This window comes from Choloepus didactylus, chromosome 15 (genome assembly GCF_015220235.1).
Source record: "Choloepus didactylus isolate mChoDid1 chromosome 15, mChoDid1.pri, whole genome shotgun sequence".
NCBI lineage: Eukaryota > Metazoa > Chordata > Mammalia > Pilosa > Megalonychidae > Choloepus > Choloepus didactylus.
This window is the reverse complement of record NC_051321.1, coordinates 30654452-30779918: the sequence shown is the minus strand read 5'-3', so window position 1 is coordinate 30779918 and position 125467 is coordinate 30654452. Positions and strand designations below refer to the sequence as shown.

General features: G+C 42.1%; 5 protein-coding genes and 1 pseudogene across 9 annotated transcripts; 5 read left to right on the top strand and 1 right to left on the bottom strand.

Annotated features, from left to right (window-relative positions):
• Nucleotides 1-4964: 4964 nt before the first annotated feature.
• On the top strand, nucleotides 4965-62498 carry WBP1L (WW domain binding protein 1 like). Of its 3 annotated transcripts, none has more exons than XM_037805084.1 (4): nucleotides 4965-5139; nucleotides 47707-47809; nucleotides 57408-57569; nucleotides 58902-62498. In XM_037805084.1, the coding sequence occupies exons 1-4, from the start codon at nucleotides 5050-5052 to the stop codon at nucleotides 59642-59644; spliced, it is 1098 nt and encodes a 365-aa protein (XP_037661012.1). In that variant the 5' UTR covers nucleotides 4965-5049; the 3' UTR covers nucleotides 59645-62498. The 3 variants fall into 3 exon arrangements, with proteins under 3 accessions (XP_037661012.1, XP_037661013.1, XP_037661011.1); XM_037805085.1 differs by lacking the exon at nucleotides 4965-5139 and adding an exon at nucleotides 24139-26458; XM_037805083.1 differs by lacking the exons at nucleotides 4965-5139; nucleotides 47707-47809 and having other exon boundaries at nucleotides 57018-57569.
• Nucleotides 62499-65860: 3362 nt separating this feature from the next.
• Nucleotides 65861-75002, bottom strand: LOC119510683 (steroid 17-alpha-hydroxylase/17,20 lyase). Of its 3 annotated transcripts, XM_037805078.1 has the most exons (10): nucleotides 74651-75002; nucleotides 73214-73352; nucleotides 72745-72971; nucleotides 72069-72155; nucleotides 71480-71695; nucleotides 70999-71168; nucleotides 70363-70466; nucleotides 69606-69844; nucleotides 67288-67346; nucleotides 65861-66157 (listed from the first exon to the last, which is right to left on the bottom strand). In XM_037805078.1, exons 1-10 carry the CDS (start codon nucleotides 74945-74947, stop codon nucleotides 66094-66096), a joined length of 1602 nt encoding a protein of 533 aa, XP_037661006.1. In that variant the 5' UTR covers nucleotides 74948-75002; the 3' UTR covers nucleotides 65861-66093. The 3 variants fall into 3 exon arrangements, with proteins under 3 accessions (XP_037661006.1, XP_037661007.1, XP_037661008.1); XM_037805079.1 differs by lacking the exons at nucleotides 65861-66157; nucleotides 67288-67346 and having other exon boundaries at nucleotides 69235-69844; XM_037805080.1 differs by lacking the exons at nucleotides 65861-66157; nucleotides 67288-67346 and having other exon boundaries at nucleotides 69629-69908.
• A 4227-nt stretch (nucleotides 75003-79229) lies between these two features.
• LOC119510689 lies at nucleotides 79230-80593 on the top strand (annotated as a pseudogene).
• A 7052-nt stretch (nucleotides 80594-87645) lies between these two features.
• On the top strand, nucleotides 87646-93736 carry BORCS7 (BLOC-1 related complex subunit 7). Its single transcript, XM_037805087.1, has 5 exons — nucleotides 87646-88255; nucleotides 90881-90943; nucleotides 91040-91083; nucleotides 92045-92065; nucleotides 92592-93736. The coding sequence occupies exons 1-5, from the start codon at nucleotides 88118-88120 to the stop codon at nucleotides 92641-92643; spliced, it is 318 nt and encodes a 105-aa protein (XP_037661015.1). The 5' UTR covers nucleotides 87646-88117; the 3' UTR covers nucleotides 92644-93736.
• Nucleotides 93737-97078: 3342 nt separating this feature from the next.
• LOC119510686 (thyroid hormone receptor alpha-like) lies at nucleotides 97079-99622 on the top strand. Its single transcript, XM_037805082.1, has one exon. It carries the CDS (start codon nucleotides 97602-97604, stop codon nucleotides 99054-99056), a length of 1455 nt encoding a protein of 484 aa, XP_037661010.1. The 5' UTR covers nucleotides 97079-97601; the 3' UTR covers nucleotides 99057-99622.
• Nucleotides 99623-99964: 342 nt separating this feature from the next.
• Nucleotides 99965-114624, top strand: AS3MT (arsenite methyltransferase). The gene is given in 10 exon segments (XM_037803882.1): nucleotides 99965-99979; nucleotides 100262-100507; nucleotides 100748-100838; nucleotides 100841-100886; nucleotides 101837-101932; nucleotides 104530-104599; nucleotides 105766-105847; nucleotides 106157-106284; nucleotides 107656-107790; nucleotides 114099-114624. Coding segments are annotated over 10 exon segments (1035 nt in total). The 3' UTR covers nucleotides 114225-114624.
• The last annotated feature ends 10843 nt before the right edge of the window (nucleotides 114625-125467 follow it).

The following is a 125467-nucleotide window of genomic DNA, read 5'->3' as shown; positions in this document are numbered from 1 at the left end:
GGGATGGGTCTGAGTTGATCAGTGAAGCCATATAAATAAGCTGACAGGCAGAGGGAACTCAGTGCAGCTGTGAGTGATGTTTTGAAGAGGAGCTACAGCCAAGAGGGACATTGGGAAGAAAGCACAGGAGCTGCAGATGAGAGACTGAAGATGGCCGTTAAAAGCAGACTCTTGCTCCGGAGATGCTAAGAGAGGACAAATACCCCAAGTGCAACTAAGACTGACATTTTTGAGGAACTGCAGCCTAGAGAGGAACATCCTGGGAGAAAGCCATTTTGAAACCAGAACTTTGGAGCAGACGCCAGCCACGTGCCTTTCCAGCTAACAGAGGTTTTCTGGACACCGTTGGCCATCCCCCAGTGAAGATACCTGATTGTTGATGTGTTATATTGGACACTTTGTGGCCTTAAGACTGTAACTGTGTAACCAAATAAAACCCCTTTTATAAAAGCCAGTCCATCTCTGGTGTTTTGCATTCCGGCAGCATTAGCAAACCAGAACACTTCATATACCATAAAATCTACCGTATTAAAGTATACAATTCAGTGGGTTTTAGTATATTCACAGAATTGTACACTCATCACCGCTAATTCCAGAACATTTTTATCACCCCCATAAGAACCCCTGTATCCATTAGCAGTTATTCTTCATTCCCTCTTCCCCAGTCCATTAACCACTAACCTCCTTTCTGGCTCTATAGACTTGCCTATTCTGGACATTTCATAAAAATGGAGCCATCGAGTGTGTGACCATGTATGTCTGGTTTCTTTCCCTTAGCATAATGTGTTCAGGGTTCATCCATGTTGTAGCATGTGCAATTTGATTTTAGCTGGTGTCTGAGCAGAAAAGTTTGTCTTTGAGCTAGCTGGCTTAGGACAGAAGACCTGGCTCCAGTTTCTGCCCGTTCCTGACAGCAAAGAGGAAGAACATTACTGGGGCTAGTCAGAGTTCAGGAGCAATTCTTCATTGATGTTTTTTCCAAAGTTTACACCCTTCCCTTTCTTTCCTTTCCAGCTCTTCAAGCCTCCTGGCATTCCTTCTCTCTTCATAGACACTAGCTTTGGGAGAGTCTAGAGAGCTTGCGGTGGCTGCAGTACTCAGAGGTACTTTGAAATGTATTTGCTCAAACTGCATCCCAGCCCCATTTTTGTAACAAATCTCTGCTTTCTTTGAGTTGGCTCTTGTGGGATGTTGAAAGAGAGCAGTTGGGCGTGACTAAAACACCTTGGTGTTGGAAGTGCTCATGCAGACCACACAGGGTTTTCTATTTGTCCTGTCCAGTAGCTCAGTTTGAGTTCTCAGGCAGAGGGAGAATGGCAAGGCATGGCAATATCCCCTGTTTGCTAAATTAAATTGGGATTTCCTAATGATGATGATCCCTGGCCTTTAGATGGAGGATTTGTAATTCCTTGAGGCTAGGACTGAGGCCTTGTGCTGTGTAAATAATTTGACCAATGCCAGTCTTCAATTTTTATCACTTCCTCCCTAGGGAGCTTGACATGTGAGATGAGGGATAGCTGAATTTCTAAGAAACTTGAGATTCCCAAAATACCTCATCTTTGTGGTGCTTGGGAAAGCAGGATTAAGATAGAGGTGGAACTGTGGACATTCTTAAGTTGGGACAAAACTGATTTCTTCACTCTTATCTTTTGCCATCATTTATGCCAAGATCAACTCCCTCGTGGCTCAGCTATGGGTTAGACTGTGCTAGGCTGTGAAATGCTTTGGCTTCCTTTTTTTTTTTTTTTTTTTTAAATCATCATTTTATTGAGATATATTCACATACCACGCAGTCATACAAAACAAATTGTACTTTCGATTGTTTACAGTACCATTACATAGTTGTACATTCATCACCTAAATCAATCCCTGACACCTTCATTAGCACACACACAAAAATAACAAGAATAATAATTAGAGTGAAAAAGAACAATTGAAGTAAAAAAGAACACTGGGTACCTTTGTCTGTTTGTTTCCTTCCCCTACTTTTCTACACATCCATCCATAAACTAGACAAAGTGGAGTTTGGTCCTTATGGCATTCCCAATCCCATTGTCACCCCTCATAAGCTACATTTTTATACAACTGTCTTCGAGATTCATGGGTTCTGGGTTGTAGTTTAATAGTTTCAGGTATCCACCACCAGCTACCCCAATTCTTTAGAACCTAAAAAGGGTTGTCTAAAGTGTGCGTAAGAGTGCCCACCAGAGTGATCTCTCGGCTCGTTTTGGAATCTCTCTGCCACTGAAGCTTATTTCATTTCCTTTCACATCCCCCTTTTGGTCAAGAAGATGTTCTCCATCCCACGATGCCGGGTCTACATTCCTCCCTGGGAGTCATATTCCACGTTGCCAGGGAGATTCACTTCCCTGGGTGTCTGATCCCACGTAGGGGGGAGGGCAGTGATTTCACCTTTCAAGTTGGCTTAGCCAGAGAGAGAGGGCCACATCTGAGCAACAAAGAGGCATTCAGGAGGAGACTCTTAGGCACAAATACAGGGAGGCCTAGCCTCTCCTTTGCAGCAACCGTCTTCCCAAGGGTAAAACTTATTGTAGAGGGCTCAACCCATCAAACCACCAGTCCCCTATGTCTGTGGTCATGTTAGCAACCATGGAGGTGGGGTAGGCGAATACCCCTGCATTCTCCACAGGCTCCTCAAGGGGACACTACATCTTTTTTTTTTTTTTCCTTGTTTGTCTTTTTTCTTTTCTTTTTTTTTTTTTTAACTTTCCCTTCTTTTTTAAATCAACTGTATGAAAAAAAAAGTTAAAAAGAAAACAAACATACAATAAAAGAACATTTCAAAGAGACCATAACAAGGGAGTAAGAAAAAGACAACTAACCTAAGATAACTGCTTAACTTCCAACATGTTCCTACTTTACCCCAAGAAAGTTACATAATATAGCAACATTTCAGTGAACTTGTTCCTACTACATCCATCAGAAATTAACAGACCATAGTCATTTCTGGGCATCCCCAGAACGTTAAATAGCTTATCTGTTCTTCTTGGATTATTGTTCCCCCTTCCCTAATTGCTCTCTACTGCTAGTTCCCCTACATTCTACATTATAAACCATTTGTTTTACATTTTTCAAAGTTCACATTAGTATTAGCATATAATATTTCTCTTTTTGTGCCTGGCTTATTTCGCTCAGCATTATGTCTTCAAGGTTCATCCATGTTGTCATATGTTTCACCAGATCGTTCCTTCTTACTGCCGCGTAGTATTCCATCGTGTGTATATACCACATTTTATTTATCCACTCATCTGTTGAAGGACATTTGGGTTGTTTCCATCTCTTGGCAATTGTGAATAATGCTGCTATGAACATTGGCGTGCAGATATCTGTTCGTGTCACTGCTTTCCGATCTTCCGGGTATATACCGAGAAGTGCAATCGCTGGATCGAATGGTAGCTCTATATCTAGTTTTCTAAGGAACTGCCAGACTGACTTCCAGAGTGGCTGAACCATTATACAGTCCCACCAACAATGAATAAGAGTTCCAATTTCTCCACATCCCCTCCAGCATTTGTAGTTTCCTGTTTGTTTAATGGCAGCCATTCTAACCGGTGTTAGATGGTATCTCATTGTGGTCTTAATTTGCATCTCTCTAATAGCTAGTGAAGCTGAACATTTTTTCATGTGTTTCTTGTTGGCTTCCTTTTTGAGAGAAGATTGGCTGCTATGGGAGTCGGTGTTCTCTGCCATTAGGTCTTCATTTGTTCATTTATTTTGCCAACATTGATTGAGCTCATGGTTGGGTCCTATATGGGATGTTGTAGGGGTTAAAAAAAAATGAGTTAAGACCTGGTATGCCACAAAAAGCTCCAAATTAAGTGGGAGGGGCCAGGCAAGCAGATATAGATTAGATACACTATGTGGTGTCGTGTGAACCGAGAAGAAAAACCAAGAGGTGGGAGCCAGGAGTTTGTGAACAAAGAACTGTGTGTGTAAATGTGATTCGGTGTGCTATAGCATATTGAGGATCTCTTAAATTTTCATGTGGAAAAATGTGGTGGAAGGCACGATGAAGAGAAGTAGGCAGAGACCAGGTCACAGAAAGAACCATAGTGAGAAGCTTGGACTATATATTTTGTAGGTAGTAAAATGTTTTAAGAGGGGAAGCTGTGACATAACAATGTTTGGTTTTATATGGTACAAAACTGTTGCTGTGGTGTGTGGAAGGAATTTGAGAGAAAGGAACTGGCAATTGGAAGGGCAGCGGGAGGCCATTTGTATTTAGCCAGAAGATGAGAAGGTGGATTGAAGCAGTGGGGAATAGGGGTGGATTTTACGGTTATTTCTGAGACAGAGTCAACAGAATTTTGTCCCTGAAACTTGGGGTAACAAAGCACCGTGCCTCAGTTAAAGGTACTGTCTCATAGAGAATTCAAATTGACCTAAGCTGCTGCTTGGCCAGTTGGGAACAAGGAGAGAGACTCCTGCTAGGGTTGTGTTTCAAGACAAAAGACATTAAGAGATTTTGGGATTTCAGTTGTTTCCCCTTTAGGAACGCCCAGTTACCTTCTAGAAATAACTTACTTTCCAACATCATTTACAATCACCATACTCCTTTTTCTTTGCTAAACTGGGATCACTTCCGCCACACTCAAGATGCCCGCTCCCTATCAGCCTTATCAATACAGTACATACTCTGCGGCCCCGCCCCCGGTAAGTGCCATTTCCGCCACACTATGCGGGGTGGGGCGCATTTTAACTTGGCCGTGCAGCACCCAAGATGGCCCGGCTTCCTCCTACTTTTCATTGGCTGGATCTCTCTGGTCTTTCACCTATGAGAGGAGACATGCGATTTGATCGACAGCTACTTTAATCAATGGAAGAAGGGCAGGGGCCGATGAAGCACTGGAACTGGAGAGCCTCACCCGGGTCTGGGAGGGTGTTTTGGTTGGGGCGGAGTGAAGCAGAGCCGGAAGAAGGAGGGGAGAGTGCAACAGGAAAAGAAGAAGGAAGAAGAGGGAAGAGGAGAGGGAGGAGGAGAGGAGGGTGGTGGCGGCGCCGTGGCGGAGGAGCAGGAGCAGGAGGGGGATGGAGAGGAGAAGGCTCCTGGGTGGCATGGCGCTCCTGCTCCTCCAGGCGCTGCCCAGCCCCCTATTAGCCAGGGCTGAACCCCCGCAGGTAAGGGGGAGGGGGCGTTCGGGCCAGCCTGGGGGCCTGGGGGCGTCGACGCCTGGCAGGAGGGGACTGGAGACGGCGTTGCTGCTTGGCCTGAGGGGTCTGTCTGAAGGAGTCTTGTTGCCAAGCGTGGAGGGAGTCCCGAGAAAAGCGTCCCATACCTGGTGTAGAAGGCATCTAAGGGAGCGTCGGTGTTTTGCTGAGGGACTTCTGTGACGCTTTTGGTGTCAGGGAGGTGGCAGAGGCATGGTGCCAAACAATGTGGGGTCTTTGAGACGGCAGTTAGGTCAGGTGGGCTGGGGTGGTTGCGACTGGATAGTGGTGCTAAGTTGGGGCATGTGGAGATCATTCGTGTCCCCCCTGAGGGGCAGGTCTCAGGGGCAGCGCTGCCTGTGTGTTTGTAGGGCTGTGTAGGCTTGCCTAAGAGGAAAGGGGTTGAGAGGATATTTATTTCAAGCTGGGCAGGGGAAAGTTCTGAGGGCATCTTGGCCTCATTTCTAATGGGTAAGGCATGGCCCCCCTGGCGGCAGGTTGTTGGAGTCAGAACTCTTGGAAGGCAGATGGGATGAGTAGATTGAGACCCCTCAAGAGGAGGGGCACACTTGGGCTGTAACAAGCTTTTGCTGTTAGGCCGGGTGATCTGGGCCAGCTCAGGGCTTTGGAGCAAAGGATGGTGCTGATGCTAATACTGTCAGTCTATGGAGCACCCCAGCTTTTCTTGCTGGGTGGCTTGCTTTTTATCCGAGCAGGGAAGCTTGCTTGTGCTGATTCCAGTTCTGGCTGGCATTTCGAAACCCTAATGTGAGCGTTATTCCTGGTGCCAAGTTGGGTGGGGTGCAATAGGGGGAATCACCCCTCCTTTGCTAGTATTTGGCAAGGCTTTGCCATTCTGTTTTCTTCACTTTCTGTTCCCTTCCCTGTCTTTTCAGACAGGCGGACACAGTACGGTGGCAGAGTCTACACAGCTTCGTGCTTGAACTGAGTGTTGTGACCAAGAGTAGGAAGAGTCCCAGCAAAAATACTTATCTTTTCCCCAGGAGTTTATGGGCTGCCTTTTCACATATTCATCCAGTTTTGCCCATTAGTAGCCCTCTATTTTTAAAAATTAACTGCTTAAAAAAAATGAGATGAAATTCACATAACATAAATTTAACCATTTTAAAGGGAACAATTCAGTTAGTTCATTTACGTTGTTAACGCAACTACCATCTCTATCTAGTTCCAAAACATTTTCATTACCTCAAAAGAAATCTCCATACCTATTAAGCAGTTGCTTCCCATTCCTCCCTTCCCCTGGGCCCTAGCAACCACCAATCTGCATTCTGTCTCTGGATTTACCTCCCCTGGATAGTTCATATAAATGGAATCCTACAATATCTGACCTTTTGTATCTGGCTTATTTCACTTAGCATAATGTTTTCAAAGAAGTATCAGTACTTCCTGTTTTTGGCTGAATAATATTCCATTGTATATGCCACAGTTTGCTTATCCATTCATTCATTGAAGTATCCTCTGTTTCTCCTCAGAATAAATTTATGTGTATCAGAAATAGCATGTGAAAGGATTGGAGCTCACTTTCTGTCCAGTATATTTTCTTTTCTAGGGCTAGGAGCCTTCACTTAAAGGCTTTGTTGTGGTTCTTTGTATTCCTAGTTAAAATCATAAACCGGCAGGAAAAAGACATTTTCTTTGTCTATTAGAAAAGTTAAAATCCTCAGGACTGGTAAAGTTAGATAGAATAAACTGTTGCTTTTCCTTTGCACTTTTATTTCTATAAGTATCTCTAAAAGGTGGTTCCCAATGACAATGTTGCTAGAGGGTTGATTTGGGAATACAGGAGCCTTTGGAGGTGAGCTGGCTTTCCAAGGCAGCACTGAGGGTACCCTGGGCTTGTCTGCTGCTTCACCAGGATGGAGAGCTGGGGTTGGGCTCGGATTTGATGGTGGGAACAGGATCCACTTGTTCAGCAGGAAGATGGGAGGAAAATGGAGAGTCCTCCAGGTTTTGGATGCCTGGAAGGTGATGAGAGGATGTAGAAGGGGATCTGCAGTGTCATGCCCTAATTACATTTTGTCAATCACAGGCTGCTTTCTTATCATTTCTCTGGAGTTCCAATAATTATTTTGGGGACAGGGTAGCTTTGTACTTTGTTCCAGTTGGATGGATGCTAGCACTGACCAGCAACTATTATGTGGTTACAGTTTCTACAGAGAAGGGAAAGTTTTTGTTATGAGCAGTCTCCCTCTTCCTGACCCCCTACCCCAATCCCCTCCTACATCTCCACACCCCCATCTTTTATCCATGTCTCTTTTTGCTGTACTATTGAGTGCGAGATATCTATAGTGAGATTTGTGTTTTGAATTTTAACCTTTGGAATGGAAGTTACTATATAATAATTAACTCTGACTCCACCACAATTTAGTCAATTTGGATTTCTTTTTTTGACTTTTAGAAGTCAGCAAGCAAAAAAAGAAAAAAAAAATCGAGAGACCATTTTGGCATATAAGATGTACTTCAGGTACTGTTCTTGTTTCAACAATTGCCTTCTAGCTAACTGTAAACTGAGGAGGACTTGCTATGCTCATTCCAATATCAGAAATTGCATGGATATGTCATTGCTTTTTTTTTTCTTTTCCCTGAAATGGCCCTATCAAATGCAGTCTTTGATTACATACACATTTAATACCAGAAATATGCAACATTAGATGATTTGTTTTCCCTTTTACCAGCTATGCATTGAAACAGCCATCCAGGTCCAACAAAGTTGATCAGACTTGTTCACTTCTGTAATTAGGAACTTAGATTTAACTCTCCTATGGGTCATTATGACTCACAGATGTGATTTCTTGAATCTATAAGGAATGAAACAGCAGTAAAGTCTCCAAAAAGTAAGGCCTTGACGTTTGTCTCCTTCAATTAAATTGTGATTGGGATACATAGAGTTTCTTTCTTTATATTGTTGTTTAAATTTTTACCCCCCCAAAAATCTTGATTGTACTATTTAAAATAAAATTTTAGTAGAAATGTCTTTTTCCATGAGGTGACCCAGCCAATGGGCACAAATCTCTACAGATACAATCCTTACCTTTCCTCTGCTAATCTTAAAGGTTTGAGTTGGATGGGGACCCCACTTCCCTGTTTTTTTTCCCCATGGTATACCCTTTGCTTTGCCCCCCCATCCCCCACTTGTACTCACCCCCAATTGCCCCAGTTGTCAGTCCAGAAGCCCTTCTCCATTCCTGTTTCTTATGAATGGTATTTTCAATGTGATTACCATCATTCCTTCTTGTAGAATAGTGGGATGAGACTTCCAGACTTCCATTTTCTTAGTCTGTTTTATGTACCAGTGAGCATTTGTCTAAAATCAGACATGACAATCCCTATCCTCAAGTAACTGGTCATCTTGTGGGACAGGCGGATAACATGTACAGTGAAGTGTAATCTAGAGGGACAAGTGATGTATTGGAAGTGCAAACAAAGCAAGGTGGGAGCACCTGATTCTGTTAGGGTGACAGGAGGGTAGGGGTTTAGGGAAAGCTTCATAGAGGAAGAGGCATTTGGACTAGCCTTTTAAGGTTGATAAGATGAGTAAAATATATGGATCAGGAAGGGGGAAAAGTCTGTTTTACTGTGGAAAGAGTGAAATGGAGTTTGTATTTGGAGGTGACACTTGGTCTGTGGCTCAAGCTTCGTGTGTGGGTGTGTAGAGAAGTCAGAAGGTAGATGAGACTTGATTGGTAAACTGAGGTCAGATTGTAAGGAGGCCTTTGATTCATTTGTTTAAGGCACTGGTGACAGCGGTACTTGCTCTGATGTTGGAAATTATCCATATCAGCACTGTACAGTTCAGTAGCCACTAGCCATATGTGGCCATTGAACACTTGAAATATGGCTAATGTAACTGGGGAACTGAATTTTTATATTTATTTTTTGTGTGTCAACTTTATTGATTTACCTACTATAAAATTCACCCTTTTAACAGTGGAATTGTTGGGGTCAAATGGTAACTCTGTAACTTTTTGAGGAACTGCTAACTGTTCTCCAAAGTGGCATGATATTGAATTTTAATTAATGTAAATTAAGTATCTGTTAGTGGCTAATGGGCCATATATTGGATGGCTTTCCAGCTGTGGAGATGGGATGCAGTCATGGGCTGTTGAGGCTTGAGTTCCAAACCTGCCTGTTTCACTGATGTCCTTGAGCAAGTTACTTAGCCTCTTTGTACCTCGATTTCCTCATCTATAAAATGGGAATAATAATATTATGCACCTCAAGAGGTTGTTAAGTTAAAAGACCTAATATATTTAAAACTCTTGGAATATGCTTACTGATTATTAAGTATAATACTACTTAATTTAATATTATTATTGGTTGATCCTCAGAGTACATTGTGGTTGGTAAGTTAGGATCAACTAACTCCAAATAAGTTCAGAAACCTAAGTCTGGGGAGTCTGAAAGAGACTTCCTTGATTCTGTTCTATAGCTGAGAGAAGGTTTGTCCCTGTTGTCTCTTAACTACATAAGTAACTTTTCATGATGAACCTATGTGTTTAAAAGCAGTGGTTCTCAACAAGGACAATTTTGGCCCCTTAACTCCCCCTGTCCCCACCCCCACATCCTGGACATTTACCAGTGTCTGGAGACATTTTTGGTTGTCACACCTGAGGAGTGCTACTGGCATCTAAGTGTGGGTAGAGGCTAGGGAGCTGCTCAGCGTTCTACAATGCACAGGACTGCCCCCCCCCGCTCCGCAGCAAAGAATTTTCCAGCCCAAAACATCATTAATGTTGAAGTCAAGAAACCCTGTGCTATAGATTTTGAGGTCAGCCTCCCTGTAAAGAGAGAATATAGCACTGACAACAAGTTTCAGGGGCGTACTTGAAAGCATTACTATCCTGAATCTTGATTATTCTCAGGGTTTGTTGATGTGTGGTTACCAGTCAACTCTGCTTTGTCAGCCAACATGAAACATTTTGAAAAAAGCCCATTTTTTAGTCTGAGGTTCAATAAGCAGGTGATTCTCCCTTATTCACCCAATATTGAACGAACTTTCCTCTTGCTTTGGTCTGCTCTGTGGTTTCATTTTTAAAGCATGTTTTGTTTTCCCCCAATGAGAGCCTGATGGCCAGCTACTTTCTTTTCTCAGCGTTCTCCATGGTCCCATAACCAATCTGAACTGAGTCATGTTCTTAGAACTTTTTCCTTTCCCTATTCAAAGTCTTGACTCCACTTTCATCTTTGGTCTCATGCATGTTAGCTTGTTCTCACACACACTTAACCTGCGGGGTCTGCCGTGAGGGAAGCTGAATGTCCTGGACCTCAGGGTGACTGTGTCTAGAGGAGAGCCCTCTCTTCCAGGCCCCCAGGAATACCCTCATCAGTGGGTATTTGGCTCCAGCAGGCAACTCTTTATGGATGCTGTGGGTGTCTTGGATGGCTTTGGCTTCAGAATGCCAATTGCCTTTTGAATACCCGGCCATCTGTGGACCTGAGAGGGCTCTTCCATCCTGCCTTGTTAGGACAAACACCTGAGGGGCCGTCAGCCAGTTGGTGCCATGATGGGGGCTTCTGTGGTTCATCCCCAGTTGTGGGCACCACTGGGACCACTGATCCCACTATACACAGCAAGTAAGAGTAGCCACTGAGTGACAAAGGACAGTGCTGGTAGGTCTCAGTGACCTGCCTCCTTGGGGGCTTTTGGGCACTGCCCTTTTGGGCCATCTTTTTCAGCTCCTCTAGGTGGAGCAAAGTCTGGCCTAAAAACTGCATGCCATGTGGAAACCACAAAGAAATACAAATAATCCAGAAGTGGCGAACCTGGGAGGTCAGGGAAGGGGAAAGAAATCTCATCCTGTTGAATTCTGTGGCTTCTTGATGCAGTTCTGGGCTTTCCTAATTTGAAAATTAAAGTAGGTTGTCCTCTGAGACTTGAAGATCACCATCCTTTCATGGACTCGGTGTTTAGGATACACACTCTTACTCGGTTTTTATCTGACTTTCCATAGCTTTGTTTTATTTATGTTTGATTTTCCTCTTTCCACAATTTCTTCTGTGGGAAAACTGATGGGCTGTATATCTTCTGCAACATCATTGTCCTCATAGTGCCAAGGCTAAGTTTTGATTCAAGAGCTCAGGTGTTTTAAAGAATTACTTGTTTTGGAAGAGGTAAAAATAAATATATGACATTGCAAAAATAATTGTGGCATTGAAAGAGTGGCTCCTTGAATGAAGACTTATAAAATCATATCTGTTTTGATTTTTAAATATCAAGCTAGACGAATCTTATGTTATTAACACTGTTTTATTGCACATTTTCAAATTAGGGGCATGGGTTCGTGGAGAAAGCATTTATGTTTTTCAGAATTCTACATGCTGCTTTTTTGTTCACTACTTCCTAATTTATCTTCCTCTAAAATTCTGCCTGGCAGTTTCATTCCACTTGTATTAAAAACCAAACACAGAAACAACTGAAAAACAAAAACACTGAACAGCTTAGTCTTTTGATTAGATCTAAGTATTTTTCTTTTAGTGGTTCATTTGTGAGAGGAAGTTAATATATGGCTTTCTACACTGGGATATTGGAGTATTTTAACTCCTTGGGCCTTGCGTATAGACTTGAAAAATGTGAGAAATTCATCCTGGGTGCTTCTTTCTTGGGTCACTTATTTCTAAATCTGAAAACCCCCTTGCCACACTTGCCCAGGAGCGGGGAAGAAAACCTGTACAACTGTGATTTGACACTTGTCCACTATGGCTGTCTCCATTTCCCCCCCTTTCAGATTGATTGCTGCATTTCTTTGAGTGTTAGGTACCTTTAACCCTTTTTACATCCTTTTTTAATTACACAAAACAACACATGTTGACAACAATGGTAAATAATACAGAAACCTAAAAATGTAACACATGTTGACAACAATGGTAAATAATACAGAAACTTAAAAATGTTTAGAGTAAAAAGTAAAGTTCTTTGGTTTGGTGTGTATTTTTCCTAGTTTTTCTGTTTGTAATACATATGTATAAATGTAAAAATTATTGGTGAGGATGGGGCTTTTTATTTTCTTTCTTTTTTTTTAATAGAGAAGTTATAGGTTACAGAAAAGTCATATAGAAAATACTGAGTTCCCAAATATCGCCCCCTTACAGTTTTCCCAATATTAACACTTTGCTTTAGTGTGGTACTTGCATTACAACTGTTGAAACAATATTATTATAATTATACTATTAACTACAGTCCATAGTTTACAGTCACTCTTTGTGTTGTACAGTTTTAAGTTTTTTTAAAATTTTTATTCTGGTAACATATATACAACCTAAATTTTCCATTTTAACCACTTTTAAGTATACAGTTCAATGATGTTAATTGCATTCACAATGTTGTGTAATAACGGAATACCTTATATGTAGTATTTGCAGCATGCTCTGTTTTTTGCCTTATTGTGGAGTTCTTCCATATCAGTATATATACCTTTGATTATTTTTAAGTGCCTATATGGTGTTGCTTTATACTGTAATTTATTTAACACCCCTCCATAGATGAAGATATGCTGTTACCAAGTTCTTGCCATTTCAGCTGTGCCACAGTGAACACTGTATTACTTATTTCCTTTGTGTGGTTGCATTGGGGATTGCATGGTTGGGGTATAGGTATGTACATTTAAAATTTGGGGAGATTGTGTAAAGTTGCTCTCCAAAGTGGTTGTAATCAGTTATATTCCCACGAATAGGGTATATGAGGGCTCATTTCCCCACCCAGGAGTAAGCAAAACTTTGTCATCTACACCCTTATTTGTCCTTTGAAGATGTGCCTTCTGATTCTCAAAAGCCTGGTCTGCTGAGCTTCCAGACTCCACCCCTGTTTGCAAAACCATGCTCTCATTGCTCTGGAGCAGGAGTCATCCTAGGCCAGTGAGCCCGCAGCTGAAGAAGGGTAGGCCAGCCTGCTCAGGGCCTGAAGGAAGCGTTTGTGATCCCCTGGATGGTGTTGGGCAGATGGTCTGGAGCTGTTGTTGGCCAGCTGCTCTATAGGACACAAGTCTAATTGTGACTGACCAACTCCCCTTCCATGGAGGTTATCTCAGAAGTAGTGACCCTTGGAAGTAGCAGAGCACAGCAGTTAAGGTGCTGAGTCTGAATCCTGGCTCTCCTCTCACTGTCCACATAACCGTGGTGGGCTAGTCAGTCAACTTAAGTTTTCTCATCTGTAAAATAGAGATAATAGTACCTACTTTTAGGGTTATTGTGAGGGCTAATTGAGTCAATACTTAAAAAGCACTTGGAACAGTGATTGGCACATAGTAAGCACATGGTAAATGTTAAGCCTCAATTAATATCATCCCCACCCCACCCCAGCCTTTCAACTTTGGAGAAGCTTTGAGGCTTCACTATCCCCTGACTGACCTAAGATCTGTTTCCAGTAGGGCAACTTTTTAGTTAACTTCTAGTCCAAAAGGCACGTGAATCACTTTGTCTCATTAGCCTCGGTGATCAGATGAGGGATGCTTTTTCAGCAATTGTTTTCTAATAATAAAGCGTGAAATGATCTATTCGTAGAGCAGGTGAATTAGAATATACACTGCCACTCCTATTTGCATGTCATTGTGCTCTCTTGAGTGAGGAAAAGAGTGATGGGGTTGCCACTATCAAGAAGTGCACTCACAGTTGTCTCAGATGTAGGAGTCTTGCGCATTGTCCATTCTGACCACAGTGCTAAAAACCACATTCAAATCAGCCTGCACATGGTGTACTGTGCTGGGGTGAAGGCGCCCTCCTGGGGTTTCTTGTCGCCTGCCCCCAGCCTCCATTTGGCACTTCCTGTTCTGAGGTAAGGCTGGTCTTTGAGGCTTTTTTTTTTAAAGCAGCTTTATTGAGATATAATTTACATACTGTAAAATTCAACATTTTGAAGTGTAGAGTCTTTTTTTTTAGTGTATTCACAAGGTGGTGCAACCATTACCACTATCTAATTCTAGAACATTTCCATCACCCCAGAGGATGATGGGGTGGGCACTCCCTCCCCCCAGTCCCTGGCAACCTCTAATCTACTTTGTGCTTCTATGGATTTGCCTATTCTGGACGTTTCACATAAATGGAATCGTATACTATGTGACCTTTTTTGACTAGCTTCTTTCGCTTAGCATATTTTCAAGGTTTATCTATGTTGTAGCATCTTTCAGTACTTTATTCCTTTTTATGACAATAATATTCCATTTTATGGATATACTGTATTTTATTTATCATTCATCAATTGACAGACATTTAGGCTGTTTCCACTTGTTTGGCGATTATGAATAATGCTGCCCTATGGACACATGTTTTAAATTCTCCTGGGTATATTTCTAGGAGTGGAATTTCTGGGTCATATGGTAACCTTATGTTTAAGATTTTGAGGAACTGCCAGACTGTTTTCCAAAGCAACTGCACCATTTTACATTCTCACAATGTATGAAGGTTCCAATTTCTCCAGATCCTCACCAACACTAGTTATTATCTGTCGTTTTTAGTATATCCATCCTAGTGAATGTGAAGTGGTATCTCATTATGGTTTTGATTTGCATTCTCTAATGACAAATGATGTTGAGCATCTTTTCATGTGCTTATTGGCCATTTGTATATTTTCTTGGGAGAAATATCTGTTCAATCCTTTGCCCATTTTAGTTGAGTTGTTTGTCTTTCTCTGTTGAATGTAAGAGCTCTTTATATATTCAAGTCCCTTATTAGATAAAATGATTTGTAAATATTTTCTCCCATTCTGTGGGTTTTCTTTCACTTTCTTGATATTATCCATTGAAGCATAATGTTTTTAATTTTGATAAAGTTCCTTTTTATCTATTTTGGTATTCTTAGTTCTTTGAAGGACTCTGTAAAGTTTAGTATTACTTTGGGACAAAAATGAACGTTATTTAGAATAGGGTCTGTTTTAGTTCCTAGCTGGCTTAACAACAGGAATTTATGGGCTCACGATTTAGAGGTTGAAAGTCCAGAATTAAGGTACCCTCAAGGCAGTGCTTTCTTCGAGAAGACTGTGGCTTTCTGGGACTGGCTGCTGGTGATCCTTGGTCCTTGATTTTTCTGTCACATGGCAGTGCATGTGGTCATCTCTCCTGGCTTGTCCCTTCTCTTCCAGCTTCTGTTGATGTTCAACTTCTGCTGTTCCCTCTGACTTTCTCTCTCTGACCTTCCCTATAAGGCCTTCAGTATTAGGATTAAGACCCATCCTGATTCAACTGGGTCACAGCTTAACTGAAGTAACCTCATCAAAAGGTCCTATTTACAAGAGTTCATACCCACAGGAATGGATTAAGTTTAAGAATATGTTTTTCTGGGGGTCTAGAGCTACAAGCTCCTACAGAATCCTTTTAATGTTTTTATTATAGAAACATTTAAACATAAATAAAAATTAAGAGAACTTTAGCAGTTCATTAACTCTTGGCCAGTCTTGTTTCAAATCAATAATGACACTCACCTCCAGTCATCCCCAGTGAAATTGTTTTGAAACAAATTTCAAACTTCATACATTTCAACTATGAACACTTCAGTTTGAATCTCTAAAAGATAAGGATTCTGTTTTTTAACATAACCATCATACAACATCACACCTTAAAAAATTAATGTTCGAAGACAGTTGTATAAAAATGTAGCTTATGAGGGGTGACAATGGGATTGGTAAAGCCATAAGGACCACACTCCACTTTGTCTAGTTTATGGATGGATGAGCAGAAAAATAGGGGAAGGAAACAAACAGACAAAGGTACCCAGTGTTCTTTTTTTACTTCAATTGCTCTTTTTCACTCTAATTATTATTCTTGTTATTTTTGTGTGTGTGCTAATGAAGGTGTCAGGGATTGATTAGGTGATGAATGTACAACTATGTAATGGTACTGTAAACAATCGAAAGTACGATTTGTTTTGTATGACTGCATGGTATGTGAATATATCTCAATAAAATGAAGATTAAAAAAATGTTATAGGATAGGATTTTTTAAATTGCTTTTTTACTAGAGAAGTTCTAGGTTTACAGGACAATCGTGCAGAAAATAACAGAGTTCCCACATACCTCCACTCACACACAGTTTTCCCTATTAATACTTCCCACACTTACCAAAGTGTGGTACCTTTGTTACAGTTGAAAGAATATTATTATAACTGTACTATTAACTATAGTCCAGTTATAGTTCAGAACCCTGTAGTTGACAGTAGGGGTCATTGTTTGTGCTATACAGTTCTATTTTTTCTTTTTTTTAAATTCTAGTAACATGTAGAAACATTCCATTTTAACCACATCCAAAAACGCAATTCAGCGGTGTTAATGACATTTACAATGTGTGCTACCATCACTGCCATCCATTACCAAAACTTTTCCATCACCCCAAACAGAAACTAGCCATTAAGTGTTAACTCCCCATTCCCTATCCTGGCTCCTGATAACTTGTATTCTAGTTTCTGACTTTATGAATTTGCTTATTCTAATTATTTCGTATCAATGAGATAATACAATATTTGTCCTTTTGTGTATGGCTTATTTCATACAACGTGTCTTCAAGGTTCATCTGTGTTGTCTCATGTATCAGAACTTTATTTTTTATTTGGTTTGTCTTTTTTGTTGAGTTGTAGGATTTCTTTATGTGTTCTAGATATTAAACACTTATCAGATATGTGGTTTCTGGGTACTTTCTCCCATTCTGTAGGATTTCATCTTTATGATGCAGTCCTTTGATGCACAAAAGTTTTTTAATCTTGGTGTTCCATTTATCTATTTTTTTCTTGTGTTGCTTATGCTTTGGGTATAAAGTCTAAAAAATCTTTGCCTAACACAAGGTCCTGAAGTTGCTTCCCTACATTTTCATCTAAGAGTTTTATAATTTAGGTTCTTATATTTAGGTCTGTGATCCATTTTGAGTTGATTTTTGTATATGGTATGAGATAAGGGTCCACTTTCATTCTTCTGCATGTGGCTATCCAGTTTTCCCAACATCATTTGTTAAAGAAATTAATCTTTCACCATTGAATGGACTTGGCACCCTTCTTAGAATCAGTTGGCTATAGATGGGAGGGTTATTTCTGAGCTCTCATTTCAATTCCATTGGTCTATAGGTCTGTGCTTGCGCCAGCACCATACTGTTTTGAATACTGTAGCTTTGTAATAAGTTTTTAAATCGGAAAGTGTGAGTACTCCAACTTCGTTCTTTTTCAAGATAGTTTTGGCTTTTCAGGGCCCCTTCCCCTTTCATATAAATTTGATGATTGGCTTTTCCATTTCTGCAAAGAATGCTATTGGAATTTTTATTGGGATTGCATTGACTCTATAAATCACTTTGGGTGGAATTGACATCTTAACAATCTTTAGTCCTCCAATCCATGAATATAGAATGTCCTTCCATTTGTTTAGGTCTTCTTTGGTTTTAGCAATATTTTTAGTTTTCTGTGTAGAGTCCTTTACATCCTTGGTCAAATTCATTCCTAGATATTTGATTCATTTAGTTGAATGAATAGGATAGGATCTTGCTTGTGAGAACTTAAGTAATGTCCAGAGGTAAAATTCTCTTATAAAATTCAGGTAATTATGACACTTCTTCTGTTTTCATAAGGAATTAGCCCTCAATAAAAGTTCCACTAAAAGTTACCCCAACAAAACTCCTCAATTCCATGAGGGCCAAATGTGCTTTTCACATTCCCCCATCCCTACCCCATTACTCATTTTTATTTGAACAGGTTAATTGGTAGAGTTTGAATTATGGCAAACCTCTTTTTTTTTCCCCCCCTCAAAACTTTCTTTGCTATTTTGTTCGACACATACCCATTTCCAACCTCTGTCCAGTGTATAAAGTGAAAGATTAACCTAGGACTTTTGCCCTCAATTTCTAGTGTAGAGAAAATTTTTGGAAAAATCCTATTCTTACCTGAGATTGCACAAAATGTTCAGAGAAACATAGAAAAATCAGGAGACCCTGTCAGCATATTTTCTCTTCTTTCAGCTCTCCAGGGGTGTTAGCTGAGTGTCCCTGTCCCATGCCTGGCTGACTATGCCTGCCCTTAAGGTACAGTTTTGGGGGTTTCATGCCAGAGGAGCCATACAACTGAGGGAGAAATGGAACATAGAATTTAAACACTGAAAGACACCTTAAAGAAGATGATGTTGTGAATAGGTGCTCAGTAAGAAAGGGAGTCTGTGCTACTTGAAGTGTAGGAGAAATGGGGTCGAACAGGCTTTTGTAACTGTGGGACTCTTCAGAGGCTTAGCTGTAAAGCACATTGATTGTGAATCTCCAAAATGATAGACTTCTTTGACCACGTGGGCCTTTTTTTTACAGAAATGGGTGGCCTCAGTGCAGTCTCTGGGCAATGCTGCTGGAAGAAACAAAGGCTCAGAGAGGTGAATAATTGGCTGAAGGCCATGAGATTAGGTAGTAGCCTGGCCAGTTCTAGAATGCCACAGCTCTGATGGAGTCCAGTTTGAAGGAAGATCTCCCATGGGCAGGAAGAACTCTGCCCCTTCAGTCAGAAACCTTTGGTTTGGTCGTAGGTCACTTTATGTATTGAGACCTTCAGTGTATTGTCTGTCAAGAGGAGGTAATACTATTTGCCTAACCATGTCACCAGCGATGTAAGGAACAAGTAGAGTGGATGCAAAAGAAGTATGGACACCTTGAATTCTCTGCAAAGATGATGATTTATTATTGTCTTTCACTTGTGAACTTTACTTTTTCTGCAATACTGAACAGATATTGCCCAGAATGTGGGTTTGAGCAAAGTGAAAGACCATGGAAAAGCTTTGTTTCTTGTGAGTCTATAAAGGAACCGCAATAGCTGTAAATGTAAAGATATTGGCGTCTGTTAGTTTCTTTTCACAGAGGGACAATGGCTTCTGCTAACGTTCCTTTCTCCTGTGATAGGGGATGCTTTCTCAGAGGTGCCTTTAGCTTTTTTGCCTTATGCTTTAGGCACAATAGCTTCTCTCTGCCTACGTCTTTTGCTTTGCTTAGGGCTTTCCTTGTGATTTGGACCCTGGTCAAGGTGTTTTGTGTCAGGATTACTTACTGCTGTCATCCTATGTGGTCTCACTCTCTGTGCCCTGGAGGCACAGGGTTCATTTAGGCTGTGGCCTGTGGTTGAACACTAAATGACGAAAGGACCAGCATCCCCTGCATCTGGTGCGATACCCTTTCTAATTTCACCACCTTTAGTCATCATTTCACTTGTGGTGTGGACGAGTGTCAGAAATTCCCCCGCTTCCTACAACTTATGGGAGGGATAAATTGTCTTAATGTTTTCTTCTGGTGTTTTTGGCCATGAAATCCTAGCCTTAGAGTAGATTTGGTTACCAAATAGCCTAAGGAAGAAGGAGTTAATATTTGATTCATGTAAGATCCAGGAAAGGCATAGTGCGGTAAGCTGTGTTTCCAGCTAGACCTTATTAAGTTTCACAATCCTTTATGCAAAAATAGACAACTTCCGGGTGTTGCTAGCAGAGTTATTCATTGAATGGGGGACAGAACTAGGAGCAACTTCTTGCCCTTCCCCATACTAGGAAAATTATTAAAGGGGTTTAGGTCATGTCCCCCACTCTAACTTGAGGAAGGGAATTTTATTTTTGAGTTGGTTTAAGTGCTTTCAATTTCTCAGCTGAGAAATTAGAGATGTACAGATACTGGCATACACAGAGGGCTTCCAATCAGACCTCAAAAAATCTGGGTAATATCCAGGTGTTCTCCTGATCTCTTAGCTGTTTGTCTGGTTTTGGTGGCCAGAAAAATGTCATCAGACTCATGTCTAGGGGATTGTGTTTATGACCATCTTTTAGTCATAGTCTTCATCTCTTTCTCTTCTTCCACCCAACAGTCTTTTCTTGAGGGCTATATAAGGCATTGCCTGGGTACTGTGAGGGACATAGAAGTGACAGTTATGGATCCTGTCCCTGAGTTGCTTATAATTTAGAGGCAGAGATAGGCCTGAGAATAAATAAAACATGAGGAGTGAAGTAAATTTTTGCCGAGTTTTTGAGCACGTACAAGAAGTGAGTGGGTTTTGCTATAAAAGCACAACCAAGATGCTGTCTCTCTGTACAGCGTGAATGGCTGCCCCGGGGACCTGGCACTCAGAGGGCCAGGAGCTGCTTTCAGCCTCTCAAAGTTGAGGTCCCTTTGATAAAACCACCTTTGATAAACCCGTCTTTCTTTGGGCCAGCCACCTTTGCACCTGAATTCCCACTTAAAGTGGTCCACATCTCTATTTTGCCCAAAGTTTGAATGAAAGTGAAAGATGAAATCAGATTTGGTGGACATCTTTGATGGAGGTCATTAATTTTTCTTAAAGGAGTGCTTTTTCTAAATTACATATGGGTGCATATCATGTAACATCCCACTTTCTATTCTTATTCTGAGCTTTGGTTTAGAGAGCAATTTGTGAGGAGACATGAATGTGTCTGGGGGACAACCTTGAGCTGTAAGTCACTGATTTTCATGTAGTTCTTGGCTGCTTGCCATTTTGGTTTGGGTTGAACTCTTTCCAGGGTAGGAAAAACGAACCTGGCGTTTTGGTACAAAAACAAACAAGGTGCTATTGTACTTGATGAAGCTAAAGTTCAAGATCCAACAAGAGCTCATTAACCATCGGTGACAGTCCACTGTCAGTGGTGAGTTTCACAGGCCCCTGGACTCTCTGAGAATGGCAGTAAAGGCTCATCCATGAAGGTAATAATTACTTGTGGAGTGACTGATTGTCAGCAGCCACAAGAGGCTTTGCTTGTGGGGCGAGGGGCAGAAAACTGAGAAGTAGAATTAGGAAGCCCTTGGATGAAGGAAGCTGTCGTGAATGGGTTTCAGTTTCTGCTGCTTGTATATCTCTGTATTTAAAAGACTGAGGCTGTACCATTGACATGGGTGTCTTTCTGCCACACGCCACCCCCACACCCCTCACAGGACAAAATCAACCACAAGATTATCATATTTTAGTGCAAAATATAATCAAAACAAGCAAAACGAAAGCCTAAGGCATCTAGTAAAATAGGAATTCCTATTCTTGATAATCATGGAGCTAGTGCAGTCATCAAAAAGAAAAAAAGTGCTAGTCGAAGAGGTACTCAGTAAATACACATGAGGATTGGGCCTCTACCATCTGGCTGCAGCTGATCTTTGCTGTACCTTTTTCTGCCTTTCTTCTGTGACCCATATATTCTTTCCATGCTTTTGCCCATGCTTGGCCCTGCATAGTGTGCTCATCTTCCCCACCCAGACCCTACGTGTTTGGCCACCCATCTTTTGATAAAACTTTCTTTGGCCATTCCATCCCTCAACACTCTCCCTTCTTCAAGCTCTTCTTGAACTTACTGCCTCCACTACTTCCCCCCACATTTGTAGAGTCCCTGTGTTCATTTCTGTGTGTTTGTCTTTTCTCCCAGACTGGGTAATTAGCTCCTCCAAGGCAAGACTAACTCATCCATTTGTCATCTCCATGGTACATTCTGGGTGGATGGTTATGACTGTGACTCTCAGGTCACAAATGAGGGGGAAGTGACAATTATAATTAATATCAGAATACTATCTCCATGTCTCCATATGTGTTCAAGCCATTTTGGAGCCACACGGGCCTGGTTGAAATGCTGACTCCATTGCCTTACTAGGTGTGTGCTCTTAAATGAGTTCCTTAACTTCACTGAAACTCAAGTTTTTTCATATGTACATTAAGAGATATCATGTTTGATGTTAGATATGCCTGATATGTTAAGAGTCCCCCCCTCTCTGAAATATGTCATTTGATGTTTAGCAAATAACTGAATACTGCTGTTTGCCCAGCCATCTTCCCCAGAAGACTCAGTAGTAAGAAAGCAACCACAGGTTTTTATGGATATCTTGTAGAAGAAATAAGTCCTGTGACTTGTGGAGCTCAGCAACCAGGAAAGGTGTGTTTTCTAGCCTTGGCAGGCCTGCCACCTGCCTACGTTTGTCCAGCCCCAGGACACAGATAAGCTAGTATTCTTGGTTTCTGGCCGCCAAGACATCCTCAGCATCAGATGTCTTTCTATTTGGTAAAGTTAGGTCTGTCATCTTTCTGGGTTTGGAATTCTTCCCATGGCATTCCCCAAAATAATTATTTTAGGATCCTTTTATTGATGCCCAGCCTCTTGTTTGTGACATGCAGATATCTCAGTTTGTCTTTTATTATGACAGACATGTTGGTTTGGGGTTTGAATTAGAATTCACTATTGCTTTTTTGAGGTAGGACTCCAAGGCATTTAAGTGTGTTTGTGCTCAAACCCGGAAAAGATCTCTTACCTCAGATATTTTGTGTTTGCCTGGCAGCCACTACTCAAAGCTTCTGGGAAAAAAATGACCTTAGGTCTGGAGATTTTTTCCTGCCCTAGGAGCCTGGCAGTTGCTGTCCTGTTCTGACAAAACCCTCCTTCTTCAGATTCCTGATTATGAAATTAGATACCCCCAACCCTCAGCTCTAGTCTCCTTCAGCGTGAGTTGGCTGGCTGGATGTGGATGTGGGGACAGTGTACCAGGTTACCTGAGATTCAAGGCATGAGGACAAATGTTCCAGTCTGCTCCTTGCAAGGGGACCAATTGTGCATTGGAAACAGAGAACTTTCGGGCTTTTCCATTTTCCCATTACTTCACAGAACTCTGCTCTCTGAAGTGGATCAGAATGGAAGTCTTGGGGCCCAAATGCCCTGAGTTCACACTCCACTGACAGGCCCAGTCTAAGCGGCAATCTTCTGAGCAGAGTACCGGAGCGCTGTCTGTTCAGTGTTCAACTCAGTCACACTTCTGCTTTTTTGCTATTTGTTTTTTCTCTCTTGGTAGGTTCTGGTCTAATACCCCAAATCGTGTATTGCAGTAAAGGAAAGAGCTTTTGGAGCCAGAATTCAAAATCGTTGCTTTCCTACTGTAGCTGTGTGACCTTGGGCAAACTATATCATCTCCATAAGCCTCTGTTTCTGCAACCAAAAAACAGGTATAATAATATCTACGTCATGGGATTGTTGTGGCGTTAAATGAGATGTTGGGAGACAGAATTCCTAGCACAGGAGTCTGGCTCATTGTTAGTGCTGAGCAAATACCCATCCCCCCCCATCCCAGAATTTTAGGATTGTAAATGCATAGACTGCCTAGAAAAAATGTTGCAAAAGAGACTTAAGCAAATCATCTCTAGTGAAAGATCATATATTCTATTGCAGTATGTCTTCTTAAATAATGAGTTAATCAGAATCCAAACAGTAGTGTACTCAGTGTTATTATCTTAGGGAGAAAGGGGCTGGCTCAGTGGAAGGATGTCTCAGATGCTGCTGGGGGCCACAAACAGTTGTTGCCTGCAACATTTTTACAGCATAATCCTGCCAGATTTTAGTTTGACTCTTCCTTTCACTCTTTTTTTAAGTTGGTGAATTGAGCATTGAATTTAATTCTGCTTGGGAAGGCAGAGTACTAAAATTATTTGAAGGATTTGTCCCCTCTTTGGCCCATCACATATGAGATGGGATCACTTACATAAAAGAACCCTTTTTATTAGGCTAGCAGAAATTGCTAATGATCATCTTGCCTCTTAAGTCCCAAAGCTGACTTCATTTGTCACTAGGTTTTGGTAATATTTGTGAGAAATGGCAAAAAGTGAACTTGCCCTCTTGGGAATGAGGTATGCTTTTTGTTTGCCAATTCAGCCCCCTTTTCTCCATAATACCCCAAACTCAGTGCCCAGTAGAGTTTAGTTAACAAAGGGTGTAGGCAGGGAGAAGTTTAGTGAGACAGAAGCCATTATCAGCAAGCAGTTTTTCAGAATATATGGTACCATGAGGGTTTAATGGAGTCTTCATGGTTTGGGTTAAACGCGGCCTGGCACACTCCTGGGAACTTAAAATCTTGTAAGAAGATAAAAACAGACAAATGTTGATTAGAAACACTGTCTAGAGAAGCATCCCCAAAAGGATGATTCATTAGGGGGAAATCAGAAAGTCTGTGATACAGTTTTGATAATTTAATCTGAACTTTTACAATTTTTTTTTTTTTTGATTTCTAGTAATAATGTTGCAATTCCACTTTTTAAGGGGTCCTGACTGATGAATATTATTTAGAAATGTGGGACATTTCCATAGCCCATCAGATCAAGGGCTTTTGAGCATTTTAGTGGTGGCTGTATCCCAGTGCCTAGGACAGTGCCTGATATGCTGTAGGCGTTCAGTGGGTGTGGATTGAATGAATGAGTACACATGTGTGCCATGGTACTCTCTCCAGAGAACTGCAGGCACCGAACTGTCTTGTTAGGAGGGTTCAGATCAGAGTTACCCATGTGGGCTGGAAGGAGAGGGGCTGAGGATGCCCTTTCCCTCCAGTTTGATTCCCAGCGTTTAATGTACCGCACACGTTTTGTGATGGTGGGTGGTGCCAGGAACAGGAAATGGAGGGGGGAGGGTACTGAAAGCAGCCTCATGACTCTTCCCTGGGCAGCTGTGCCTTGGCGTTCAGCCCAGCCTGTTTGTGAGGGTGTTGCAAGGCATGGGACAAACTGTCTGGTTGTGTCTTGAGAGTACATATTTGCTGAAGAGTGTTTCGCAGTCCCCAGACACCTGCAGCAGAAGCCATTTTTCTCCACACTTCATCCCTCTTCTCTTCTCCTTAGCAGTGAGGCTGCGATCTGTTCTTTTCACGAGTCTCCAGGAAATGGCTCAGCTGGCTTGGCACGTTTCATTTCCTTGTCAGGAAAGTCGATGTGACCTTGACTGTCAGTGAGGGACCTGCAGCCAGCACATTGTGTGTCTGACTGAATTCACTAATGATTGAGAAGTACTTTTGGGAACTCACAGTGACACAACTGTTGTGTACTGCTAATATTGTCCTGGGCGGGGGTTATAGATACTAATTTGCAGGATTCATTTCTGACTTACGTGGGTCATGCCCAGCACAGTGCTACTCCCATGGAAGCCTTTGATAAATATTACTGAAGGAAAAGTGTTGCAGAAAGATGAGCTGTATTTGCTCTGAGTCATGGAAAATATAATGAATTTGCAGCCTAAGAAGTTATTAGAAAGTAACTTTGGATTTAATAAAGTTCCTTTCAAGATCATTTTCCCCAAGAGTCATTTTTGCACATACAAATCCAAACATGGGCCTTTTGTCCTTTGCCAGCATCATCTTTAGTAGAGGATTCAGGCCTGGGGAGAGCTGCTGTGACCTGCTGTGAAGGGAGGGTGGCCAGAGGAGAGAGTTGGCACACAGGGCTGACTAGGAAAAGTCAGATCAGGACGCCCAGGACCTTTGCTCCTTGTGCAAAGACTTATTGGAAAGAACCGTTTTCTCCATAAACTGAACTTAGAGAAGAAAGCACAGCAAAAGTAAGGTGGTGAACTTTTCAGAAGCAAAAGTTAGTTTAAATATAGATGATCTGCTTTACTGGCAGCTTGGAGGCTGTGGTGGGACTTCTTGTACCTTTTGTAAGACAAGTGTGGAAAGATGTTGGCACCTGTACATGCACAGTTTGTTTATGAAATATAAACTCTCCTGTAGAAGCGAGGGCTCGAGAGGTCAGTGTTCAAGGTAGCATGTCCTACCTTAGCTGGGGAAAAGGTGCCTTTCCAAGTTCTCTCTGTGAATGGCCTCAATCCCTAGCAAAAGTTGGGGGAGCCAGGCTTAATTATTATTTACTCAGCACCGACTCTTGCAGGGGTGGGGGCACTGCCTCCGGGCTCAAGGAGGTGGAAAAATTTCTGAGAAGCTGACAGTCACTGGACCTGATTTTCTTTCCCAAGGAAGAGAAACAATACCTTGGGAGCTATAGAGTCCAGTCCTTATTCAGAGAAACAGTAGCCCTTTTCGGCTTTAGAGACTTGATTTATGTACAGCCCAGCTTGGTTAGAGCTGAGGGGAGCTAATGGGAGCAGGCAGCTCCGCTCCCCACCCTGTCCTTCCCCCATTGCAGCCTGGAGCGCTAGGTGGGTCCAGGGCTGGGCACCGGGGCTGTGCGGCCCAGACTCCTCAGTATTCCACAGCAGCTGTCTGAAGTTTTTTGTGCTGTGCCTGAGCTGATGTCATTTCCCCTTTGGCAGACAACTTCGGCTTTGCGGCGTCTGAGATATGTCACCAGAAGGTGGGGTGGGTCGGAGCCAGGCAGTGGGGAGTAGTGAGGAGAGCAGGAGGGCAAGTGCCTGCTTGGTCCCAGGACTCCTTTTACTTTATTTTCCTTGCAAAGGAAGACCGGTTAACTGGTATGGTGAACACGCCAACCGGCCAGGGGGAATGCTTCTTAGAAGACCTTAACTTTTTAAAGCCCTTTGTTCCAAACTTAGTGTGGACGATGCTCTTGCAGGATGCCTTTCCTTTTGGGTCTTAGACAGGTAATTGAATTGGTTATATGTGGATCGGGTTCGGGAAGGGCAGAAGGGTGGGGAGCTTGTTTATTGTACTATTGCTTTGGGTGGAGTCAATATTTTAGAAAATGTCTCTCAGTTATAGCAGGCCAGCTCCCACGCAGACATTCCATCTTCCCTTCTTGTTTGCTAGTTGCCCCTTAATTTCAGAGCCACCGTTTTCTTCATCCACATCCCTGAGGTCTCTCTGAAGCTGTCCTGTTCTAATTTTCCATTAGACAACATAAAACTGTTTCTGAAGCTTTGTGGAGGAAGCAGTTGGGTGGTGGGAGAGGAGAGGAGGAGAGACTGAGTGGGGTTCTTAAAACCCCTTTTATTCCCTCTTCTTCATTTTGATTTGGCTAGTTAGCAGAGATTTCATCGCAGTCCTCTGGTTCTGAAGGGATTCTGCGTTGGGGGCGGGTGGGTGGGGGGCTAATTTCTTTTTAAAGGGAAGGACTTCCAAAGTCTTTCTCCTTTCAAGCATGTGGGGTCGGGGCTCCGTGGCTGAGGGATGTCCTGTCTGCCTCGGGGATGGGATATTTTGGCCTTCCTGACTGATTTCTCAAAGCAAACAGACCTCTGTGGCAGAGACGTGGTTGCTTTGTGAGCTGCTGTTTGAACTGAAGCACTGAATTACAGCCGATAACGTAGCGTGGTATGAGAAAAGCGAATAACCTAGTGTGGAATGAGAAAACAGTAGCAACCCACTGACTGCTGTCTGCTGAGAAAACAGCTGATGCCAACTATTTGTTCCAGGGCTTCTGAGAGCACGACACCCCCACCCTCTCTGTGGTCTGGGAGGCATGTCTGTATAGGAATGTGTAACTGTAACCAGCCGCCGAGCTCTGAGGGGGTTGGGGGTGGGGATGGACGCTCAGCCCCTCTGCTGCCTGTTCCTGGGTGAGGGAAAGCTGCAGATGAGATTAAGCCTGAGAGAGAAGCTGCTAAGGACTGCTGGTTTAATCTCACTCGTAGGGGAAGAGTGCTCGGTGAGCAAATCGCCCTTGGGTTGCCTGAAATTCCTTAAAAGTAAGTCTCTGAAAAGCTCCAAACACTCCGTTACTGCTCTTGTAATCTTCAGAGTGTTCCTTTGATGCCGCTGATAAGCAGAGGTTAGTGGTCCCATTTTAAGTACCGCTCCTAGAACGGCTTTCTTTTAACCCAGGGAAGAGCCTGCCCTGTGAGGATTTTGAGCAGTGCTTGAAACAGGAGGGAGAAGCAGGCGGGGGAGTGCAGGGAAGGAGCAGGGCCGGGTAGACCCGCATTCACATCCTGGCTCCCCCTCAGTCCCAGCAGGCTGCTTGCCTGCTCTGAACCCCAGCTTTGAGATGGAGATGATAATACCTACTTGAAGAGTTTGGGGGAGGATTTTAGGGAAGAATGTATGTAAAATATGAGCACCCTGTCTGGCATAGAGTAAGCATTTAGTAAAAACTGTTATTTTTATCTACTCATTCCTAAAGATTGCAAGATCACAGGGAACAGGACACCTGGCAGCTAGAAGACTGCTCCTTTACAGAGAGGTTGTGGGTGCGGTGGACAGGAGCCCACAGGTGCGAGTGAGATCCCTCATCTGTCATTTGCTGGATCCCACTGTGGGTTGACAAAGTCAGGAGGCCACCTCCTACTGTGCTAACGTGCTATTAATCTTATTATTTATTTATTATTAGAGCAGTTGTAGGTTTACAGAAACATCACACAGGAAGTACGGAGTTCCCATATACCCTTCTCTCTCACGCACTGTTTTCCCTGTATTAGCATTTTATTATTTATTTATTTATTTTATTATTTATTATTAAATTGTACCTTTGTTACAATTCATGGAACAATATTATAATTATGCTATTAACTTTAGCATATCATTTACACTGGGTTGTATACAGTTAGTTCTATGGGTTTTTGTGTGTGTTTCTGGTAACTTATAGTCAACCAAAAATTTCCCCTTTTTTCCCTTTTGGAATATGCAATTCAGTGGTGTTAATTACATACACAAAGTTGTACCTCTGTCTCCATCATCCATTGCCAAAACTTTGCCATCATCCTAAACAGAAACTTCATATCAATTAAATCTTAAATTCCCCTCCCCCACTTGGCCCCTGGTAATCTGTGTTCTAGTTTTTTACTTCATGAATATGCTTATCCTAACTATTTCATGTAAGTGGGGTCATATAGTATTTGTCCCTTAGTGTGGCTTATTTCACTCAACGTGTCTTCAAGTTTCATCCATGCTGTAGCATGCGTTAGAACTTTATTCTTTTTAATGGCTAAATAATATTCTATTGTATGTATTAATGTATTATTCATCTTATTCTAATAGTACTAGAGGTGTCAAGAAGGGTAGGGCTTATGGCTAATAACCTCCATTTACTTAAGTGAGCATTAGGTTGTGAGTAGCATTAGATTAAAACCTTCAAGTAGAGTGAAGGGTTGGGATGGTTGTTGAGGGAAGCATCTTAGAGAATCAAGAGCAGGTGAATCTTTAGTGCTTCTTTCTGAACACTTGTTTCCTGGTAGAAGGCTGAGCTTAGAGGACTGCCTGAAGGCCCTTTTGGCCCTAGACTTCTGTGATTCAAACTTTGCTTGTACAAATTTCGAGTATTTTTGGTTACATAATTTTGTATATTTCCAGCATTTCTGTGTTTGACTGTATAACTGTGTTCTTTATTGGAGCCATGTAAAAGCCAACCTTCTAAAGATGATAGGTGATAATTTTGTTAAAAAGAAAATGACACAAAAATATGTAAATTATTAGTCTTTATTGTATCTAACGTGTACTTTCATATATTATTTCCTCTTAATCTGTATAACAACCCTATGTCTTAAGTGGTCATATTACCCTATTTTTACAGAGGTGCATGCTGAGGCTAACAGAAGTTGTCACTTGCCTAAAATTGCTCAGCTAGTTAGGGAAATGATAATTAAAGGTGGTTGTTTTTTGATTTTTTTTTTTTTTTTTAAAGCAGGGACTTCTGTTTTTCTCATTATCTAGACTGCATTGCCAATGTCAATGAGAATGGAATATTTGCATTGTTTTAGTTGGGACATATTTTTTTGAAGGTTGTTTCTAGCCTGCCCTGGTACCAGGTAAGTCCCTGCTTGCCTCTTTGTATGCCCATTTGCATTTTACTTTTAAAGAATCTGAAGCTTGCAACATCTACTGAATAGTGTCACTGCTTGGAGATTTTGAACACCTAATGAATATGCACCAGGCAGAAAGGATGCAAAGATAAATAAAACACAGTCCTTACTTTCAAGGAGCTTACTCTCTAATGCAATAGTTCTCAAAATGTATAAAAATCACCTGTGTGGGGCAAGGGGGGCTTATATAAAATGTAGGTTCCATAAGTTTTTGGGTAGGGCCCATATATTTCTATTAAGTTCTCCAGATGGTTCTGACACAGGTAGTTTCCTCTGGGTTTAGTAGCATGGAAATAATTACATGACAATGTGCTAAGACTATAACAAAGGTATGCCCAGGATGTAGCATAGTAGAGGGTAGCAAAGTATCTGAATCAGGCTGGGAGATGGAGGTGGGCATGGAAGGCTTTCCTGAGAAGGTGCTACCTGATCTGAGTCTTGAAGTTGAGGTAGGAGTTTAGCAGACATTTGAGCTGGGGAAAGAGTGTTACAGGCAAATCAGATTGGGAGTGCTGTTTTTGTTTTCTCCTGCAGATGAGGAGGGAAATTGTTGTCTATGAGTCATGGTAAAGAGACGCCTGAGGCAAGCTGTGAACCTTGGCTTACCCAGTAGTGGTGTCCTTTATGGACACAGAGAAAGAGGAAAGTATTAGGGCCTTTCAGTCTAATAATGAGTGTGGCATAAATTCAGTGTCTCTAAAGGGCAAACAGGTTGTAGGATGTATTTAGCTCTTTCAGGTAAGAGACAGTTAAGACAGCTCACAGTTAAGAAGCTACAATGTTGACTAAATAACAGTCTTTTTGTGCTTAGAGGAACTGAAGTTCAGAAAGAGAAGAAAGTTACCTGCCAGACTTTTTTGGGTGGGGGACCATGTACTAAATTTTAGGTACAACACGTAATTGAGCATGTAATCTCTTTTATTATCTGGGAATCCATCATGTACACCTAAAAGAGGGAATCCATCATGTACACCTAAAAGGTGGATTATTGATTTTCAGAAAACAAGTTTGCAACAGAAAATTCTTAGTCTGCTGAATTGAATAAAGTCTATTTCATGTTCAATTCAGAAGGCAGTGATTTCATAATGCTGGAGGAGTCTCACAACATTCTGTCATCCCCAAAGTACCATGCACCTGTTCCATACAAAGCATGTTTGTGTTACAAAGATGTATAAACTCTATACCTGCTCTCAAGGGGTTTGTAGTCAAGTAGTCAAGTAGGAACAGTCAGTGGATGGTGGTGAGTGACATTAGAGAGGAATGGAGTACTGCAAGAGTTCAGAGGTGTGAAGAGGCAGCTTTGCGCAGGTGGCCCTTTACACTGCCCAGTGGTATCAGTTGTCACATTGTAGATGTGTGGAAGGACCAGTTGATGGCAAGTTCTAATCAATAGAATGTAGGCCACGATCCATGGAGACTGTAATTTACATCTTGTACCTCTGGAATGTTGCCTTTCTCTGTGGAAGGAGCGCATTGTTCCTCAAATTGTCCACACCAAGGAGGTGGGATGATCCCTGATACTAGAAATGAGCCAATAGTCTCCAATAAAACTAGGGTCGGTCTGGGATCCTCCCAGGCAATGTCCCCTTGCCCATGTTGGAATTCTTCAAGGAAGGAGGCATAGGGCGTCAACTGTTGGCTCAAGGTGCTGTTTAAATTCTTAAAAGGGGGCACAGAACTTACAGACCCTGGATTGACCGGAATGATGAACCCTAGTTACTCCCTGGGCATAGTAAGTGGTCTGAGGGTCTCACAAGTAGAGCACTGAAAATGTTACTGTGGTAGCCAGGCTAAAGGAGACATGATTGGGGAGAGTGAAGGGGGGATTTGCTGACTTCTAATTTACCCCCTAAACTGCTGAGTATTAGCAGTTTACATGGGACATTTACTGTTTCTTCACAACAGCCACCCATGGGGTAGGAGATTTTATCTCCTTTTTACAGTGAGGAAACAAAACTCAAGGAGAAGTTACTGCTTAAGATCATAGAGCTAATATGTGGCAATGATGGGACTGTAATCCAGGTCTTCTGAGTATTGTGCTACTCTTGCATGTTGCTCTGGTACGGTGCCACACCTCTGCCCTTTTCCCCGCATGTTCTGTGCTCTTCAGAGGACCACGTGTTGAGCCAGACGCCATTACCCTTCTGTGCTTAGCCTCTGCCTGCCAGTTTCAGGACAAATTAAGCAAGATTCTGCATGGAATGGAACTGGCTGTATAATACAGCAAACACCAAGGTGATACTTGTTTGTACTACCAAAGGTTGAAGCCAGAAACCTTATCTGAATTGGTTTGTGAAAATCTTGTAAGTCATAGCTCCACAGTATACCTTAGTTCCCTGTTATCACCTAAAGGTGAGAAAGGGTGAGTCATACCCATCTCCTTTTAGATGTTTTTTTTTTCTTCAAAATAAAACTTATTCAGTCTGTAACAAGAACATTGAATCTGCACATTTGTGTACAAGTTCACATTTAAAAACAGCAGAGTGGAGGACTACTTTCTAACTCATTCTTTGAGGCCTGATATCAAAGCCAGATAAAGGCAGCACAAGAAAAGAAAATTACAGACCAGTATCCCTTTGAATATAGATGAAAAAATCCTCAACAAAATACTGACAAACTGAATTTAACAGTATATTAAAAAGGATTATACAAGTAGAATTCATTCCGGAATGCAAGTATGGTTCAATTTAAGAAAATTGGTCAAAGTAATATCCCATATTAATTAATAAAATGAAGGCGAAAACCACATGATCATCTCAGGTGATGCAGAGAAAACATCTGACAAAATCTAACATCCTTTCATGATAAAAACACTCCAAAAACTAGGAAAAGAGGGAAACTTTCTCAACATGATAAAGGGCATTTATGAAAAACCCACAACAAATATCATACTCCGTGGTGAAAGACTGAAAGCTTTCCCCCTAAGATCAGGAATAAAGCAAGGGTGCCTACTGCTATTCAACAAGGGTTACCACTGTTATTCAACATTGTACTGGAAGTCCTAGCCAGAGCAGTCAGGCAAGAGAAAGAAATAACAGGCATCCAAATTGGAAAGGAAGAAGTAAAATTATCCCTATTCACAGATGACATGCCTCTAAAAAGTAAAATACCTAGGAATAAATTTAACCAAGGAGGTGAAAGACTTGTACACTGAAAACTACAAAGCATTGCTGAAAGAAATTAAAGACCTAAATAAATGGAAAGACATCATGGATTGGAAGACTTAAAATTGTTAAGATGTCTATACTGCCTAAAGCAATGTATAAATTCAGTGCAATCCTTGTCAAAATCCCAGCAGCCTTTTTTGCAGAAATGGAAAAGCTGATCCTCAAATTCCCATGGAATTACAAGGGGCTACAAATAGCCAAAACAGCCTTGAAAAAGAAGAACAAAGTTAGAGGACTCATACTTCCTAATTTCAAAATTTACTACAAAGCTATAGTATTAAACAATGCATAGTGATAGACATACAGACCAATGAATAGAATTGACAGTCCAAAGTTATAGCAACACATTTTTGGCCAGTTGATTTTCGACAAGGGTGCTAAGTCCATTCATTAGAGAAAGAATAGTCTTTTCAACAAATGATGCTGGGTAACTGGAAATCCATATACAAAAGAATGAGTGTGGACCCCTACCTCTCACCATATATAAAAATTAATTCAAAATGAAAAAGACCTAAATATAAGAGCTAATGCTATAAAACTCTTACAAGAAAACATAAGGAGATAACATCAGTACCTTGTAGTAGCAATGGATTTTTAGATTTTACACCAAAAACACAAGCAATAAAAGAAAAAATAGATAAAATGGACTTAATCAAAATTAAATACTTTCGTACATCAAAGGACATTATTAAGAAAGTGAAAAGACAACCTACAGAATAGGAAAAACTATTTGGAAACCATATATCAGATAAGGGTTTAGTGTCCAGAATATATAAAGAACTCCTACAACTCAATATGAAAAAGACAAAAAACTCAGTTAAGAAATGGTCCATGGATTTGAGTAGACATTTCTCCAAAGAAGATATTCAAATGGTCAACAAAGCACATGAAAATTTGCAAAATTCGTGAAACGCAAATTAAAACTTCAATGAGATACTGCTTCATACCCATTAGGATGGCTTTTAGTAAAAGAAAACTAAAAATAATATGTTGGCAAGCATGCAGAGAAATAGGAACCCCCGTACATTGTGGATAGGAATGTAAAATGATGTAGCCACTGTGGAAAACAGTTTCATATTTCCTCAGAAAGGTAAACATAGAATTACCATATGACCCACCAATCCCTATCCTAGGTATATACCCAAAAGAACTGAAAGCAGGGACCTGGACAGATATTTGTACATCAGTGTCCATCACAGCATTATTCACAATACCTGAAAGGTGGAAGCAACCCAAGTGTCCATCAACAGGAGAATGGATAATCAAAATGCGGTGTATCCAGACGATGGAATATTATTCAGCTATGAAGAGCAGTGCAGTGCTGGTACATGCTACAAAGTGGATGAATCTTGAAGACATTAGATTGAGTGAAATAAGCCAGACACAAAAGGACAAATATTGTATGATTTCTCTTATATGAAATACTTAGAATAAGCAAATTTATAGAGACAGAAAGCAGAATAGTGTTTACCAGAGTTGTTAAATGAATATGACTTTTGGTTTGTGATGATGAAAATAGTCTGGAAATAGTGGTGAAAGTTACACAGTATTGTCAGTGTACTTAATGTCAAAGAATTGTCCACTTAAAAACGTTGAAATGATTTTTATGTTATATGTATTTTACCACAACTAAAAATGAATTATTAAAAAAAAAAAGAACAGTAGAACACATCAGTAATAAAAAAATTTATGATAGGGATGGAACATCCCAACCACCAGGAAGATTAAGAAAGGAGATGAGACCATTCTGTATTCTGATTCAGATGCCTTGAAAGGTCCGAGAGATTCCAGGGCGCACCTGCTTTATTTAATAAATTGTGAGCATAAAAGTTTGGGGTGGCCTGGGGCAAAAGTAACAGTCAGTGGAAGAGTTTTCAACCATCTCTGTTGAAAGAAGCTGCCTTTTTAGAGGGACGTGTCTTGTTTTTCATCACATTCCTGTTATCATAGCAAAGAGAAATCAGTGGACTGGACAGTAACTTAGTGGAAAAGAGGAATGTATCTGCTGATTTTGAAACTTTAATCCAGGACGGAGCCAAAGAAAACAGTCACTTCCTCCAGTGATATCCCATGAGTTTGATCCACCCCCTCCCGCCCCTTCTCCTTGATGAGTTAAATTTTAGTCCAGGAAAACAGAATAATTTGGCCTATTTTAAAAACTGTGCTAAAAAATTCCTCCTCATGCCCTAATTCCCTAGCACTTAGATCCTATTGTCTTAACTCTTTCCTAGCACTTCCTGACTCTATTTGTTGCTAATTTGTAGCAACACTGAATTCAAACAGCCCCAAAGGCTGACCTGCTGTAGTCATTTCCCTGCCCCTCTGTGGCCATTGCTTCCCTGGGAAGGGCTCAACTGGACCTGAACCCTGGACCTCACAAGTGCCTTCTGTTGCCAGTTGTTGGAAATGGTGATTTGATTATGGGAGGTGACTTGCTTGACCTGTCTTGTTCTTGCAACTAAAAGAGATAGGTCCGGCAGTGACAGAGAGCCAGAGGCATCTCGGGAGAGAAACAGACATTGTTTTGCGAATGGTCGGAGAATGACGCCATTTCTTTTCCTGAAAATGGCATGGGATTTGCTGGTACTGTGTTGCGCTTAAGATATCGGTTCTCTCGGGCATCGCATCAAGGAGGTCAGGACATTTATTACTGTTTGGTTCTCTTGCTTAACACACATGCTTTCAGGAGCTCCTACTGAACTGTGTGACTCATGGTCTCTCCGTTTTGGTTTCAGATACTGCCCAACTTGTCATGTGGCTTTCATTGAGAGTTTGGAAATCCCTGGTTTCCCACCAGGCAGTGGTGTGAATACCTGTCATCACACCCCTCTGGGTGTGGCTCTGGTGTGCAATGGGGAGGTCCAGGTAGGCTGGGGCAGGCTGCCAGCAGAAACAGAATGTACAACTCCTCTAGCCCCGTGTGAGGTTCCAGATTCATGTACCAGGCTCAGTTGTGCTGGGTTACTGAAAACTTATCGTGGCCAGAAAGCCATTAATAGGTCTCTTGTTGGTCATGCTGAAATCACATCACCACAGCCATGTCTTAACCCTTAGAGGAGCACTTCATGCTGTGGCTAGTCCCATGTAGCTAAGAGGCACGGAATGTGTTGGGGATGACTATTTTCTGGAGTACTTGACTCTTCATCACCAAGTTCAGCATTTTCAGAAGATTTTTGCAGGTTGCTAGGGTAGATACACTGTGAGATTGACATCAGTTTTGCCCTTTGGGAATTTACAAAGTGGTTGGGGAGTCCATGAGGTAATCAGGGAATAAGACTGGATGGAACACAAATCTACACTAAATTGTGTAGTACAATATGGCTAGAAAAGTGGTCCTAAACTGGGGGCAGTTTTTGCCTCTCCAGGGGTCATTTGGCAATGTCTGGACATATTGATTGTCACAACTCGGCAGGGGGGAGGGTTGCTACTGGTATCTAGTAGGTAGAGGCCAGGGATGCTGCTAAACGTCCTACAATGCACAGGACAGCCCCCCAAAACAAACAGTTATCTGGCCCCAAATGTCAGTAGTGTTGCGGTTGATCAACCCTGGGCTAGAAACTACTGATCTGTAACAGCTCTCTCTGCTTGGGAAGCATGAGTCATGGGCCTGAGGAAGGAGGACAGAATTGTTTTAATAAAGAGGAAAACGGTATATGTATTCCTGCTGCATTCTAAGGAATACGTGTTAATTACCTGCTCACAAATTTAGAATCTTGACATTTTGCTCTCTTAAATGACCCTTAATTAGCGGTTACTGTGTTATGCAGTTCAGGTGTAGAGTCGATCCTTTGTGGGCCAGTAGATAAAACCAGACCCTCTGGAGCGGAAATTTAATCTCTTACTCCAATTAATCTGGATAACCACCCCCTAGCAGGGTAGGATCTCAGTAGTGCTCAAATAACTTGATAAAGCTTAAGGAATGATTAGGCTACAGTTAATTTATTAATAGGCTGTATTTCCGCTGAGGTATCTATTGCTATGGTTTGAGTTTTTTGCAATCTATGTCTGATAACACATTAAGTCTCCTCTTTTCTAACTCATCTGAAGTCTGTTTTGATCTTTAAGTGCAAGGCCTTGGAGTTCAGAAAATTCTTGTTTCTGTAGTTATTCAGGATCTTTTGGAGACATAGACTCTGGATTCTGAAGATTTCTTTTATCTTGTATCTGTTTGCAATGAGATCATTTTTAATGTGATCCTTTGTCTGAGGTAGAAGTAAACAGTTTCGTTAAACAGTGCTGAACTTTTTAGTGGCAATAAATGTCCCTGTTCCTGGTCTCTATAGACAGACAGCCACACAAGGCAAGTCTCATTGTCTCCTTTGCTTCTAACAAAAGTCTGCTGCAGTGGGATGGAACTGTTAAGAAAAAATGGGGTTAAATTTCAAATGATGCATAAATAGAGGAATGTCTCTGAGACCCCACATGCACTCTATACTGGCAGATGAAATTGTGGTGAAATCTCTTAAAGCACATCAGCAACAAAATCACTTGTACCTTTACTATTTCTAATCCCTTTGAAACTAGACCTTTTTTTTTTTTCCTTTCTGGGTGAAGAAGTGGGTATTTTATTTGACCAAGTGCCATTTTCAGGATCAAGACTTCAGTGAAAGTCATAGGAAGAATACAGAACCGAAAGTCAGAAGACCGGGGTTCTGACAGTCTGATTCTGTCATCTGCAACCTTAGGCCAAGTGTCAGTTTCCTCATCCATAAGACAGGGATAATAGCACCTCTTCTGACCTCTTGCGGGGTGCTAGTAGACTCCAATGAGGGGGTGGCTGTTAAAGAGATTTGAACAACTTGAGAGATTGACATAAATGTGTATTATATATATTAATATATCTCTCTGCAATGTTATGGCCGTTGTTGCTCCAAGTGGTGTCAATTAGACTGTACTTATTAAGGCACAAAGTGAACTTAAATATTATAGGAAGGTTTTCAGCACAGGAATTTAAACATGATTTTTTTTTTTTAACCTAACAGTTTAATTATTTCAAAGTGCCTCAAAAGCAAAATCCATTATCTTATTTGTTGTTTTTTTTCCTGTCAGCCTGAAAGTTTAGGATAGCCTCTAAATTTTTTTTTTTTCCCCACTGAAATTTAGGCTTTAGATCCAAAAACCTTTTCTGGCTGTGTGACTTCTCTGAATGTCAGTCTCCTAGTTTCCTATAAAGAGGAGAATAAATAACACTGGTAAAAATACCTGTCCTGATGCTTACTATACAGGGTCACTGAGCAGCCCTTGATTGTCTTCCCTATGTCTTGAGTGCTGTGGCAGGAGGTTTTCTATCTAGAGGTGTTCCCCCCATGCAGTGAAGAGGGGTCCCTCTTTGTCCGGGTACCTGTTCTACATGTTTTGTAAGGGGTTGCTTGAGACTTGGTAGAGAGAATTCAGATGTCTGCTGTTTATGTTTGGCCCTCTGTATATGCCTTAACCTCAGAATGAGGGGAGGAACAATCTATTACCAATCATTAGAACAGGAATAGCTAATCAGATGCCCAGGCAGTGCCAGGACTGAATCAAGCAGATGGAATTTTTGGACAGCGGGGTCTCAGGGTGGTAGGGTGATGGTGGCTGCGGTGGAGCAGGAGCCCATATACATCTCTGCTCCATCCTGTTACGGTCCTGTGAGAATGTGGGACTTGATTTTTCAGAAGTGGGAAATAGGGATTTTTGTACAAATCCTTCTCATTTCAAAATGTTGACCCTTAATTCCATTTTTTTAAAAGAGTTAAAAAATGATGCAGGCATAGAACTCATTAGTGGGTCCGTTGTGTCCTGGGGACACCAATTGCAATCTCTACTTTCAAGCATGAGAGGCAATGGTTCAATGTGAGAAAGAAAGGACCTGCCCTCATGAGACCAACCACGGACAAATGACAGTCTCCTCAGTTGCCCTGCTGCTCTGCCTGAGTGCCACCTGCTATTCACCTGCTCCCCCGCATGCTACCTGCTATTTCAGCCTTCAGCTTTCTGCACCAGCCCTTGCTAAAGCTGCCATACTTCATGGATTTATGTGGCAGAAGAGCCATCTTCTTCCTCACCAAGAAGATGAAGAATTACTGGGGACACCTCAAGGCAGGATGGCCTTTCCTTCTAACTGTCCAGGGGTAAAAGAGTGGCACATTAACTCAGTGTTTAGCTGGACCCTGCAGCCGGCATGCACCAGGACACCGACAAAAAAAGTAGACCTTAATGAAACCATGGGACATGTAATTTCCGATCTTTGCTCTGGGATTTTCCTACCAAGGTCAAGTGGCTTTTTCAGAGTTTGTTATTCAGGTTCCTAATAGCAACACAGGAAATTGATTTTGATATATTGCTGGCTGCTCTGTTTGGGGGCTTTTTAATGAGGATAAAGTCGTAATGCTGCTTTGGCCATAGCAGTGCTGGTGTGGATGGAAGTATCCCTAACTAACGTGTCACTTTTTAAAAAAATTTATGTTTATTAATTATGTGTGTGTGTGTGTGTGTGTGTGTTTAATGGAATGAAGCGGAGATAATATAAGTAATGAGCCTTGATTGTAAGTGGGCACTCATGGGGGTAGCTGTTGGGATGTGTTTGAGAATTCTAGAAAAAGAATATTCCATTTTTAAAGGATAAGAACTGTGTTTATATTTCCATTATATATCTAATCCAGTGGTTCTCAAACTTGAGTATGTGTGAGAATAACCAGAATTATTTTTCAATCTCTGACCCCAGGGGTTCTCAATCTATATTCTTAACAAATACCTCAGATGAGTTGGGTCCCATGGACCACACTTTGGGGAACACAGATCTATTTTGTTGCAGTTGTTGAAGTGTGGGCAACTTGACTTATTTGTGAGAAGTCCTCATTAGTTCTCATTTACTGGGTTGCTCTCCCTTGTTTCTCAGGGAGTGTTAGTCTTTGGGAGGCTCCAGATAGAACTCCAGGAGGCCCTCACAGATTGAAGTAAAAGGACCCCATTTGGTCCCTCTGCAGACCCAGCCCCTGGGACTCCCTTTCAGCGGCACATACTGTGGCTACATCAGTATGTCTTAAAGCAGCAGCTGCCTACCTCCGTTTGTCCCCAGGCTTTTCTCAAGTGTTTCTCTAGCTCCAGTCTTTGTCTTTACCATTTAAGGTTCTCTGCAGCTAGAACTGGGGACTGGGTGCTCATGAGCCCCGGGAGCTGGAGTCCAGAGCCCCTTAAGGGTAAGCCACACTATCAGATCTGAGGGATGAAGCTGGATTTTAGCAGGTAAGATTTAATAGCTTGGTTAGGGCAACCTGCCCATCTAGCTCAGGCTATTCATCCTTCTGGAAAACTGCGCTCAACTAAAAAATATAAAAATACATTCCTTATATCTTAGTGCATACGAAGAGGAGTCTTAGTTAAGTACTTAATGACTTGCCCTTTATCAGAGAGAATGAAATTGAACTCCATTAGCTAATAAAGCTTAAGAAGTAATTGTCATCTCCCAGGGTTGTAAATCTCCCTGGCAATGCAGAATATGACTCCCGGGGATGAATGTGGACCTGGCATCCTGGGACTGAGAGTATCTTCTTGACCAAAAGGGGGATGCAAAATGAGACAAAATAGTTTCAGTGGCTGAGAGATTCCAAATGGAGTCAAGAGGTCACTCTGGTGGACATTCTTATGCACTATATAGATAACACGTCTTAGGTTTTAATGTATTGGAATAGCTAGAAGTAAATACCTGAAACTACCAAACTCCAACCGAGCAGTCTGGACTCCTGAAGACAATTATATAATATTGAAGATTACAAGGGGTGACAGTGTGATTGTGAAGTCCTTGTGGATCACACTCCCTTTATCTAGTGTATGGATGAGTAGAAAAATGGGGATAAAAACTAAAGAACAAATGGGGTGGGATGGGGGGGATGATTTGGGTGTTCTTTTTCACTTTTATGTTTTATTCTTGTTCTGGTTCTTTCTGATGTAAGGAAAATGTTCAGAGATAGATTGTGGTGATGAACGCATAACTATGTTATCATACTGTGGACAGTGGATTGTGTACCATGGATGATTGTATGGTGTGTGAATGTATTTCAATAAAACTGAATTTAATAAAACACACACACACTTATTGAGCACCTAATACACACCAGGAAACCCCCCCCCAAAAAAAAAGAAGTAATTGTCATGTAAAATGTATATTGTGGAGGATACAAAATTAGTATGTGGCAATCCCTACCATCAAGGAAAAGGAGATCAGACTGACATGTAGGAAACAACACACCAGGACTCCTGCAGAACGTTCCTCTTCCTAGGCATCCTTTCCTCCATCCCCAACCCTGCTGTAACTTCCCTCCAACCAGTTAAAAATGTGTGCCCTTGAGCAATTCTATTTATTTCCCTCAGTGCCTCAAAAACCCTTAAAAACCAGTAGTATTAGGGAGATAGTGATCTTGACTTTCTTATTGTAAAAACATAGGTGAATCCGCAAAGCCTTAAAGAATAGTTTTCATGATCACCCATACATCTTTTTCTAAAGAACCTGAGGTTCTGAAACTGCTGCATTTTCAGAATTTGAAGATTCTACCTAAGAGAGAACAAAAATAGCTGATTCTAAGGTGATGGTTCTCTTTTCCCCAGTTAGCCATTTCCCAGTTAGTTCTTTCAGATTTGTCTTGTTTTTGAAGACTTTGTTATCCTTTGGTTACGGAACCTTACCAAAATCAGGTAGAACACCTCTGCAGTAGAGGTGTAGTGCTAGAATTTTGTCTACTCTCTGGAAACTTATTCTTGGTTCAAGAATGGAAGGGAGTTGAGTTTTGCTTGTTCCACAGTAGCAGCTGGCAACCTGAGTGGGGCAAAAAAGGCCTGAGTTGAAAAGTAGGAGAGTTGCAATGATATTTTTTCCCCACCAAGACCTAAAAGAGAAACAAACTGAAGCCAACAATGGATTTACAAGCTTTGGTACTTGAATATTATTTTAACCGTTGTACAGAGCATATGAAGTTTGATCTCGGCTGAACTTTCAGCTCTCCTGTCAAACTATTCTCCCTGAGGGTCACTGTGCTTGAGCCACCCTAGCCTTCTATCTGAATTCTAATCTCACTTGAGTGTTATCATTAGCATGTATTTAAAATCTTTTTGTCTTTGTTGTTCTGCATTCTCATACAATGTTTCTAGGTGTGTGTTTATTATTGTCTGAAAATGCCATGTATTTAGTCAATTCTGGAAAATCTTTCCTTTATCTCTTTGAATATTGCCTCTCCCCTCATTCTCTTCTTTCCTTCTCAATCTCCTTATTTCATATTTTCCATTTCTATGTTTTCTCTTAATTGTAGAAGCACTTTGCAGGGCAATTTTCTCAGATCTGAGAAATCTGAAATTTGAAACCCGATTTACTGATTTCCTCTTCAGCTTTGTCTCATCTTATATGAAACCCATCCATTGAATTTTTAATTTCAGTGACTAGTTTTCCTGTAAGTTTTATTTATTGCCAAATCTGCTTGATCACTCTCTTTTTTTAGTAGTGTCTTATTTTAAATGTTTTTTAGCTTTAATCATTTGAAACATGCTTATAGTTTATCTGCTTGTTCTATTACCTTAAAATTTTTTGGTGAGACGAGGGTCTTATCCTGCCATTTATCAACTTTTCTGAGTCTTGTTTGTGATGAATTATTTCTGCATAAGTTTTTGTATTTCAGATTGTGAACTTACCTTCCACTTTATGGTCGGAAGTCCTCAACCCTGGTTGAGGATAGGACCCCTCAAGTTTTACTTTGACATTTGTTTCTGCCAGATGTCACAGGGATATTTGTAGCCCAAGACCACTTTTTGTGTAAATTTTTTGGCCTAGAGATTCTCATGCCATGAAGATGTACAATTTAGATCCCAAGTCAGCTTGAGGGAAGGTGTGTGAATACAGATTATAAGAGGAGATACTTTTTCCCTCTTGATTCAGAGCATTCTTATTGTTACTCTGTGCCACTGGTTTTATTTTTTCCTGATCTCTTATCTCCCTTTGAGGGAATCAGATTTACAGAGAATCTCAGTTTCAATTCCTGTTTCAGGTGGGCCTGTGAGAGCAAACATCCACCCTTCCTTCCAGACCATCTGTAGCCTGACCTCGTTTTACAGCTGTGGTTTCTAGTCCCCCATCATTTTTGGCTCTTAGGGATTTTCCTTACTTTTTGCAAGCTCAGCTATTTAATTAAAAGGATATTGTTATACAGCCAGTACTTCTGAGGTTTTGTAGTAGAAGAATTTTTTAAGTTGCTTACCCTGCTTTATTGTCAGTAGCAAAAGCTCTGGCCACAGAGTCTCTTGTTCACTGCTGTAGCTGTAGCACTTAGCACAGTGCCTGGCACTTGCCAGGGAGGGATGTCAATATGCACTTGTTAAGTGATGCAGTGAGTTGGACGTTTCTGTTAGGAATTGGTTCTTCACCCTGCGGGGAAAACCAGAGATGATGCTCCAAACTTCTTTCATATCCAGCAGCCAAGGTAGTTAGTGTCCTGTGCTTTAACATCCTATGAAGGATTTCAGTGTTTCTATTTTTACTCTTAAACTTTAAAATGCTGCTTTTTTTTTCAAAGGACATGAAGATGCTGTTGCCATTATAGCCAGTTGCTAGCAGTGTCTTCCACCTCCATAATATTGACAAATTAAAACCCGGCCTGGAGAACCATTGCAGCCTAGTGTCTTTTTATGCTAGCAGTTTGAAAGTTCTTGCACTGATTAAACTGACCTTTATGGTGGCTCACCTAAGAATAGCAACTATAAAACATGGAAACTGTTAATGAAAATGTTAGGCCCTCAGTTTACACTGCCACCGAAGAAGTGAGATAATTTTTTTGCATATGTGCAAAAGGCATACTGTTCATCCTTTCACACTGTAAAAATGTTCTTTCCAATTTGGGGTTTGTCTTGTTTCTTCTCTGTGCCTATGCTTTTTGTTGGGTGACCACGTGTGCCCTAAATCTCAGAACCAGTTACTCTAGAACCAAGACTAAAGGCATGTACCCATCACCAACAAAGACCCCAGTGGTCATCACAGTCATTCCTGAGATGAAAAGCCTTGGTAGAAGAGTATATGTTACTCACACGAAGTTGCTCTGGGACAGGTTCTAAGTTTCTGGTTGGTTTTTTTGTTTGTTTTTTGTTTTCATTTGTTTGTTTTATTTATTTATTGACCATGGAATTTTGCACAAATGAAAACATTGCCAGAAGGTGTCTTTAAAATGCAAATCTGATCTTTTCCCTGCCCTGCACAGTCTGGCCCCTGCTTGCCTAACTTTCCTAGGCGAGGAAAACCATCTTCAGCCATCTCCTTCCAGCCAAAGGGCTTTGCATGTACCATTCCTCTGTCTGGAGTGTTCTTTCTGTCCCTCTTCCCTGTAATCATCCTCTTGATCTCAGTTCATCATCTTTCTCACAGAAGCCTAGTTCCTAGGTCTTATCTGTTGTAAGTTCTCATGGGATCATGCAATTTTTTTCTTCCTAACCCTTAGTGTGTTTTTTCAGTGTTATCTGTGTGATTATTTTATTGTCTCTCATTATAGTGTAAGCTCCGCAAGGGCAGCGATCCTGACTGCTCATTTGCCCATTACATTCCCCACCCCAGCCCAGTGCTGGTGCAGTGTGGCACTCAGTGAATACTGAAGGAAGGAAGGTCCCATGTTCCACACTGGGATGAAGCACTGTTCTGCTCTTCAGAAAGTCAGTATATGAAAATATGACCTTTTGAGCAAAGGAGTCCCAAGCACCCAGTGCTGAGTAGAAGATGCAGGAACCTGTTCCCAAAGTCTAAGAGCTCTGGGAAGGCAGGGTCCTTATCTTTTTCCTGGAGTTGAATTGTTGATTTTGTTTGGTTTAGGGTTTTTGGTGGACTTATTTATGCAGCTGAAGTGTAAAAAGCAACTGAAGAAGTATAACTTTAACCAGGAAGGCTGTAGCTTAATGTTTAAAAACTCAGGCTCTGGAGTCAGACAAACTAGATGTACCACTTCCTGGCTGTGTGCCCTTGGGCAGGTTTCTTATCTTAGCCTCTGTACTGCTCACTGTTCAGCACTTGGCCTGAACAGCACAATACATATAAAGTGCTTAAAAATGCTTAGAAGAAAAACAGAGTAATCATAAAGTGTGCTGAGACTTCTTCATATTTGAACTTCCCATTGTATTCTCTGGTTCCTTTTTCTGTTCTTTGTGTGGCTAGAGCAGCCCTTATTGCCACAGCACCTTTACTGTTTGGACATAGTTCTCAATATGGCGAAGTGCTATTTGGATGGTCTGTTATGCCTAACAATAATGGTTCACAGAATAAAACTGATATTAAGAACTCAGAGAGGTAAAGTAACTTACCCAAGATCACACAGCTAATAAACGTTACTTGAGCCACTGGGAGGTCTTTGAAAATCCTCCAAGTGATCTATGATTAGGCCCCTCATAAAAGAATGGCAGAGGAGCACCAGGCAGCTCTTCCACAAGCTGCTCTTCGCTGTCAGTTTGAATGAGTGGAGACAGATTCCAGGAGCTCTTGCGTTGACTTGAGGCTGCTGGGTCAGTGGGAATGGGGAGGTAAGATGATAAAGCCTTAGGGTTGAAGAGACTTTAGAGATCATCATCTTATTTGGTCCTAGGGCAGCCGCTGTGGCAGAGCTGGAGACAAACCCAAGGCTCTGGGGTTTTCCTCTCCCACTAGCAGGTCTCTCTGAAGGAGCTCCCCTTGGCACTCACATCTCGCTATCCCCTAAACCTCCTTCAACTTGAGGCCTGTGGGCCCACTTGTCTTCCTTAGCTGCCTACCTTCTTTTCTTCTCCCTGCAGCAGAAAATGACAATTCCCATCACCAAGACTATCCCAGGCAGCTTGGGGACCCTGGATTTGGGGGGAAAGGAGTTGGAAAACAGGGCACTAGCTACACTGGATTAGAAAATGTTGGAGGAACACTGAAGTAAATGATATTACTGTGGAAAAGTGGCAGGGCAGGGAAGCAGAATGGGTCTTGTTTATACCATGCCTCCTGCCTCGGGGGCCAGGGTGGGGGTAGGGGGAGCCAAGAGAGAAGCTGACACCAGTAGATCATGAGGATGCCACCTGTTTAGATTTCAGATGTGTTCCCCTCCTCACCTCACTCAGAAACAGTTGGCTGCCCTCTCTACCCTCTGTTTAGAACCTGCACCTCATCTGGTGAGATTTTCCTGAGACAGAAGTGTCACTGGATTCTTTCATGTGTTTAGGGTGTAGGTGGCACAGCCTCTTCTAGAAACTATGTGGACACTTTGAACTGTGCTCCTGCAAACTGGCTGGAAGAATGGTAAACTCGAGAGAAACTTTTTGCTGTCCTTACGAAAGCAATATTCTGCTCTGAAATCGGCACATATACTGGCAAAAGCAGCACATGCAATCTGCTTTCTCCAAGTGTGTCAGGCCTCAGAGGAGACTAACAACTAGACAGCCACTGGCTCAGGGTTTCATTTTGCTTGTGGTGGGCACGGGAAGGTGAAGATAGGAGGAGCCCCATTTGCATTATTGTGAAACCCTCATTGTCTGAGTTTACAGATGCTTTCCCCATTGTTTCCTTCTTCCTAAACTCCTGTATGTTAGGGTGTGTAAGACTTTTAAAGACCAGGAGATACCTGAGGCTCTTGGTAGAAACTTGCAGTGAGCAAGGGACTTGGTTTTCAGCCCTGCTGCTTTCCCTGTCCGCCTCTGCCTGTGGCCTTAGGTGCCTGCGCTTAAGCCGCCTGGCCTCTAGCCCTGTAGACAGCCACTGGAGGACTTTGTTTATCCCCTTGGCCAACTAGACTGTGTAGTAAAGCAATGCCAGAGAGGAGGAACCGGCCATGTGACTAAAGTTTCCACTGGCAGCCTTCCGCCCGGATGTACACTGTGGGCTGGGTCAGCCTGAGCAGCTGTAAATACAATACGGTGGTTTTAGTTTCTTTGCTGAGCAGGGTTTTTTCCTTCTTGACTCTGAGCTTCTTGAGGTTAGGGACAGTGTCTTATTCATCTCTGAATCCCTCGTACCCAACACAGTGCCTGGCACAAAGATGGTGCCCATTAACGAACAGGGTTACTTAAGGAATGTAGAAATGTTGAAAACCAGATTTAGCAGATGACTTACAGGTTTTATCATATTCACACAGGCTCAGAGTACATTTTGAGCTGAGGTTAAGGGTGGCTGCTGGGGTATTTCATATCTTGAATGTGGAATATGGAGTTTTTTCTCACTTCCTCCTCCACCAATGCTGTGAATAGAATTTGGCAACTGCAAGCTGGTTACTCAGCTTCACGAAGCATCTTAGACAACGGATCCTAGAGTCCTGGATCCCATCAGGATTTTTAGGAGATCGTTCAATAGCAAAAGCTGATCTAGAAAATGAATTGGACTAGGGTTGGTCACCTGATCAAGCCACCTCTTAAGAATGAAGACCTGTGGTAGCAGATTTTTTAGTCCTCTTTTCAATCATACAGTAATTAACGTTGGAGATCATGCGTTTCAAAGGGAGGGTGGAAGGACTGACCTGATGGTAATCCTGGAATACATATGGCATTAATTATCCCGAGAAGTTTCACAGAAAAGCCGGCTTTATTTAAAACATACTGCTAATTACAGGAGAATTGTCACCTTCTTACTTTCTTGAGTTTAACCCTGGAACATGAAGTATTTCTGCTTGGACATAAAGAAGGCAAGGCAACCCTTTCCTGCCTGAGAACTTCAGTGTTTGCCAGTTGGCTTTGTGTGCCAAGTCTTCTAATCCTTTTAATAAGCCATGTTTTTTTTTTGTTTTTTGTTTTTTGTTTTCTTAACTCTGTTGTGTGGTTCTTTTAAATGTTTTTCCTAATGGAATAAACACTGGTATAAAAAATGTTTTTTTTGGGGGGTGGGCAGGCTGACAACCAGGGGGAGGGAGATGAGAAGAAAAATGGTGTTAAAAGCTGTAATCTAATATGCTAAAATGCCTTTTGTTTTTTTTTTTTTTTTAGGATAAGGAAACCTGCGTGGGCACCAACAATCAAAGCTACATATGTGACACGGGACACTGCTGTGGACAGTCTCAGTGCTGCAACTACTACTATGAACTCTGGTGTAAGTCCTTGCCCAGGGGTTTCTTGGTATCTCAGGGCCACAGTTACTGTCTCTGCTCCTGGGGAAACTGTGGGCTGGTCAGCCCTTTTCTGATTCTCTTGGTGGTGGTGTTCGTGAGTATAATCTGTTTATAGGTTTCAGAAGTGGTTCCTTTGTAGAGGAGGAGCTCTGGTGTTTTTTGAACTCTATAGGTTGAAGACCAGAGAAAAGGTTCTGAGTCTTCTTTTTTATTACTGTTGTTGCTATTATCATTATTATTATTAGAGAAGTTGTAGGTTTACAGAACTAAGCCTTCTTCTAATGAGGCCGTGGTCCCCAGGTCTGCTGCAGAAGCTCCTGCCTGGGGTCCTCTTTGATGGCTTCTCCATTTTGAGTCAAGTAGTGACAACAATGTAGATCCTTCCTTGGGCCAGTCCAGAATCTCAGGCTTGCCATTTTGCAAAGAGAAGTTGCTACCTCCCAGCCACTGTGATGCTGGGTTGAGCTCTGTGGGTGGCTATAATGCCATTTCTTATAAGAACCACAGGGGCTTCCAGAATTCCCAGTAGAGCAATAAGGAGCTGCTTCTGTCTCTGTGGGTCCCTCTCAAAGGGATGGCCTTTACCTAAGTCCCTGCCTATGGAGCCTTCCTGCAGAGAGGGAGTATTGAGTTTTAGCCCCTTTTCTTTCTTTTCCAGTTCTCAGACCAAAGCACTTGGAGGCTCTTCCAGTGTACCTAACCTGTTGCTGTCTGCTGAATGTCATGTGGAGTCAGTCCTTGTCTTGCCATTCATTGGCTGAGACCAAGTCCACTTACGTCTTCCAGAGTTACACAAGAGTAGCAGCATTGTTACGGTCTTTAGGGAGTGACCCAGGGTTGAAGAGTTCACTAACACATAGTGTACTTGATCTTGGAACTCAGATGAGATAGTTTGGGATGCTGGAATCTGACTTCAGGTTGTCCCAACAAAGAATGAGGACGGGGGAGTCCTTGGAACAGAGAAGCACAAGTGACAGGCATTGCAGTGGTTCTCACAGTCATCTGTTGAGAGAGGAAACCATAGACAGTTTCCCCAGAAAATTCCAAGCCCCCTGTCACTCCCTTCATTTGGAAACAAGCTTTGGGCTTGTTTGTCAAGCCGTGGCCTTACTCCCACCCCATTTCCCCTTCTGCTTTCTGTTCTTCCCATTCCCCCACATCAGAGACATGGTAAGAAAGCAGCTAAAAAGGCTATTGTTTTGTCTGGAAAGGAAATTAGACTTGGCTGGGAAACCTCTCGCTCTGAAATTCACTCATATCTTGTAGCCAGCAGGAGTGGTTCCTACAAACAGGACCTTTCCCTTGCCCCCGGCCCCGGCCCTTCCCTTCTGAGCATTGCTGATCTGCCTTCCTGAGGAATTCCAGGAGAGGTCAAGTGCAGGAGGGAACAGGGCTTAACATGTCCCCACCAACCCTCCAAAGGAGGACACAGAATTGTTGCTATTTAGAAAGAGGTGGGGCTGAGGGATTTAATGAAGATTACAAATTGCCAAGCAGGTGGATGGTCTGAGTTTAAATGTTTCAAAATGCAGAAAACCACAGGGTTCAAATTCTCCCTCCCACCCCTTGTGAAAACAAAAGTCCAGGCCAGGCTGCCAAAAAGCCAGAGAGCTACAGTTTGTTTTTCTGGGGCCCAGCCCAGGCGGCATCAGTTGCAGAAAGGAACAGAGTTGCTGATAACTCCATCTCTGATTGACAGAGCCTCCTGGGGCGTTTGGGGAGCAGACTCCATAGCCACTAGATTTGGGGCATCAGAGCCAGGGCAGAGGGTTGGGGCAGCAGGGAGAGGGAAACCCAGATGGCAGTGAGGCAGTTTGGGAACCAGGCGTCTTCACCTCAAGGGCTTAAAAGAAGCCCGAGGAAGGGCCGCACAAGTGGCTGATTCGGCGCCAGTTGTGCTCAGGGCCAGACAGATCTGAGGCTGGGCAGGAGGAAGACTCTCCGTGGTATGGGTTGGCGCATGCTCTCAAAGCTCTAGAGGGACTGAGACTGTAAAAGTAGAACTTTCCCCTTACCTGGGCCCAGAGTGACTTCTTGGGGTAGGATCCCAATGTGTGTTCTGCCCCTCTTAGGAATTCTTCCTTGTTAGGGTCATGACCCTCCCTGATGTGTGGAGGTTGAATATCAGATGAGCTCCTTAAGTTCTCCTTAAAACTGTACTTGTTGTTTCCTTAAACCTTATTCTCTCTAATGGCTTCTTGACTTGCCTGACATGTAAAAATAATGAGGTATTTTTCCTCTTTCCTCTGAGAAAAAAAAAATTTCAGCCAGGAAATCCTTGGCAGAATTTTGGTCACACAAGGGGTGCCTCTTTAACCATAGTTACCTACAGGGAAGGTTCCAGAAAAAAAGTTTCATTTCCACCAACCCTTTCACCTCTACTAAGCTGAATTTTCCAGTGTGTTGAGGGTTCAGACACACACACCCCACTTTATACAGACCTTGAGCTTCAGCTGGCCAGCAACCTTTCCCCAGTGTCTTTTTAGATTGTTGTTACTAAACCAAGGGGCAATCCTGGGCCTGCGTCAGACAGAAACTTGAGATTTGTTTTTACAGAGCAGTGGTTGAGGCTGTAAGGACCTGGCTATCATTAATATTAGCTCCTGTATTTTTATGGCACTTGTAGTTTAAATTTTCATTCAGTCATTTATTCATTCAGCAAACCCTTATTCCAGGAGTTCTCAAACTGGTAAGCATGAATTTCCTGGAGGGTTTGTTAAAACACAGATTTCTGGGCCTTACTCTCAGAGGGTCTGGTTCAATAGGTCGGAGATTTTGCAATTCTAACAAATCCCCAGAATTTGTAATTCTAACAAATTCCTAGTTGATGCTACAGCCTCTTATGTGCTAAAAACTGTGGAGACATAATCTTTACCATCAAGAAGATAATTTCCTAGCAGAGGAAGTAAAATGTGCAACTAGTAATGTGAAGTAGAGAGTGGAATCTATGTGTCAGAACTAAGCGAAAAGGGAGAGTTTGTTTTGGTTGGACAGGATTCAGAGAAGGCTGCATGGAAGAGGTGGCATTTGAAGTGGGCCTTAAAGAGTGGATGGGATTTAAATACATGGAAAAGGTGGAGGTACATGATGGTAACCAATCCCCTGGGGCCGCTGGGCTTGCCAGGGAAGGAATGACAGATGAGGATGCTAATCTGCATGGAAGTCTCCTGTGCGCCAGGACCTAGGTAAGGTCTCATTTCACTCCAAGAATGGCCCTGCTAGGTACACACGTCATCCCCATTTCCTGGGGCTGTAGGGCATTAAGTGACTGCCGCTTCGTTGTAGCTTGTCAGCCTGCCTCACTCCAGAGCCACTCCATTCCAGGACTGCAAGCAAAGGCCTCCTAAGGCCAGGCTTCAGGGGTAGTGGGCCCAGGGCACAGAGGGTCTCCAAAAGGCCAGGTTAAACACCCATGTGCATTGTATCATTTCTACCCGGGGATGCCTTTCATGGAACATAGAGAACAAAGGAGAAAACCAAGATCCAGGAAGGCCAGCAGTGTGCTCAGGGCCAAAAAGCCTGGGCCCAGGTATCCCGATTCTCAGCCCAGGGCTCTTTCCACTCACCAGGCTGCCTTTTTCAGGGAGGTCAAAATTGGGAATTTCTGCACTTGGAATAATTTGGGGCAACTTCACTCTGGCATCAGTTTTCCCTGGTTTGAGCTTTAATGGGGGAAGGGGTTGTGTTTCTGGACAGTGGAATTTCCCTGAGGTGCCATGAAACAGGCTATTAGCAAATCCAGTTAGTGCTGCCCAACTTGTTTTTCACCTGCTAGTTTTGTTTTGTTTTGTTTTTTCCTTGTAAGTTTGTCTTAGATGCCCACTGTTGAACTGCTCTTAGGGAGGGACCATGGCAAATTGGCCTGCAGAGAGTGGGGGTCTCCTTCCAAGCCCCAGTTGGTCCCCAGCCCTCTAGCAGTCCAGGCTTCTGGACAAAGGCAGGCTGATCAGTAGCAAGTGGGCTAGTATCAGCTGGCACAGCATAGTAAATATGCTGGGTTGACCAATTAACCCAGAAGCAGATTTTGGACTTGTTTTTAACCTGTTTCTTTATGGGATACTTGTTGGGAGTTAAAAGGGAAATTTAAAAGAAACCCTTCCCATCTGTGGGTATGCCCATAACAACAACAGTGGTAACAATAAGCTAGAGAACTTATTATATGTCAGGCACAGTTCTGGGTACTCTATATATTTTAACTCTTTAGTCCTCAAAATGACCAAATGAGGTAGAGACCTTTATTCTCTCCATTTTATCGATGAAGGAAATAAAGAACAGAGAATTAAAACAGAACACCCACAGTCACAAAGCCAGGAAATGGCTGAGCTAGTATTTGAACCCAGGCTGTCTGCCTTTTCTCTTTTGTCTGCAATCATGCTTATAGGAAATTGGTCCAGTATCTCAGATGATGTTGAAAGCTCTCCAGAGTCTTTATTTCTCAAAATCAGACCTTTTCCACAGTGGCAGTGGCAGGAGCTCCTGCTGAGAGCTCTAAAGGCTGTGTACCACCCTTCAAAACTAGGGCCTCAACTTCCTCCAGGGAGGTCACGCACCATCCTTTGGGGTAGAAGGATTTATAGTGTTCTTCATCCTCCTAATGGGGAATTTCCTGCTAGTTGGGGTGTGGTGTTTTCCCAAGTTTATAGTGAACTCTGGGGCACCTGACTCAGTTCCTACATCAGACTATGATTGTTTTAAAAAAACATGTTTCCCATTTTGCTTAGCATGACATACGCTCCCCACAGTGAGGTCACAACTTTCACAGTTGTCATTGGAGAAGGTGGTCTCTGGGTTGGTGGTGGGGAGGGAGGTACCTGTGTCTTTCTCTGCGTGTCTCTTTCATTATGTTTTCCTTTTTTAAACTTTCTTACCTGTTTGTGAAATCTAGCTAAAAGATTAAAATTTTGTACAGTTCCATGGAGACTAGTTTGGCTGTTTTCCCCTTTAAAAGTGGATGAGATACTACTTTGACTAGAAAGGCTTGCGAGAGAGTCAGTTTTGTGTGGGCCAGATCTTAACACCTTCTGTCCTACTCCCCATGTCAACTCCGTTGAGTGGGACCAGCTTGTTAGGGGCCTTTTCTATACCCTTACCCCATCATGCCATTAGACTTGTTCTGCTCCTGAGTTAGTTTTCCCAGGTTTTGATCTACACAAATAATTCTTTGTAGCCCTATATTAAAAATGAAGAACCTGGAATTCAGTTTTAGGCTTGTATGACATCATATAGCTGGGACATGGTAGGGACAGTTTTTCTTCCTGTGATAGCACATGAGAAGTGATAGGCTGGTGGAATTTCAATAAGCACGTGAGATTCCTGGTGCTTCATTAGATATGACTGAGGTAACTTTGGCAAAGATGTGTGTTCCAGTTGTTTCATTTCTTCCCCCAGTGTCCTCTTGCCCTTCCCAACTAATTTTTCTTTTTCTAAAAAGCCCCTCCTTGTATATTATACTTCTAGTTCAGTGGATCTCAGCCTTTTTCTGGATCAAGGATTTCTTTGAGAATCTGGTGAACACTTTAAATCCTCTCCCCAAGGAAAGCCTGTAAATAAATTGCCTCGATCAGGATGGATGAGGTTTTGCTGCGGTAACAAACAAATCCAAAATCTCAGTGGCCTAAAATAACAGGTTTACTTCTCACTCACACTATTTGCCCATCACAGGTTGGATGGGGACTTTGTTCCCACTTCATCGTCCTTTGGGAGCCAGACTGACCCTGAAGAAACCATCTGGAATGTTTCAGATGCCAATTGCAATGGCAGAGGGAAGACTAATGGAAGGTCTTACATCAGCAAGAAATGTTCTGGCCTCTAAGTGACATGCATCACTTCTAATCATGACTCCTTAGTTAGAACTTCTCCCAAAGTCTCACCCAATCGTAAGGAGACGAGGAAGTTCAAACCTACCCATATGCCTAGAAGAGGGGAAACCAGAAATATTTGGTAAACATAAAAACCAACTCAAGAGATTTTTCTTAAAGAGAGCCCAGGTTATAAAAGCTACTGAAAAAATGACTTGGAGGTAATAAACAGTAGAGTTAGATACTGATTATCTCATGGGAGAATATACTTTTAAAATTATAAAGTAACGCAAAAGTATAAAGTATTGTGAGATTATGCTGAGGAAGCAAGAGAAGTGTAGGTAATGCAAAGCAGTAGTTAACACAGAGTCTTGTAGACTTGACTCTAAAATGTATTCAATTTAGGTGATGAATGTACAACTATGTAATGGTACTGTAAACAATCGAAAGTACGATTTGTTTTGTATGACTGCGTGGTATGTGAATATATCTCAATAAAATGAAGATAAAAAATGAATTGAATACATCAAAAGAAACAAAAATTAAACTTCTCATTTAAAAAATAATCACCATGAGAGCACAATAATTATCTGCCTATCTGGTAAAAATTCATAAACTCAATTTCATCAGGAAGAACCTCTGAAAAAACACAAGTTGAGGAATACTATTTTAAAGGATGATTTGGCAGTTTTCTAATTTATCCAGATGAAGGAAATAATTGAGATATATTCAGATGAAAGAGGATAAATATACCTGAAAAAGAAATGCAATGCTTGCTATGAGACAGAAACTATTTTTGTTTTGTTCCTTTCTACATTTCTAACATTATTATTGCTATTAACATTTTGCTTGGTCTATAGGACATGATTGGGTAATTGTTGAGGTGGGGACCAGGCCCCTAGATGACAAATTTGTACTACAACAAGGTTAATTTAATGATTGTGGTAATTTTCCTGTGAATACAGAAGAGAATGTCTCTGATCTTAAGTGAAATATGACAGGAACAATTAAAGAAACTGATATTGTTTACCAATTAAAAAATAAATAAATAAATAAATAAAATGTATTCAGAGCCAGTCTCTTAAGCAGAATGTACTGTGCTTAGCTGTGCTCCCTCCCACCAGCCCAAGCCTCCCCAAGGAGGCCGGGAGCTGGGAGGTAGTCGGGGTGGGGGAGATGGTGTAGGATGGCATCAGGTAGCAGTTAACTTCCTTTCTGGTCCTCTGTCATTGTCTGAGGGTTCCTCTGACAGTGTCTGGTCTTAAGTCAACCAGCACTCACAAGGAAAGAAATGTAAGTTAAATTAAGCAAATTCCAGTAGTGAATTTGGGAAGGACCAAGAGAGATATTCCAAGACTGAGAATAGGGTTCTGTCTGCTCATGGGTAAAGAGGAGAAAAATCTTCTGCCCATTGTCCTATACCTGTCATGCCAGGCCTCAGCAAGAAGGTGTGGTTGAAACTGACACCTGCTAAAAGCAATTAGGTGTCTTAGAGTAGGGCAGCCAGCTCGCCAAGGCTGGGATGCTAGTTATCAGCCTTGCTCTTGTAGAAGGGCAGCTGGGACGCCCCTGGGGGACAGAGAAAGAGCCATTGCCAGAGACCACACTCTAAATGTCAGTGGGATCTTTTGATATATTGTGTGCTGGTACAAATAGGAAAAAAAATAAGGCATATATTCATTCACAAGTCTCGGAGAGAGGGAGGCTTTTTTCTCTTTTTTTTCTTTTTAAGCAATGTTAATTTTATTTAATTTGTTCTGAAAAGAGATAAATGTAGACATACTGTAGAATTTTTAAACACAAATTGACAGTTACAAAGTAGATGATAAAAAATGCATGTAACATTTATAATGGAAAGAAATTGAAGTTATTGAAGCCATTCAGGATAGAGAACAGATGAACAATAATATAATCTATTCTTAATTACATACAATTTACCTTAAAGTTATTCCTCAGGTAAAATTTGTATTGAGAAAAAATATTCTTTTTATTACAAAGAAGTACATGTTCATCTCAGAAAAAATAGGAAATGCAGATAAGCAAAAAACTAGGGAGCTGGTGGCAAAAAGTCTACGATCATGTCATCCAAGATAACCTCTTGATTAGCTTCCTAATAATTTCTCTAGACCTTTTTCTGTCCAAACATACTTTAAAAAAAAAAAAAAAAAAAGTTGGGATCATATTTTAAACTGTTTTGTAATTGCTGTTTTTCATTTTCATATCAGAAATATCTTCATATGTCAAAAAATAGTATTTTAATGATTCATATTGTTCCATGGTATGACTTATTCCCAGAGGAATTAAAACCTGTTTAGAAACAAATTTATGATTTTTAAAAAATAAAAGCCAGCAAAAGTAAAATTAGTCACAGATATTTTTAAACATTAACTTGTTTCTAGTTCTGTAATCTGAAAGAAAAAAATCTAGAGAAGAAAATTAAAATTTCTCATAATCCTACTAAAAGATCAGTCATTATTTTTGTATTATCCTTTTAGTCTTTTTTTCATATATATATTTATATATTTTAAAAGCAAAATTGGGATATTATATAGTTTATATATTAGTATTATATCTTGTATGCTCACTTTATATATCATGGACATTCCCCCATCTAATCATTATCTATTCTTTAAACATATTATTAATAGCTATATGATACCCTTATAAGCTGGTAAGGTTTTAGTCTGAAATGGACATTCCTTGAGATTGTCCCCATCTTATTCACCCCCACCCCCCCCAAAAAAAAGTGAGGAGGCCAGAGATAATGCTTCTTTTTTAGAGCTTTCTGAGATGCTCTTTAATTTAAAAAAATACTTAAAAGCCTTTTCTGCATATTTTTGAAGACTGGGGAGGGGGTCTTATATTGGGATTTGCTGAGATTCTCTGACTGTGAGCCAAGAGATAATATGGTGGGAGATAAGAACAAATAATCCGCCCAGAGAAAAGAGGGCCTGGTGCCCTCTCCCCTCTTCCTCTACCCATCCTGGAGCAGGGAGGAAGGGGAGGCTGCTCCTGGCCCGGAATCTAATGCAACTGCAGACGAAAGGGAGGTGGCAGTAGATTGTTTATGACAGCGGGAGGTGGAATTGTACCAGAACTTTCCATCTTTAGCTTTAGTGACTTGTATTACAGAGGCATGCTGGGTGGCAGAAAGCCACTGATCTTTATGGTGACATCAGGAGAACTCTAAGAATTATTTTATCAGGAGGGCTGCTCGAGGCCCCTTGCAACTGCTAATCTTCTGAGTCGTGGGGATATTGAGGGGTTCCTTCTGGGTTAGCAGCACACAGTGAGCCTGGTAGATGTCCTTAGGAGCTTGAGCAGGGTTGGGGGGGGGGGCAGCGTGGAGGAGATTGGCACCACAAAAGCTTGAAGCAGTTTTTTTTTTTTCCCAGAGGTCACTTAGAGAGGAAGAATATGCTGTATTAAAAAGTGAGCATATTTATTGCCCACAAAACCTAAAACATGGGAGGACCAATGGGGCCAGGGAGTTGCCTTGACTCTCCTGCCTCCCCCAAGGGCACTGCAGGCTCCCTGGAGTAAGTGACCTCCTTTGCTGTCATGATTTTTACATTCCTCCCCTCTCTTCCATTCCATGTACAAAATGTATGGAAACTGAAAACACGTTCTAAATGTAAATTCTCTGGGCACGGCACGGCAGTTCCTCCCCCCACCCTGTGTGGTGGTGAGGGCCCCCATGCCCTCCTGGTTGTGAACACTGCCTCCTCGGCTGGTACTCACTGTGTGTGCATGCCTCTCCATCTTGCCTCCCCTCCCTCAGGGTTCTGGCTGGTGTGGACCATCATCATCATCCTGAGCTGCTGCTGCGTCTGCCACCACCGCCGAGCCAAGCACCGCCTTCAGGCCCAGCAGCGGCAACATGAAATCAACCTGATCGCCTACCGGGAAGCCCACAGTTACTCAGCGCTGCCATTTTATTTCAGTACGTACACCAAAAGCTGCCGTGCCCCTTCCTCGGCGTCCCAGGGGCACAGACCCAGCGTCCAGCCTGTCTAGCCTGTGCCTTGGTGGCCAGGGCCCCTGTGGGCTTAGGGGGCTGCTCCCCCTTGCCCAGCACAGAGCAGGGTCTCGCAAGTACAGGAACAAGAGGCCGCTCTTCTTAAGTACAGAGGGGCAGGTGCTTTGGGTGCAGCTCCCTGAGTCCCTCAGCGGCTGGGTTCTGGCCAGGTCACTCCTCCTTTAGCAGAGTTTCATGAAGGCAAGTGGTCGGATGATGTATAATGTGAGATTTGGAGTTCAGGGGCCTGACTTCTTCCCATTTTTCTTACTGCCATATGATAGACCTGAGCACAGGCTTCTGTGGAAGGGAAGGGTATGGGTGGTGGCATTAGCATTTCCTGAGAACCAAGAAACTTGGTGACTCACTGAAGAGTGCTCACCTGATTTATCCTTACTTATGTCCTCTTAGATGGTAAATGGAGGCCCAGCTGTACAGTTTGTCCAAAGCATTCTACAGTGTGTTTGACAAAATGAAATTTTAGTCATAATTGTTTGAATTCCATATCTAGAAGGAATTGAATGCTTAGCACAGTGCCTGGCATATAGTAAGTGCTCAATAAATGCTAGTTATATTATTATATCATAAATAGATCATCTGTGCCTTGAGGCATTCACTACATTCAAAAGTTAACTCACCTGGGAAGTTCTTAATAAGCCTTGGATGACTGAAGCCCCTTGCCCTTTGCTGGGTACCCATCCACTCTTGATCGGAGTCAGGGTGGGGCTTGTTCTGTCTTTCTAAACCTTCTCCTGAGACAGAACAGAGATTTCTGACCTCTCATGGTCCATCTGGAGGGGGCAGGGGAAGGGAAAAAGTGGTCAGGAAGTCTTAAATTGGGATTCTTGACCCTGAGCCCTATGGGACTTAGGTAGAGGATAGTCTGAGCAAAAAACGTGATGAGACTGTGTGCATGTGGAAACAGGTCTGTTCTAGGCAGAAATTATTTCTTGGCCGAACACCACGTTTGCCTAACCTCTGCCTTAACTCCTAGACAGGCAGGAAGTCCTTGCCTCTGAAGCGTTTAAGGCTCTCAGATTTCAAGGTGCCACATTAGGTCTCTCCCAATCTGTCTGTCTTTCTCTGTAGAATTGCTCACAGCCCTCTCCCCTGCCCACAACCGAGAGCTGTAGGCCCCACTTGGTGGATATTGTCGGGGGTGGGAAGAGTCAGGGCATGTGTTTAGTGTGAGCTTTGCAACCTGTCCTAGAACAATTGCCAGTGCAGTAATTTCTCCTCCCTGCCTCCCCATTTTAGGGTTTTTGCCAAACTATTTACTACCTCCTTATGAGGAAGTGGTGAACCGACCTCCAACTCCTCCCCCACCATACAGTGCCTTCCAGCTACAGCAGCAGCAGCTGCCTCCACAGTGTGGTCCTGCAGGCAGCAGCCCCCCAGGTGCCGATCCCACCAGGGGCCCCCAGGGTGTGCAGAGCAGCCCCTTGTCTGGGCCCAGCAGAAGCAGCACGAGACCCCCAAGCGTCATCGTTGACCCTGAGCCCTCTGACGTGCCAGCTGACCGAGCAGCCACCAAAGCCCCTGGAATGGAGCCCAGCAGCTCCATGGCTGGCCTGGGGGAGCTGGACCCAGTGTCCTTTCTGGACAAGGATTCCGAATGTAAGGAGGAGCTGCTGAAAGAGTACAGCTCTGAGCCTGGCAGCGCCCTACCTGACAGCAAAGATAAGACGCCTGGCAGACATCGCCGCTTCACAGGGGACTCGGGCATTGAGGTATGTGTGTGCAACCGGGGTCACCATGACGACGACCTCAAAGAGTTCAGCACGCTCATCGACGATGCTCTGGATGGGCCCCTGGACTTCTGCGACAGCTGCCATGTGCGGCCCCCTGGCGATGAGGAGGAAGGGCTCTGCCAGCCCTGCGAGGAGCAGGCCCAAGAGCCCGGGCACCCCTACCCACCACGACCACCTGCCTGCCTGCTGCTGAACACCATCAATGAGCAGGACTCCCCAAACTCCCAGAGCAGCAGCTCTCCCAGCTAGAGCAGGCCCTGCCTGCACCCAAGAACTTGGCAAAGCAACCAGGGTAGGGGAGAACCACGAAAGAAGCATTAAACAACTTTCAGAGAAAGTGGTACAGCCACTTCATTCTTTTCTTTTCCCCCTCCTGTATTTTCCTACATCTCCAGGTACAGTTTGGGGTGTGGATGCCTCTCCCCCTACAAAAGCACAGTGTTGTGGGCGGGGCTGAGAAGTTGGTTCTGTGACTCATTCCTCACCCCCCACCCCCATCCCTTTTTTCTCCTCTTCATGTCATATCTCAGCTACCTGCTTAGGACAGAAATGTGTGTTTTAAAAGCCCCCAAGGAAGGGGCTGGGACTGTGTCCTGCAATGATTCTTGGTGATGGAGTGGATTTTTCTCTGATTTTAGTTGAAGAGAGCCATGCTGTGTCTCGGTCCAGGCAGGACTACAGTTCTCAGCCCTGGGTGAAGAAGGAAGCCACAGAGACCCAGGGATTATCATCCTTGCCAGTGTCTACAGAGCTGGAACTGAATTAATCCTCTGGGAGGTTGAGAGCTGATGGGCAGTTGTGTGGTAGGTTTGAGGAGGCTTGTTGATCTTCCAGATTCCAGGTGACAAAATCAATGCACCACTGTGCATCCTGGAAGGGCCTCCTCCCAGCAGGCTCCGGCTGACTGCAGACTGGTTCTGGTGAGGAGGATTATATACTGCCTTCTCTTTCTTCCTTTAAAAACAAACAACAAAGGAAAACTAAAAACAAGAACCTTGCCAGTGGGCAGGCAAGAATTCTGTTCTGGAAAAGGGGAGATTGAGGCTCTCTCCCAAGTAGGCCTTCAAAGAGACTGGCTGCGGTTGAGCCTGAGATGTTTTGTGTGATGGCTTAGATGGGGACTATCTTTGGAACTTTTGCGGGTGAGCAGGATGCCCTGAAGTGTGGGGGGTGGGTGGAGGAGCAGCTTCTGCATCTCCTCCCTTTTGTCTGGGCGCAAAGGTGCCCAGTGCCCTCCCTGGTCCCAAGCACACGGCCTTCCGGCCTTCATGCGTCACTGTTTTATATGAACAAACCGAGGGAGGAGACTGGGGGTCCTGAGAGAGGGCAGCCCCATAGCCTGTCTCTCACACAGTATTTTCTCTTTGATTCTAAATTAGTTTTATTGTTTGTTTGTTTTTTTAACTGACCACTTGGAAGAAATACCTTGGTTATCTGTGGTTTTCATGCCCTTTCCCTGTCCTCCCCCCTCCCTTTTTTAAATGGGGTAAATCATTTTCCTGTAGGCTATGTAGAGTCTAAGTGGCCGTGGTGGGGGTGAAGGCAGCCGCACAGGATCCTTATCTCCATGATTTGGCTTCCGATAACCAGTTGAGCTTTGATAGGAATAATCTGAATGGAGAAAGCAAATGGCTGAAACTAACATTCCCTGTCCAAGCCCTGTCGATATGAGGAGTTTGGTCCTTCCCCCACTCTTGCACGACAGTATTCAGACTAAGCATTGACATTATGGTAAGAGAGGAAAAAAATATACATTTATACAAAAATAGACAAATCCAAGGCTGTGAGGCGAACACTTATCCACATTTAGATTCCACAAAACCAAAATACATGTTGAACACAGTGAAGTCTGAATACAGTGACTTTTTGGATAATCTGTCTGTCCGTTGTGTGTGAGCCCCAAGCCCTGTTTTCCTGTGAATATACTTTGAAGCAGCCGTTCTGCTCACATTAGCCACAACGTTTGGAGCAAATATGGCCGACTCAAGGTAATTTATTTTATGCATTTACTGTTTACTGAGCAAATGCCTGACTGTGTACTTGGATGTATTCAGCAGCATTGTCAACGGTAGTCCCCATGTTTGCCGGAGATCTTGCGCTCTAAGTAGAGGTTTTACTCTACCCCTCACTGCAATTTGCACACTTCTCCGTGGACACTCAGAGGTCTGTGTTCTGGTCCCTGTAAATGGAAACGTGCTCGGAACATGTCTGCCTCCCTCGGCTGCTCCTGGCCCTCAGCACCAGCCCCCGGTGGTGCCCCCAGCCACTTGGGACAGAAGACGAAGGTGGAATTTCAGACAGAGGCGTGGTTGAATCTTTGGTGACAAGCTCGGACTAGCTGTTGCCCAGATGTGAGCCCTTCCCAGAATTGCCAGGAGGGCTTGGCAGGTACCACAGGCTTACCTCTGTCTGCTGAGGTCCAACCCGCAAGCTGGTGTGGCCAGAGTGGGGTGAGAGCACGTCATCAGCCCGCAGATGCCTTTCCTTCCGCCTTTTTTTTCTTCCTTAATCCCAAACAACTCACTGAAGTGTCTCAAAGGAGCACGAGTTTACCAAAACGAATCCTTCTTCAGTTAACTGATCAAATGGATGAACTCTGGCCCTCTCAAAGTTTCCTCCCCCGATTAGAGAAGGGAACTGGGTCTGAGTGTTAACTGCTGGGTTCACTGCAGCGTCTTACCCCAGAGGCATGAGAAGAAGAAAACGCAACTGATGGAACTGGGCTTGATTCCAGCGGTCACCGTTTGACCACTGTGGCAGGAGGCTACCCTGCTTGGTGAGAGAGATGGAAATCAGAGCTGAAGGAAGAGTTAGGGGGCCATGGAGACTTGACTGAGTCTGGTGTTCCAGGGAAACGAGAAGGAAGGGGTTGGTGGAGGGTTTGGTGCTACAGTGGGGAGATTTGCAAATGCTAACACATTCCTGTATGAGGCACATCACCATTTGTCAGTTATTGTGAATATGTGTATTTTAAGCAATAAGATTCAGCTGGTCAGACTTTTCTGGGCAGTCTCAGTGACGCATTTCCTGTGCTGTGATTGTTCTGAAGACAGAGTGGCTCTAACCACTGTGAGAAGCCCAAATAAAAAATCGATCCCCCAAATCCTCCTGCTCTTTATTCTTGCAGCACTATGTTCCTTTTTCCTTCTTCCTCAGACTTCAGGGGGTTGCACCCCAAAACACAAGTGCTTTTCCTTATCTACACCAAGACCAAGAGGAGTTGCATAGCAGTTGAGGACAGGGCCCTTGGCCAGGCAGCTCCCGCAGGGCCCAAGGGCCGGATGACACTGCTGCTGAGTCCACGCTTGGGCCTGAGAATTTTCCCTCACAGCCTCTGTCTGTCAAGGGTATATTTCTCGTGTTTGGAATAATTTGTAAACTCCCACAAAGAGGTAAAATCAGACCCAAAAAAGCAGAAACAAGTTTCGTCAGATTCCCTGTAGCTAAAACATGATGTTTAAAAGGAAGCCAGATCTCTTTTGTTGATTGGATAGAATGCCTGTGGCTGCTGAGCCTTGGGATTTAATACACATGTCTCGAGCCACCCACCTTGTGCCCAGCACTGTGCTGGATGCCAAGTGTAACGCAAAAGAAATACATAAGGCAAGGTCCCTGCCCTCTAGAAGTTATAGTTAGGAAGACAAACAGACCCTTGTGAAATAGTTAATTAACAGTTTAAGTAAAGTAGGTTCAGATGACCCAAGTGAGTGGTGCAGATTTGAAGAACCTTGAGTAGTGGGAGGTAGTTTGAGGTCTTGAATGCCAGGCAAGGACCCTCAGAACAGATTTTTAAGCAGGGGGGAAGCCACCAGTGTGCCACCATCAACTATTTTGGACCAATGATTCTTTCCTACAACAACGAGTGTTCCTTTGTTCATTTTACTCTCTGCTTAAGACCATTCTCTTAGAACTTCGTGCCTCTTAGCTGTAAGTCCCAGCTCAAAAGACCATGGGATGAAACAACCTGCTAACTCTGCCCAGGAAGGGGGCACCCCTACCCAGCAAGACTTCTCTTTGGGATGCTTGCAGGTGGGCAAAGCAAGTTGATGGGCATCCTGTTAACCCCTCTCCTCCCAGAAGGGGTCCCTGCCTCCCCAAGGGTTGGGCACTCTGATGGGCTGGGCTGGGTGGTGCCGGCAGTAAGCCTTGTTCCCCTCACCCCCTGAGCTGCCTATCCAGGCCTTACAGAGACTCTAGTGGGATGGCTGCTGTCTACCTCTAAGCTGGTGGGCTCCAGGCTACCCCAGTGGAGCCCTATTAGCATCTAATGCGTCAAGGGACGGTTCTGATGTAAGACCACAGGGAAAACCTGGAGGAGTACATCGTTACTTCCTTCTTTCCTTTTAAGCTAATATCTGAGTGGCAAGGAGACAAAATGGTGCAACTCCTATGGGCTGGTGGTCAGAAGGTCACACACGCACCCTTGATACCCAGGTCTGTAGGGTCCCCTCACTTTACCCCTGACTCCTGAATCCCCAAGTCCCTCATTTCCCTAATGAGGTATGACATGGGCTGTCTCTGTTGCCCAAGTGACCTGGTTCAGGTGGAGACAGTACCAATGCCCTGAAGCCCAGAACCAAGTAGTTTTGACAACTAGAATTGCAGGAAACTTCCCATTTTCCTATTTCCTCTTTCAGTTGGGGAGTGGGGCGTGGAGTGGGGGAAAGGGGGTTCAGGATTTGGAGGAAGGGAAGTGGTTTTGGCTGAATGTTGGCTTTCTTGAACCTGCTTGGGAGGTGTTTGGGATGCAAGCTTTCAGCCTAGGGACAAGTAACTGGCCTCACTTGAGAGCTGAGCATTTATTGAGCACCTACCATGTGTCAGGCACTGGGTATGCAAATATGACTTAGACCCAGCTCCTCTTTAGAAGAGCTCACAGTCTAGAGAGGAGGAAAGGCACGTCAACAATTTTAGTACCACATGGTACTTGGCTTTAGTACCCCAAAGCCAAGAAGTATGTGAGCATAGTATGTTATGGAAGAAGAATTAGCTTGAACCTGAGTTTCAGGCAGGGCAGTCTTCCTGGAGGAGGTTACTCTAAACTGAGCTTGCCAGATGAAAGGTGCAAAGGGAATTCTAGGCAAATTCTAGGCAAACATTCATTCAGCAGAGTACTGAGTGCCTCCTAGGTGCCAGATACTGAAAAGCACAAAAAAACATGGGAAGCCTAAAACAGGAGAGAGTGTGTGTGTTGTGTCTAAAACTGCAAGCAGTTTAATCTTTCTGGATAATTACGTTCTGGGAAGTGTCAGGAGATGTAGCTGAAGAGGTAAGCTGGTAATAAAAAGCTTTTAATATAAATTGCCTTTATTGTTCTATTTATTGACGCCTTACATATGCCAAGTCTTGTCTAAGCATCTTACTTAACTTCTCTCAGCCTCAAAACAGGCCTTGCAGGTGTGGTCTGTTATTATCCCTGTAAGTAATAATAGAGTTGAGGCATTCAGAGGACTCGACTAACTGACCCAAGATCACACCGCCAACAGAGTGGTAGAGTCAGGACTTGAACCCAGATCCACTGACCCCAGAACCCATGCACTTAACTAGGAGGCCATAGTTGTGAAGTTGGCACCCACAAACTAGGTGAAAAAACTTAGACTTCTTTTCAAAGGTGATAGGGAACTAGAGAAAGGTGTATTGAGCAGGGGACTGACGTGGTGAAAGAAGAACCAGGCACCATTTCCTCAAGAATTACTGTATCCCCCTTGCCGATGTCCTAAGCCCCCCAGGGACCCGCACGCGCAGCCAGGCTTCACCTCCAAGAGCCCCTCGGGGCCGACGTGGCCTTGGGCCTGTGATTAGGTGGTGCTGCACACATCTCCTGACCGCCATTAACGGGGAGGGCTTAAGCCCCTGGAAATACGGTAGAATTCTCAGGAGTTAAGAGTTATTTGGATCTCCTTTGGAAGGAGAAGAAAATAGAGCTTTCAGTGGTTTGTGAGAAGAGGATTTTTTTTTAATCTAAAATTCCTTCTCACTCTACATAAATGTGCTCCTCGCTACAGTTTAATATTCCTTCCATTTTGTTTTCTCACCAAGATGTCTCAAGAAACCCAATCCCACTGGAAAATGTTACAAAACACTCTCTGTGTTGGAGCCATGGAAAGAGTTTGTCTTTGGGATCTCCACCCACTTCCCAGCTGTCAGCCTGCCGTGGCTCCAAGGAGCGGGAGGAGTGGGGCAGCAGGCCAGGGGCTGCGGGGGGCCTGCTGGGCCATCTGGGGCTGTGGGTGGGTTTCTGAAGAGCCCGCCTGGGGGTGGACCCGTCTGCACACACTCGCTCGCCATCTCCCTCCCTCCTTCCTCACCTCCCTCCCTCCTTCCTCACCTCCCTCCCTCCTTCCTCACCTCAGCTGGTTGCCTTTGGGAGGTTTGTGTAGAACTTAGAGAAGGACTTATTTTGTTTGTTTGGATGTAGGCAAGAATAATTAAGCCAATATTTATTGAGGCACTAAACACGCTACATAGGTTTATATCTAATTTGCACAGCAACACTGAGATAGATACTATTATTTCTACAGTACCTCAGTCCCCCACATTACAGACAAGGAAACGGGTTATGGAGGCCTAGTAAGTTGCCCAAGGTCTCTGTAAATGATGACACTGGGAGAATTTGGCTCTGGAGCGTACCCACTGTCCTCTGTGACTCCACAGGTGTGGGACTCTCCAGCTCACACAGCTCTTCGTGCTTTTCACCTTCACCAGAGTCTCAGACAACGGCAGCACAGGTGGAGAGTGATCCATGCTTCATAGATGAGGAAGCTGCAGTTCAGGAAGTTAGTGAAGGTCCTAAGAACTAAGGGCTAGGAAACTGGGGAGCCAGGGGGCGGAACCCAGTGTCTGCCTACCCCACCCACTGCCTCTGGGATTGGATTCCTATCTCCCAGAGATGGGTGACAATACTGAGGAATTTGGCTGAAGAGAGGACTCCTAACTTGCTTCCGGAACCAACCAGAACATTCGCCCACTCTCACTCAGAGCCACTCACCCAACACCACCCCACGCCAAGGTTCCTAGGGAAGGGATTAACCTCCTCCACAGGGGGGAGGCTCAGGGGAACCATTTTTCTGAAGGACAGAAGCAGCTGCTTCTCCTGGGAGGGCCAGCTCTTGCCACTTAGAAGAGCTGATTATTAAATTTTTAGGAATCTTGTGAGCTGGTTATTAAACACAGCCATTATTAAAAATTATGTTAACTTACAATTAAATATATTAAAAACAAAGGTAATAAATACCCAAAACTCATCATTTCTGAATTATTTTATATTATTATTATCTGGGCCCTTGATGTTATTTATATATTTATATGGTAGATATACTGTATAGTGATATTTACTATATAATATGATGATAAATATTACATAATGCTATTGCACATCTCTTCCCAGCTGCACATTCAGTGACATCACTTTGGTAGCTTGAAATTGGTCATGGTCAAGAGTAGCTACCCCATAGAAATTGGCAAACACTACAAATCAGGGCTCTGTTTCCCCGGAGAGAGCTGGTTGTTCAACACTTATTTACTATCAAACTACTGATTAGGAGTGGTCTGAGGCTGGAGAGGTGACTGTAGGATCTTGGCAAAGACCTTCCAGCTTTGCCAAGAATCTGGGCTGCATTCTGTGTAAGGAGATGGGGCTTATTTATCTATCACTGGGCCAAGTGATTTAGAGCATTTGTCAGTCCTGTGTGTCTAACCTTCTACTTGTCAGGTGCTGATGAGCAGGATAAAGAATGTGAGAGGACCCACCTTGAACCCCAGACACTTAGGGGTGGACAACATCCTTGTGGGGTGGGGGGCACCACACTCTTTTCAAGCCCAGGCAGATGCTCAGACGTACAAGGGGTTCAGGACCAAGAAACAGAAGCCGAGTGCTGAAAGGGGGCACTCACGGTGAGCTGGGAATCCCGAGTCCCGAGGTACATCCTGGAGGAGGACATGCACTCTGAGCCTGAAGGATGGGAGGATTTAGATCAATGGGGAAAAGACCTTCCAGGCAGGGGAAGAACAGAGTTTGGGCAGGAGTCAGAGTTCTTGAGGCCGTTTTTTGAAAGGCCACTCGGCTTTGTTCTTTCCCAGGCCAGACCCACAGAGAGCCCTTCGGGACGATCGCAGGGCACAGGAGGGAAAGTATGGCTGCCTCCTCATCCTGCATCCCTGGAATCTTGGATTCTGGTCCCAGCCCTGCTTCTAAGTAGCTGTGTGACTTGGGGTAAGTCCCTCAGTTTCCATTCTTCAACATGAAGGGTTAGTCTCTAATTTCCCTGCCATTCATTGTTCTGGTCTATTGTTGGAGTCTGGACATTTTCCACCCCAGGTAAACTCAACCCATTGCGTCTACAGAGGACACAGGCCTACTAACTGTTTATCTGTTCATCACTGGTCTGCAAAATGCCTTTCACATTCTGAGCTAATTTGAAATAACTCCCGTCCAGCCAGTCCGGCTCCCCTCTGCTTTGAGCTGAGGGTAGCTCAGCTCTAGTCCAGCAGCTGGTTGATGGGGGCAGAGGGCCTGTGAGGGGGAAGTGGACGATCTCCAATTTAACCCTTTCCTGTCAGTTCACTGTGGTGTCATCATCTCTCCCAGGCTGCTGTTGATGGGGCCTGGGGTCAGCCACAACTGCCCACAAACTCTCCTATGGGCTGTTGACAAGGTCGTGTGGTCACTGGCCAGTGAAGGCCAAGACTGAGTTGGGGAGACAGTAGGGAATGGGCCACCACCATTGGATTAGCAAAGCTCTTTGGAAAGGAAGAGGTACAGCTCTAATTGAAAACCTGACCCTTCCTCCTTAGAGGGGCTCCCCTAATTTCTTCTCTCTGAGCTCTTGGCCAGACAGGGTTCCCACCTTGCCGTCTCTCCCACCCACAGCCAGCCCTGTGCAAGGGGAGAAAGACTGAGCTGTTGATGATCTGAGCCTGGTCTGACTGGCGCCAGGGAGCTGGGGCTGGAGCCTCTTTTTAGGCTAATGGGCAAGGGTCAGTTTCTCCCAGGGCGTCTCAGGACATCCTTAACTTGCAGACTGGTCAGTGGCCAACGTTTAAAGATGCTGGGCTCCATTTTCCAGTGAGGCAGTTATAGACCGCCAGAGTCAAGGCGCTTCAGCAGAAGGCAGCTGTAGAAACCCCTTGCCTTGCCTGGCAGTATTTGCCCAGGGAGGAATGGGGGAAAAGGGGACAGACATGCCAGTCCTGGAGATTCAGACCAAGGAATGGGGAATGGTGGGTTGAGTTTGTGGATTATATATGCTCTCCTAAAGCCAAACCTTTGAGGTACATGCAGTGATGCCTCTTTGTATCAAAGAAGATAAAATCTATTGCTCTGCTTTTCAAAATACAATCCCATGTCTCACCACCTGCATTGCTGTCACCAAAGTCCAAGCCACCAACATCTTCTTCGCCTGGGCCAACTCAACAGCCTAACTGTCCTCCCTGTTCTCTCTCACCCTCTACAGACGGTCCCCCTGTCAGCAACCACGGTGATCTTTTAAAAATATAAATTGGATTACTCCACTTATCTGTTTAAAACCCTCCAGTGACTTCCTATCAATCTTGGACTAAAAACCTAAACTCCCTGCAGCTTACAAAGTCCCTATGGGATCTGGCCCCGGCTTCCCACTCTGACCTCACTGGAATCCACTCTCCTTTCAGCTCTAGCCTTGCTGAGCTCTTCTCCCACCCTGAGACCTTCTCAGCTGCTGTTCCCTCAGCATGGAACACTCTTCCCCATGTCTTCACTCTTTCCTTGGCCACCTGTCTAAAGGGATCCCTCCCCACCTCTGCCATTCTTGGATGATGTCACACAGTATAATGGACTTCAAAGTATTTATAAGGCTCTGAAATTCTTATTTATTCATCAGCCCTCACTAAAATGTAAGCTTCAAGAGCCCAGAGAGTTTGAGTGTACTGGAATTGTGTATAACAGGTGCTCAAAATATTTGTTGAAAGAATGAGTGAGCAAATAAATAAATGAATGAATGAACAGCTCAGGAACCCTCTGAAAAAACTGTTTAGTTTTTGCATCTCACTGCCAGTGCTGCAGGCCGGAAAGGAAGGCAGAGTGGGCTGGGAGGAGGAGGCACAATGGGGCTGGGTGGGAGCAGCAGCTCTAATTCTGTGCTAAGGGGCATAGAATACGGGCGGGTTCAGGGAGTGCTAGGTCTGGCCTCTAGGGGCTACCCTCAGCATGAGCATCCCTCCAGGCCTGGCGCACCTTGATCTTCACTTTGAAGGGCTTGATGAGGAAGACCACTTTGGGGTCGCCCTCCAGGGAGGGCAGCTGCCCATCTTCTGGCAGCTCCAGGTCAAACCTCTGCAGCATCCAGGCCATGGAGAGGAAGACTTCCTGGCGGGCCAGGATCTCACCCACACAGGAACGGGGTCCCGCTCCGAAGGGCAAGTAGCTCAACGTTGGTGAGATGAGCTGGCTCCTGTTTGGGTCCAGGAAGCGCTCTGTGGACACGAGGAGGCATCATCCAGGGGCCAGGGCAGGAGCAAGGAGAGGTGCACCTCTGCCCTTTCGGAGGATGAGACACGGCTCTGCCTGGGGAGCCCCAGGCCAGGGCAGTAGACATACTTGGGAACAGCCTTACTTGAGGGAACCCCAGACCGAGGACAGATGTGGTCCTGCTCTCAGGTAGCTCTTAATCACCCAGAAGAAATATACAGGAAGGATGGAAAGAAGGCGGTATTAACAGATGAAAATGCCACCATCTGATGGAGAGGAGACAGACTTAATGGGGTGACAAATGCCTTGGGGGCTTCTTGGAGGAGTAAATTTACAGTTGATGGGAGGAGGAAGGAGTGAGAAACCCAGATGTGGAGAGTTTGGGGTGTTAACAGGTTCATGTGGTTGGAGCCCAAGGCTTTCCAGTAGCAAGCTGAGCAGAGGGGATGGGGTGCTGGAGTGATGAAGCACAAAGTCCAAGTTAGCCAAGTGGCCCAGGGAACAAGGCAGGGCATGGACTCACCAGGCATGAACTGGTCTGGCTGGAGCCACTCCTTCTCATTGTGATGCAGTGCCCACAAATTGATGACAACTCTTGTGCCCTTGTCAATGGCAAACTCACCAATGCTGCTCCAGAGAGAGACAGGAAAAGGGGGGGCTGCAGCATTGTCCTCCCCTTCCTGCTCAGCCCCAAGCCTTCACATTCCCCACTCCTGGGGAAAAAATAGCCCTTCACTCCCTCATCCACATTCCCTCCTTTCCTCAGCCTCTACCAGATAGGATAGGAATCCAGCCCTTCTTCAGTCCCATCCTCCTGACAAAGCACTTATGTATTAACACTTGTATACATGGACATTCATTTCCTGGCATGTGGGTGTGCATTTTGATCTGGTGTGTATATGTGTCTGCTTTGGCTACTGAGCTGGGTAGGAGCATAGAGCACCCCAGGTTTTCATCCCAGACCACGTGTCCAGGGTAGCAGGCAGCCTCTGAGGGAGGTCAGGTAGATCTGTGGATTAGTCAGTGGGTGTCAGTGGGTGGGATGATGGATAGTAGTCAATGGTTCACTATGGGTTGACCAGCAGGCTGGGAGCTGGTGGGCCGGCAAGCAGTGTTGCATGCATCATAGGGTTGGATGTTACTGGGAAGGAAGGCACACCTGGAATCACTGGTTGCCTTGTGGGGGATAAGAAGGGGAGCCACAGGTCGGATGCGGAGCACCTCTCGGATGGTGGCCTCCAGGAGGACGAGGCGGTTCCGGTCACTGACAGTTGGTGTGTGGCCAAAACCTATGTTCTGATCAATCTCCTCCTGGATCATCTTCTTCAACTGAGGGCCAGAGAAGGTGGGTGTGACCAGGAGAAGCATGGACTCAGAAGAATCCTATTGTCACATCCAGAAGAGCCTGTCCCAGACACTTCCCAGTGGTGCCTCTGCAACCCAGGCCTTGCTTCCAGAAGATGGGGCAGCTCCATCCTGGGGCTAGAGCCAGCAGCTGCTTGGGTGAGGGACAAGGCAGCCCAGGCTCTCTGCATAGAAGGCCTGAGGTGTTGGTATTGCTTCTCCCTCTCTGTGGAGCCTAGAGGTGGGGCCGGTGAGGTCAAGGCTAGATAGGTAGATGGGAGTAGAAAGAAGCCTACCTGAGGATTGTGCAGCAGGAAGGCCACAGTCCACTTCATCACAGAGGTGGTGGTTTCCACACCGGCCCCAAAGATGTCTCCCACCGTGGAAAGAATGTGTTTATCAGAAAGCAGCTTTGAATCCTGGTCTGGGCCACTGTTGTTATTGTCTGAGTTCAGCTTGGCTTGGATCAGTATGTCCAGTAGGTTGGTGATAGAGTTGCTGCTGAATTTCTCCTGGGTTGGGCAAGGTTGGGAGGCAGTGATAAAGAGGGAGCCCCATCAGCAACACTCCGGCTGCACTTCCATCCCAGATTAGAGACACAAAGGCCTCTTCCGCCTTGGAAGTGATTGAGTGGAATGGGGCTGAGTGGGACCAGTGAGCTTGTGGAGGTAAGAGGCAGTGCTGGGCCCTTTTCCAATTTTGGGGGTGAGTGAGTCCCTTCTAGATCCTCTTCAGTTGCTCACTTTTCCAGCCCACTCATTAATGGTCCATCTTTATTAACCACCTACTATGGGCCAGACTTTACTAGGTGTTGGTCCAAAATGGACCCTGACCCTGCTCTCATGGAGCTTTCAACCAAGCACTCCCTTCTGCTCCATCACCTACCTTGTATTTTTGGAGGATTTTATCTAGCAGTTGATTTCGTATGTTAACACAGTTCTTCATCATTTTCAGGGTTTTGTTGGGGAAAATCTGGGGAAGAGAAAGAAATCTCAAGTCTATCCCTCTGCTATTTTGCTTCTCTAGATACCAGAATCCCTTCTGGAGGCAGATCCTAGATTTCTGTCTCCAGAGAGCTCCCACTCCAACTCCTATCTTCAGCCAAAATGGAAGGCAAGATGGGGACACAGGATGGGATCATCAGTGAGAATTAGGACAATTCCAAGAAAGGGAAGAGGGAACGGTCTCTACTGCCCCTTCCTCATTCAATCAAACATTAATCACTGATTGACTCTGCTGGGTGCCGGCTCTGTAGAAGTAAGACAGACTTGGGTCTGAAGCCTTGGACAAGTTCCTTAATCTTGCTGAGCCTGTTTTCTCATCCACACAATGGGCATAAAACCCACCTCCCCGGGGACTACAATGAATAATGCATGTAGAGTGCTTAATACTGGCACGCAGTAATTGATAAATAAATGAAAGCCACTATTATGAATAGGAAAAGGCATGATTAGAAAGATAAACTATTTATGTAGAGAAATGGCAGAGATCAGAGGAGGTAGAGGTCACTGGCTGAGGTGATCAGGAAAAAGATGGGGGCTCTGTCAGAGTGTCTCCTCACCGTCAACCAAGGGAAGATGTTCACCAGATCATTGTCCAGAGTATCCACGATGCCCTTATTGTACTCCTGTATGACCTTCACCTCATGATCCCCGTACTTGTAGGAGGAGTTGAAGCAGATCATGCAGATTATGTTGGTCACCGCCAGGAAGACAGGATAGTCCAAATCTATGGACTTTCCATTCTGGGTGGCCAGGAAATCACATAATAAGCTGATTTCCTGACATACTGAGGGGAGAGAGAGGCATCAGGGTGGGGAATTAAACAGCATTCTCACCCCCTCTCTACCAGTTCCCTCTTAGCCAGGACAGGAGGCAGCAGATGCCACTAGAGGGCAGTGGTAGCCAAGAAAACGACTTGCACCATCCACAACCCACTTCCCCTCCCCAACCCTGTTCTTTCCGCCCGTGAGAGAAAGGGCAGCCCCTGCGGGATCCAGGCCCAACCCCAGGGGCCAGCCAGGCACTCACTGATCTTCTCTAGCCTCTGGTTGCCATCTTTGAAGAGGGCAAAGGTGGCCTGCACCAGCTTCCGATGCAGCTGCCAGTGGGGACCGTAGTCTGCGAAGGCAACACCCTTTTGGTTGTTTGACAAGATGTCCAAAGTCACCTTTGGAGAGCAGGTAAGGCTGTAGGAATCAGACACCACCCGCCTGCCCTTGCCCAGCACCCCTTCTCCTTGCTGAGGGAGAAGGTGGGTACCTGCCATGCCGACCCCCATGTGGGCACATCCTTGCTTGTTCCACCATGACTGAAGGTCTACTCCCTACTCCCAATTCCATCAGAGAGACAGTACAGTGAGGAGAAAGGAGGAGCCCTGAGTTAGAGTATAGGAGTCCTGGAATTCGGCTCATTATCAGGGTGACCTCTGGGCCTCCTTTTCCTCATCACTCTACAACCAGGGGATATAAATAAGCCCTCCGAATTGTGCCTGTCCTAGGGGCCCTCTGGGGGTGCTAAAGGCACACACCTCACCTCATATTTGCCCACCAGTCAGCCACATCTGGAGAGTACAGATGTCCTGTCTGCTCAGTCTGGTCTTGGGCCAAGTTGCCTCCTCCCAGGGGCACCCCAGAAAGCATACGGATCCAAAGCCTTCCCTCTTCCATCCCTGGTCCCATCTGACTAGCTGCCTCCGTCCTCTCTGTCCTGGTGAGAAGTGCTCACTAGAGATGGGAGCGACGTTGTTGGCCAGCAGATCTGCCTGACTGGTGCAAGGACCAGTGACCAGTGATCCTTGGCGAGGTCACAGATAAGACTCTTGGGGAGAGCATTCAGCAGCGGGGTGCTGGGATGGCCACGCTTGGCCATGCTTCTGGGTGATTAGTGCCTCCACCCCACTGGAGCATCACAGCTAGTGCAGTAGGACTGTTGGTATCCCCCAAATGCTACTGCAGGTCAGCCCCTTGTGAGCTGGAACAGCTAGGGAGTGCTCGGGAAATGACAGTTCCAGCACCTTGCCATGGAGGATAGTAATCATGATCCCCTTTTCCCTGTCAAGCAGTAATGTTAATAATAGCTATTTATTGAGTGCTTACTGTGCTGAGCATTAGGCTAGGTGCTTTATATGCACTATCTCATTTAATCAGAAATTGGGCCCAGAGAGATTATCATCCACTTCAGGGGTGACATGACTAGAATGAGGGATCCCTGAACCCCTCAGGCTGCCGCCCCCACTGCATCCCACCTCCTTGGCAGCCTGGAAAAGGAAGTCCTGTAATTCTTCCTGCCCAATTTAGAGGCTGGGTGGGATCTGAGGAGTCGCTTCCTTCCCATCCCTCTGCCCATCTGTCTTTGGAAGAATTACTGGTTATTGGATCTGTAAGAGTCATTCCAGCCACGGTCTTGCTGGAGGAACTGAACAACTCCGGAATGGGTAAGGGAGGAGGAAGGATGGGTACCACTTACCACATAGGGCCGCCCGGAGAATTCCTTGCTCTTCTTGATGAGCACCTCCCTGGCCAGCTGATGGTGGCCGACAACCACTGTAGTCTTGGTACCCAGACGAAAGGAGAAGATGGGGCCGTATTTTTCCTGCAGCTTGAATAAGTTGGTATGCAGATGGCCATGTCTGGGGAGGAAAGGCAGGCTGCCCACCAGAGGCAGGGCTGGGAGGCTCTTGGGGTACTTGGCACCAGGGCGTCTTATCTTGGGCCAAAGAAAATAGGCTAGGGTGAGCAGCAAGAGCGTCAGGAGCTCCCACATGATGGCTTGGTGCTGGTGGATGGACAGACAGCTGTGGAGTGGGAGAGCTACAACCATGCTGAGGTGCTAAGAGGCATTTTTAAGGGCTGCCCTGTTTTTCACCTTGACTTTGTGTTATCTCTTGGCTTGTAGAAGTTTATCCTGGAGCGGAGCCAGGCCTGAGCCCTCTCCCAGATCAGGGAGAGGAAGGGGGAGTGGAAGCCTCAAGGGCTGGCTCAACTCCAGGGCAAACTCCCAGAGGAGGGGCTGGACCAGGGGAGGACAGCTGGTCCCCCTCCCTGGGGCTCCCCTTCCATCCATTTCCCCAGAGTGTACCAGAAGCAAAGGGTACCTGGGTCAGGAATCAAGGCTGGGGATTTTCCATGTTTTAGGATTAAAGGATAGATGACAGTCAGGAGGGTGACAGCTAGCAGGGACTAGGAAGGATGTCTTATTTAGGATTGTCATTTAACAGCTGAGGAAAGTGAGGCCTTCAAAGGTCACACAAGATAGTGCAGCAAGAACCCAGGAGTCCCAGCTCCTGGTTTGCTACTCTTCCCAGAGGTAGTGAAGCCCAGGGGTTGAGAGCATTGGCCCTAGAGGCAGATAGGATTGGGTTCAAATTTTAGTTTGGCCATTTTCTAGCTATTTGACCTAGAGTGAATTACTTGACCTTTTTTTTTTTTTTTTTAATTGTGGTAAAATATATATAGCATAAAATTTTCCATTTTAACCTTTTAAAAATATGCTATTCTTTACACCCAAAGTACAAGTAATGAAAGAAAAAAAAATAGAATACTCAAAATTGACCTCCTCAAAATTGAAAACTTATTTGCTTCAAAGAGCTTTGTCAAAGGGTGAAAGGCAGCTGACTCAATGGGAAGAAATATTTGGAAACCACATATCTGATAAGGGTTTGATATCCAGAATATATAATGAAATCCTATAACTCAACAATAAAAGGATAAACAACCCAATTAAAAAATGAACAAAAGACATGAATAGACATTTTTCCACAGAGGAAATACAAATGGCTAAAAAGCACATGAGAGGATGCTCAGCTTCACTAACTATTAGGGAAATGCGAATCAAAACCACAATGAAGTATCATTTCATACCCACTAGAATGGCCACTGTTAAACACACACGAAACTACAAGTGTTGAAGAGGATGTGGAGAAATAAGAACGCTTATCCACTCCTGGTGGGAATGTAAAATGGTACAGCTGCTGTGGAGGACCATTTGGCAGTTCCTCAGGAAGCTAAGTATAAAATTGCCTTATGACCCAGCAATCCCATTACTAGATATATACCCAGAAGGTCTGAAAGCAGAGACGTGAACAGACACTTACTTGCACACTGATGTTCATAGCGGCATTATTCACAATTGCCAGAAGATGGAAACAATCCAGGTGTCCTTCAATAGAGGATACTTGTGGTTTATACATACAATGGGATATATTCAGCAGTAAGAATGAATGAAGTTCTGAAGCATGGAACGATATGGATGAACCTTGAGGACATTATGTTAAGTGAAATAAGTCAGACACAAAAGGACAAATATTGTATGATCTCACTAATATGATCTAATTATAATGTGAAAACTTATAGACATAAAATCTAGAATATAGGTTACCAGGTGATACAATGAGGCTAGAGAATGGGGAGTGGTTGCTTACTATGTGCAGAATTTTTAACTAGGTCAAATTTAAAAGTTTGGAAATGGATAGAGGTGACAATAGCACATTATTGTGAGTATAATTAACAGTGCTGAATTGTGGGTGAATGGTGGGAAGGGGAAGTTTAGTCAAGTATGTCATCAGAGGGCAAGCTGGAGGTAAAAACATGGGAGGGTATAACACAGTGAATCTTGTGGTGGACGATGAGTGTGATTAATGGTACAAATATAAAAAGTTCTTTCATGAACTAGAACAAATGTACAATATTATTACAGGGAGTTAATAATAGAGGGGTATATGGAAAATATACTGATTGCAAACTATGGACTATAGTTAACAGTAATATCTTACTATTCTTTCATCAACAGTAACAAATGTACCACACCAATGATAGAGGTCAATAATCAGGGGGAGGGGGGTGTTTGTGGAGTGGAGGATAAGGAGTGTGGTTTATTTTGGTTTTCTTTTTTCTTCTTATTTTTCTGGAGTAATGAAAATGTTCTAAAATTGATCATTGATCATGGTGATGAATGCACAGCTATGTGATGATACTGTGAGCCATTGATTGTATCCTTTGGATGGATTGTATGGTGTGTGAATATATCTCAATAAATTGCATTAAAATATATATATTATTGTAGTAACAATAATATTTAGCAATTTTAAGTGTGCACATGATATTAATTACATTTACAAAGTTGTACTTTCATTATCACCATTGATTAGCCAAAACTTTTAATCATCCCAAACAGACATTCTGTACCCATCAGGTAATAACTCCCCAGTCCCCTATTCCCCAGCCCCTGGTTACCTCCAATCTGTTTTCTGGACATTTGGGTCTCTATCTTACCCTCCTCTCATTTGATGTACATCTCATGGCACTTTGGTTTCTGACCCTGCCACACTACTGGAACTGCTGTTATTAAGGTCAGCATGACCTTCCTATTGCCAAATCTATTGAATGTTCTTCAGTCCTTCTCATAAAAACTCTCTTCTGGTGTTATTGATCATTCTCATCTTTAAACTCTCTAATATGAAACATCACACAACTCTAGATTCTCAGTAATTATTTCATTCCTCCTCTTCTTCCATTTGCCATCTCATGTATGTCAAGGTTCTTTAATTGTTTGTCCTTGGCCCTTCTCCATCTACATTCTCCCTGGCTGATCTCACCCCTCTCAAGGTTTCAACTATCACCAATATTCAACATTTAAAAAATAGGCATTGCTCCTGGCCCTAATGAAGTTTACAAATGGATGACTCCTGTATGAAAAGAGATGTCAGTCATTGCCTCTCAATATTCATCTGACTTCACCCCAGTTTCTGTATTTGTGTTAATTGTGTCTAGAGACCCCAACTGGACCAGGAGAAGTTGGCCCAAAGAGAATCAATCCTCTGACAGAGCTAAGCTGATAAGATTCTCTTTTTTTGGGGACTTGACCCTGCACCCCAATGAGAGATGGAGGTAGTGGTCTCAGATGCTGACTTAGTCTTAGTCACAAGGCAGTCTGGTTGTACATGTCACTTTTCATCCTTGGGTATCAGTGATACATCCATCATCTGAATTACTAAAAAAATCTTGGTTTATTTGAAATTTTTAACATTTAATTAGCTTGTAAAAAATAAAGCTGCCGTTTCAAAATAAAAACAAAAATCCTCAAATACATATAATTGCATTTTATCATCTTTGTAGGATCCATTTGGATCTTGCTTTTAACTTGTTAGGTGGTACCAGAGTAGTGTTTGGTCTAGAGCCTATTTTGCCTCACTACTGAGGCAAAACCCTTCCGAAAAATCTATGCAATGCCCTGGGAACTATTAGGTTTTCCACTCTGGTTGGTGGGAACAGGAACTATTTCTGTCCCTGTGGAGGTTTTGTGTATTGTATTCTCTAATCCTTTCAGATGGTTCTTTCCCTGGCTTTGGGTTGTTTCCTCACTTGCACCCCCTTATCTGTACTCAGCTGAAGGCTCCAGGGCACCTCTCTGCAGACGTCCAGAACTTTCTCTCTTCTCTCCTCTGCCCTGCAATCTAGTTGCCTTGACTGTCCCAGATTCCCAGCTTTGACTCTTCAACTCAGGGAGACCACCAGGCTCTGCTTAGATTTCTCTTCCCTGTTCCACAGCTTGGAAACTCTCTCCCGGCAGTAGGCTGGAGAAATCATGGGACTTACCTTATTCGTTTCCCATGTCTCAGGGATCACTGTCCTTCATTGCCTGATGCCCAGTGTCTTGAATACTGTTATTTCATTTATTTTGTCTGTTTTTCAGTTGTTTCAGGTAAGAGAGTAAATCCAATTCTTGTAACTACATTTTGGTCAAAAGCAGGAATCTTCCCAGAACATATATATTTAGCGATAACATTTATCCCAGCAAGTTTCATATTTTTTCCCTGAGCCCGTTTCGAGTCAGTTATGCTCTATGGTTAGTAAGAGGTTTCTCTATGGGGCAGTGTTGTACTTGACCTTGATACAGTGGCTTGGTTTTCCACATCACACAAATATCCACGTGGGCTCTGTACATGTCTGTATTTTCTAAGTCTATAGCCCTATTAGATTGTTAGTGCTGATTCTATTTACATTTTTGGGGTAGGAAGTTTGTCTTCTGCCACACACCTCAAATTTTGGGGGGTAGATTTTCCAGTTCAGTTTATGTTTTATGCTTTACTTCCCTGGATTTCCATAGAAAGAAAATAACACATGTCCCTGGTATAAGGACAGACATATATAGATCATTGGAATAGCATTGAGAGTCCAGAAATAAACCTTCACATTTATGGTCAATTTATTTTTGACAAGGGTACTAAAACAATCTCATGGGGAAAGAATAGTCTTTTCGTCAATTGGTGCTGGGACAACTGTCCACATGCGAAAGAAAAATTTGAACACCTACCTCACACTGTAACAAAAATTAACGCAAAATGGGCCAAAGATAAAAATGTAAGAGCTAAGAAAATAAAGCTCTTAGAAGAAAACAGGCATAAATCTTCATGACAGCTAATTCTAGAAATGGACTGAATTCTACAAAAGGTGAAGCCTGGGGAAATGGAACCCAGCCTGTTTTCTCTGGCACTGGAGAAGAAACTGTTAAGCTAGGATTTCCTGTGGACCCACAAAAGGTGCCAATAGTAGCTGGTTATCACAACTGGATTGTAGCTGTTTATGTTGTGTGTTACAGAATCAAAGAATCATCAGAATGGCAACAAGTGTTTACAAGTCCATAACTGGATTGGACTATTGAACAAGTGCCTTTAAATGCAAAAATGATTGGAGGTCCACATGGAGACAAAGATACAATGGTTGCTGTTGCCTCAGAGTATAGCATCATCCTGTGGAGTATTCAAAATGGGGGAAGTGGAAGTGATATAGGAGTGTTCAGCCTTGGCGTCTTCTTTATTGGTGACCACTTGATGGCCACTAGTCATACAGGGAAAGTGGGAGTGTGGAATGCTGTCACTCAGCACTGGCGAGTTCAAGATGTTTGTTACCATAACTAGTTATGACACTGCTGGGTCATTCCTTCTTCTGGGATGTAACAATGGGTCAATATAATACATAGATATGTGGAAGTTCCCTTGATAAATGAAGGATAATGATCTTGTAACTGAACTTTATCATGATCCCTCAAATGATGCTATTACTGCTCTGAGTGTCTACCTCACACCCAAAACAAGTGTCAGTGGTAACTGAAATGAGATTGTCTATGGTACATACTCCGGAGCAGTAAGAGTAATTGTTCAACACCCAGGAACAGTTGGGTCAGGCCCTCAGCTTTTCCAGACTTTCACAGTTCACCAAACTCCTGTTACAAAGTAATGCTCTTAGCGAGGCATCTCATATCAGTCTGTGCAGATAATCATGTCCGGACACCGACAGAAACATGATTCAGAGAAATGATCTCTACTCAGTGAAGTTCTACTTCTTTAACATCATTCAAGATACTTTCTCTGGAGGAGACTGAAAGTCAAGGTAGCTATTTCTCTGGAAACGATGTAGGACTTTTGTAGAGTGAGATGATCAACAGGTGTTTATTCAGAAAGTTGTTCCTATCACTAACAAACTGTTTCTGAGACTCTCATCTACTGGGAAAATAATATGTGAGATCCAGGCTGTTAACTGTACCACAATATCCTCATTTACTGTGAAATAATGTGAGGGATCCAGTAGGATGGGCTGAAGGCCAAGGTGCTACTTGTTCATGGGCCATACAAATGGCAGCATTCAAATGCGAGATCTGACCCCAGTCATGGACATGGTTAACAAAAATGAAGAGAAGGACATAGTGGTCCAACTGAAGAAGAGCTACTCAAATTATTGATCAGTGTGATCTGAGCACATTTAACTGTGCTGTTCCTAACATCAGCCTGGCAACTTCTGTGGTTCAGCGTAGCCATCTGCGGGAATCAAATTCTAGCCTTCGGCTTCAGCACCATGAAACCATCCACGAAGCTGCTACTTATGGTTCCATGAGACCTTTTTACAGAGAGAGTCCTTTGTTAGCAAAGGCAAGAAGGACTGAGAGTTTTCACCGTTATAGGGACTTCCGGACCATTAATTTGAAGAAAAATGTAGAAAGACCTGTTCCTGAAAATGCAAGTTTAGCTAAAGGTTTATTGATTTTATAAGAATTAACTTTTGCTGTCATTGATATGCCCTATAGTTGTTTTTATTCTCTATTTCATTTATCTCCAAATCTTTGTTATTTCTTTCCTTCTGCTTACCTTGGATTTAGGTGCAATACAAGTTGGGTTGAATAAAGTTGAAGTGAAGGGGGCAACAGAGGAATGTAATGTATCTGAGAGAAAGTCTCCTGAAACAGAAATAAAAAATCTTAGAGAGTCAGAGAGTGGATTGGAAGCTCATAAAAGAACTGGAGTTTTCTCAGAATCCAAGAAAAGGTCATCAGAAGGTGAAAATGAAAATAAAGTTAAGAAAGAAAAGGATGACATGAAAGGGGAGGATTCGTTGGAAAAAAGAAAGTTCTCTATCCGGGATCATTACCAAATACTTCTGATGGAGGGACTGGCTTACTTGATACTGCATCCCCATCTCCTACAAAGACCACTCCATCACCTTGGCATTAAAAAAAAAAAAGTGATTCTTCAGGTCAAGAGTACAGCTTGGGAAAACTTACCAAAATGGGTAGCACTTTGTTAAATTTAGATGAAAGTTAAACTTTACTGGATTTTAGTACATTGGCTTTTGCACCAAAACTTTACAAGTTAAAATTGGACTTCATTTAGGAAATAAAATAACCCTCTCTCTTTTGATATTTTTGGAAATTTTTTTAGTTTTGCAGTACACTTAACAGAATCATTTGTAAAGCAGGAGTCCATTTCAGTGTTTAGCTGCTCTTTGTTGATTCTGGAAGCAAAATATCACATTTTAAGAGGATGATGCCCATATAGATGAGCATCCCCTTAGAGAGTAGGAATCAACAGACTGGGTCCCTAAATTTGTTATGCCTGGGACTTCTCTTGAAATGTTATCTCATGTGAATTACAGACATAATTGTCTTTGGAACTTAGTCCTCCAGCCCTTACTGTCTGTGGAAAGTGTTTATCAGATATTTGAATGAGGTGCTATGTTTGTGAAAAAATATCACATGATCAAAAACACTATTGATGTTGAATACCTAGATTGCACTGTGTAGTAAGTCCTTTAGGATAAAATTTTTTAATTTGTGAGTCATTTTCTGATTCTTATTTTTGGAGTTCTCAAATCTTAGCACGCATCATTAATATTAAATGCCAGAAGTCCATATAAACTTTCTTTTAAGTTGAAGCAATTGTCTGTGTTTGGATTGAGAAAATAAAAATAATAATCAAGGGCAAAGCTTTTTGGGCCCAGAAAGGAAAGCTTTACCAATTTCTAGTCTGCCTTGTCTTAGGAGCCACCGTATTTTTATTTTTCAATGTTAATAATAAGATCATTAAACTTAGAATTTGACAATTGTTAAGCTTATGAGATTGCAGTTCTGAATTTTGGTTTAAGGTTTGGTTACTGTTAAAACAACCAACTAGTTAAAGAAATTGCAAGGGAAATTAGGAAATATCTTGAGGCAAATGAAAATGAAAACACAGCATACAAAAACTTATGGGATGCAGCAACGGCATTGCTCAGAGAGAAATTTACAGGTCTAAATGCTTAAATTAAAAAAAAGGAAGATGTCAAATCAGAGCCCTAACCTCACACCTGGAGGAACTAAGAAGGAAAGAAAAGAAGAGCAAACTAAATCCAAGGTGAGCAGAAGGAAAGAAATTACAAAGATTTGGAGATAAATGAAATAGAGAATAAAAACAATTATACGGCATATCAATGAAACCAAAAGTTGATTAAACCTTTAGCTAAACTGATAAAGGAAACAAGAGAGAGGACAAAAATAACTAAAATCAGGAATGACATGGACTGGGGGTGGTGGTGCATTACTACTCACATTCTCCTCACCTTCCTCTCTCAACCGTATTCATAGTTACCTTCGTTCAGTGTACTTACATTGTTGTGCTACCATCTCCCAAAATTGTGTTCCAAACCACGCACTCCTGTCTTCTATCACCCTGTAGTGCTCCCTTTAGTATTTCCTGTAGGGCAGGTGTCTTGTTCACAAAGTCTCTCAATATCTGTTTGTCAGAAAATATTTTGAGCTCTTCCTCATATTTGAAGGACAGCTTTGCTGGATATAGGATTCTTGGTTGGCGGTTTTTCTCTTTCAGTATCTTAAATATATCACACCACTTCCTTCTTGCCTCCCTGGTTTCTGCTGAGAGATCCACACATAGTCTTATTAAGCTTCCTTTGTATGTAATGGATCGCTTTTCTCTTGCTGCTTTCAGGATTCTCTCTTTGTCTTTGACATTTGCTAATCTGGATTATTAAGTGTCTTGGCGTAGGCCTATTTATATCTCTTCTGTTTGGAGTACACTGTGCTTCTTGGATCTGTAATTTTATGTCTTTCATAAGAGATGGGAAATTTTCATTAATTATTTCCTCTATTATTGCTTCTGCCCCCTTTCCCTTCTCTTCTCCTTCTGGGAAACCAATGATACGTACATTATTGTACTTTGTTTCATCCTTGAGTTCCCGGAGATGTTGCTCATATTTTTTCATTCTTTTCTCCATCTGCTCCTTTGCATGTAGGCTTTCAGGTGTTTTGTTCTCCAGTTCCTGAGTTTTTTCTTCTGCCTCTTGAGATCTGTTGTTGTATGTTTCCATTGTGTCTTTCATCTCTTGTGTTATGCCTTTCATTTCCATAGATTCTACTAGTTGTTTTTTGGAACTTTTGATTTCTGCTGTATATATGCCCAGTGTTTCCTTTACAGCCTCTATCTCTTTTGCAATATCTTCTCTAAACTTTTTGAATTGATTTAGCATTAATTGTTTAAATTCCTGTATCTCAGTTGAAGCGTACGTTTGTTCCTTTGACTGGGCCATAACTTTGTTTTTCTTAGTGTAGGTTGTAATTTTCTGTTGTCTAGACATGGTCTCCTTGGTTATCCAAATCAGGTTTTCCCAGACCAGAACAGGCTCAGGTCCCAGAGGGAAGAAATATTCAGTATCTGGTTTCCCTGCAGGTGTGTCTTAGAAAATTGCTCCACCCTTTGATGCCTCAGGTCACTGTGCTTTTCTGCCCAGCAGGTGATGCCTGTTAGCCTATAATTCTTGACTGGTGTGAGGAGGTATGGCCGTGTTCCCCCAGGCTCTGGGGTCTGGTTCTCGGTGCATTACTGCTAACCCCAAAGAAATAAAAAGGTTTATAAGAGGATACTATGAACAATTGTATGCCAACAAATTAGATAACCTAGATGAAATGGACAAATTCCTGGAAATACACAAACTACCTTCACTGACTCCAGAAGACATAGAAGATCTCAACAAATAAATAGGTAAAGATTTGAATCCGTAATAAAAAACCTCCCAACAAAGAAAAGCCCAGGAGCAGATATCTTCCCTGGTGAATTTTACTAAACATTCCAAGAATTAACACCAGTCCTTTTCAAGCCCTTCAAAAAAATGAAGAGAAGGATGTCTTCCTAATGCATTCTATGAGTCAAGCGTTGCCAAAATGTCAAAGCCAGATAGAGATATCACAAGAAAAGGAAATTATCGACCAATATTCGTCATGAATATACATGCAAAAATCCTCAACAAAATACCAGCAAACTGAATCCAACTGCACATCAAAAGATTATACACCATGATCAAATGGAATTTAGTCCAGGAATGCAAGGGAGATTCAACACGAGAAAATCAGTCAAGTTAATACAATACCTTAATAGAATGAAGAAAAAAAACAACAACAACTCATGATCACCTCAAATGACACAGAAAAGGCATTTGACTAAATTCTGCATCCTTTCTTAAGGAAAACACTCAGAAAACTAGGAATAGAAGGGAACATCCTCAACAAGAGAAAAGCCATTGTTTAAGTTTTCCTGGCTGCTGTTACAAATACCATTTGATGGGTTGACTTAAAAAATGGGAATTTATTTTCTAACAGTTTCAGAGTCTAGAAGGCTTGCTCCCTCCAGAGATCAGTAGCATTCCACTACTGGCTTACCACAATCCTTGAGGTTCCTTGGCTTGAATCATGTCACATGGCAATGTCCTCTCCTTTTTCTTTTGGGTTTCTGCTGATTTCCTGGTTCCAGCTCCTTTCTGTGGCTTTCTCTTTATAATGCATCCAGTAATCTGGATAAAGGCCTACCTGGCTTCAGTTGGCCACACCTTCATTAAAGATAACATCTTCAGGAGGTCCTGTTTACAATGGCTTCACACCCATAGGAATATGAATTAAGATCAAGAACATGTCAAAATTTGCATACATAATTCGACCCACCACAGCCATTTATGAAAAACCGACAGCTAACATCATACTCAATGATGAAATGTAAAGCTTTCCCCCTAATATCAGGAACAAGGCAAGGATGCCACTGCTATTCAATATTTACTAGAAGTTCTAGGCAGAGTAATTAGGCAAGAAAAATAACTAAAAGTTATTCAAATTGGAAAGGAAGAAGTAAATGTATCTTTATTTGCAGATGGCATGATCTTTTACAGAAAATCCAAAGGAATCCACAAGAGAACTATTATTAGAGCTAATAAGTGAGTTCAGCAAAGCGGAAGGTTACAAAATCAATGTGTTCCTTTATACTATCAATGAACAATCAGAAAATTAAGAAAATCATTCCATTTACAATAGCATCTCAAAAAAATATCTAGGAATAAATATAACCAATAATATAAAGACAAACACTGAAAACTACGCAACATTGATGAAAGAATTTAAAGAAGACTGAAATAAATGGTAAGACATCCCATGTTCATGGATTGGAAGAATTAATATTGTTAAGATGTCAGTATTAACCAAAGCAATATAGATTCAATGCTGCAATCCCTATCAAAATTCCAACAGCCTTTTTTTTTTAGAGATAGAAAAACCAATCTGCAAATTCATATGGAACTGCAAGGGACCATGAATAATCAAAACAATTTTTAAAATGAAGAATAAAGTTGGAAGACTCACATTTCCTGATTTTAAATTGCACTACAAAGATACAGTCATCAAAGCAATGTGGTATTAGAATAAAGATAGGCAAATAGACCAATGGGACAGAATTGAAAGTCCAGAAATAGACCTACAGATCTATGGCCAATTGATTTTGACGAGGGAGCCAAGTCCATTCAATGGGGATAGCACAGTCTCTTCAATAGAGGGGCTAGGATGTCCATATGCAAAAGAATGAAGCTGGACCTCTACTTCACATCATACACAAAAATTGTGCTAGAAAACTCTGGTAATCCAGATTGACTCCCCAGCCTGATTCATCTGAAGTTACTTTTTGAAGAGCTCTTATTTACAATGGATCCACACCCAATCAGCATGTGGACTAAGATCAAAAACATGCCCAAACTGGGGTACACAATTCAATCCACCACACACAATGACATAGATGACTCTCAGAATCATTATGCTGAGAGAAAGAAGCCAGACAAAAAAGGATTACTTCCTATATGATTCCATTTAAAAAGCATTCGAGAAATGCAAAGTAATCTATAGTGCCAGAAACCAGGGGGTACATGGATCTCCATGGACTGCAAGGGGCACTTGGAAACTTCTGGGGGTGATGAAAATGCTCTGTATCTTGAAAGTGGTGATGATTCACGGGTGTATAATCTGTGATAGTTAACTTTGTGTGTCTACTTGACTCGGCTATGGTATCCAGCTATTTGTTCTAACACTAGCCTGGATTTTGCTCTGGAGGTATTTTGTAGATGTGATTAGTGTTTATAATCAGTTGACTTCAAGTAAAGGACATTACCCTCGATAATGTGGATGGGCTCATTCAATCAGTTGAAGACCTTAAGACCAAAAACTGAGGTTTCCCAAAGGAGAAGAAATTCTACCTCAAGACTACTGCATTAACTACTGAGTTTCCAGCCTGCTGGCCTGCCCTATGAATTTCAAACTTGCTGCCCTCACAACCTCTGAGCCAATATTCCCGCCCCCCACATTTCTGTTTCTCTGAGGAACCCTGACTGATACAATGTCTGTCACACTCATCAAATTCTACACTTTAAAAGAATGCACTTAATTGTACATAAATTATACTTCAATAAAGTTGATTAAAAACAAGAATTAAATGAAAGTAAATAGAAACAAGAGTCTAGACACTTGGAAGAGGAAGTACAGTTGGTATTTAATACAGGTTATTTTGAACAAAATTTGCAATATAATACCATTCTCATCTTTCTTGTGCATTAGACCAAAAAAAAATATGGAGCTACAGGAAATATTTTACATATTAATTCATATCCAAGGTGATACAGTTTGCTTTGAATAGGATAAAGAGATCATCTTTAAAAATTATAAGTGATGCTGAGTATTTCCCACATTTATTGGCCATTTGAATTTCTTTTCCTTTGAATTGCCTGTTTGTGTCCTCTTGCCTATTTTTCTATTGGATTGCTCTTCCTAGTTTACATGCCCTTCTGCCTTATCGGCCTGAGAGTTCCATGGAGACAAGGATGGTGTCTCATTTCTTTCTTAATTCCCATCCTGCCACAGTGTTAGGTATTTTGTTCATGAAATATTAGTTAAAACTGAACTGAGTGACCTTAATTCATCCTTAGAACCCTTTGAGACGTGAGCTTATCACTTCTATTTTATAAGTGAGGAGCTTGAGGCTCAGAATTGAATAATTTACACTCACATAACTGCTAGGTGGCAGAATTGGGACTGTAATCCAGGCCTTCTGATTCTAAACCACAGACTTACTGAAATTGTGCCCCATTCCCTCTAGTGATGTTTGTCTGGGCCCTATCTTCTTCAGCATATCAATTGAATATCTTAGGTAAATCTAAAGTTAGCAAAGATCACACTTCGCTCTAAGCGCATGCGTCCTTTCTTTCTCTCTTGGTTAGAAACTAATGAACGCGTCTTTTCCTTCCGCTTTGCCGTTCTTTTGGCCCCAGCGAGTCGCCATCAGCCGGGTGGGGGCGTTCAGTAACTGAAGTGATGGCGACGGGGACGCCGGATTCGCAAGCGCGATTTGGTCAGTCTGTGAAGGGGCTTCTCACTGAGAAGGTGACCACCTGTGGTACTGACGTAATCGCGCTCACCAAGCAGGTGCTGAAGGGCTCCCGGAGCTCCGAGGTGAGCTGGGAGTGGGCTCTATATGCGGAACAACTCCGGGGTTCCCTATTTTTCATCGCTGTGGGGAGTGGAGCGCACTGCATCCTGGGATTTGTAGGCCGTGCCCTTGTAGTCGAACGGAGAGGTCGTTCGAGGAGGTCGCATGTTGCTTTTTGGGGCGTGTAGTCCCTTTGAGGAGTACTAGCGGGATAGGACGGAAAGAAATGAGATGATGGGACTCGGTATCTTAAAGCCGAGAGAGACGCAGGACCGTGGACGAGATAGTGGTCCTAACCAATTCCTCTTTTGTTTCCCCCTGTTGTGTGGAGTGAAGATCGGTCCCTCTCAGCCCCCTAATTCCTCACATTTTTGTCCTCAGCGTCTCAGATTCCTTCCACATTTTTGTGCTCCACCTTTATTCTTTCCTGACTTGTGCTTCTGGCCACTTTTTTAGTTTTCTGTTCTTCTATTAGCGGTCTCTTTTCCTCTGCTTTCCCACACTCCATCCCCACTGCTTGGTTTCATGTGTGGAATTGTTTGATGGCTTTTCTCACAGAAAGCTTTAAATATGTACACCCTGATTTCTCCAAAAAAGACCCAGCCTTGAACGTTTAGGTATTTACTCAAGAGAAATGAAAATATATATCCACACCAGAGTTGTGCACGTTCATAGCCCTTTTAACCATGATAGCTGCAAACTGTAAATGACCCAAATGTCCATTAACAGGTGAAGAACAAACAAAATGGCATATCCAGTGATCCAGCCATTCTACTCCTAGGTATTTCTCAAAGAGAAGTGAAAACGTATGTCCACTCAAAGACTTATATATGAATGTTACTCATCATATTGTTTTTACAGAATTAGCTTCAATGTTATGTCCTTAGCTTTTATTGGTAGTGGCTACAAGAAACAACCGTATGAAGAAGGTGCTTACATTTACGGTAACACTATTGAAGTCACTGACCTGGTAATCTCAAGTATGCTTTGTTGGAGGTCCCTTGTGATACACTCTTTAGGATTCAGTATCAGAGGAACGTTGATCTCTTTTGGAGAATTACCTTGTTGCCTTTTATCAAATAATAAGAATTAGGCAACTGATTGTGTTTTATTTTTTGCCTTGGTTACAAAGATGTTCCTATGCCAAGTTTAGTAATAGACATATTATTTCCTGTTCCTTTTCATTACTTTTAGATTCCATTTCTTTGTTTTTTGTTTTTTTTTAAATGTGTATTTGTATATACATGTATACATACATATAGTTTGTTATAAATTGACTTAATATTTTTAGAGAGAAAAGAGGCATAAATATATAAATGGGAAAAAATAGTGTTCGTTTTAAAAACAATGAAGCATGAAGGATCTGAAAAGACATTTATTTAATTAGTTTTGCATTCCACAAGCATTACAATTATTAAATGTTAGTGGGCTCAAATTACCTTTAAAAAATTTTACCGATTTTTTAATTCTGCTTTAATATCAAACTAATTTTGATATTAAAATTCAAGAAGTGAATAGTAGTCAATACCAAATATTGATTAGTAATATTTATCCTAATAAACTTACATGTATTGTGTGCTGCTATGGGTTGGACTGCTATAAGTCCTTTATTTTGTTTAATTCATTAAGTCTTTACAGTCACTAATAAAGGAGGTACTTTTCTTACATGGAGGATAGGGAGAACAGTTTAACTTGTTCAGGATCCAATGTTAGTGAGGAAGTGGTAGAGCTAGGTTCAAACCTAGGTAGACTAGTTCCAGGCATACATTCTTAGACACTGTCTGTCATATGGTACTAGATGGTTTAAGCAGCCAAAGGCCACTGTACCACTGCTGCCCTACTGTGGCTGGCTTCTTCCTATTTCTCCTTCTTATATATTTTTCACATGGGGTTCTTCTATGGTAGAATTGGATTGGGTGACAGTAAATGATGTGGACCGAGTTAAGCTGAAATTTTTCCAGCTTTCTGGGACAGGGTTGACACATCATCTGTCAATCCTCTGAATTTTGTCATTTTACTGGATTACTTACATGGCACTTACATAGCATGTTGATTTTTTTTCTATAGTTATGTGTGTTTTTTTGCTCCTTTACTAAATTATGAGGTTATTGAAGGGTTTTCCTACTCTTTGATCGTTCTTAGCCCCTAGAGCATTGCTTTTCTCTTAGCAGTAACCACATAACTGTTCAGTTTTATGAACTGACAATTTCCATGTATAAAACACCCATTTGACATCATTTCTAAAGAGCTGCACTCCTCTTCTTTCTAGTCCTCCTTTAAATCCTGCTCCCTCACTCCTTTCAAACCCTACAAATCTCAAATCCACCTTTAATGAATCAGAAGTTAGGTTCCCTCACCATATTTGTGAAGCTAAAAAGTTTTTGTAGATGACTTCTCTCAGCACTTGATTAATAAGCTTTGTAGAGAGCACTTGATTTCTCAGGTGGTGGCCTTTGGAACAGATGTCAAACCCTTGCCAGGAATGCCATAGTGCCAGTGAAATGGATTTTTAACATGAACAAATGGAAAATTATCTTCCATTACCTTTGGAATGTTTATGGTTGTATGCAGAGGGGAGGTGGTGATGTTACAACCACAGAGAGAAGTTTGGACATTTTGATTGTTACCTTTTAATTTTTGTTTTCCAGCTGCTAGGCCAGGCAGCTAGAAACATGGTACTACAGGAAGATGCCATCTTGCACTCAGAAGATGTAAGGAACAATTTCTTTTATGATTTGGGTACTGTATACATAGTCTGTGTGGCTTCAGGGCTGTGGAATGTTCTAAACTTCTCTGTTTTTGTGCAGAGTTTAAGGAAAATGGCAATAATAACAACACATCTTCAATACCAGTGAGTATGTGCTCTCAGTGACAATTTACTGTAAAATCATTATCCTCATCCTGCTTCTCGTTGCCTTTGTGCTTCAGTATTTTCCTGTGGAAACAGAAGGGGGGGGGGGTTAATGGTAGGGTTGGTCAAGCATTCGTTCTAGTGTTAGAAAAGATGCCTGAAAGTGCAGAAGTTCGGATGGGGTGAGAGTGGGAGCAGCGACCACCACCTTTTGTGAACTTCCCTGTGTGTGTTGGCGGGCTGTTGAGAGGGAGAGACTGTCAACCTCAGGGCTCACACCGGGATGGTGCTAACAGTGCTTGACACCTTGTAGGCACTTAATCAGTATTGTTGATTTGTTTGTTCCCAGGGACCCTCCCCAGGGTGTCTGTTCATTGATTAGAAAATCAAGTGTCACTGTAACCTGTATCCTACATTCCCATATGTAATGCAACCCTAGCTGTATATAAATTATTTAGATTTTGAAATATAGAGAACCCTTCTCCATGTTAATTTCTTTTATAATTATAATTTAATTTTTGTTTTATTTAATTTCACTTTGTTTTATATTTTATGTTGTTGACATTATACTTATGTTACCTATTAGAAATATAGAATTGGGAATTTAACTCTTGATATTTAAATAGCGAATGTTTGTCATGGTCATTCTTTGGGTGTATGCGTATTAGGTATGTGACCATTTGACACCACATACACAGAATGAATTTGAGCCATGCATAGTTTGTGGGACCACATCTGTCACTCCAGGTGGAGTATCCTTACATCTTTAGAATCCATCTTTTCAGCATCTCTCCACTCAAATAGGAGTCCTGTTCAGTAGCACAATCTTAGGATAAGACAGCTGGCAATGTAGAATGTGATACAGGTGGAGATTTGCTCTACTTATATTTGGCTGTAAGTAACTTCTACTAGTTCACTGCATTTTCTTACATTTATTTTCTTCTTTCCTTTTATGTTTTAGGCAAGAAGCTATTCAGAAGAAGTAAGTAACCCTAGAAGTAGAGGAGTGGGGAATTATACTGCTGTGCCCAGAATCAGTGTGAAAGTCTAGTTGATATAAGTCATTAAATTGACACATGTAACAAATCTGGGATTTAAAGAGGACAGTATGTTTTTTCAAAGACATGCAGTAACTCAATTCACTGCTAGTAAAGGCTTTCTAAAAGTTCAGGATCCAGAGGCTGACCCTAAGGAATAGAGAACACTTTTATATATTGGTAGCATTCATTAAGTAGAAAAAAAGTTCTAAAGTCATTAAACAGCCTTGGTTTTCTTAAGTGGATTAAGTTTGTTCCTTGCCATATTGTTTACACTATTCATTTGCTTTGCATACTTTTCTTTAGTCGAAACATTCCTGGGGCCCAAGTGGACTGATAAAAGTTTTGACTTAGCTATTAAATACTAATGTGTAACTTAGTATTTATGCATTAAAGTACAAATAGTTTGTACAAAAAATTTGTGTTTATTGCTCATTTCAGACAAACCCTTTTCTCTGTTCTGATTTCTAGTGTTGGTCAGTCATCAGATCTACAGGACCAGTTGAATCACCTGTTGAAATAGCATGTAACAGCACAAAAGCACTTCTTTGCCTGATGCTGAGGAGGAAATACCTTACCATAGTCATTATGCTGTGGGTTGATTTTCCACTTTCTTCTCCAAAAGTTACAAAAGAAAAGACTTGTGATGATGTACAGTTTATCCTGAACAGAAGCTTGGTGGCTAAATTTTGGAAGCACTTCTTGAATTTTAATATCAAAATTAGTTTGATATTAAAGCAGAATTAAAAGACATCTTAGTTTTTTCCATAGAACTTTTAATATGTCAAAAGTCTTATTGTCTAAATGTGATTCTTAAACAAACACTGAGTGATATTTTAAATTCAGGAATAGAGCTTCTAATGTGATCACATAAGAATGATTAACATTCCTTTCAAAGACTGTTTTATTCTTTTATTAATGCATTTGCAAAATATTTTAATTTCATAGTCACAGAATGGTGCTAGATAATACTTGTTTTCTTTTCTGGTAACTCAGAGGAGGTACTTGTTTTATTTGTTGCAGCAAATTCCTAAATGAGAGGCAAATGGTCTCATATCTGGCCAGCTGCAACTTCCTGCCTTGACCTGCATTCCTAGGGTTTCTTTGTCTTTGTGACTCTTGATTAAGTGGCCTTGGGTTCATTTTGTAATTTTGTTAATCATCAGCAAATTCATTTGTATGACCTTATTGTCAAATGTGAAGGCAGTTGAATTACTGCAAGTGATTGTGGCAAAGAGTTGTGCCATGATGATCTTATGTTTGTAGATATTTACCTATGTTCATTAGATTCATCTTGTTAAATGGCATTATTATCAGTCTATGGTCAAGTCTGTATATCTTTACTCTGCTTGAATTCAAAATCTGACTCAATCCTGTTCTAATTAAATTCTTAATTTATTAAGGGATTGGGAGAAAGCAGACAAAAGAAAGTAGTGTTTTCACTGTAAGAGAAAAAAATAAGTCCAATTTAATTTATATTGTATATCACAAGTAAATAAGCAATTAAGATTGCATTTATCCTTCATTATACGTATGCACATTAACTTAACATTAAAAAAAAAACAACAAAGCATGAAGGATCTGAAAAGGCAATTTATTTATTTAGTTATGCATTCCACAAGCATTACAATTATTAAATGTTAGTGGGCTCAGCTTACCTTTAAAAAATTTTACCAATTTAGAAAACAAAACAAAATCCAACCATCCACATATACAAGAAACAAAGAAATATGTAAAATGGAAGAAAAATTAAAATGGTCTAAGTTTTCTTCATGCTGGAACAAATATTAAATAAGCAGTGATTGCTTCCATTGTCTCTGATAAAATAATGTTCACAATCAAAGTTTTAATGGTAAATAAAGATAAAAGTTACATTAAATAATTCAAACCTAGTAGTACTGAATTTACTCATTTTAAAGAACGTAATACCAAAATCCATGAAAAAAGTAGCCAGAAATGTGAGAATAGGCAGAAATGTATACATAATTTGATAGCTGGTTTTTATAGAAATAAACAATACATAGAATTAAATGGAAAAAAAAAAACTTCATTAAATAACATCTGGGTTGTGGAATATATGCAGAGTGACAGTATTTTCAAAATAATGAAAATTTAAATTGTGTGCAAGAAAATTGATGTGATGATACTAAAGCAGTACTATAATAAAAAAATTATGCTTTAAATCTCTATCTTAGGGATAAGGGTGGAAATAAATGTTTTTAAAAAAGGCCTATTTGGCTAGAATTTAGAAACGCAACAAAAGAAACAAAATGGAAATAATAAAACTAAGCATGAATGACATAAAATTAGAGTAATACATAAAACCATTAATTGACTCTTAAAGATTAAATTGGTAAAGTGTCAGCTCAATCTTAAAAGTAAAAATTGGTAAATTTATACTTGAATAGGAGATGTATAAAATAAATAGATTAGATTTGGAAAGAGTAATCTCAGTTTGATGCTAAAAAGTTGTTTACTAGCCAACTGTATCTGGCTCCTTACAAAGATATTATATTATAAAACTGACACTTTTTAAAAGAGAATATGACCACACCAATTTTGAGTAAGAATCCATAAGTTGTCAAAGTATAACCAATTAAATGTCATTTGCCTGTGAGGCTTTCCTAAAGACTCTTCTAAACTGTCAAAAAACAAATCATTTCCATATACTCCAAAAATATAGAAAATTGATAAAGTAAATGTGATTTTCATTAAAAATACTCAAAGCAAGACAGGTGACATAAAAATTGTAGGAGATTTTTATTTACAAACATAGATGCAGAAACCATAATAAAATCTTAGAAAAACTGGATAGAGAAATACTTGGAATTATTCAAGTAATTCCAGGACTACAAAGTTGATATAAGAGCTGCAAAACACATTACATTAATAAGAAACAATAAATCCTATATCAATGTAATGTACACAAAAAAGGCATTTGAAAAATTCAACTTCCAATTAAAACAAAAAAATCTTTCTAAAAGAGAATGTATTATAAAAGCAACAACCAATTTAATATTTGATGAAGAAATTAGAATCATAGAACCCCAGAATATTTGCGATGCATGGAGTCTCAAAAGTCATTAAGTTCTAGCCCCTTGCTTTACAGGTGAAAAACACAGCTAAGGAGATGAAATGACTTACCTATGGTCACTGAGCTTGCTGGTAGGTCTTCTAACCCCTAATCTAACTCCCTATTACCTGTTACTTCCTTATAAATAGCAACAAGGCTGCCACCTATCATTTCCAGTATTTAACATAACACTAAAAAACTTAGAAAAGGAAAGGATTTTGGAAGTAATTGAGTCCCATCCATTTACCTTTGCTACTGCATCTCTGGCAAGTAATCAGCCAGCCAGTCTTCTAGCTTCTGCCTGAATGCTTCCAGTGATTCAGGAATCCTTTACTTAAGATGCTGACCATTTTAGAAATCTCTACTTCTGTGTGGTGGCATATACAAGGCCATCCTGGCAGGTAAGGGAAGAAAATATGAAAATTTCTATTTATTTTTTTATCTTAAAAACTTAAGTTTTTGCTAACATTTAAAATATGGCTTGATAGGAGAGCCCTAATTTGGCCTACATAGAATACAGAGAGTTAGTTACCTGTCATTTAGCAGAGTGATATTTTTAAAAAATGTGGATGAGGCACTGTCCGATCAGCATAAATGATGGCCAAAGCATTATGGTCCAAAATCAGCTCTGTATACCAGGTATCCTCAGGGAAGACTGGGAATAACTCAATTTAAGTTGATAATGGTATGCTTTATTGTAGTTTATCTGTGTCTGGCTAAGTAGATTTAAGGATTATCAAAAGATTCCTGTACAATCCTATAACAACGTAGATTACAAGGGGTGACAGTGTGATTGTAAAAACCTTGTGGATCGTACTCCCTTTATTCAGCATATGGATGGATGAGTAGAAAAATGGGGACAAAAACTAAATGAAAAATAAGGTGGGATGGGGGAGATGATTTGGGTGTTCTTTTTTACTTTTATTATTCTGGTTCTTTTTGGTGTAAGGAAATATTCAAAAATAGATTGGGGTGATGAATACACAACTATATGATGGTGCTGTGAACACTTGATTGTATACCATGGATGACTGTATGGTATGTGAATATATCTCAAAAAAAAAACGAATTAAAAAACAAACAAGCAGAAAAAGAAAAAAAAAAAAAGATTCTTGTGAAGAAACCACAGATTGAAGAGAATGTAATAAAGCAAGCACAAGTAAACAAGTGGAAAATTAGAGCCCTTTCTTTAACCTCCCATTCAATCTGTCCCTTCAAGAGAAAAATGTCATTTTAATGAGTGAGAAAGTAATATCTTTTCTATACGAACTCATTTTATGGAAAATCATATGATTGCTGAAAAACTAATTATAAAAACACCCCTTTTTACACATTTAAAAGTTGGAAAGATTCAACCTTTAAAAATAGTCCAAGGATTGTTTCCATGCTTAGTTTATTAAAAATATAGAAATACAACATCTTCCTATTAACTTTTCACAAAAAAAGCTGAAATCAGGGAAGATGATAATTTACTAGCTGGATTTCAACAAAACCTCTGAATTATTAGCAGATGAGATTGAAAAATGAGTATAATCTAGTAAAGGAGGCCACTTCTTCATTTAGATATCCTTCCATTCGGATCTCCATATCTCATTATTATCCTAATGAAAAGAAATGCTTGTTACAACACAAAAGGAAATAAGATACACAAATAAAAAAATGGAAAATAAAAAAAAAAAAAAAAAATTTCTCTGCGAGATGAAACGACTAGAGAACGCAAGTGAATTGACCAAAAACTACTAGAGGTAAAAATGAACTTAGCAAAGTTGTTTTCCTAAACACAATAAAAAATTGTGTGGGGGGGGTGGCGATCGGGCCGGCGTTGCAAGGCGGCCTGCAGCGAGCAGCCGCGAGCCCCAGCCCGAGTGGGGCGGGGAAGGGAGGAGCCCGAGCCGCCGGCGCCGCCGCAGAAGAAACCGCGCGGCCGCCATACTCGCCCTCTGCCTCTCCGCCGTCACTCGCACTGTCATTTCCGCGCCGCAGGAGGGCGGGCGGCCGGGATCCCCCGGCCCCCCACGGATACCCCCAGCACGGGGCGCTGAGACCCTCGCATTGCTGCCTAGCCTAGTACAGCGCGCCACGCCGAGGGATCTCAGGACAGGACGCGACTCCGAAGCTACTGCCTCAGCCACGGCCCAGGAGCCCTCTGTATCCGAAGCTATTCGGCGCCCCCAGGCCTCCACCTGCCACTCCCTGACCCCACCCACCGCTCGCCCCCCCGCCTTGGGGCGCAGGACACGGTGTGAAAGGCCAAGCGCTGAGGCAGGCATCATGGGTGCTGTGCAGTAGGGCCTGGGTGTCGGGGCTGAGGTGCTCGGGGGCGTGACGGAGGTGGTGGTGGTCGTGTGCAGTGTGCCCACCCCATTTTCTTGGCGTGCTGCAGGGCATACTGGTTGGAACTGAAGTGAATGGAACAGAAACCAAGCCTGCCGGAGTGTGGGTCAGACCCAGAGACTAACCTGCCCCCAGCTGGAAAGCGAAAAAGAAAGAACGGCCATTGTTCCCTGAAAACCAGCATGTCAGAGTATAGTTACCTGGACAAAGATGAGCAGTGTGTCGTGTGTGGGGACAAGGCAACCGGTTATCATTACCGCTGCATCACTTGTGAGAGCTGCAAGGGTTTCTTTCGTCGCACAATCCAGAAGAACCTCCAGCCCACCTACTCCTGCAAATATGACAGCTGCTGTGTCATCGACAAGATCACCCGCAATCAGTGCCAGCTGTGCCTCTACAACAAGTGCATTGCCGTGGGCATGGCCATGGACTTAGTTCTGGATGACTCGAAGCGGGTGGCCAAGCGCAAGCTGATCAAGCAGAACCGGGAGCGGCAGCGGAAGATGAACCCATCACTTCAGGAGCGACCAGAGCCCACCCCGGAAGAGTGGGAGCTGATCCACCTTACAACAGAGGCCCATCGTAGCACCAATGTCCAGGGCAGCCATTGGAAGCAGAGGCGGAAATTCCCGCCAGATGACACTGGCCAGTCACCCGTCGTTGCCGTGCCAGACAGAGACAAGATGGACCTAGAGGCCTTCAGCGAGTTTACCAAGGTCATCACCCCAGCTATCACCCGCGTGGTGGACTTTGCAAAAAAACTGCCCATGTTCTCTGAGCTGCCTTGTGAAGACCAGATCATCCTCCTGAAGGGGTGCTGCATGGAAATCATGTCCCTGCGGGCAGCTGCCCGCTATGACCCCAAGAGCGACACCCTGACACTGAGCGGGGAGATGGCCGTAAAGCGGGAACAGCTCAAGGATGGCGGCCTGGGCGAAGTCACCGACGCCATTTTTGAACTGGGCAAGTCACTCTCCGTCTTTAACCTGGATGACACAGAAATGGCTCTGCTTCAGGCTGTGCTGCTAATGTCAACAGACCGCTCGGGCCTGCTGTGTGTGGACAAAATCGAGAAAAGTCAGGAGGCCTACCTGCTGGCCTTCCAGCACTACGTCAACCACCGCAAACACAACGTTCCGCACTTCTGGCCCAAGCTGCTGAGGAAGGAGAGAGAAGACCCGAGTTCCATTCTGTACCAGGGGGCAGCGGCAGAAGGCTGGCCAGGCAGGTCACTGGGCGTCCACCCGGAAGTACAGCCGCTTCTCGGAATGCATGTTGTTCGGGGTTCGCAGGTCCGGCAGCTTGAGCAGCAGCTTGGTGAAGCGGGAAGTCTCCCAGGGCCGGTTTTTCAGCATCAGAGCCCAAAGGGCCCGCAACAGCGTCTCCTGGAGGTGCTCCACCGAAGCGGAATCCTCCATGCCCGAGCGGCCTGTGGGGAAGACGACAGCAGTGAGACAGGCTCCTCCAGCTCTTCTGACGAGGAACAGGAAGACTCCAAGGATCTGGCGGGCCAAGCAGCTGCTCCTTAAGGCCCCCAGGGCCCCTGGGGAAGGAGGAGGAGGAGCATGAATCTTCACCCAGGCCTCTGCCCCCAGAGCAGGAAGTACCTGAGAGCTGAGACCATGGGCTCAGCAGGGCAGGTCACCTCCTATCCCACAAGGCCACTTGCCCTCTCCTAACAGGCCAAACGTGCTCAGGCTCCCTTGTTTTTGCTCTCTAGTTACCTAGCCTGGGGTGCCCTTCCCCCTTTCTCTGGGTGGCAACTTATTTGTCCTCTGAGACCCCACTCAAATGTCACCTTCTTTCCCAGCTCCCTCAAGTGAAATAGTTTTCTATGCTTCCAAAGCCCTTGGTTCATGCGTCTACTGTGACACTTATCTCACTATTTTATAAGTAGTTGGGCATGATTCTGTCCCCCAAGCTAGACTGTGTCTTAATCATGTCTGTATCCCCAGTGCACAGGGCCTGGCATAGAGTAGTTATTCTATAAAAGGTGTATTGAATTGAAAAAAAAAAAAAAAAAAAAGACTGAGAACAGCTACAAACATATTGTATTATTCCATTGATAAGACATTCTGGAGTAGGCAAAGTTATAGGGAATCTTGAAGAACAGATCTGATGTTGTTAGGAGTGGGAATGGAAAGGAGGGCGTGTACTACAAAGAGGCGCGAGGAAACTTTTGTACAAGGGAACTGTTCTAAATCTTGATTGTGGTGATGTATGCACAATAAAGGAAGGTGAATTTTACTGAATGTAAATTATATCTCAATAAACCTGACTTAAAAAATGGATTGAGAAAAGGTGATTTCATTTAAGGGGAGAAAATCATTATATACGTGGTTGTTCATTTAAGTCAGAATATGAGATTTATAAAATGGAAAGTCACCGAGGGGCAAATAAAAGAAGATACTAATTGACAGTAATACTCTCTTTCCGCATGGAAAGGCTAAAGGTAACCAAGATAACAGTAGGCCCACTTATGAGGAAGGAAGGTCAGACTACACAGGGGCGTCCGGCTGGAAACTGAGGTAAGTTCTTTCAGCCCTGGGCGGGCCGGGCGCGGGTTAGGCTGCTCGGCCCGCGAGGGGTCAGGGCTGCCTGCCCCGGTGCGGGGCCGTGGACGCACTCCGGCTGCGGGAGACCCGAGTGTTGGAGCTGGGAGACCTACGAGATAGTGCACGCGCCCCTCGCTTCCCGGTCCGGGCCCAGGGCACTCCCACGGCACCTTCTCCAGCCGGGGGGCGCCCAGGAACTCCAGCAACCCCTGCTCGCTCCCGAGATGCACCGCGCCATCTTCGCCCCCCTCCTCCGACCTGCTGAGTGCGCCGCCCCAGACCCCCCAAGGTCCCGGCCCGCCACCTGCCCCCTACCCACCTTTTCCTCCCGGGGCCCCCGCAGGCCCATCCTTCGGCACCGTCGCACCGCCGCCCTTTCAGCAGTGGCCGCGCAGCGCGACGCCGAGACCCGGAAGGACGTGCAGGTGGGAGCTGTAGGGCCGGGATGGGAGCTCTATGCTTAAAGAGACTTAAAGAGGCCCGGCTCCCCTGCTCCCCGGGACCCTGGGGCGGGGGCAGAGCAGAGTCTGGGCTTGAAGTTCTGCAGGGAGCAAAGGCGGGTGGGCCTGGATGGTTGGGGTGGGGGTGTAGCGCACCGGGAGCCCTCACCTTGCATACACCAGCTTCAGTGCCCCATCCCCGCCCTTTCACCTTTCCGTGTCAAGACCTACGGGCAGGTGCTGAAGGGGCAGGTGCTGAAGAAATCGGCAGACCTCTAGACCAGTGCCTGTGTCACTGTAATCAGGAGGGTCCCAAGCCCTTCCTGGAAGCCCTGAAGGATGTACAGGAGGAGGTGGCCTTGAGGTGAAGGGCCCTGTGCTATCGTCCCCAGGGACTTTAAGACTGGAGCTTTCTCAAGAATTGGTGAGGCTTCGATTAGAGAATTAATCCGTTTCCTCCAGTCCAGTCCGGCTTGCCTTGTCCATTGTAAAACTCCAAAAGCACAGCACTGATTATCCTACTGTCCTGTTTAAGAATTTCCATTGACTCCCTATTATTCACAAGATACATTTACACATTCAAGACTGTCCACAGTTTGGCCCCCACTTCTTAACCAACCTTGGCTACCACTGATCCATACACTGCTCTAACCAAACTTTCCCTTCCTTACTTCCATCACCACCCCCAAGATGATTTCTGTGTGCCCAGCATGCAGTTTTCAATTCTCCTTTCTACCTGCCCAAACCTCACCCATCCTTCAATATTTCACTGATGTCCTAACTACTTCATGAAGCTTTTTCCAGTCGCTGAGTACCCCCTTCTCCAAACTGTTGCAGTACCTACTACCTGTATCACTTGGTTTGTTGATAATCATGGAAAAATGTTGTCTGTGCTTCTGTTTTCTCTCTCTAGCTAGAATAAATATACCTAGAAGATACAAATCTTGCCTTACCTTTCCTTCTCACTAACTAGCACAGTCCTGGGCCTGAATTTGTTGCTGAGCTAATACCTAAATTCATTCATTTAACAAATATTTTAGATGGCTTATTAAATCTTAACCTGACACAATGCCCAACAATACAGTGGTAAACAAAGCAGATACAGTACCAGCCTTCATGGAGTTTCCAGTTTAGTGGGGGAATAAATGCCTAAATAGAAATATGAATGAATAATAGAAGGGAGGGAGGAAAGAAGGAAAGAATGAACAAAGGAAAGAAAGAAGGAAGGGAGGGAGGAAGAATTTATAAGGTTTAGATGTTCTACATCTTCTAATCCCTAGGAGGAAAATATATGTATTGTTTTCCATTTCCCAGGTATTATGGTTGTGGTCTGGTCGTACCTGAGTGTCTAGAAAACTGGCTGGGTAGTGGAAGTGGGAGAGATTGCTATGCACTTAGCTGGTGGATGCTGCTGGAATAGACATGTCAGAAAGTCAGCTGAGGCAGTGGTTTGGAGGACAAGGAAAAAATCCTCAAAAGCATTCTTTTAGAGATAAAGTTGTTTTCTTTGTGACTCTTCAAGGATATTTATAAAGGCTGCTATTTAGCAATGCTTATTTGTGTCACTAGCTTCCTGTCCTGGAAGCTGAGATGACTTAATGGAGTTTGATTTTTTCCTTCCCTCTGACATCTATCCTGAAAGTTTTTTTTTTTTGTTTTTTTTTTTAAGACATTTATTCAATGTCATGATCAGACTATTTAGCAGTCAACAGCATGGGTACATTTAAACCATTTGTTGGAATGCTTTATATTTTACACAGAACAGAAACTAAAATAACCTGTTACACAGTTAGTCACAAATACAGTCCTTGAACTTTTTGCCCATGTACATGAGTATTGTCTAAAACATGTCTTCTTTGTATTAGCTAGGCCCTGCCATAATTGTGCTTGTCTGAGTTTACAAATCTGTTGTAACCTGTAGCTTCCCTGTCTCTTCTGTGGCTCTCCTGTCATGCTAAGCTTTGTTTCCTAGCAGTAATTAAAACCTTCTGCCACCACCATAGCTTCTGCTGCTGCTGGACCTGCCGTGGCTACCTTGGTTTTGTGGTTTGGCAAAGTATTGGCCTCTACCACCATAAGGGCCAGAGCTTCTGCCTCCAAAGTTTCCTCCCTTCATGGATCCAAAATTTGAAGATTGAGAATGGCAGTTGTCAAAATAATTGTAGCTTCTGCCATCTCCAAAATTGCTTCCATCATTACCAAATCCATTATAGCCATCCCCACGGCCACCGTATCTACCACCATCTCGGCTGCCACCACAGCTGCCAAGACCACTGAAGCTTCCTCCATGGCCAGAATTGTCATTCCTACCAAAACCATCCCCAACAGTTGCCAGCTAAGTTTCCAGAACCACTTCAGCCTCTTTGGCTGGATAAAGCACTGGCCATCTCTAGACAGGGCTTTCCTTATTTCATAGTGGTGGCCATTCATGGTATGTTATTTCTGAATGAAAGTCTTATCCAGAGTCATGGTCATCAGTGGTTACAAAAGCAAAGCCTCTCTTCTTCTTTTTTTTTTTTCCATTCTGGATGACTTTATTTATTTATTTATTTATTTATTTATAATTCATTTTATTGAGAGATATTCACATACCATGCAGTCATGCAAAACAAAGTGTACATTCAATTGTTCACAGTACCATTATGTAGTTGTGCATTCATCACCAAAATAAATCCCTGACACCTTCATTACCACACACACAAAAATAACAAGATTAAAAATTAAAGTGAAAAAGAGCAATTAAAGTAAAAAAGAACACTGGGTGCCTTTGTTTGTTTCTTTGTTTTCCTTCCCCCATTTTTCTACTCATCCGTCCATAAACTGGACAAAGGGGAGTGTGGTCCATATGGCTTTCCCAATCACATTGTCACCCTCATAAGCTACATTGTTATACAATTGTCTTCAAGATTCATGGGTTCTGGGTTGTAGTTTGATAGTTTCAGGTATTTACTGCTAGCTATTCCAATTCACTAGAACCTAAAAAGGGTTGTCTATATTGTGCGTAAGAGTGCCCACCAGAGTGACCTCTCGACTCCTTTTGGAATCTCTCTGCCACTGTAGCTTATTTCATTTCCTTTCACATCCCCCTTGTGGTCAAGAAGATGTTCTCCATCCCATGATGCCGGGTCTAGATTCCTCCCCAGGAGTCATACTCACATTGCCAGGGAGATTCACTCCCCTGGGTGTCAGATCCCACATAGTGGGGAGGGCAGTGATTTCACCTGCCAAGTTGAAAGCCTCTCTTCTTGCCACTGCTTCGGTCAGTCATGACCTTAATCACTTCAGTTTTCCCGTACTGCTCACAATAATCTTTCAGGCGATGTTCTTCAGTGTCTTCTTTAATGCCACTAACAAAGATCTTTTTAATGATTCCCATATTTCTTCATAGAAACAGAAGGTAGGTTAGAGGTTACCAGGGGCTGAGAGGAACAGGGAATGGGGAATTTTTCCTTAATGGGTACAGAGTTTCTGTTTGGGCGATGAAAAAGATAGTTAATAGTATAGGTTGCAAAATATTGTGAATGTAATGAATGCCACTGAAATGTCAAATTTTGTTTTATGTATTTTACCATTAAAAAAAATAGGATTCTGTTATTTCTTTTTTTCCTCTGAATTGTTGTCAAATCATGCCCAGGTGACAGCTTTATTAGAGCTGCCTTAGAGAAACAGCCTATTTATGTGTGGCATAAGAAATACCTTGTATAGTAGGAATCCTATTTCCGGTTTCATCTTATTGCATGGTGAATATCAGGAGAGAAACAAGTAAGAGTTATGCCTGATAATTTTTTTTCTGCACACTTACACTTGCTAACAATTAATTGATATTTTAAGCCTACTCTTTCCATCTCCCATACCCTGGGAAAAAGTGAATGGGTAGAAGAGATGATGGAGGCAGGAAGGATGGTGACTTTGAGAAAATGATGGGAGCCATTTTTAGGGACTAAAAGGATTTGAAGATCTCTGAGTAGTATGTAAATTTGCCTGACATTCCTTCTGTTCTTTTTTAGATCAAATTATGTCTTTAACCTTGTGCCTGAGAAAGAACAAGTGCTACAGGAGGTATATTGAGTGCTAAAAGTGAGGGGAAGAGTAAGACAAGTGATCTTTAAACATCAGTGAGGACTGATTGGCTCTGTCCTGTTTTTGCCCCCTGGGGGGCCAAACGGGATTGGCGGGAGTGGGGGGTGGGGGGGTGGGGGGTTGGGATGCGCTAGATATGGTTTCTTTTCCCTCTCAGATTGCAAAAGGTAATAAATCTGTGCGGAGTGTTATTGAACATGTTAAAATATTTGCTTTATTGATAGTCCTGGTAACTGCTGTACATGACCCTAGAATGGCATTTGGAGAGATGAAGGAAACTTGGGACTGACTACTAAATGTTGCTATGAATATACTCTCTTTTAGCATGTGCAGTGTTTCTCAAGGCTACTTGTTTCTTATCTGCCAGAATTCCAGATCTTTGGGAAATTATAGAAGACAGAACTTTTATATCTTCCTTGCAGGACCTCCAGACTCTTCGTGTGTATCTTGAGATGTGCATCTTCATGACAGAAGATACCAGATTCTGAGATTTTGGTTTACAGGGCTGTCTTAGAGATCAAATAAGAATATCTGTGTAAAAATGATTTCATAGCCAGCTCACTATCTTCGCCAAGATGCACTTGTCAAAGATAAAGTTGTTATTGGAGAATCTAGACCTTCATGCTCTTGAAATTAGCTAAATAAAACCTTAAGTTCCTTATCACTCATTTGCCTGAGATTTTGAGGACACTATTTTAAAAACATAATATGCTTTTATAAGTAAATAGCAACCTTAAGGAAGGTTTGAAAACAGCATGGCGTGTGTGGGGAGAGTTAACCGTAATTCCATTGTCTTCAGACCATTTTTAAGGGATGAGAATTTATGAATGCCATTTATATCTTTTGTTAGCTATACAATGAACTGAGGCTGCATTTGATTCAGATTGTCTAAAAATTTAGGTAATGGGCAGGTCTTTATTTAGGAAAGAGACATTCTTGAAAAGCCATTTGATTCCCTGATGGGTAGGGCACTGAAAAAAATTCATGACATTTGGCTATTGATTGTGAAAAGACTGACAGGTAAGTAAGACTGCTGACTGTTATTTATTCACAAAGCACTTCCTGTTGTTTTTTAAAATTGATTTATTCCCCCATCCTTTTCTTTGCTATTTGAGACTAATGTAATCTTTAACCTTGTTTGGATTCACATGGCTCTGTTTCAGCATGGTGGGGAGCTATATTTCAGTGACGTCTATGCTAGCCTTGAATCACCAGGAGAAATCAGGATACCCGAAGTTTTATGGGGTAGATTTTTTTGTGTGTGCGTGCTAATACTTTTTTTTTTTTTAGGCGCGTACTTGTTCACGTAGAGGGCTCCATACTGCCAATAGCAAGGATGATGCTCTATGGTGTGGGAACACATTACATTAGGTCAGGAGGCTTAGCTTCCCGTCCTCCTCTGCCACTCAAGAGCGGTGTGACCTTAGACTTAAACCTCAAGTCCTTGTTTTCCAAACTGAAAAATGCAGAGACTAATACAACCTGTCTTACAGGGCTGTTATGAAGATTAAATGGAATAATGAACGTGAAAAATACCTTGAAAATTGTTGTGTGGAAATGGGGGCAACTGTTCCAGAGCTACTGGCCCCTTGATCCCCTACCAACCATCGTTGTGTTCTTTATCCCTTTATTGTCATTTTAATGGGGTCTCTGGAGGTGGAGGAGATGATTGCTTCTGCATGGTTAGTCTGACTATGAAATAAAAAGTTCTTACTTTCCAAATTATGTTAACTTTTTTCATATTATGCAATAATAAAGGGATATTGTTAAAAACTTGGAAAATACAAAAATAAAAGAAGTAATTACTTATAATCATATAACCTAGAGATAATCTCTTTAACATTTTGGTATATAACCTTCTAGTCTTTTTTTGGTTTGTTTTTCTGTGTATACGTATAAGAAATTTGGGAACATGCTCTAGTATTCTAATTTTGTTTACTAGAATATTTCCTAACCCTAAAATTTTTGAAAACCTTTAAAAATGTTCATATTATACAGCTCTGTACCATACACTATTTGACCAGTCCACTATTGGTGATCACTTAGATTGTTCCCAATTTGTTGATGTAATGTATAAAACGTCTAGTAACATCTTTCTACTTAAAAAACAAAACAAAACAAAAAGAAACCTTAAAATGCTTTAAGAACATTAGAAGTAGTTATTGTTATAGTAGCAGATCATTATGAGATTGATCAGGATTTGAGGGGCAGTTTTGCAATTTTTCTTTATATATTTTTATACACATAACATAGGCAGAATATGACCAAATACAAACATGAATCTTACGATCACAACTGGGTGGAACTAATACATTGGTTACTGTAGTGAAGAGTGGTGGTTCCTAGAGACTATTAGCTAGCATACCCAGTTTTAACCATGACTTTATAGACCTTGAGGGGTCACTCAGATTAGCTTCTATTTCTAGGACTTATGATTTAATTAACATCTGGTACTAACACTTATATAGAAGACATTTTTAACAGCAGATATATTTTAATCTTATTTAAAATATCAATGTTATAACAATCATAATAATAGATAGTATTTATTAAAGACTTACTACGTGTTAGATATTGAATTACATAACCCCAGTATATGAAGGGAGAAATGTTGAAAGCAAGGTTTGGGCAGCCCAAAACCGATACTAACTCCTGCTTCCCAAGGAAGCACACCTTTCAGGTACCCTGGGATTGAAAGAAATACACTTTGAAAATCACTGGTTCTAGTCCAGAGCGCTCATTTTAGAGATGAAGAAGGTGAAGCTCAGAGATCAGTGGCTTTCTAAATCCTGCCCCTGAGCAAGACTACACCCTGGAGCAATGAGTGTTGTTTTTTCAGCATTGCCCCCAAAGGAAAACGGAATATGACACTGTTCCCGTCCATCTGGAAATAAACATGAAACTAGCAGCAGGGTCTGCACGTGAGAGAATACCGGGTCAGAAAGTACAGTCTTTTATTTTGACCTGCCACTAATCAATAAAACTTCTGGGCATTTTTCTTCTCTTGAGGCTAAAGTGGCATCTCTTAAAGTGTTTTTCATGCTGCCCTTCAGGAAAGTGAAATTGTTGAAGTGGATGAAGAAACAGCAGCTATCTTGAAGAATTCACCATTCGCCCAAGATTTTCTGATCAGGTCAATTGGGGAAAAGTTTTCCACATCTGGATGTTGTTCTGCTTTAGAATCAAAGGTTTGTTTGGTATTCAGTTCTTTACCTTGAATAGAGAACAATTTAAAAAATCATCATTGATGGTTGTCAGGGGCTGAGAGGACGGGGGAATGGGGAGAAAATGCTTAATGGGTAAGGTTTTACTTCAGAGTGATAGAAATGTTTTGGAACTAGATAGAGGTGGTGGTTGAACAGCATTGTGAATGAATTAAATGGCACTGAATTGTTCACTTTAAAACAGCTAATTTTAAGTTAGGTAAATTTCACCTCAGTCAATTATTTGTAGAAAATAATAAGAAAACAAATCACCACAGATTTCTAAAATCAGAAATCTTCTTTGCAGTTGGCCATCCAGAACTTATTTCTAGCATATTTGTATTTATAAAATGGGTATCTATAAAATTATTTGAATTAATTTCATGACTTCACTTTTCAATCCTGACAATAAATCAGAGATTCCTAACATGGTATGTACACAAATTGACTCCAGGGCATCCAGGAACCCCTTAACATTATATTAAAAAGTATATGTGTGTATATGTTCATTTTTCTCAGGAGAGGGCGTGTTATCTTCATCAGTTTCTCAAAGGTGTCCAGGAACAAAAACGGTTAACAGATATCTGTAAAACAATAATGCAAGTTGTTTCAGTTTGCTAAAGCTGCGGGAATGCAATATACCAGAAATAGATTGGCTTTTACAATGGGGATTTATTAGTTTACAAATTTAAGTTCTAAGGCCATGAAAATGTCCCAATTAAGGCATCAAGGTATAAATGTCCCAGTTAAGGCATTAACGATGATACTTGGACTCTGAAGACAGGCTGCTGGCCTCCGGGATTCTTTGGTCTCACGGCCAGCGTCTGCTGGTTCTTCACTCCTGGGTCTCGCTGCTTTCAGCTCCTGGTTCCAGTGGCCTCCTCTCTGAGCTTCTGGGGGTCCTCTCTCAGCGTCTCTGGGGCCTTTCTCTGCAGGCTCTCTGGGTGTTTCTCTCTGTGGGCTCTATGGCTTTTATCTGTGTTTTTCCTCTTATAAAAGACTCCAGTAAAGAATTAAGACTCACCTTGAATTGGGTGGGTCACATCTCAATTGAAACAACCTAATCAAATGTCCGACCCGAAAGTTACCCGCCCCCCCCCAAAAAAAGTCCCACTCATAATAGGTCTGCCTCCACAGGAATGGATTAAAAGAACATGGCCTTTTCTGGGGTACATAACAGCACCAAACCAGCAAGCAAATAATACATACATATTTTTAAGTCTTTTCATAAATATAGTCAAATAGCCCTCCATGGAGATTATATTGACTTCAGGCCCACTGGTAATATATGAGGATACTTTTTCCTTATACTCTTGCCAATACTGTATATTAAAAACAAACAAACAAACAAACAAAAAAACTTTACTTACCTGATAGAGAATGATTTGTTGTTTTATTTGCATATATTGAACTTTTTGGTGTGTTTATTGACCATTTATATTTTCATTTATGTTTCATTCATTGTAAATTGTGAACTTCCTATTTAGTTCCTTTAATTATTTTCTATTAGTGTGTATTAGCCTTTATTTATTGCTTTGTAAGAGATTGTCTATCATATGTTGCAAATATTTTTTCTTAGCATATTAGTTGTCCTCTGATTTGCTTTCAATTTTTATAGCCATTTCCTTTCTGGTTTCTGTCTCTGATGTTATGCTCAGAAAGACCTGCCTTATGACAACATTATAAATTCACCTATATTTTCTTTTAGTACTTTATTTTTTTTATTGAGGTAAGATTTGCATAATATAAAATTCACCATTTTAACCATTTTAAAGTGTACAATAGGGTGGCTTTTACTACATTCATAATGTTGTGTAACATTACCACTATCTAATTCAAGGACATTTTCATCACCCCAAAAGAAACCCCATACCCATTAAGCAATTGCTCCCCAATCCCCCCTCCTTCCAGCCCCTGGCTACCTGCTTTTCTGCTTTCTGTCTCTAAGGATTTGCCTATTCTGGACATTTCATATAAATGGAATCCAACATGCAGCCTTTTGTATCTGCCTTCTTTCACTTAGCATGTTTTCAAGGTTCATCCATGTTGTAGCATGCATTAGTACTTCATTCCTTTTCATAGCTTAATGGTATTCCACTGTATGTATATACCACATTTTATTTATTCATTCATCAGGGTGATGGACATTTGGGTTGTTTTTACTTTTGGGTTATTGGGAATAATGCTGCAACATTTGTGTACAAGATTTTGTTTTGAACACCTGTTTTCAATTCTCTTGAGTACATACCTAGGAGTGGAATTGCTGGGTCATAAGGTAATTCTATGTTTAACTTCTGAGGAACTACATAACTGTTTTCCACAGTGGCTGTATCATTTTATAATCCCACCAGCAATATATAAATGTTCCAATTTCTCCACATCCTCGCCAATGCTTGCTGTTTTTTTTTTTTTTAATAGCCATCCTAGTATTTGTGAAATGATAACTGATTGTGGTTTAATTTGCATTTCCTTAACGATTGATGGTGTCAAGCATCATTTCATGTGCTTATTGGCCATTTGTATAACTTCTGTGGAGAAATGTCTATTCAAGTCCTTTGCCCATTTTTTAGTTGGGTTGTTTGTCTTTTTGTTGTAGAATTGTAAGTTCTTTATATATTAGAGTTATAGATACTAGACCCTTATCAGATATATTATTTGCAAATGTTCTTCCCATTATGTGGATTGTCTTTTCACTTTCTTGAAAGTGATTTTAATGCACAAAATTTTAAAATTTTGATGAAGTCCAATTTATTTTTAATTTGGTTGCTTGTGCTTTTGGTGTCATATCTAAGAATCCATTGCAAAATCCAAGGTCATGAAGAGTCTTCTATACTTTTATTACTTCAGTTTTCACATTTAAATTTTTAATCCATTTGTGATTTATTTAAGTATAAATATTGGGGTTGTAGAATGACTATTTTTTCCAAATATTAACTATTTCAAGTTTTCCTACCTCATTTATTAAATAATCATCATTTCTCCATTGTTTTGAAATGCTAATGCTTATCATATCCTAATTTCTTGAAAATATATTTGAGGCAGTATTCCATTATACCCTGAAGTGGTTATTTTCTAAAATATTTTAGGTTCTATTTAGAATTACTATAGTAACTTAAATATTGGTATTGCCTTTTCTAAAGCAGTTTATCTTATGTAATCTCTTACAACTATCCTATGAAGAAAGCAGACAGGTAGTTAAGACAGATATTAGCATCCTTCTTTCCTTTTCTCTCTTGTATATTTTAGCCTTTTCTCCTATACCGTGCTGCCATAATTCTTTTATTAACCCATTTATTAATTTACAATATTTTATTGTTTGGAATAGGTTTAGTGATGGATTTCAAGACTCTCTTGGCTGACAGAGCTTCTCCCACTATTCACCAAAGTCCTAGTAGTGATGCACCTCAAGACACTGAATATGGGAAGCCCACGGAAATAAGATGCTGCTGTGACAGAGTGGTGGTGGCACGTGGGGTTTAAGTACACAGGCCTTGGAATCAGCTAGGCTAGGTTCAAATCTTGGCCCTGCCACTTATTGTGATCTTGGGTACATTACCTAACTTACCTAAACCTTAGTCACCTCATCCATAAATGAGGAAGTAATAATCACTATTTCTTTCTCATGTTGTAAGGATCAGATGAGATATATATGTAAAATGCTTAGCCCAATACCTGGCACGTAATACATACCCAAGAAATAGAAGCAGTCATAATTATGGATTTGTACTTATTCAGATTATCGGTTACTTATGACTGTGCTCCAAGTGTTTGAGTTCTGACCATCCTCACACACTCTTAAGTCCTTCTCCTGTGCACCTGTGCTTGTGGTCTTAGAAATTCTTAATCTTTCTCCGTGAATTTTTGCTTTCTGTTTCTTATATTTGTAGTGGTTGTGGAAACATCAGTTGCCTCACTTAGCTCTTGTGCCCGTTCCTCCTCCTTTTGTTGCTTTCTTTGCTTTATTCAATTCTTAATTACTCTGCTATTGTTAATGTTCTGTTTTTTTGAGGAGGTGATTTCTCTGGAAAGTAGAAAAATTTGACTCTTGGCTTTTCAGTCCATTAAATGTTTTACAAACATGATATTGGTATTTTGCAACTCTTGGGAATTCATTGATAACATAACCTTGCTAGTCAGAATTGATACTTATTTTGAAGTGAGTTCTCATTATTCTGATTCTCCTGTACCCTAGTTCACTGTATACTAGCCATAAGAGCTGTCAGAAGACTACAATTATAAGGAAAAGGAGTCTTTCCTCCAGCCATGACATTTCCAGTGTACTCAGACTGTAAAAAAATGTAGTTAAATGAATCTGCAGCTGCAAAAGACTACTTTCTTTCACTATAGCTTTCCTTGTTCTCCCTCCTAGTGTGCATGCAGTTTGTTTGGGAGGCTTCTTGACCTCAAATATGAATTGTAACATTCTACATGTCTGAACTGGTTTATCCCAACATAAAGCCTCCTTTCTATTCTGCCGTACTTCTTTCAGCCTGCAGATGTGCCAATGTCTTTGGACCAAAAAAGTTTTTGGAATATGAAATAATTGACACTGAAGGAAGATTTTAAAAAGGAAACAGCTGTGTGTCCTAGAAATATAACCTTGAGCTCTTGAGGAAGGACTTTCTTATCATTTTTGTGGAAGACCTTTATGATAAACCCTACAGCAGAGTACAGACAGGCAGAGAATTGCATGTGCTTATTTATCTTTCTATCAGTTGATGCAAAGGGTGCTGGATGGTGCTGCTTCCTATTGAGGATTGATTCAATGAAGACAGTTTTTGAGAGCCCTCTTTTTCTTCTTCTTCATCCTGACAAGTGAAGTGAGTTTTGCTGTTAGAAGAATTACATTATTATTGCAGCATCTGAAATGATGCAAATAGGATTTGTACTGTGTACTGTCTTCAGCTACTAGCGGTGGTAGTAATGGCATGAGTAACACTCAGAACACTGTACAGGAGCTAACCTTTTTTGAGCAGTTAATATGCTCAAGGCACCATGTAATTTAGTCCTCACAACAACCCTTATTATCCTCATTTTATGGATGAAGAAACTGAGACCCAGAGAGATTACTTACTCATCCAAGGTCACACAGCTAGAAAGTGGTCAGTTTGAACCCACATCTGATTCTAGAGCTGAAACTACCTAGACATTCTAGGTAATATGCAATATTACCTCTCTATATTTATACTCTTCTTATAGTTACAGAATGTAGGTGCTGGAAAGAACCACTCATCCAACCTCTAATTTCCTTCAAGTCTTGAGATCTTTTAGGGCTGGGAGCATGCACTTGGAAGTGGTATTTATGTCACTACCTTCTAATGGCAGACAGGAATTAGGGGTGGAAGAAGAAGGGTATGGAAAATCATTTTCCTGGGTGAAAAACAGGAGAGGCTAACTCTTCCCTCCAGGAATTCCAATTCACTGAGAAGAGGAAATACAATCGATGTGAGGGCCTGGCAGTGGCAGACTCGGAGAGCTCCTACCTGGTACTGGTCTGCCTTTTAGGGAGCCCATATCCAGGCAAACCTTGTCATTTCAGAGAGGGAAGGAAATACTGAGGGCCAGAGAGGCCAAGGCCACAAGTAAGTTACTTTAGTGAAGAGGGTGGACAATAAGGTTGTCTGCTTCATCATTGTAGGGTCTGTGCTTGTCTTGTGTACCCCTCTACCTGCAGTGACCAACAATATATAGTAAGAGTGTAAATTTAGGTTAAATTAATCCAGTGATTATTAAGGTGGCTTGTTTGTGCTCTTGATTTCCTACAGTCACCTCTGTGCCTGGTTTCTCTCTAGTCCCCCTAGTGCTGCTGTTGGAGGCATCTCATTTGGGGGTGAAAGAAGGAGATATAAAGACTTTTCCCTTTTGTTTTGGAAATTCCCCTCATTCTGCCCTGAGATATGACCGGCCATTGAATTAGAGTAAGGGGAGGGAAGAAGTTGCTCGACATTTCAGTATCTCAATTCCAAAGGAGAAAAAGGCACATACAAATAGGAATCCCACAAAACAAAACAAACTCAGTTGAGCAAAATCAACTCTCCTGGCTCAATAGGGACCACTTTAAGAAGCGTTAAATGAAATTTGCCTTGAAAGTTGTAATAACTTGATTAGAAGCTTCAGGACGAGAGGTCCACCTTTATAGCAGAATGACTGATGCTATTCCCAGGATCCAATGGAATTGTAAAAAATTTTCTCCTTTCTAGGTTAATTAGCCTAAATCAAATAGAAGTATTAGTGTTTGGGGTACATCAGAATACCTTTAACTTCTGCTTTCATTTGTGTTTGCCTCCTGACAGATCCATTCAAGCTTGCAGAAGAGTCTGACAATACCAAGTCCAGATGCACTGCCCTCCCCCCCCCTGCCCCGCAATGTTTCTGGAGGCTGCTGTAGCACAAAGAAAAGCTACCAAATCTACAACTGATTGGAAGACATAACCAGTAGTGAGCAGGAGGCTTACAAATGAGTTGCATATGCTTCTTAGCCTGCTCATCCCCATAGAACAAAACATAAGAAAGAATAAATGGCAAGAAGGCATCATATTCTAGGTCACTTATAAAGACAAATGAATTCTTTTTAAAAGATTTTAATTGAAAATTCACAACGAATCACTTAAAGACTGAGCAGAGTTTTTCTATTTCTTAACTTATTCAAAGTTTTGGTGCCACTTAGTGGTCAGAAATGGATCTGAGAGGCAGACGTAAGGCTTGGTCAATAAGCAAGAAGGGCTTCAGAAATAACAGTTGGCAGAGGGTCTCAGAAAAAAAAAAAAAATCTAACCTGCATAGCACCTTTTGAACTTTTTGCCACCTTTGCTCATTAAACAGAGTTCCTACTGAAATCATGCTAATCATGATAAAAGATTGCCACATCAAATTTGGGAGAAAGGCTTTTAAGGTAATGTGTTTTTTAAAACAAACTTTTTTGGGGGGAGGGAAGGGGGAAAATTGAATAAAGAAAATAAATGAATAATAAATTTCTTTGACCTCAGTTCACCTTAATGACATGACATATGGATATAGTGACCATCCACAGTAAGTCCTAACTGGATGAGGAAGAGAGTTTGATAATTTTTAAAAGGAGAGTTAGGAGATGTAGGCATGGTGGGTTTTCTTTTCCTTTATAAAAGTAAAGTATTGGTTGGATTCTGTTCTAGTTTCCTTAAAGATGATAAAATTTTATTAGAGATAAAGAACATTATGGAAAGTTTCAGGGATGATTAAATCTAAGTCCAATTGTACTTGAAGACCTTGTGGGGGACTCAGAAAGGTGTAAGTCATGGTCCTTTGGCATCAAGCTGCTGATAGTTTAGTTTTTAAATAACAGCCTTCAAACAATGAAGAGTTTTAATAAGAACATCTGAACCAGTTGCTCTGAACACAGTGCAAAAAGAACAAGGGGAAGCTGATGTGGCCTGAAGGATTTTTGCTTAAGGGTAAGAGAATTTTTAACTCCTGTAAAATATTGGAATGTATTCTACTGGATAGACTCTTACTTTTAAGAGAGCTGTCAAAAAATGGAGACATTCTGTGATTTCTGAGTGGGTTTAGCTATAGACCCTGACTTACTACTACTTAGAATGGTATAGCTGGGAATCAGCACACCTCACTTTCCTTGAGCACAGGATGATCCTGCAAGAGGAGCAATGATCAAAAAAAAAAAAAAAAAAAAAAAAAAAAAATCAAATAATTAGGATTCTAATTATTTGGATTATTGGGGTTTTCTAAATTTAGGGAGAGGAGGTATTAGCCTTTCACTTGTCATTCTGGACTCTTAGCTCCCCCAAAAGATGTTTAGTGGTGAGATGGGGCTGGGATATGTAAACTCACATTTTTCTTTTCCGAGAACAACACACATTATACATTATCTTCTAATAAAAGTATACATCTTAAGAAGAATATTTGACTTAGAATCTAGAAAAATATGGATTAGACAATATAAAATAAAAGTAGGCATGTTTTTCCAGAAAAAAAAAATGCCATAAACAGTTTAAATGTTCCAAATAGGTGAAATAGACAACTAGGAATGTACCAACCCTTAGGAGAGAGGATCCTTCTCCTTTAGGAGGGAAAGGCAGTATGGAATGATGTTTAAGAGTAAAAACCCTGATGCCAATCATTAGTTTCTTTCTTCCTTAACTCTGCCACTTACTAGCATTTTGGTTGTGAGAAAATTACTTAACATCCTTATGCCTCTGTATAGAGTTCTTTGAAAAAGTGCCTGGCACATGGTTTCAATTATTATTAGCCTAGATCTATGGTTGCTGCAAGCTTAAGATATCAGGAGCAACTAAAGACCAGTGCTTCTTTTGCTGCCAGAGCATGGTATAAGGAAGCTGCGGGATGCCCACCTTTTTTTTTAATAATTCAATTTTATTGAGATATATTCACAAACCATACAGTCATCCACAGTGTACAATCAATTGTCCCCAGTACCATTATACAGTTGTGCATTCATCATCACAATCAATTTTTGACCATGTTCCTTATCACACACCAAAAAGAATAAGAATAAATGTTAAAGCAAGTTTTTGGTGATATCAAAACATCCCATACGCCCCACCCCTCCCGTTATTCATTTATTTTTTGTCCTCATTTTTCCTCTTATCTGTCCATACACTGGATAAGGGGAGTTGGAGCCACAAAGTTTTCACAATCACACAGTCACACAGTGTAAGCTACATAGTTATACAATCATCTTCAAGAATAAAGGCTACTGGGTTGCGGTTCAAAAGTTTCAGGTATTTCCTTCTATCTGCTCCAAAACACTAAAAACTAAAAAAGGGATATCTATATAATGCAAAACAATAACCTCCAGAATGACCTCTTGACTCTTTTTGAGATCTCTCAGCCACTGAAACTTTGTTTCATTTCTCATCCCCCTTTTTGCCTGTAGCTCTTTTGGCAGCAGGCAACTTTCCCCTGACATTTTATTATGACAATTTTCAAATATACAGAAAAGTTTAAAGAATTGTAGCAAATACCCATCTACCTACCACCTATATTCTACAGATTCTAACCTTCTGCAATCCTTTCATACATTTTAAGATTATCTTTACTAAGCGGAGCCACAGAAATAGGGGCCTATCTTTTTTTTTTTTCAAAAGATATTGGACTTAAAGAGTTTAAGGAACAGATTTTCTCTTAATCAATTATGGTATCAATTACCATATTTTCAGTCCGTGATTATCACAGGGGAAGGATTTATTTAAAAATCATGGAAGCCTGCAGAGGCTTTTCAGGGTACTCACTGAAGAGGCCTGGCAGTAACCTGAACAGAATACTCCCATCCCCAGCCATGCATAGCTGAAAAGGGCATGGCTTTGTGCCAAGACTGCAGCAGAAACTTCTCTTCTTGATTCTTGGTCTTTCCTTGGATGGCTCCAAGGAAGCAGCCAAGGCAAGGTAGTCACTAATTCTGCCTTATTAGATAAGGAATTCTACTAAATGAGTCTGGCAAGGAAAGTGAACCTATCCATCCATTCTTTCTTTCATTCACTAAATATTAAGAACCCATTATGCGCTGGTCACCGGTCCTAGGTACTGATCACTTAACAGTGGAATATTATGAACCCCATCAGCCAATGGGAGAAAAACAGCCGAGTGTGTTTTCTAGATGTTGTTGGCACCTGTCCTAACTTCTGTGATCTGCCAAGTTTCTTCAACTGCACACCATAATTTGGGTCCAAACAAGGGCCCTTTTGTGGACCCTGCCCTTAGAGTCAGTAGAGGGTGAACTCACTAAAATTAAAAATGAGCTATTTTGCAAATATGAAGCCAGAATTGTACAATCCTAATAATAACCTATGACTTGAGCTTTACTGCTTCATTCCAGGCTCTGCTCAGCTGCTGATCCTGCAATTCCTGTAAGCACAGCTCCCACTGAGGTTAAAGGGAGTGTATGTAAGTCTTGTACTTCATCTTCTCCTGCTGAGAGAGCCTTGCTTGTCTTGGACTGACAATGGTTCCAATCCCCTTCCCCAACAGGAACACACTAGCCCCTCCTTTCCTGTACCAGGGCCACGCTGCAGTGATATGCTCCAGGTATGGAGAAGATCAATGTGGAGCAAAAATGGCCTGCCTGAATACCACTCCATTGCCTCATGTAATACTACACTGCCTCATATAATTGTCCAGAAGCCAGAGAGACTAAAAAAGTAGACTGGTAAATCGATGATGTCTTGGACTCACTCTAAGCCAGACTTGGGCATATTAACTATTTATTGACCTAAAGCCATTAACCTTCTCATTGGTAGAATGAAAAGTGATGCAGGAGACAGAAAGCAGGTAATCTTTCCAGGTCCGGCTCTGCTGTTGAACTAGTTATCTGCCTATAGGAAAGTAATTTGTCCTCTTTGGGTTCACTTTTCCCAACTGTGAAATGAAGGTGTTGTATTTGGTGTACTCGAAGTTCCCTTCCAGGTTTAGAACCAGATTTATGGTCCAGATTCTGTAGCGGTCACTGAGTTTTTAAGTTTTTTTTGGAAATACTAGCCCATGTGTATAAATCAGGTGATTTTTACATAAAATATGAATTTCTGGCTTCTCCTGAAAAAATTGGAGATGCTGGCAACACTAGGCCTGCATTTCTTCAGAGATGGCAATGTCCAGAGCTGAGTAATGGCTTCCTCTTCCGACAGGGCAAGTCCCTAGGTCCCTTCCCAGTCAACTTCACTGGCCCTTATAGGCTTTTGAGTACTTGACCCCAGTTTTAGGACTAGAGTCAGCACGTTTTCATCAAAGTTACAAGTGAGGTTTTTTCCATTGTAGATCAAATGATGGCAGGTCTGTGGCCTAATCTCTGACTCTGACTTATATATATAATTCATTACAAGCAGTAGCTAAGAACAGCACATGGAGCTTTGCAGGGAGGCTCACGGGAGGGAACCAGAGTGCTGGAACTGCTTATGATAATTTGACATATAACTCAGAGCCTAATTGTGTCAGGTGAGGTGGCCTGCACAGTTTATTCTCTGTTTCCAGAGTTAACAAGCTTCCATCCCATAACTCTCTTTGTGAATAGTAAATGAGCATCCTCTGGAAAGGAAAGCCCCAAAATGTCAGGTTGCCAGGGAGGAGAGGTTTGCACAGCAGGTGCAGAAGGACTTGTATGGCTTCTGAGCTTAGAAGTTAATCTTTTATTAACTGTTCTTATTTTCTTTTTCTTATTAACCTTATAATTCCTTTCAACTGGATATAACTAAGGAAATTCTGTGGAGATATTTTTATTTTTGGTTTTAAATAAGGTAGCAGGAGCCTGTGAAGCCTGTGCAGTCCTTTAAAAATGGTGACTTCTCATGGTGATGAGGACGATTCATTGCTTTGTGTGCATATAAACCATGTCAAATATCCTAAGTTGTTCATTTACTGAAAATAATTCCCGTTCACCTCCCTCACAGTGATGTATTTTCTAATTTCACGGAAGAGAAAACTGAGACTGAGAATATTTAAATGACTTGTACAGTAGGATTACAGTCTAATTAAGTGTGAGAACCAGGACAAGAACTAGGCCTTCTGAATCCTGAACCATTGTATTATACAGTTTGTCCTTGCTCTCCTGGGTTGTTAGAGAATTCCTAATTTAAAAAATATAGCAATCAAAAAAGGAAATGATAACCAAATAGGTAATCGTAGTGGTTGCAACTAGAGGTGGAAGGGACGGGGAATGATCTAGGAAGGATATATAGGGGTTTACTTGATTAGGGTGACGTTCCCTTTACAATTATATATTATTATGAGGTAAGCACAGTCTTTGCCGGGGACTGTCCTGGTTTAAGCCTGTTGTTCCAGCTTAGCTATTAATAGTACCCTTTTTCACTCTCAAAAGGATTCTGTTTTGGATTGCACAGTCACTTATTGTACTGTACATTTATGTTTTATGCATTTTTATGTATGTTTAATATAAGTTGAAACATTTTTAACAGTTGAAAAAAAATCAGGATATCTGCCAAATGAGCAGGAGTCCAGGCCAATCTGGAAACCTTACGCTTGTGCTAGGATTCACGACTACCACAGAGACCACAGCGGCGGTGGCTGCGAGTCAGGTGTAGAAGTCTTGAACAGAGGATGTGGTGCTCTATCTTGGTTTTCTGGGGGCTCCTGTGGCATGAAATAGTTATGTTTCTTTGTCTGACATGGGACTGGAGAAGTGATACATCCCTTACACCTAATTGTGAAGGTCAGACCAGGATAGGATATGAAAGAGTGCTTTGCAAACTGTGAAGGCTTTTGTCTACTTTTAGTGGTGAGAGTTCTGTAAATCTCTAAGACAACGGGACCCAGATATCATGGCACTGGTGCCTGTCAGGCTGATCTTCCTGTAATACAGCTCTACCAAGTAAAACTTCTTAGAGCTCCTAGGTACTGACAGAATGAGCGCTGAACTTCTTGACTTGGCATTTGAGGCCCACCACAAACAGATCCTAACCAATTTCCAACACTAGTCCTGCCATTCCTCTTCCTGGGCTATAAACCAAACTCATGCATGCACATGTCGTTCCAAAAATGCTGCTTCCTTTCCAGCCTCACCTCATGCTTTTCCCTCCATTAGTATGCCTTGCCCCTCTTTCTTATCTCTCAGTCCTTTCTTGGAATAGCTCTTATGTCTGCACATCTAAAACCTAACTATTCTTCAAAGACCAGCTCAAAGACTGTGAAGCTTTCCTCCATTCCTCACTGTATTTGTACTTCTTTTAATGACATTTGATGTTCTATCCTGTAGTATATAGTTAATAGTATATAAGTGTAATGTACACTTATAGTTCCAGTGCCTGGAACTTATTAGAAACACAATACATATTAGTTGAATAAATAAATGAATAAAAGAGAAAGAGAAAGAAGGAAAGAAAAAAAAAAAGAAAGAGAGAAATGGTGTGAGAAATCAACCCCAAACTTTTTATTTAAAATCTAAAGAGGAAGCAGAGAATTAAGGAGACATGGTATTAGTAAGTGGGGGGAAATAAATTAAATCTTCAGTTTAGGGATTTAAAAATAGAACAGATACAACAGATATCTCAAAGGAACTAAAAATAGGAATTTTTTTCTATTGAGGTCTCTCATATTGTTGGTTATGGGAGTTCTGACTTATTATTGGAATAGAATTTTAGCTCCAGTTTCAGAGGAGAAAAGACCATGGGACTGAACTCAGATGGTGTGGGAAAACTGGTATTTTATGACTAAAGTTGTAATCAGAAACTGAAGCTCTAGTGTCAGACCCATGCAGGTCTGAATTTCATGGGAGGACCCAGAATTGGACATTAGGGGCCTGTTCTTTCTCCTGCAGTCTCATTCCTAGTTACCACCCTCTTACTGTCAGAGTCTTCTTTATCTCCCTCCTCTTCCTTGCCCCTCAAATGTGGTTTTTAAATTTAGATTTTTGAATATTCAATATTCACATGATTCAACATTTTTAAAAATGGAAGGAAAAAGTTTCCCAACAATTGCAAGCAATAAGAGTGCTTTAGTCACAGTGGTGAGGATAACTGAGCTCAGAACTTTCCTTACACCTTTGTTCAAGGCTGAGTTGGAGGCTAGGATAGGGTGAAACAGTGAGTCAGAAAGAGCATTCTAGATGATTCGAGAAAATCCCATAGCTGTGGGTCCTGAAAGTCAGGAGGGCCAGAATGCTGGAGCAGGCAAATAGTGGGTGTTTTGAAGAGGAGCTACAGCGAAGAGGGACACTTTGAAGAAAGCACAGGAGCTGCAGATGACAGACAGTTTGAAGACAGCCATTGAAAGCAGACTCTTGCTCCGGAGAAGCTAAGAGAGGACAAATACCCCAAGTGCAACTAAGAGTGACATTTTTGAGGAACTGCAGCCTAGAGAGGAACGTCCTAGGAGAAAGCCATTCTGAAACCAGAACTTTGGAGCAGACACCAGCCACATGCCTTCCCAGCTAACAGAGGTTTTCCGGACACCACTGGTCATCCTCCAGTGAAGGTACCCAATTGCTGATGTGTTACCTTGGACACTTCATGGCCTTAAGACTGTAACTGTGTAATCAAATAAACCCCCTTTATAAAAGCCAATCCATCTCTGGTGTTTTGTATTCCGGCAGCATTAGCAAACTAGAACAGATTTTGGTACCAAGAGTAGGGTGCTTTTGCTGCTGAGTTTGCAAATACCAAACATGTTGTTAATGGCTTTTTTTTTTTTTTGAAATAAATTCAAAGTTATAGGAACAGTTGTAAAAACAATACTAACCCCATACACAGAATTCCATCATACCCTGACCCCCTCCCCCGATAGCCCAATCCACCAACTTTAACATGCTGTCACATTGCTATTTCTTTCCTTCCCTCCCTCCCTCCTTATCATTCATCATCTATTACTCTGTCTTCTGAACATATGAGAGCTAGCTGCACACACCATTGAACAAACACTATAATTCACATATACACTTCCCATGAATAAGAACATTCTTTTATGCAATCCCATTAAGCGCAGCTAAGAAGTACAAGAGATTCAACAATGATACAAAGCTTACATTCTATATTTCCTTTTCCTTATGTCTCAACTGTGACCCTTTGAGCCTCCTGTCCTCCATCCTCCAATCCCATCCAGGTTCATCCTTGGCATTCAATTGTCATCTATTTAGACTGTCTTTTTTTTTTTTTTCAATTGTGGAAACATATATACAGCCTAAATCTTCCCATTCCACCTCCTCCCTAGCCTTCCATTAATGGGATTAATCACATTTAGAATGTTGTAATGCTCTTTCCCACCATCCATTACTAGAAATTTCCCTTCACCTCAAACAGCAACCCTGCACTCATTTCTTAACTCCCCATTGCCCCTTCCCCCATTTCTCTTAACCCATACTCTACTTTTCATCTCTATGGTTATAGTCTCTGATAATTTCTTTGTGTTTACTGTGGAGCTTAAAATTAACCTCTTAAATCCATAACAATCTTGCTTTTCTTTGATACCACCTTCATTTCAATAGGACACATAAACTATGTTCCTATACTCCTCCATTCCCCCACCTTTATATAGTTGTCTAAAATTACATATTTTACGTTGAGTTCAAAACCACTGATTTGTCATTAGAGTTTGTGTATTTTATATCATGTAGGAAGTAAATAGTGGAGTTACATTTCAAAAATTATTGACTTCTATTTGTATTCCATTGTGGTTGGAGAATGTGCTTTGAGTATATTCAAATTTTTTTTTTTTAAATTTATTGAGGTTTGTTTTATGTCCCAGCTTATGGTCCCTTCTGGAGAAAGATCCGTGATCACTAGAGAAAAATGAGTGTCCTGGTGATTTGGGATGTAAGGTACTATATATGTCTGTTAAAATTCTCTATATCCCTTTCTCCTTTCTTTGTTTCTCTGTTGGTAGGGCTCCCTTTAGAATCTGAAGTAGGGCAGATCTTTTATTGGCAAAGTCTCTCAGCATTTGTTTGTCTGTGAAAAATTTAAGCTGTCCCTCAAATTTGAAGGAGAGTTTTGCTGGATAAAGTATTCTTGGTTGGAAATTTTTCTCTCTCAGAATTTTAAATATGTCATGCCACTGCCTTCTCGCCTTCATGGTGGCTGCTGAGTAGTCACAACTTAGTCTTATGTTGTTTCTTTCGGATGTGGTGAATTGCTTTTCTCTTGCTGCTTTCAGAACTTGCTCCTTCTCTTCAGTATTTGACAGTCTGATCAGAGTATGTCTCGGAGTGGGTTTATTTGGATTTATTCTATTTGGAGTTCGCTGGGCATTTATGCTTTGTGTATTTATATTGTGTATAACGTTGGGGAAGTTTTCCCCAACAATTTCTTCGAATACTCTTTCTAGACCTTTACCCTTCTCTTCCCCTTCTGGGACACCAATGAGTCTTAAGTTTGGACGTTTTATTTTATCTATCATATCCCTGAGATCCATTTTGATTTTTTCAATTTTTTTCTCCATTCTTTTTTTTGTTCTTTCATTTTCTGTTCTGTGGACTTCTAGGACACTGAGATGTTGTTCAACTTCCTCTAATCTTGTATTGTGAATTTTCAGAGTCTTTTTAATTTGGCCAACAGTTTCTTTTATTTACATAAGATCTTCTATTTTTTTTATTTACTCTTGCAATGTCTTTTTTATGTTTTCTAGGGTCTTCTTTATGTAGCTTATATCCTGGGCCATGGTCTTCTTGATGTCCTTTAAATCCTTTGCCATGTTTTCATTCCTCGATTGTAGTTCTTTGATTAATTGTGCCAAGTACTGAGTCTCTTCTGATATCTTGATTTGTGTGTTAGGAGTTGGATTCTCCATATTGTCTGGTTTTATCATATGCATTAAGATTTTCTGTTGTTTTTGGCCTCTTGGCATTTGTTTTGCTTGATAGGGTTCTTTCAAGTTGTAAAAAAAAAAAAAGATATCAATCTAATTTTTCAGAAACACAGTTTGGTGACGTACACTTTCTCTAACTAACCAGCAGATGGCATCTGTGAGTCACTATACCCCTCAAGTCAGTTCTCAACCTTGTTCCCACGGTGTGTGGGGAAATCATTCTTGTGGGGTTCAGTTGGAGATCTCAGTTTGGGTGTGTTGCTGGAGCTGTCTGCTCTGAATGTGGGGCATGTGTATGGGTGGCCAGGGAGGAAGGGCAGCTTTAATATTCAAATCCCCCAGGTTCCTGGAGATTCAAGGCCACCACAAGAGTCTAAGCCTTCATTTCAGTTCAGCCCCAGACCCTCTCTCTCGCTGTCCAACAAACCACTGGACTTGGCGTAGTGTCACTGGGTTCTCCAAGTGGGTCCCCCCTCCCAGCTGCGATCCTCCAGGAGCTCTGCCGAGGGAATGCCATGCTACGTCACAAGTGCGTGCTGTCCCTCAAGGGAAGCCCCGGGCCACTGGGCTGTGCAGGGGCGCTCTCAGCCTGATGCAAAGATGGCCGAATGGGGCATCTCAACCCCCCCTCCTCGCACAGTTCCTCCTTCCCAGCTCCGGGACAACTGGCAGGGCTCTGGGCTGTGGGCATGGCCCCAGGCAGGAGTTTATCCAGCCCTCCAGGGAGCCAGCTGCGAGCCGAGGGGTTTCTTTCAGCTTCCAGCTCTCCCCTCCATTCCCCCGGCCCCGAGGGTATCTGCAGCAGACTATCCTCCAGGCCGGACACCGAGAGGCCCAGCCCCCTCTTGCTGTGTTTTACTGCGTGGTTCCCACTCCCACAACTGCAGCTGCTCCTGAGTTTTCCCCCTCTTTTATTTTTAAAAGAGCCAGTTGGTCTCCAGATGCCAAGCCCTGGCTTCCCCACAACGCCGCATGGCTGCGGGTCTTCCAGCCAGCTTACTCACTCGTTTCAGAATGCAGACTCCCGGTTTCACCAAGTATATGGCCCCTGTGATACTAGCAGACCTCGTCCAGCTGGTGCATCACTATACCCGGTGTTCTGGATCACTTTCTGGTTTTTATCTAGTGTTTTTCATGGAGGTGTTTTTTTGCCCTGTCTCACCTAGCCGCCATCTTAGTTTCCTGGAATGGCTTTTTAAATGGATAATGGGGAGTTACTGGAAGAATTGTGAGGAACTTGATAGAAAAGGCCTAAACTGCTTTGAAGAGACTGTTTGTGGAAATATGGACTCTAAAGATACTTCTGATGAGGCCTTGAACAGAAATGATGAATGCACTGTTGCAAACCGGAAGAAAGGCGATCCTTGTTTTAAAGTGGCAGAGAATTTGGCAAAATTGAGTCCTG

Bases quoted from the DNA above. Each gene is read 5' to 3' on its own strand.
- WBP1L (XM_037805083.1), top strand. From the start codon at position 57,188: ATGATTTTTACATTCCTCCCCTCTCTTCCATTCCATGTACAAAATGTA. The intron at 57,570-58,901 runs GTACGTACACCA...TCCCCATTTTAG, and splicing joins AGCGCTGCCATTTTATTTCA to GGTTTTTGCCAAACTATTTA.
- LOC119510683 (XM_037805078.1), bottom strand. From the start codon at position 74,947: ATGTGGGAGCTCCTGACGCTCTTGCTGCTCACCCTAGCCTATTTTCTT. The intron at 70,467-70,998 runs GTGTGCCTTCCT...TCTCTGGAGCAG, and splicing joins AAGGCAACCAGTGATTCCAG to CATTGGTGAGTTTGCCATTG. The intron at 66,158-67,287 runs GTGAGTGCCCCC...CCTGAACTGCAG, and splicing joins CTCGGGATTCCCAGCTCACC to CTTCCTCATCTATGAAGCAT.
- BORCS7 (XM_037805087.1), top strand. From the start codon at position 88,118: ATGGCGACGGGGACGCCGGATTCGCAAGCGCGATTTGGTCAGTCTGTG. The intron at 91,084-92,044 runs GTGAGTATGTGC...TTTATGTTTTAG, and splicing joins ACAACACATCTTCAATACCA to GCAAGAAGCTATTCAGAAGA. The intron at 92,066-92,591 runs GTAAGTAACCCT...TCTGATTTCTAG, and splicing joins CAAGAAGCTATTCAGAAGAA to TGTTGGTCAGTCATCAGATC.
- LOC119510686 (XM_037805082.1), top strand. From the start codon at position 97,602: ATGGAACAGAAACCAAGCCTGCCGGAGTGTGGGTCAGACCCAGAGACT.